Below are 142,143 nucleotides of genomic sequence, written 5' to 3'. Positions count from 1 at the left end.
AAAACTACTCCCATATCCGTATGTAAACCAGTTTCAGTTTACATACGGTACAGTACATACAGTTTTAGTTTTTGTCTTTATGCTAGACGTAAAGAATCTCTCCACAGCACAATACTGGTTTAAATGTTGAACAAATCCTACCGTCCTCACAGAAACTTTCTATATTTCTGTTGAGTTTGTCAAATCAAGTGGGTATCGGGAAAGTTAGTATTCTTTTGGCCAAAAAAATCCCTTCTTGTCTTACACTCGCCCCTCTGACTCAGCATGGAAACACAGTAGAAATACAATAACTACTTTAACCACTTTGTCTTGTTTAGAAACAGACTACATGAAAGTCAAATTGTCATAGTTGATGATTAAGTTTGTAACCCGCTAACAAATGTTTATTCAGAGCAAACTGATCAGTTTTCACTTGATTCCTTTTGTTTTTTTTTTGTTTTTTTTTAAATCAACATTTTGATTATTCTTCCGTATCATGGTTTGCCTCTTAGAGATTTTAGATCCAGACAGTTTTTCTTAACCTACTGTACTTGTAATCTGTTGTAATAATGTGATGTTTAAGGGATTAATTTAGCAAACATGACCTCTTTTATCAGATGGAAATGTTCTGTTTTTTAAACTTTGAGAACGTAGCCTCCAGCGAATAGGGATTAAAAGATTAATAATGGACAATTTTTATTACTGGAAATAGTACCATACAGCATATTTGCTGTGCACCAAGTCACCCAACATGGTTTTACTTAACACTCATTTATTACAGTGCTTTGGGAGGCCCTTGCGTATTAATGCTTACAATATCTGTGTCCTCTCTCTGTCTCTCTTTCAGAAGCTCCTTCTCCGAGTCACTGAAACAGATTGGCTCTGCCCAGAACCAGGGGAATGCAGTCGGTATTGGGACATATGAGACTATTCAGCACTTCAACGACATCAAGGAGCATCTGCACTTAGTGAAAAGGGACGTCGAGCACCTGGTCCAGCGTAATGCTCAGGTATAAATCAGAGTTTCGAGTCTCGGTTGGAATTTTTAAAACGGATTAAATATTCCTTGACAGCTTTGGCTCAGAAGTTAGAACTGGTCATCCGCCAGTTGGAACGTTGGTAATTTGATCCTTTCCTTCCTGTTTACAGTTATTAGATTGTTGTCGAGCAAAATACCGAACCCCACATTGTCCCTGAAGTTGAGGTGTTTTAGGTATAGCTCTGTCAATCTGTAAATTGAGTGAACTTGTCTTGTACTGTGAAGTGCTTTGAGCGGTCTATAAAACCAGAAACGATCCATGCAGTCCATTTGAATGAGCGACTGAAGTTTCGCTCTCTTGTTTGGTGCCCCTTTCAGAATCCTGCTGAGAAGGTTATGAAGTGCCCCGAGGTGCCTCCCATGCCCTCCTGCTTATCCACTGTTCATTTCGCAATATTTGTTGTCATCCAGACCATGCTGTTCTTCTGCTACATCATGTACAAGTAAGCCAGTGCATCATTTTCATTTCTGTTGATACAAGATTGTGCTTTGAAACAACTTTCTAAGCCTTTGTTTTTTTCTCTTTGTAGAAGCCAACAAGAAGCAGCTGCAAAGAAGTTCTTTTGATGAAACAAGTGTGCACCCGAGGAAATGTTCTTTTTTTTTTCGTAATTCTTTTTCTTTTCCAATTGTTTTCAGATTGTAAGTTATTGTACTTGAAAAATACTGTTTTTGTTTGAATAAGTTTGTTTTAATTGATATCAGATTTTTAATTTGATCAGTAAGATGTGTGTGAATGCCAGTGGGAGACCTGCTGTTCTGGATTTCCAACACGATGTAACATGTTCCTTACAGTATTTCTGGTTGGTCAGAACCTTGCATTTGGTTTTCAAAAGCTGATCTCTGCCACCGTCCCATTACACAAAATGAAACCAACAATAAAAAGAACCTGTGTTTTGAAACGTGCAATTTTTGTATAAAATATTACAGAACTATTGTCTATGTCAGCATCTGACATGTCCTCTGCCTGAACAATTTACATAAACCGTTGACACAAAATTCTCTGGCACCTCTCTTCATTTATTCATTTCTTTTTCTGAGAGAAGCACTTGGAGTGGACACATGATGCATATAACATTGAATGAAAACTGGTCTCTCATTAGCAGGTGAGTAGATATGTTTTGAATTGCATAGTTGCACTTTTTATTTATTACTCATACATTAGAGAAATTGCACCGTTACTATAAAGAGCATTATGGTGATGGTTGTAGATTTAGAATGACCTGTTCAACTAGCTGAAAAGAAACCATTCACCATTCTGAGTTTTTGAAGTGGCCTACATGACTTTTTTTTTTTTTTACTCCAAGCCCCCTTTATACCAGTGTCTGGTTGACTCATCAGTGTGTATTCTTAATACTATTGTAGAGATTTTTTTCTCAAAACAATAATTGTGAAGAGCGCTCTGCTCGCCAAGCCATCTGCCAGAGTAACTGGCAGAGTTTGGGCCATTGGACCTGTGCTTTATTCCAACACTCTTTTATCTATTAGCTGAATGTAAATGTTTATAGTTTATAGCACATTATGTAGTTGTGAATATATACATGGATTGGCATGACACAGTATTAGGTTATTTTTATAATTATACATAAACAAATCCATACAGGATGTGATGAATAATTCTGGAGAGCGTTATAGGATCTTTTAACGTACCTTCACTGATAGAAATATACAGTGAATATATTATGAATCCATTGAAAGTTTGCTGTAGTCTTTCCAAATCTGCTGAAAAATTACTGGCTGTTTTTTTTTTTGTTTTTTTTTCACAGTGGAGCTTTAAACTTAAAAGAATACTTTCAATAAGATCAGTTTTACTTGCTCGTAGTAATTAGACTTCCCTTCAAACAGTTGAAGAGGCCAAATGTTAGCTCTGAGTTTTTCAAATCTCAACCTGTATGTGGATAATTACACACGCGTTCCTTATTCATGGAAGCTAGAGTTGTTTGACCTTGAGGTCTTGTAGCTGTACCAAAAACTATTGAGCAATGTTTGTTTTGTTTTATTTAGGTGGAAGTTAATTTATTAGATTAATATCTGAAGCAAATTTCAAAGCAATCTATTTCATGGTTGTTATGATTAAAAAGACTTACGCCTCTGGGACACAAATACCTTTTAAAGATGCTGATGTGAAAATACTTTATTTCACTGGAATTACATCAAGGTGCTTTGAAATAGTTTATTACACATTTTTACTTCAGAACATATACACATTACTTGAACACATTAGCATGTATAGAGGTTATTTCATGTTATTGTGCTGACGTAGCTAGAGCTGATAGAGCAAACTAATCTGACCATCAAAAATATGACCATCCCTAAATCTCTTGCATGAGTAATCTGCTCTGCAGCCTTTGTGCTAACAAACACGAATGGAGCAGGTATTTTCCTTCAGCACAACTCAGAAAGTCACATGTTTCAGAGGAACTTGTGTCTTCCGCACATTTCCTGTGTTTTCTGCTGCGACTTAACATCTGCTAAGCCAAAAAGGAGATCTTTATACGCAAGATTATTATGGTGTCTGTTTTAACTCGAGCCATGATGTTTGCCTCAACCTAACCAAGTAGTTTCCATAGCTGAAACAACGTTTTAAAACCTAAACATACTCTACAGGCAACTTAAGACAAATGTTTAAGCATTAGGTCACACTGAAAAAGAGCTCAAAGAGTTAGTCCCCCCTCAAAGATGCATTACTGAATGATAATAACAGAAACATTTTTAGGTTTTATGATAGACTTTGTTGCAGAGAAGTATTTCTGAAATGCTTGAATATTCAAAAATAACCTCCAGCATCCTCATTGGGTTTAATGGCAAGATGAAGGGAAAGTGGTGCAGTGATTGAGAGGCGTCTCCTCCCTGCGTGTCACCCTTCAGTCACTCATGCCCCCACTGAACAATAGCACTGCATGAAGGATAAACAGGTCCATAATCCCACTCCTCGCTCTCCTCTCGCTTGGTCTCAACTGTGTTAGCAGCACATGGGCCGGCCTGTACTTCACTAATATGATTAAGCACCAGTGGGCGGAAACAAAACAGCCTGTGTGTTGGTAAAAAGTGAGGATGACCATCCCCACAAAGCTTATCATGTGTTTTGCATCACGTTTTGCCAAAGAATGCTCAAAGTGTTTAAACTATTTTCAAAAATATATATTCACAAAGATCTGCATGATTTAAAAATAGTTTAAAAAAAAAAAAAAAAAGCAGGCCATCTGCCTCTTAGTATACTGAAGCAGGGGGGATTAAATCCAGATTATGCCCGAGGCAAAACGCGTGTGTGTGTGTCTGTTGCTTGTCGTCAGTGTGTCCTTGACTCCATAGACAAGCAGCAGGTTAGCTAGGGAGCTATCCCTGGATTTGACAGCTACAGGAAGCCAAGGCAAGGGGAACCAAAAGGGGAGCGGTATCATTTTTTTTTTTTATCTACCAAAACATCCTTATCCTCTCAGAGCTAACGCTCACGCAACTCAAGATGGCTTTCTTGATCAAGAGCATGATTGGGAACCCCCTGTCAGGAATGGGTATTGGTGGTGGAGGTGACAAAGAAGAGGAGGCCACCCCTACAGATCCAGCCAAAGCAGCAGGGATGACCCGTGAAGAGTATGAAGAGTACCAAAAACAGGTGGTGGAGGAAAAGTAAGTAACAACAAGGACCGAACTCCATAATGAATTGATGCCACTGGCCCAAGGAGGCCGTATGGCTGCAGAGTGTACATTCTGACCTTGACGTGCCGTTTCAGCACATCCTTTCACTGTTTACTTTCCCCTCTCTATCCCAACATGTAACTTTATGTTTTGTTTTTTTTAATTTTGTGATTACCCACGTGTTTGCAATTTTCACGAGGTTACAATAAGCAAACTGGGTTTTCGAGAGATGCATTTGTTTCTGAAGGTCACAGCAGAGGCATCCTTTCTTCTTTTTTTTTCTTCACTTTTCCACATAATACTCCACTGAGGCTAAATGGAGTGTTCATCCAGGAGCAATAATCTCTCATAATCTGTCCTCTCTGTCTGCACAAAGAACAATTACTGACAATATTTTTTGAGACACTCTATTCTGAATAGAAAACATTGAATAAATGTTTTACTTAAAAAATTGATACATTGACTTTTGGGTAGTAAATAATGCTGCCTTTGAATGATTAATACTTTAATCACAAATCCTCGTTTGCTTTGGCTGCTTTGAAAGGGGCCATATGAATAAGCAACAGGTTTTCTCTTCTTTTCATGAAAGTTAATATTTAAGTAATACAACTGTTTCATACTGACTTATCAGCCAAAAAAATCACCTGAATTGATATTTGTTTTCCAAATGTGATAAACCTGGATCTACCTTTTTTGAAACAGAGTAGATTCTGTGGAAAGAGGCAGATTCATTCAGTCTGTGTTACGTAAACAGATTAATGCAGCCTGTCCAATCCCACGTATTTTGATTTAAGTTGTTTGTTTTAGAGAATGACGTAAAACCAAAGCATTTGTTTTACCTGCACAATTCTATTCAGTTCTAAAACAAGAAATGATGTTCTGCACAAGTATTCAATGTTATTCAATAAGATGGCCATGAAAGATGAGACATCAGAGTATGCTCCTCTGAAAAGCTGAACATCTGTAAAATCTGGCTATAAGAATATTGTAACAAATCATTGTTTGTGTGAAACCATGTTGCATTTTGGCCCGAGCACCGAAGTCAGTGAGAAGATCTATTGGATGCCTGGTGTTGTTGTTTCACTACAGTTCAAGTTGTGTCGTCTTAGCTTAGTTTCAAATCTACTTGACTCAGTCTGAGCTAATAATCCCATCTTTAATTGGCTGAGGGGAAAGTGCACGAGGGCAGTACTGAAAATGCAGGGGTATCCATAGGGTCTCACTAATTATAGGTGGTTATAAAACAGGGGTAAGATTAATATCAGCAAATCGACTTTCATAAAATGGAATCATGATCCAAGAATGGTGATGCAATATTCTGAAGCCATTTACTATTTCTAAGTGGTTATTTTCTGTTTTATGCAGATGAAGCTGCAAGGTGTAGTTGGGCGTTACATGGTTCTATCAAAAGGGACTTACAAGTGAGGAACACACTGAGGGACATTGTGAGCTGAGTATCTTGCATAAGGACACTTCGACCTGTAGACTGAGGAAGTTGGGGATCAGACCAGCAGTCTTCTGACAGAGAGACAACAATTCTACTCTCTGAACTGCGTCCTCCTGAGCCATGTCTATGATTCTGTTGTGACGAAAATGAAACATTCTTAGGCTTCTTGGTTGAATAATGTATTTCTGAGGACAGCAGTTCTCTTTCAGAAGGCGCAAAATAACCATGTGAAAATAAATGTTTTATAAATTTAGCTAAAGACTTTACAGCAGAAAGTGTATTAAAGACTCAAAGCAATAAAACCTCTTGAATTCAGCTTTAACATGCACGAGAAACAACATAAGTGCGCATATCCAAAATTTGGCTTTAAATTACATGATGTAAGGCAAGGCAAGGCAAGGCAAGTTTATTTGTACAGCACAATTCAACTACAAGGCGATTCAAAGTGCTTTACAGAGACATTAAAACAGTAGAAATAAAAAGCATGATTTAAATTTTAAACAAAAAAGAAAAAAATAAGAACAAACAATAGATAAAATTAGATAAAATCAGTAGTTAAAATGTGATTAAGTTTTGAGCTTTATTCAAACGTAGCTGAAAATAGGTGCGTCTTCAACCTGGACTTAAATACACTGAGTGTTTCAGCTGATCTGAGGCTTTCTGGGAGTTTGTTCCAGACATGTGGAGCATAGAACAGAAAATACTGTAATGAAACCCTTTTTAGGCATCAACATCACTAGCCCATATGACGTGGATGTATCATTTTGGATGAGTGTTAAATTAAAGCAAAATGTTATGAATCTCAAGTAAAAAAACAAACTAATTCCCATGAAAATCTAAACACCGAAAAATTGTTTTGTTTTAATGGCAAACACAATCTCACACATGGACCCAAGCAAAGGAAGCAGATGCAAAGCAGCCATCTTTCATAGCAACTAATCTTGAAGGTTTTTTTGCATCCTGCAGTAAAGGTCACTGAACTAATGATGTTGCTTTTTTTTTGTCTATCCAGAATGGAGAGAGATGCAGACTTCTTACACAAAAAGGCAGAGAGGGCAACACTCAGGGTGTGCCTCAGGGATAAATACAGACTGCCAAAGGTAAACACTTTGAATTTTAATCCCTGCAGCTGCATAGAAACGTATACTTTAAAAGAACATGTGATTCTGCATTCTAAACACCATAATAATAAGACACAATGGTTAATTCCAAGTTGATTACTACTAATATAGCATTTAAGTTTTTACCCTATATTTAGTATTCATAAACAGTATACATTTGATGAATGAATGTTGATAACACTCACCACAGCTGTAAACAAATATAAGACTCATTCATGGTGTTTATTAAAGTATGTTTTATTGAAAATCCTTATAGTTTAAAACAACTATACAATGCTTATTTATATATATAAATTGTCATTCCAGTGTTTATACATTAGCCTAGAGGGGATACACTTGTTGACAAATGCATGAACGAACACTTACATACAACATTAGTATCTTGCGAAGCATTTAAACTATGTTAAAATAATATTTTTATATTTATTTTTTGTTGATTTGTGAAGAATTTTTTTTAATCATATCATATCATAGAGCAAATGTAGTAAGAGTGATTATGAAAGAGATTATTTCATTGAACGGTTTTACTCCCAGTGACAGAAAGAAGCTCAATTTGAGCTTAGAGGCCTGCCTGCGCAGGCGGAAGTAGCTGTTCCACGGTTAGCTGAGGTTACCTTAATCTAACAGCAGCATTTGCCAGCTGCATCTTGGAAAACAGGAGGTGGCAACCATGCCGGAGATTAGTGAGAGAGACTTTCAGCCAAGATCTGCAAGACGTTAGCCTCTATGTCCCATGTTGCACCTTGAGACTTAGAAAGCCAAATGCCAGATGAGCAGGTGTTCCAGGCTCATTAGGCAGAACCAAGCAGAGTGAACTGGAGTCAAGAAACTACAACATTTACTAAAGTGGATCTAAACTGAGGATTTCCAGGATTTCAAAGGTCGCTTGACTGGAAAAATAAACTGTAATGGCAGGAGCCAATAAGGTATGTAGGGATTTAACTGAAGACATCTAAACATAAAAACCTATGGAGGTGTCTATGAAAGGACTAAAAGGGAGCTTTAAAAAAGGCTTGTGATTTAAATGCAGTGATGACCTTGTCTGTTAGATGCATTTCTAATAGTCCTCTCTAATTGACAAGCTGTTGTTCAGTTTTCTGTTTCTATCAATTGGTGTATTTCCTTTCACTAGTCCTTTTTTTGAGCTGGCACCATAAGAATATGCTGAGTTGGAGCCAATATGTATAAATCTGATTATACTCTCTAAAAGATGCTTTCATTGCTCATCACTCTGAAATGGAACAAATGACAATAGTGAAAGTGTCTTTGTTGGAGCTGAAATCTGCACTTTAATTGGATTTTCATCATGGATAAGACAGTAAAAAGGACTCTATTATGTTGCTTCTTCTGTAGGTATGTGGTTGAGAGCATACAAACAGGCTATCAATGTGAATCAGAAAAGAAAAAGTACATTTAATGAAGCAAGCATACAACAACAGTAGAAAGAAGTCGTTGCTGTTCATCTAAATGGAATTAGGGTCTCGTGCAACTCTACAGAAGAGCTATCTTTAGATTATGGTTGGGACTCTGAGAAGAAAGGCTAAACCAGGTCTGAGATAATCCGACAGATTGAAGTTTAAAGTAGACACGGTACAGTGCCGACTGCAAGACTATTCCAGATATTAAGTGATAAGATTTAGAATTTTGAAAACGCTTTCAAACGTCAACAAAACACTAATGTGACACAATATAAAGCGTTGCAGTATGGCTATTACAGAGGGAAAACGTCTCGGCTTCACAAAAACATAGCAAACACAGACAACAAGGATATCCTCGAGTGCAGTTACTTGAATGAGGATTAACACAGATCCAACAGTTCATCTGGTTGTTTGTTGCCTTGTTTGCATAGTCATCTGGTAATGATTTAAAACCAAAACAAGCCCATTTAAAAGCTATTTAAGCGTAAAAATCTAATGACAGAACTTTATGAATCCAAAATGTCTCCTTTTTTTAAAAAAAATCAGTGACGTTTTCTGAGAAGCCAAAGTCCTTTTATGCAATGTTTGTTAGACTGGAGGCCAGTTATGGAAGCCAGGCAACATGTTAATCCTGTAAACTGCCTTTACACCAGCCTGTAGGCTGTTTGCGCTCTGTTCTGAGCAAATGTACAAACCTGTGCAGTCTTTTGTTGAACACAAAAAGTAATAACATACCACACGGTTGACGTGATGCCACTTGAAGCAACTTCTAAATTAACTTGACCGATAGTAGTAATAAGCTGAAAGTCTATTTCAGACTTTTCAAAAATGATCTTGTTCTACCCAATGAAAAAGGATCATTTTATATTATTGTTAAATCTTGCAAACTACTAAAAAAAATGATTTCCATCAAGACAAAGGATTATTTTTCTCTTTTAAGTTTTACATACATGAATGTAAAAAAACATTTAAAAGAGACTTTACTGGCATATTTGTTCCCGTTGATATCAGAAATCAGATTTGCACACTTGCACTGGCTCTTACAGTGTTCTCTATCCCATTGTTGACACGTGCAGAGCGAGCAGGACGACAACATGCTTGAGATGGTCGGGGACGACGTGGATGTGCCCGAGGAGCTGCTCAAGATGGTGGACGAGGATGCCACCGAGGAGGAGGGCAAGGAGTCCATGATGGGCCAGTTTCAAAACTTGCAGAACATGGACATGGACCAGCTGAAGGAGAAGGCCTCAGCCACGGTTACCGAGCTCAAGAGCAAAGCAGAGGAGAAGTGCTCTGTCATGTGAATAGCCAAGGAGGGTGTATGTGTTTGAATCATGCTGAGGAGGAAGAGAGAAGAGACAGGATGATAAGTAATAACAATAATTTCAACACTTTTGGGGAAGCTACAGACCAAGCTGTGTTAACAAGTCTGCGATTCAGTGTGTTCCCTTTTACAGAAAGAATTTCATCTTCATATCATAAAAAAAAGCCACAAAAGAGTGTTATTTTAGAACAACCAATCTGCATTTACAAAAGCATATAATGTAAAAGTTTCCCTGTTACCTCATTACTGAAAGGGCAATGATTTACCCATTAAATTAAAATACACTTCTCCCAAAATATTGTGTGATGTAAAGTTCACTTTTTTCTTTGTTTGTTATAAAATGAGACAGTTTAGTCTCTAAAAGTGTGTTTTTCAGTCAAATGAACAAAGATATATCATGACTTGCTGATAGAAAACCAATCCCATCTGAGTATCACTACTTTCCTTTTGTATGTGGTGTTTGAATTAAGTATGTTCCGTAGTTTCTCTCTTTTGGTGTTACTACAAAAGCAACTAACCATCACAGGTTTTGACATATATATCTGTATTAAAAACTGTTGAGCTTGAAATGTCTGCAGAGATATTTGCAATTTTGCACAAATCCAAATACATCGTACATGAGCATTTATGAAAATGCATGGAGGTACTTCACGCTGAGAAAACAAATGTATCGGTCAAATAAAGATGTATATTGAGTAAAACAATGGGTCAGTTTGTGTTGCAAAGCTTGAAAAGACCTCCTTAAAGGTTCAATTTCCTCATCTGTCAGACATATACAGCTTTTACACATAAACTGAGCTCCGTGTGTTTGGAAGCCAGTTATAAGTAATCAAAACTATCAATAATCCATCATGGTTTGGGAAAAAGATGAAAAAAATATTTAAGTTGATGCATAAAGTTTTATGTTTAAAGTTTTTATTTCAAGTCCTCTGTGGCTTTTCAGATTTTCAGTTGCCCGGATATTCAGCTGCACAGGCCTTAAATATTTAACATTGGGCTGCTACAAATAATCCTATTTGCAGGAATCAGGGATAATGCAGTGAAAAAGGAATGGGTCTTAATTTAATTGGGCATTATCCAAACAGTTAGTAATGATGCAGGGGTGGCTGAGGAGCGACAATGTTCAGAGTTTCACACGAGACCAAGTTTGAACGGCTGTGGATTTGTGAAGTCTGGAGATTACATCTAATAGGATCAGCACAGCCAAGGTTGTCAGCATGTGCCCTCTGTCTCTCCCTCTGTCTCCGTCTTTCTCTTCATAGTCTTAAAGTGTTAGATATTTCATCCTTTTTTTAACTTTAAAATACAGTACAAGACACTGTGCAAAAATGCCAAAAGCTGTTACATTCATATTCAAGTAGGAAACAACAAAACTCTCAGCATTTCAGGATGGCTGCACATACACAATTGCTAAAGTTAAGTTAGAGCGAGTGATTCCAAACAATATTTAGAAATTTTCTTATGGTCATGAATAGACTGGACACGGAAAAACATTTTGGGAATATCTGCAGTATAAAGGTTTAAAATGTTAAATGCTGTCAAACTAAAAGGAAAGTTAGGCTTTAATGGTTGACATTGATAAGTAATAAATGAATAGCTTGTCAATATGAACTGAAATAACTTTAGGTAATAAAATTGTTGATAAACATAAACTGGCTGACATGAAACTTGCTGGAGAAAAGCGGAAATTGTTCACGGTGTTGAATAAATGGTTGAAAAAGCTGTGGAAATGAAAAACAGAAACATTTGAAGTGGAAATAAGTATTAAATAAATGCACAAGCAGTTCAATTAGTTAGTAAAGATGAATGGTCGAAATCAATAGATGCATACTGCATTTAATGGCATAAACTGTTGAAATTATTCCCATCAGTTAGACTGATGAAGTCTCTTGGATGAAATATCTAAAGAACCAATGAGAAGTCTACTTGAACTTTCTTTTAGTACTATAGATCGTTAGATAGAGGTAAGTTGTAGTTTGTGAATTTTGCAGAAATTGTTGAAAACCAGCCTGCACTCCATCTCTTCATGTCTTTGTTGGAATAGATACACACCTGCCCACATACAGTTCCTTAAAGTTTACGCCTAAATATCATCTTTGCTGTTTAATTTCAGATCTGTTGTGGTCAAATGTTTTAATGGCAGTACATCAAAGATTCGACGGGTTCTTCTCTTACTCCAACCAATTTGGCTTGGCAGTTTTTACCTCTTACCTTGGTGGTTTTACTGCCTTAAACTATATTAGTGGATTCCGTTTAAACTCAGAAGTCCGAATTTTTACTTGACAATAGGAAAAAAAAAAAAAAAAAAAAACGTTTCGCAAAGTCAGATTTCCAACTTGGAAAAACAAAGGAACCTCATCAGCCCTGCCTTCAGTACCCAATATGGCTGCCCTGTGCATGAGAAGTGGCATTAGTGGCTTTAATAAACTGCTAAAACATCTTTTAGTTTGTGTCTCATTAAATCAGTTGCATGCACAATACTCCAACCTCCATATTGCTATGATGTCTGTATGCACTAAAGATAGTGCAAGGTGTTGTCATCAACTCGTTTCGCTTATAATAGTCTCCCCATTAAGCACATAACAAATACTGGTTTTCTGACAGAGTGGAACTTCGGTGTGATGTCATTCCCAGCTCTGGGATCTGACTTCAGAGGTAAAGGGCAATGCGGTAAAAGTTTATAACTGCATTTCCATCTAAAGTTCACAAATGAGCTGGTCTGTTGTAATATTGACTGTTTGGGCTACACACAAAAAAACGCACCAACCCTGACAAAAAACATAACCTGTTGTTCTTACATTTACCCAAATGAGATTTGAGTTTTACCTTTGGACAGAACAGTGTAGCTGTTGGCCTCTCCCTCTACTCCTTAATCCTGGAGTGCAGTAACCAGTCATAGCTTTGTGATACATATTATTTATTCCCTCTCAGCAAGAAAACAATATTCCCAAATACCGAAGAGCCTAATTTAGACTTAGGTCTTTGTTTTTTTGGATATATTTGTTGAACTTAAGACATTTTTTTTAACTCTCAAAGAAAAAAGTCTCAAGCTGTTGACTCGTTCCCAATGTGTGATTGGGTTCTGGCTGCAATATCCAAGGTTCAAGTAGAAGTTTGTCCATATAATCCTCTACAATAATGTCCTCGTGATACTGTTTAGACTGGGAAAAAAAAAGGTATGAAGAACAGTTTCAAAATGCATTGACAAACCAGTAATTGTCTGTGCATTAATGGTGACACTGGAGTGTCGTACTTCTGTCGTGCTGGACTAGAAGTATAATTCAGCCTGTGCGCGCAATCATTAAGCTGATGAGAAACAATGCGTAAGTTTGCCAAAGTCATGACATAACTGCCATCTTAACAATAAAACGAAGTGAGTTCAAACTCAAAGAACTTTTTCACGTAAGAACCCTCTGTCACGAAACTGAGACGTGGCTCTCAGACACAGATGGCAAGTTGTGCCAGCACCATCCCTTTTTTCACGACTGATTGTTTTTCAAATTTACGGAGTAACTGTGGCAACTCTGTTGTCACCTCCCATGCCCATGCACTGCTTGCAAGTTTTTTTTTTGTGAAACTGTTCAAAAAGGGTGTCGCAAGCTGTAGCTTTGTTTGTCCACGATATTAAACACTGTCGTGGTGGACACAAGAAAATAAGGGGGAATCTCTAAAATGCTTTGCAGTACTAATTGGTGTTCATTTAGCATCTCGCTGTCTCCCCGAGGCACACCTCCTCTTTTGGGCGAGCAGAGGTCAGCTTCTTTAATTAGGAAAAGCTAAATAGTTTTAGGGGTTTTAACTCTTTTCAGTAAAATAATGTAATCCCCTTAAGCAGGATTACCACACTGCTGTCAATCTTTGTTTGCTGTTAAGTGGCTATAGCTTCAAATTGTTATTGTTTGTGCTTTGTCACTTTGTTTGACTCAGCACCTATAAGACCTTTTATTTTTAAAAGAAAAAAGAAAAAAAAATGGCAGAAACATGATTTAATTTCACTTAATGAAGCCATTCAAGTGTTCAAGTGTCTTATTCAACACGTGTCAGGGGGTGCATGATCTTTTCTTTAGATCAATAAAACAAACAGTTCTTCAAATATAAAGTCCATTCATTTTTGGCAACAATATCTTGACGACTTGATTAAATATTAAGCTGTCATCTTGCAATCCTTGTCCTTACCAGAAATCTTGTAATTATGATTTTGTTGTACCTTAATCTTTGGGCCTAATCTTCCCCTTTTTCACAGACTGACATGAACATGACATCTGGAGGAGTGGAAAGACGGTTTTAAGATTTATGTAAGTGGGTTTAGAGCCAGCACTGGTGCTGGTGCACTTGGGATGGGGAGGAGCAAGGGAGGGTGTGGAGGTTGGTGCCCGCAAGGGCGCACAGTTACCCTAAATCCAGCAGGACTGAATCCAACAGGACGTCCCCTCTGTGACGTGGGACGGGGGGGTGCCGCACGAGCAGGGGGTCTTACAGAAGGCACTACTTTAAAAGCCGACACCGAAGATGCTCCACAACCACTGACCGAGACGCGAGTGCGTAACCCGTGCGCAAGTTTTTCCAACCTCTTTAGATTTGAGCGAAAAGTAAGAGCAAGAAACGCACTGAGAAGACGTCGGAGCGAGTTTATTCTGACAGTATTTTTCTGGACTTTACTAACAAATGTGGCTTCTTGGATCAAGTTCCCAAGTGATGATGACGGATGAGCGCTTGTCTCCCTCCGCGCGCTCCGTCCAGAGTCCGGGGAACATTCCGTCCACAGTCCACAGCATAGAGGCCATACTGGGATTTAAAGAGGACACCATCTTCCACAAATCAGCCTCCTACGGCGTGACAGAAAAAGTCCAGGTCAAAGATGCAGAGCGCAGCGGGACTGTGGTTGTGACCCAAGTGAAGAAAGGTCATTACTCAGACAGCTGTGACGGTAAGTTTTACATTCGTTTAAGTGAAAACTACAGGCTGTTTATTGCACGCGGTCTCATCTGTTGTAGGTTTGCACAGTTTTAAATCCACAGATAACCCGTCACTTTCACTATTTTCTCAAGAAAATTGTTGTATTTTATTTTTGCTTATAGCGCCAAATTTTGTAGAGGTTCGTCAAGTGAGAACAAATCTTTTTTTATAGCCTAAAGGGGAGCTGGCTTACGAGAAACTAACATAATTTTACTTTAAGGGCCAAAACGTTTTTTTTAATTTTTTTTTTTATTATTATTCCACGCTTTTTCTTGAGTCCTCACGCTGTCTCCTCCCGGCAGGTGTGTGTTGTGGCAGCAGCACAGGTGAAGCCTCCGTGTGTCCGGACTCGCCGGACAGAGACGGCAAACTGTCCGACGATGAAAACCAGAAGAAGAAGCATCGGCGGAACAGAACCACCTTCACCACCTTCCAGCTCCACGAACTGGAACGAGCTTTCGAGAAGTCCCACTACCCGGACGTTTACAGCAGAGAGGAGCTGGCCCTTAAGGTCAACCTACCGGAGGTCCGAGTGCAGGTATGTCACTAATCACACGCTCGGCCTGTAGGCCACAGAAATAATGATGGCCGCTTATGTAGGCTGTAAATAAGGCCATATCTGCATTTCTATTTAGTTTTTACTTGCAGAACTCAAACTATAGGCTAAGTACAACGCGATTCAGCTAAATTCAAAGTTTGCTTTAGATTTTCATTTTATTCGTTCGTAGGCTACAGTTATAAAAAATGTACTCTATTATATTTTAAATGTGAGGATATTTTGCCGTTGTAGGCTCATAGTCTGAATGTAAAAGTTTTTAAAAATGCTCCCGGTTTTGTAGCCCATTATTTACATACGCTTAATGAAACGGGGAAGACGGAGCAAATTTTACTTTTTTGCATATTTTCTATCTATATTTATCTATCCGTCTGTTTTGTATAAATAGCTTTAATCAAAGTTAAACCTTTAAATGATTAAAAAAAAGGCCAGTTATTCTCTTGAAATGTAAAGGTTATAAGAGTCATTCTTTATTTACTAAAATGAAACAACTTGAATAAAATCTTGAAATCTCCACTGCCACTTGACGAGTACTTTCTTCTTTTACATTTGAATTTATCTAAATGCTGCCATACTATGCGTTGTCTTACATTAAAGGCTCACATTTAAAAAAGAAAGAAAAAGCAGTAAAGATAGGGACTGCATTTTAAAAGCGCTCAAAGAGTTCACCTCTTTCTTTTTAGGTGTGGTTCCAAAACCGGCGGGCCAAGTGGCGTCGTCAGGAGAAGCTGGAGGTGAGCTCCATCAAGCTGCAAGATACCCCCTCCTCTTCTCTGCTCTCCTTCAGCCGCTCCCCCACCAGCTCCCTTGGCTCCGGGCTCCAACTCGACCCCTGGCTCTCCTGCCCGATCACCACCTCCGCCTCCCTGCAGTCACTGCCAGGCTTCATCAGCAGCACGCAGAGTCTCCCGGGCACCTACACTCCTTCGCCACCCCCTTCCATGCCCTCTAACTTGTCAGCCTCTTTATTCAACTCCCAAGCCCTGGGACACGGCCCTCACCTGCACCACATTGGCTCTATGTGCCCCCCGGCCCCAGCATACCAGTGCTCAGCTGACCCCAGGAACTCCAGTATTGCCTCACTGAGGATGAAGGCCAAGGAACACATTCACTCAATTGGGAAGACGTGGTGATACTGGGTGGGAGTTCTAAGTGGACACGAAGACCCAGAATGCGCCACGCAGAATTTTTGGAAAAACTTTATCCTCCCGCTGATAGGATTGTAAAATTTTGGAATTTCTGAAGTGCCAGAGCTCCACTTTCCCTCCAGGATTCAAGACTTCCTCATCAATTACACAAGATTTCCTGAAGAGCTGTGGCACAGACTGTCAAGTAACTACTAAACACTTACGATTGATTATGTTCTGGTGTTTTTCTTCTCCTTTATTATCTTTGTAAATCGTTTTTACTTTTAACTTTTACAGTCAGCGAGCCGTATCCCATTCTTATACATTCCTGTGTTGCCAATATAACAAATACATTCCATCGATATCTGTTTATTCTGCTCATAGTAATGGAGCACCATTAATTCTGGACCATATTCATGGTCATTTTCATAAACAATGTAACAATTGTTGTTTTTTTTCTCCAAAGAATAAACTTCATATTTACAAATGTATGGCTTCTCGAATTTTCCTAAACAGTTTGGCACTTTTGGGATGAGGATATTTGTGTTTGATACCTGACGGAATTAGAATAGAACACCAATGTGTACGTTTACATCAGGAATGAATGCAGTGTGAAGGGAAATCCATTACAGTGTGACATCAGTCACCTGCTGTACATCTAATAAGATCAGATTTATGTAAAGATATCTGCTTCACAAGTTCTTTCTTTTTTTTCCGATAAGAGTTACAGGACAAACTCAGCGCATTTAAAAATGGGTAATATTGAATGTAGCACCCCTTAGTGGTGGACGAATGTCAGATGAGGAACAAAAATATTCAGGAAGAGAAATTACTTGAAGGAGTTTTGAAAAGTGGTTGGATTTTAAGCCGTGTTTTTATGATAATCACTATTTTCTTTTCATAATGAACCAAACTGGCAAAAAGTCTAGTTTTGTGGAAAAGCCTAAACTCGTGTCAATCATTTACAACATACCAGCATTCTAAACACGGTGGATGTGTTTTACAGAAGGGGTTTAAGCTCCCGGACTTCCTCTGTCTGTTTTAGAGAGTCTCTCAGCCCACTTGTTTCCTCCTCATTAACTCCTGTAAACTGTATCCTATTCGCTCCAGGGATTAGACTCATAATGGCGGGTGAAAGTGGCTTGTTCTGCTGTTGTTCACCAATCATCCGTGACAAATGAGTAAAGAGAAGTAGCGTGAAAATTTTTTCCTTTGGCTTTTAGAGAAAGATATGTTTAACCAAACTGTTTCAATTAGCATGTCCTATTGTCTGCTAGTGTCTCCTGGGAGCCAAAAAAAAAGGCAGAACATCATCCACCCAACTCTCCTGATAAGACAAACACTGGGGTGTGTTTGTTCGTCTAATAATTTTTCCCCCATGTGAAAAGCCAAGCTATAAACTGCTCTCATGACCCGTTTTCATATGCAAGCGTGGTATTTTTATTTTTTTGTGCTCCAGCTCACTGGAAAGTTACTGCTCTTTAAATTGGAACTCTACACCATCTAGTGGTAAAAACTGGGTACTACACATGTGGCGAAGACATGAGCTTTAATTTCAAATTGGGGACAAATGAGGGGGAGAGGAGCATGAAGCCTCTCAGTCAGGTGTTTGCCACAATGTTGTGTCATTGCCCTGGAAATGACACCCCTCCCATCTCAATATGAATGCTTCTGACAATATCTTTACGCTCATTTGCAAATAGTCTTTCTTCTGAGGTACAAGTGGACACCAACAATGGCAAAAAAAAAATCTCCCCACAGCATAACAGAGCCACCGAATCCCTCCACTGTCGGCCTAAAAATGTTCCGGATTTTCCTTTCATTCTACAAAACAATAAACGTGTGATTCAAAAAAATAGAATGAAATTCATGGTGTGTAAATCATGACTTGACACCAACAATGCAGTTATCACAATGGTAAATTTATTTCAGTTCCTCAGCTTATGTAGCACAGAATTGTCAATTCATTCAGTCATCTAAACACTTTGTGACGTTGACGTTGTGATGTAGAAATTTTAAAGAACGGAAAATCAAACATCTGTCATGTTTCCAGCATTTTCTTACAGCAGAAAATATACACCGTGTTCATATGTGATTACAGAGCTGGTTGAGTAAATACCAATGGCTGTGTTTGAGACACACTTTGTCTTGGATTCAGGAGAAGTCATTGTCCTTCAGTTTCAAAGCCAGGTGAAGCAGGTCTGACAGCTATAAAACAGTGGTTAGATGGAGAAATGTCACCATATTTTCAACACTTGCAGGGATCACTCATTAGCGAGGGAGGTTAAATCTACAGACTGACCTCTCGGAGATACAGCTCTCTGTCCTGTTCTCTCCAGCTGCTGTGGAGCTGAGGCAGCCTTTGAGGCGCCCTCTGTTTTTGGTTCTTTGGTTGCAGAGCTGCCATAGGTCGCTCATGTCGGTCCAGCTTACAGTTCCGGACTGGTTCTGAGGGTGTGAGGTAGTCCCTGTCAAAGTTCGCCTCCTGCAGTGCAGGCAGCCTCTTTATGCTCTTCTTCCCCATTAAATGACCTGAGAAAGTAAGACATAACGGGATTTATTAACTGCTGTACAATAGTAATAGCTTTTCATCCAATTTTACTGGCAGGATCCTTGAAAAATGATTGCAAGTAGTCAGACTCTAACAAAACAACTTCCATAATCAAAGAACTGCTTTGATTCACTTTACTAGAACAAATGTTTCACTTTTTCTTTCGAGGTGCTGTCAAGCCTGGGGAAAAAAACTATACATTTCTGTCTGAGCTGACGGACAAATTAACATCATTATCATCAGGCAGATTAGATGGTAGCTACTATAATGCAGAAAACGGGATGTTGGACATTCTGTTCACATAGAATTGTAGGATTTGTTCTGAAAATGATCTTCAGATAATGAAAAAAATGCATGATTATTTGAATTGAAATTATTTTCCAACATTAAAATGTTGTCCTTACCTACTGCCCAGTGATTGCCGCGTGGATACATTTTCCCAACAACTGCTGCAGGACTCTCAGAGCATTGAGAGAAACAAGGTATTGCAGCCAGAATAATAAAAACTGGCCACATCGGTCTGCAAGTCCATGAATAACATAAGCACACACCGCCCATTGTACAAGAAGATTTCAGATCTAAAGCTCGTGTTTTAATCCTTAAATTGCAGTTAATCGGCTTGATTTGAAAAACTTAAAACATTTCCAGCATGGCTCGATTCTTATGCCGTGGAGAAACTGGCGTCCAGCTACAGACTTGCTGAAGTTACGCTCCCGATGCCTTTGATAGAAATGACTAATGACCGAAGTTAAATGCCCCTCCTGAAACAGCTGTACGTCAGCGGCTCATTTTTCAAAAGTGCCACGGAGCCGGCGACAAAATGAGAAAGCAATGGTGACTAACGATCATTTAAGGTCTGCAATTAGTGAACGCTGTTGTTTGCCCTGATATTTCAGAGTAACTGCAGGGGGTGTCAACGTCATTCCACACTGATGGAACTTGCTGGTTTCCGTCTCAACAAAGCACCAGTGCGGGGGGGGGGGGGGGGGGGGGGGGGCTTGTTCTAACCGGGAAGTGCACTACATCCAGCACCGCACACACTGAATACTAGTCCTTTTTTTTTGTCCAATCAATTATCACCCTACGGCTACGCGTACTTGTCCAATTATGGCCAATTCCGGCTCTAGAAACCCAAATCCAAGATGGCATAGGTGGCATTAAATCTCATTTTAAAACTTTATCCAACATCTGTTTACAGTTTGTGGAATTAATCAGCAAGTCAGGTGTGTGGAGTATGCGTCGGTTTTCTGAGACTTTAGGAAGGGAAAGCACGTGTTCCCATTCTATCAAACATGGTACTGTCCATTTCCTACAGCAGGGGTCTTCAACGTTTTTCAGGCCAGGGACCCCCAAACTGATGGAGAGTTGGAGCAGGGACCCCCCCTACTATTTATATGGCATACAATTGTGTTTTATATTTAACGGAGCCAAGTGCCGTGTATAAATATAGCTACTCTGTTATTGTACATTCAATACTAAGCTATTCAAATAATACACAGGTTAATATATTCATGTTTTTATTTTAAACATGTGCAAGGTGCAGGGTGGCAGTGCCACTGCCATTTATAAACAAACGTCTTGCATACAACACAGAGCTATTCAAATAATCCACAGATTTTAACTTTAAACATGCATGTAGACGGGACAATGAATCCTCAAACCATCTGTGGATGGCACATGTTTGCACACAATTTGTGAGAAAAAACAGTTTTTGTTTTTTTTTTAATGTTAAAAATTGTCTAATCAAACAAAGATTTCGCGACCCCCCTGCAGTACCTCCGCGGATCCCCTGGGGGTCGCGGACCCCCTGTTGAAGACCTCTGTCCTACAGTTGTTTTCACTCTTGTTTTTTTAGTTTTTTTCTAAGCTATAACTCCTTTACAAAAACCACACATAAATGCAACTTTCGCCAAAAGCTGCATCTTTTTCAGATGCGTTGTTTAACTGTTTCCTGTTAATTTCCATTAAATTTCCACCATCTAAATGTAGTCTTGCCTTCTACGCCCCCAGTCTTGGTATACCAATAAAAACTCAGCAACTTATGACCAACTGCATTTAAATGTGAGTTTCTGGTTTCAATCTTTTCAAAGTTTTCTCTTTTATGGAACGCATTAGTATACTTTGGCGATGGCAATATAACTATCAAGCTTCAGACCCATGAATAGTTATTCCTAAACTTCTCATTTGGTTTAATTTGCTGTGCTTCATTGCTAATTTTGTTAATAATGTACTGCATCAGAATCTTAATTTTCTGGATTACTGGTTGATAACTACCACCCATTCAGCCAATAACTCACAAAATGTGTTGGCCACACGATGTAATCCTCGTAGAGAAATACATCAGATTGAAACTCGGTTAGTTGGCAAAAAAAACAAACAGAATTTACATCAACTTGCTTTGATACAATTCTTACATGTTGCTTTGAAACCAGGATGCTGAAGAACCACTTCAGTTATGCATGGTTTGAACCTACATGTGATTAATTTGTCATGGTACAGTACAGGGTGAGAGCATTTAGGGTTTATTCATGTTACCAACAAGAAAATGATTCCATTCAACTTTCATGTCTAAATTTTGGTGTCTTAAAAAGGCTGTGTTTACCTTGTCAACAAGGAAAGCACAAACACCCATCAGGAATCCAGTACCTCAGAAGTGAAAATAACTTCAAACGTCAGAAGAAACTAATTGTATCCAAACGTCACAACCAAAAGTTTTATTTTAAGACAGCGTTACTTACCATTGAGTGTGTAACGACTTGAATCAGAGCATTTGGTTGCATTGTGGAGAATGTAGGACTCAGTGTTTTTCATCCCTCTGCTTTAAATCTGTCTCCTCTGAGTCTCCCTTCTTCATCTCTGGACCATCTCGTTAATCACACCCACCACTGGTAATTCAATGTATAGCTTGTGGACAGTAAAAGTTAAGGTATCCCAGAAAACACAACAACATTTCAGAATACACTAAACCAAACATGCAATAATTTGTATATAAAATGCAATTCTACAAAGCATCCATCTATTTTCTAGACCCACTCAATTCAATTCAGAGTCATGGGGCCTGTCCAAATTGCCATTGAGCGAGAGGCAGTGTGCACCTTGAACGAGTCGGCAGTCCATCACAGAGACAAACAAGACAATTAACCACACACGCCCACACATGCTCCTTGGGTCAATTTAGAATCATCAATTAACCTGACATGGTGGGAGTAAGCCGGAGCACCCTGACAGAACCCACACATAGCTGGGGAGAACATGCAAGCTCCACATAAAAGGGCCCCAGGCAAAATTAATTTGAAATGTTGTATCATTCTGTTATATGATATGTTTTTGCTTTGTGTTGTGTTGTGATATATTGTTTTCTGACACAGAAAAATTATTAAATAGACTAAGACCACCTGCTGCTGTTTCACATTATATGACATGACTGTTGTCATTAAATTGTGTTTCTCTATCTCTGGAGGTATCACTGGTCTGGTGTTATGGGGCTTGTTAATCCCTCTTTCCTGTTCTTTGAACCCACAACTAGTCAAGGAAGATGGCCACCCTTCTCGAGTTTGGTTCTGCTGAAGATTTCTTCCTGTTTGAAGGACGTTTTATTTTTTCACTATCACATCATACATGCTCTGGACAGGGGATTGGATAAAAGAAAAGATTTAATGCAGTATTATGGTTTTCTAAGATAGGCAACTTTCTGTAAATTGGCATAAAGTGACATGGCCTAATTTAGATTTAAATGAATTTGATTTCATTGGATCATAACTAGCTTACAATGAATTGGACTAATAAGAATTGTTGTGTATTGGTGCTGTATAAAAATAAAACTGAACTGAAGTTAATCATTGACAGAATGGATGTTGGTTTTAATCTCACCTTACACAAAGGCCCGTGGCTGAAAGCGTTCCATTCACTTCCCTTCTTTGTACTTATGAGGATTTTGTGTCTTCCTAAACAAAAGACTTCAGAATGATGTTTGTTCTGATGTGAAAATGCTCAAATGAGTCATTTCCCTTCTGCCTCTTGTCGGGGCTGTACCTTACAGGACATCCTTGTAAGTCGTATTTAAGGGTATGAACAAGCTATATGACTGTTTCCATTTGAGGACTAGTTGACTTGAGCACAGTACTTCTGTGCCATAAGCTGATTTTCACAGCATTGCTACAGGTTAGATTTAAAACATTGATGTTTTTTCAGTAAACATGAAGACCGCAGGCCAGTAGAATAGAACAAAGGAGTCCTGTAATAATTCAAATTAGTTTAAGACTCTAAGATGCCTCAGGAAGAAGTTTGTTTACAACTTCTTGTATTGCTTTATCACATTTTTTACGCATAGGTCTAAGTAGGTCTATTTAAGTCAATTTCTTTTTTCTATTCATTCATTTTTCCAAAATGCTCAACAACTGCCCACTTGCAGCCTTGTAATAAAATTACACATGCAAAAAGAAAACAAGAAAAACTGTCAAACACATATTGTATGCTCAGTTTAAAGAGTCTAACAAAGGAGCATATACAGCTTGTGATCCGTGGTCCACATCATTTACGAGAACAGTTTATTACAGAGTATTTGTGCCCCTGGAAAGGTCAACAATGTGACTTAAGCAGTCCTCATTCACAGCAAGGCACCCAAGCGTGAGCGTGTGTCAAATTCTCATACTTGACTGATCCCTTTCACAAAAGTACTGACATACAGATAGCCAAAGATAAAGAGAATAGATGAGGACAGATAAGGAGTCCACACAGGTAAGTAACATTTTGTGTTGAAAAGGTTGAGGGTTTCCTCTGGGTATTGTCAGGTCACAACCCCACACACATCCCCGCAGGATATTAGAGAGTATATATGGCTCGAAACATATCCCATCCTCATCCAAGGATGACCTTAACAAAACAGGATGAGTCACCTATGTTCAAAGGGCAGCAACAGGTAGGACACGCGGCACAGTGCCATCTGAAATATTTGTTTGTTTACTTTTTATTGGAGTCCTCAGGAAAACATCATGAAACAGAAAAATGTTGAAACCAGGAATGGTGTGCGTGTGTACAAAACTGAAATTGAAGATTCTTAAGATCCCCGATAAAGAGGCTATTCATTTTATGTTTAAGAAATAGTTTAATCCTAAAAGACATTATGGTGGAGACTCGTGAAGAGAGAGAGAGGGGGGGGGCAGGATAAAACTATACTGCATTATGTAGGTATAAAATTGGAGAGACCACACACTGAGAAGCTGAGAAGGTTTTCAATTAAGTCACTAAGTAACAAATAGATTCACTAACGCTCACTCATGCCTGATTGCCTCTCCTCAAGAAAACCCATTTTTATTTTGAGGCTTCATAATCAAACCCAATCAAATTACTTTGAAAGGGTGCGTCATTCATCATTCTCCATGTGCAAGGCTTAAATTATAGGTTTTCACTGAACTTTATAATTATAAAAAGGCATTAAAAATCATTCACCAGAAGTTGGTATTACCTGCAGTGCATTAAATCAAACACCTATTCAAACTACAAGAGCAACTGTATTTCGGCTTGACACTTTGGCTGGAATTGAAACAGCAGATGGCACTGTGGGTTGAATTCAAGATGGATACGGTGTGATGATTCGTGTGTTGTGATGAAGTTTTAAGTGTAAATATATGTCATTACCGTGAATGAATAAAAAAAACATGATTTTCAGACATACAATTTATTTAAGATCTATTACTATCCTTATATGACAATAATTTATGTAAGTACATTCCAATGTTATTGTATTTATGTGTATGTATATTATGTGACAGATTTCTTCAGGCTAATTTGATATATTTCACACACAAATATAGCCCAATTAAATCACTTTCTATTTCCAAGCTGTGATAATAACAATCTTCCTATTCTCTAGTCATTTCCTTCATTCTTTTCAGTGTCATATAATATATTGAGTGTCTGATGGTGGTGTCATTTCTTCATTAATAAGAGCTTTGTAAAAAAAAAGTAAAAATGATCAATTTAAGGGAGGCCTTTCAGCAGGGAAAGCTTCAATTAAAACCGACAGCTTGCGCTTGTGAGGTCTTTACTGTTCGTGACATTATTCAACAGTTCTCCTGTCAGAGTCCTCAAAGGCAGCACAGAGATTTGAAAAAAATATTTCCCTCAAATTGTCATGCAAGCAACAATGCAAGCACTGCATCCTTTAACTGTTAAAGGCAACTCCACTGAAAAAAAGTGTTTTTCCAGGACAGGTTTAACCCTTAACTTATCTCATACATCTACCATTTAGCTTCGGAAAAATTATTTTGCACATGATACACTTACCTACTCTAAGCAAATCTGTTCTCTATTGAAACTATATGAATTAAATATTTAAACCCGAGACTACAGGTGCTATTGCTAGAAATATTCAAATCTGTCTCATCTTACGCACATTTCTGCAAATAACACCCATTTAATATCTTTCAACTCTATTTTCTTCACTTGAATTTGAAACAAAACTGCCTTTTTCAACAGCACTTGAACTGCATGGCTTTCTTGTAAAGTATACTGGCAGTGAGAGAGTTAACTTAGGAATCTGGAGCACCCTGAGGGAGCTGAGGACAAATCATTTGAGCCCTGCTCAAACGATAAAAACAATAAAAAGGGAAGAATGTGTTCTGTTTATAAACATAGTCGAATTTTTTTTTCCCCCATTCCTGATCTGCAGTGAGAGGCTGGGAACAGCTGGTTTCAATAGAGACAAAGCCAAGTGAGGAGGGAAAAAAGCCTATCTGTGCAATTTCTTAATTTGTACCCTTTGATTACATTTGGCATTGTGGTGGTGATGTAAGGACATGCACTATTTGTTAGATCTTCAAAATATAAAAGCATTTTAGATTATAATGAAAAAAATGCCACTGATACAAAGATATTTTGTAAATGTATAAAATAAGTGAGACAAATACAATGTAAGAAAACATTTTTTCTGCCTCCCTTTAAGATCTAGTTTAAGCTTTTGTGTGGAAGAAAATGCTGGAATGAGAAAAGGAGATGACTAGCTCTTAGCAGCCCTCTTATATCCAGCATGAATGGAGGCACCCTGACGTCATGTGACTCTGTAAGGGGAGGGGAGCAACCTCAGCTTCCTCCCCTGTACTGAATCTGTCACAGTGCAGGGAAGCAGGAGGCACTACAAGGGCCTTTTATCACAAATACATATATGCTAAACTTCAGCTGTCCTCACAGCGTATGAAATGCATTTGTGTGGTAAGATGAATAAATCTGGCATGGTCATTTACTGTAATGAAGAACAATTAGCGTATGCTGCAGCATAGTTGGCTGCCTTTGGTTGGTCTCCAAGATGAATCAAGTACTGGTTGCAGGCCTAAGAGAGTCAGTCCTATTCTGCTGAAAGCTTCTCTCTGCAATATCCCAGGTAGGTCATGAAACATGTCATTTTGTGTACAAAATGGTATGCATCTCATTGAAATTTTTGGAAAACCAGACAACGAGGCTCATGTTTGCAGGTGTAAATTGTTGACGGCATGATTTAAGTCATCCAGTGTGGGAGTAAATTGTGTCCTTGTTATGTCAGTCCTTTCGTGCTTTCCATTTGTTCTGTTTGTTTTATGAAATCGTGGATATTTCTTGTGAGCAGCTGGGTTTCCATCTGTGGACTACTTCCTTCATAACAGAAAAGTGGGCACAACCCTCAGTGTTGTTGGCATATAGTTGAGCTTATACAAAGGCACAGATTATTCATGTAAGTGACATACCGCTTAATGTTTCTGATCATTATTTATCCTCTTCAAACACCAATTTCTCAATGAGGTTCCAGGGCAAAGGCCTAAAATGTGAAGAGTGTGTACAGATTCAAGCCCATATTAAACACTTCTCCTGCTCATTTCCTTTTCCTCCATTTCCTCTCTATCTCCTCCACCTCCCCCTGTCTCTGTCTCCCTCCCTCTCTTTCTCTGCACCAGCTGCTGCTGCTCCCGAGCCAGAGTGGAGAGTCCCCTCACCCCACTGCACAGACAGACAGAGACAAAAGGCCTGATTCGCCTGCTGAACACTGCCCCCTTTCTCCAGCCGTCCCTTCATGCACGGCCATGGTGGTGGAGGTGGTGGTGGCAGGGGCTTCGAGAAAAAACAAGGCCTGGACTGGGACTAAAATCTAGGACTTACCCAGTGAAGGAGAAAGGGAACAAGGGGACAAGGGGAGGTAGGGGGAGGAGGAGGATGGAGGCTGGAATGGTTGGGGCTGTTAAAGGCAGGTGCTGAGGCCTCTTCAGGAAGAATTATTCCCCCTAGTGGAAAAAAAACCTGACAAGGGTATGCCACATTTACCTCTATATATGCATGAGAGTGCATGTTCGTGTTTATTTGTGTCTCTGTGGGGGTGTTAGTGGGGCAGGTTGGCATGTGATTGATGGAAATCTGGGAAGGGAGGTGCATGGATGGCTTGATTTTGAATATGTTAGATTCTTGTCCTGTGCTTTTGTTCTTATCTTGATGCCACAGTGATGAGATTTAATGTTGCTGTGGGCTACATGAAGCTTTTTAGTTTTCAAAGCGATTACTATCACGTTCGAGGTGGGACCACTGAGGAAAAGGGCTGAGAAACAGGCCAAGGTACCATACTGAGCGTTTACTACCATCATAATTACCAAAAGCACTTCTTTACAGTGTTTTTGAATGTTTATTTTCTCTAATCATCAGGAATACATTTGCAGATCATTTCACCTTATTCATTCCAGTTATAGGTAACATTTTCTTTTTTCCCATTATGTCATTCTGTCTGTTTATTTCGTGTATTTCTGTATTTGTGCCATATCATTTATGCCTTGCCACACATCACAATCTTCTGCCTTGTTGTTTGTGTTTTTGCAGTCTCATTCCAAGGTAACCCATGACATATTTCTTTTTTACAAAATATATGAAAAATACCCAGCCAGTTCAGTGAAAAATGTTGCAGTGCTTGCTGGGAGGTAGACACACAGCTTCTTCCTGTGTGGTTCTGAGGCCATGCTGCAGCACAAGGCTTTATGTAGGGTGACCGGAACCAGCTAAAACCGGTTTGAGGCAGACTGAAGGCTGACAGGAACAATGCCGTCTCTGTGCTCCATGGGGATAGAGATAACCCAGGCTGTTCCATGGCAGCCTTTCACAGCTCAGATACTTGCTATCATGGCACAGACGCTATTGCCGCTCACTGCTGGCTGAATGTCGGAGTGCTACGCAATATGGCTCACTGCGAGAGGAGCAGGGAGATCTGGGATGGGGCGAGGGCAGGGGGACGTGGCTGTCTGGGAGTCTGAATCTGTAGCCGAGAGCCTGCCTCACACATTCACACACTCACACACAGGAGCATGATCTATGTGACTGTTTATAAGTCTGTGTGCTGCAAGTGGTGCAGAAAATGACTGAAGATGATCCTTACCAGGACCACCACCACTCACCAGATCTTTGGATGTAACCTGACCCAGTAATCTGGGCCTTTGCCTGGTTGGGAAGACTTTTTTTTCAGGCAGGGTGGGGTGGATGGCTTTTGTGGGTTAGTAGTGTTGTGACTCTGTTTGTTGCAGGATGGAAGGAAGGAAGGAAAGAAGGTTTTGCTAGTGGCTGGACAGGGACGGAAGCAAGAGGGTGAGGAGCTGCTGATTCACTTGCATGTCTCCACCATTATTTTACATTCACTTTTCTTAGATTGTAGCTGTCTTTAGCACAAAGTAAAGATTTCAGGTGGTAACAGTGCATGTGTATTAAACCGTTGTTGTTGACAGGCATTCTGTGTTGTGTATTTTCTCTGTATTTTAAAGCTTAATCTACTTCCTACGTCCAGTTACTCTGGCTGTTATGGCTGAGACTAGCTGTTTTTTTCCATCAGGCCTTTTCCTCTCCCTGCTGCAGCTTCACACAGCTCAGCAGCCATTTTTTTCCCTCACTGCAATTGTCGCCTGCACTCTGCCTTCATAACAGTGACAGAGACGTCTAATTCGTCTGTCATTTTATTTATGCCAACCTCATGATTATGGCTAACTAATCATCTGGATTAAATTGAGATATCTGCTATTTCAAAACCAAAGCAGTTGCTGTAAGCTGTGAGTGTGTGCGGATGTGGTGGCCATACATTTGGATCAAACAGCAACACTGGTTTAGTGTAACATATAAGCAGAGCAGCTCCATGGATGTGCTTGATGTCTCAAACAAGCCAAATACATACATACAGCACTGTTGAAGATTATCTTTATCATTAATGCACATAAAATAAAGAATGGCCTGCGATAAATTGATTCTGATGTTGTTTCTAATGTTTACTTTTTAAGAACATGCTTACATGTTCTATTAAAAATGGTTTCTTATGAAATTCAAAATAAACGCAATATTGTCCTCTCAATTCAGCCAAATATTTGTTATGTGCACCTTACATTCAGCAGAGGAGTGCCGATACTTTCAAAGATCAAGTCCATCATTGTCCTGATTAGTAAAATAGGCATTAAAAAAGAGAAGCACCGTGATACATAGGATGCCATGATATTATAGCTTGGTCAATTTGGTCTTCAAAACTGTGAAGTGGTCATGAAACAAAATTCCTTCGATTTTTGTTGATCTGAATGCTGGATGACTGGATGCAGCACGGTCTAACACAGCAAAGCTTGCACTGATACAAGCTCTCTAGAGAAAAGAGCATGAAATGTGACATCAAGCACATTGCAGTCATTTTTTATAAGATTTATCTACTGTGTACGATGGCACACCATGTGGAGGCAAACAAAAACGACACATTAAAGCCTTACTGAATGGTTGCATGCTCAGCCCCCAATCTAACACAAATAATGTTTTCTAATTCACAAAGTATACACATTAAATGTTTGGAAACTAAAAAACTTGAAAACCCCATGGCTGCTTCCCAAGAAGCAAAATCATTACAACATAGCTTCTGGTAAAGTCTTCTTTCTTTTAAAAGTCAACGGTGTTGCTGAATACTGTAATTATTTCTTTATGATTAGCTCCATCCAATCAGCGTCTGATTGATCCAAAGCTGAGAAAGGTATTGAACAGCGTTTTCTATTACAGTCTCCAGTTTAAAAATGAAAAGGGTACAAATTATAGATTTAATAATCTATGACAAGAATATACATCCTTCCCAATATTTGAAAAGAAATGGTTAAATGACTCATACTTTAATGATCTTAAATGTCTGATTTTCTCCAAGAAATTACTTCTTTTTTTTTGTTTAACCGCATCCTCAAAGTACACATGAACAGAATCTGTGGCAGAGACATAGATCAGTGGTATAATGTTCACTAGGCACATCTTGATTGTAAATATTGAACCATGTGTCTTTAGGTTTGGAGATCATTACATGTAATTGCCTTTCAAATTGCCACAGATCATCAAGTGAATAGGTCTCATTTAGAAGTAATTTTGTGACTTGTGTTTGAACATGGTGCACATTTATACATTCCCCAATGGAGCCTAATTTTTGTCCACTAGCACAAGGTTTTAAGATGATAGATATCCATCTGTCTCTTTTAGAGTTTGACAAACTGGTTAAAATTTCTTCTTGCACTATAAATACAAAAATCTGCTATCAAGTTCATTTAAAGCATTAATTTCTTAATGAATATCAACCTTTTCATTATGGAAACTACAAATAATCTTTACATATTAATCCTACTGAACACCAAATAGGCCTACTTGGGTGTGCATGAGATGAACACCAGCACCAGTTATCAAGGCATTTATAATTTATAGTTCGTAAATTGTCTTGATCTGATATACTGGGTTTTTGAAGCAAAACTATTTTTCATTGGCGTGTTGCAACAAAAATAATAAGAATGTTGTTAAGTTACACTCTGCTGGATTACATTTAAATTTAGATCAAATTTATAACACAAATATTGTATGGAGACCCTTATTTGTTATTAAAAAAAGTTTTGTCAATTAAAATATGTTGTATACATGTCAGAGCATGCTTTTAGCAATAGCCACATTGCTAAATCCTTCTTTTTTTTATTTCATCTGTGATTTCTAGGTGATCTCCTCATCAGAGCAGGAGAAAGAACATGGGAGATATGAAGACGCCAGACTTCGACGACCTGCTGGCAGCCTTCGACATCCCTGACATGGTGGATCCAAAAGCTGCTATTGAATCTGGCCACCAAGACGAACATGACGGACAGCTCAAACAACCCAGTGGGGGGACAGCCAGAGAAGAAGAGGCCAACAACTCCTCAAATACACATGATGTTGGTGTTAGTGTCATTGTAAAGAACATTCGAAACATGAACACAAGTGAGCATGGTGGAACTGCACTAGAGAAAGATGGACATTCAAGCTCCCATTCCAGACCACATTCTGTCGGCAATGGACTTCATGATGGCTGTTTGCCCAAAGTACCACCTAGTGCTCATTACACCAAGAATGGATGGAAAGCTCCCAGAGAGGATGGCCATAAAGTTAACAACCAGTCATCTGACTTTAATCAGTTCAGCCCAATCTCTAGTGCTGAAGAATTTGATGATGATGATAAAATTGAGGTAGATGACCCCATGGACAAGCAGAGAGCTCAGACTTTCTTCAGGCCTGCTAATACAGAAGACCCGAGATCTCCCGCAGTGGACAGTGCATCAAAGCCCAGCGCAAACAGAGATGATAAACTTGATCAAAACAACAATGGTGCTGTCAGGGGTTATAAGTCTAACAATCCCTCTCCATCCACTTTACCTGAAGAAAACATCAAGGACACCATCCTCCAGTCTCAAAGTCATGAGTGCAAAGACGCTGGAGAGTCATCAGGGCTTATCTCACAGGGCAAAGGCAAGTCCTCCATAAAACTTTCATCTTGTATAGCAGCCATAGCAGCACTTAGTGCCAAAAAGGCTAGTGCTGAAGATTTGGGTGCTTTGGAATCGCCTAAAACACAAAAAGAATCTGTCCAGGTTAAAGAAAAGCCAAGAGCTTCAGAGAAAGCACAGGTGCAGGAGTCAGCCCTGGAGTTTGCAAAGAAATTGCTCACAAGACAACCAGACAGCCCCTCTAGTGTCACCAGTGAGAGCAGCAGCAAGGGCTCTCCTACCTCAAACACAGATACCATCCCAGTCATTCCAAAGGTCCGGATCAAAACTATCAAAACCTCATCTGGACAGATCAAGCGTACTGTCAGCAGAGTCCTCTCAGAGTTTGATCTTGAAGGTTTGAAAAAAGGAGATAATAACCCATGTGTCATTGCAACCGCTGGTGCAATTTTGTCATCACCCACAAGGCCCTCTCTGCCAACCACAGTAGTAGCGACTAAGGGAGGGCCTTCAATTGAAATAACTAAGCAGGTGACTATTAAGCCTGTAGCGACAGCTTTCTTGCCAGTCTCAGCAGTCAGGACAGCTGGTTCACAAGTTATTAACCTTAAACTGGCTAACAACACCACAGTAAAAGCAACAGTCATCCCTGCAGCTTCCATGCAAAGTGCCAGCAGTGCCATTTTGAAAGCCGCCAATGCCATCCAGAAACAGACTGTCATGGTAACTGCCTCAAGCCTGGCAAATGCCAAACTCGTGCCAAAAACAGTCCATCTTAGTAACCTCAGTCTTTTGCCTCAGACAGTATCCTCTGCTGCCTGTGATCTCAAACTGGCCAAATCCTCCTCTAAACCATCAAAGCATCAGCAATCAAAGCAAGTCAAACAACAGACAGCCTCAAAAAAAGTCTCCAGAGTTCAAGTGTTCACTAGCTCTCAAAGTTCTGTTGTGGATGCCTTCAATAAAGTCCTGAGTAGCATGAATCCTGTTCCAGTGTATGTTCCAAATCTCTCTCCACCAACGTCAGCCTGTATCTCTCTACCCTCGCGGGGCTACAAGTGCCTGGAGTGTGGAGATTCATTTGCTCTTGAGAAAAGCCTGACACAGCACTACGAACGTCGAAGTGTGCGAATCGAGGTCACCTGCAACCACTGTGCCAAAGGTCTGGTATTCTATAACAAATGTAGTCTCTTGTCTCATGCAAGAGGCCACAAGGACAAAGGGGTGGTAATGCAGTGCTCACACCTAATCCTTAAACCCATCCCTGCAGATCAAATGATTAGTACATTAAATTCATCGGGAACACCTGCTATCACTTGCGCCACCTCTACCTCTCCAACACAGGCACCTACAAATCAAACCCAAGGAAAAGTTGCAGGTGGTGGAAACCAAACTGTCGTCATTTCAGCTCCATGCAGTGCCCCTCTTGTGGCAGCCATGCCCCTGCAGGATGACGCATCAAAACTCTGCCGTCACAGCTTAAAATGCTTGGAGTGTGATGAAATGTTCCAGGATGACAGCTCGCTTGCCATGCACTATCAACAGTCGCCAGATACCAGTGGCCAGGTGTGTAAATGTGATATGTGAGCTGCTATGTTGTATTGGAGAGCAATATTATTTGTAGAAAGACAGGTTTAACAACTGTAGTAGAAAATATTGTAGCCTGGAAACTAACAAAGGTCTATCATGCTGCAATAATGGCAAGTTGAAGCTAAAGTTTGTGATATAAAAAAAAATTATTTTATGGTTAGCATAAATAGATTTGTTTTGAAAATTCAAAAGCATAATTTCAACACGTTTGGGTTCAATTTAACAACTCTAGCACCATGCAGATGGAGCAAATGGCAGTTGCGGTATTTAGACTAATTTGGACTCACTCATATTTAACATATTGCTGTTTTGGTGTTGCTGTGAAAAAAATAGTTCACTAACCAAGAAACAATTATCAATGGCCCAATCTTTTATGTTAAGGAAATACCTAAGATTCTGTACGTATTGGTTCCAGCATCTTCACAAAAAGTAGACAAACTTTTACTGATGTTTCTATCTCTTCTTTTTTGTCCCATAGAAAACATGCACCATTTGCCAAATGCTTCTCCCAAATCTGTGCAGCTTTATGTCACACCAGCGAATCCACCAACACAAGTCCCCTTACATCTGTCCCGAGTGCGGTGCCAGTTGTCGCTCTGTTCACTTCCAGTCACATGTCACCAAGAACTGCCTGCATTATACCCGCAGAGTCGGCTACCGGTGAGTTTGCCTCTACAAAACTAGAAAGATTTAAACTTGTGTTTTGACGGTGCTGAGATATAGTTACCAGATTCGAAGCCATTGCAGTATTGAAAATGAACAATGTTTCTCTGTAAGTGTTTTGCTTTAGTGAAGTGTCTGCTCTTGCTTCTTCCAAAGTGACACTTAAATTGTCAAATTTAATTGCAGTTATTTGACTTTTATATTGTGTTTGCCTCAACATGACAATCCTGTATCCCTCAGTGTAATATTACTCACATTCACAATTAAATTTATTGAGACAAATGGTCAAATTATTACCCTGGTCTATCAATATGCTATCTGAATAATTGCACTTTTTTCTTTTCTAATGGTAAAACCACAAAATGTATTGAAATACTTCTTCAATAAAGAACTGTAAAAATTAGAAAATGTGGTTAATGTTTGCCTGCCAGGTTAGCAATGCTGTCAAACCAGTCCCTGTTTATTGTATAGCTATCTTGGATGGAAGTTTGTGGGTTTGAGGAGTTATTCGTGGTCATGGTGACGTGGTGGAATCCAGGGTTGTTTGCACAATATGCACTGTATTGTGCATCGCATTTTCAAAGACACTGACTAAACAGAAGTTGAAGAGGTGAACCTCTTCCCTATCCCTTGCCGCCTGCCTGTTTTTAATGCAGTAACCCTGCAACAAGCGAGTGATCTTCTGGACACGTGAGCATTTTTGCAGCACACCAAACAAAAAATAGAAACTTAAAGGCGTAAGTTTGCAAAACTATGATCCTGTGCACAAATATAAATGTAAATGTAGAAGCTTACAAATCTTTGGTTGCAAATACAAAACCCTGTTTTTTTTGAGTGCACCTATTTGCATTGTCTACTACTCCACATCTCCAAACTTGTGTTTGTCTTAGGAGGAATAACATCTGTGTGTGAGGTTAGCTTTGTTTTACACCCATCCATCCATCCATCCATCCATCCATCCATCCATCCATCCATCCATCCATCCATCCATCCATCCATCCATTATCTGCCGCTTGTCCAGGGATCGGGTCGCGGGGGCAGCAGCTTGAGCAGAGAAACCCAGACGTCCCTGTCCCCGGCCACTTCCTCCAGCTCTTCTGGGGGGACCCCGAGGCGTTCCCAGGCCAGCCGAGAAACATGGTCTCTCTAACGTGTCCTGGGTCTTCCCCGCGGCCTCTTCGCAGTGGGAGGGGCCCGGAACACCTCACCGGGGAGGCGTCCAGAAGACATTCTCACTAGATGCCCGAGCCACCTCATCTGACTCCTCTCGATGCGGAGGAGCAGCGGTTCTACCCCGAGCCCCTCCCGGATGACCGAGCTTCTCAACCTATCTCTAAGGGAGAGCCCAGACACCCTGCGGAGGAAACTCATTTCGGCCGCTTGATTTCGCGATCTCGTTCTTTTGTTCACTACCCACAGCTCGTGACCATAGGTGAGGGTAGGAACATAGATTGACCGGTAAATCGAGAGCTTCGCCTTCTGGCTCAGCTCCTTCTTCACCACGACGGGCCGGTGCAGAGCCCGCATCACTGCAGTAGCCACACCGATCCGCCTGACAATCTCCTGCTCCATTCGTCCCTCACTCGTGAACAAGACGAGATACTTGAACTCCTCCACTTGGGGAAGGATCTCATTCCCGACCCGGAGAGAGCATTCCACCCTTTTCCGGCCTAAGACCATGGTCTCAGATTTGAAGGTGCTGATTGTCATCCCAGCCGCTTCACACTCGGCTGCGAACCGCTCCAGTGAGAGCTGAAGGTCACGGCCCGACGACGCCAACAGAACCACATCGTCCGCAAAGAGCAGAGACCCGATTCTGAGGTCGCCAAAACGGACCCCCTCAACGCCCTGGCTGCGCCTAGAACTTCTGTCCATAAAAATTATGAACAGAATCGGTGACAAAGGGCAGCCCTGACGGAGTCCAACCCTCACAGGAAACATGTCCGACTTACTGCCGGCAATGCGGACCAAACTCTGACACCGGTCATACAGAGACCGAACAGCCCATATCAAGGAGTCAGGCACTCCATACTCCCGGAGCACCCCCCACAAGAGTCCCTGAGGGACACGGTCGAACGCCTTCTCCAAGTCCACAAAACACATGCAGACCGGTTGGGCGAACTCCCATGCACCCTCCAGGATCCTGCCGAGGGTATAGAGCTGGTCCACTGTTCCACGGCTTGGATGAAAACCACACTGCACCTCCTGAATCCGAGATTCGACTATCCGGCGGATCCTCCTCTCCAGTACCCCCGAATAGACCTTGCCAGGGAGGCTGAGGAGTGTGATCCCCCCATAGTTGGAACACACCCTCCGGTCCCCCTTTTTAAAGAGGAGACCGGAGTGGGTGTTTTATACCCACTCACCGAAATAAGATCAAATATATAGAAGTTGTAAATTGTGGCAAATCCTTAAGTAGTACATGCTGATCTAAAGCCAGTGCAGTCATTCGGCTTTAGATTGATTAAGTGAGTCTGCAATTGGCACCAGTAACAGTGATTACATACATTTTTTTATTCTTATTTTCTTCAATCATCTACCATCTGAATCTTTATTGCTCTATTTTCAGATAGTTACAATCTCAAATGGCATCATACAACTCAGTTGGTCTTTCTCCCCATGTACAAAAAAAATATCTCCTGGTTTAATATCTTTATTATAAGCTGAACAAATAAAAACTTTCAACATGATGTTGTCTTCGGCTCCCTCCTGAACATGGATGGTAATCCCTGCAGTAGTTACATGCTTGCACAAAACAATTCTCCTTATAATGGTAAGTTATGGTCAAATCACTTTGGCTTTTCAGGGAGTATGTTCTTTACTCTCTCATAAAGGGGTGCAGATTGTTTCACATCCTTTTATGAGTTTCTCTGAGTAATATGGAAACAATCTTTGTCTGTTGCCACTTTTTTTTGGTAAGCCCTACAATGATTAGGGAGTTTATTTACGTCTAACAGGCTAGCTGTGCAAATATGTATCTCCGTATATTTAAAAGAGGATTAAGTCCACGAGATCACCTTCCTTTTCTATTCTCTTCTCATCAACACTCCAGGCTCTAATCTAGTAAATGGAAAAAGAGACACTCTTAAACAAGTGCCTCTGTCAGAGGAACAAGTTAAATTGACTTTTACTCGGTTCAATTATGTAAGTCCGACTAATGTAGTCATTTTTCTTCTTCCTGTCTTAATCCTTTCTCCCTCCAGCTGTCTCCACTGTAGCGTGATCTACGCTGATGTTGCGACTCTCAAGTCCCACATCCAGAGTACTCACTGTGAGATCTTCTACAAATGTCCTCTGTGCCCCATGGCCTTCAAGTCTGCACCTGGAACACACTCACATGCACACACACAGCATCCAGGAGTGAAGTCTGCAGAGCCCAAGTAAGTCTTTTTAGCTACTATATACCTGCTGAAACTCTTACTTACAAAAAAATAATCTGAATTCTTGTCTTGTGAACACATAGAGTAAAAATTAATTAAGACAGCCTCATATTTGCTTACACAACAACACACAACCACATACTCTTTCTTTCATACAAATCCACACTAGTGTACCCTAATACCCATGTCTAATTTCTTTTTGTGTGGAAAATCATCCTTGCTGTCTCATCTGCAGCAGGATTTGTAGATTTTAGATGTGGTGGCTTAGCTTGGGTTTGTTTTTTTTTCCACATGGCAACCTTTTACCACCTTACACATCATCCACCATTGGCAGTGCTGACGATACACTTAAGCAGCAGCTGTTTTCGCCCAGATGTCCGGTCTGGCCACGACCGTGCCTCAAACCTTAGGTTTCAACATGTAATGAACACAAGCACAGAATTAAAGAAACTAACATGATTCCAACATTAGATATGAGGAATTCAACTGAAACTGAATATTTAGCAGGTTGATAAGAAAACAAAAGGTAACAGTCACAGTAACAGGCAAGAGGCTTTTCGTCTTTTACATCTGTGGCAGGCTTTTTAGAGAATGCTGTTTTTTCTGTCTTTCAGGGTGATCTATAAATGTTCCATGTGCGATACGGTGTTCACTCTGCAGTCCCTGCTTTACTCACACTTTGATCAGCATGTCCTCAATTATAAAGTTTCAGTGTTCAAATGCCCCGACTGCTCCATGTACTACGCACAGAAACAGCTTATGTTGGATCACATCAAGGTAAGCATTAAAAAAACTTTTTACGTGTCCTGAAGTAGTTTTCTAATTAGTCTGTTTTAACTTCAAATTAACATTAAATCAGACCACTTCGTGTGATAACTAAAGTCAGTCACATCTGTAATAATACTGCTCAGTGCTTCATGACACAAATGGTTAAATTATAATTGCGCTCATGTGGCTGCTTTCAGGCTATCCATGGAACCTTGAAGACCATTGAGGGTCCACCAAACTTGGGCATTAACCTCCCACTCAGCACAAAGCCCACAAATTCCAACAGCACCAACAGCAACAGTCCCCTTTATGACAACAACAAAGACGGAGGAAACTACAATAGTCAAGACAAGGGAGAAAAGAAGCCTTCACCTTCCCTTCTGAAGAAAACCAACAGTAACTGCTCAGCTGACTTCAAGAGCCCTTCCAGCTCAGGATACTCATGTGGAGACTGCCATAGCCTCCTAAGTTCCAGGGAGCTCTTTGTGACACACATGAGACGAGAACATGGCAAGGTAAATTTTTGAAGACACCCTGAGAGGAAAAGTTTGCTTCTTGTCACATAGTGGTTTTTCTGCTTCACTTGCTCTGATGCCTTTTACTTCCCGCTTCTTTAATTTTAACTGAAATAAAACATCATCAAGAAAAATTGTTGACTAACAACCAACACAATTCTTATTGCTGACACCTTTTTACATTCATTTTAATTACTGTTGCCCTTGTCACATATGGGTTATGCCTGTTGTCATTGGTAATTCACACATACCAAACAGAGGAGCCTCAGTGCTACATTAATACATACAGCAAGTTAACATAGTGGGATCAGCTGAAAAAGGCTGGAGCTACAACATAAGCTGCATCCACAATGTTAGCAACACACGCTTTTCAATTCTCAGTCAAGAAGAAGGGTTGCAAATTCTGCAAGAGATTTCAGGCCTTTACTGCCTAAAAGCTGTCTTCAGTGAAGAAAAGCAATATATATATATATATATATATATTCTCTTATTTTGACTCTTATTCTGTCATTTTTGCCGCTAAATGTGGTTTGAGGTTGTGGTTGTGGTTGAGTTGGGATGATGGTAAAGATAATGTTCATCAGGAGCTTCTACTATTGTTGTAATTACTGTGTTTTTCAAAAACTATTACTAGTGTGTATGCTCTAAAGCGGTCAGGTAGTTTGTGTGCTACTACCAGTGCAAACTACTGCTGTCTCTTCTTCTTCTGTTGGCCCCTGAGCTGACGAGACTTTGTGGTGACTCCTGAACCCTATAGGGGCAGAGAGCGGTATTACAGAGATGTCTGGTCTGCCCTTAAAGTTTCTCAGTTGTATCTCAGCTGCATACTACATGGGTGTTTTTTTATATCACGTCACAGGTATTATTTCTTCATATTAATTCTGCTGATAGCTATAGTGGATATTTTTCATGTTTTAAACACCTTTTTTTGAACTGCAGATATTGAAGAAACATCCGTGTCGACAGTGTGACAAGTCTTTTAGCTCCTCTCACAGTCTTTGCCGACACAACCGTCTCAAACACAAGGGACTGCGAAAGGTCTACACTTGCCCGTGAGTACATACGCTGATTAAATGGCTTGGCCCCCACACATAAACCATGCAACTGACGTTTATGAGTCTGTACACACTGTCAACATTTAATGAACAGGTCTGACCATTTGAAAGTGAACAAATGTAGAAGTTCAACTAGATGTTTGAACTAGACTTTCACAGTGGTCGTCCACCTTCAAAAAATCTCAAAATCTCTAATGTCATAAACTGAGAGTAACACATAGTCTGTTAGTCAGTTTTTAAGAGCAATGGGTTGTGGCTTGATATTTTCACATAGTATGCAATGACTCTTTTAAACAGATGAAAAAAAGAACTCTGCACTATCCAAATAACAAATAAACAATGTCATTGTTATAACTGTTACTGTATCTTATTGTTCTTTGACAGACACTGTCCAGCTCCCAGTCAACCCTTCAGTAAAAGAGTGCTGCTGGATCAGCACATTCAGCTGATGCATAGAGTTAAACACCCTGGAGGAAAGACTGATAATGTGGAGACGACGCCTGACAAGCAAATGGTACAGAGGCACAAATTTCTAAACTTCAACAATTAGGGTGAAAGTGCTGTTTTTGAATATTTGTGGTGTTCCTAAAGTGCAAAAACATGACAACAGATTCCAAAAAACACAACAAAGTTATAGAAAAAGCAACATAAAAAAACACATCTCTATCATTACGCAACATTGCACTAAACAGAAAACACAAGTTTTCAAGAATCAAATTCGTATTTTACAGATAATTTTGCAAAACACATCAAAACTTGTTCTACAATCTTGACCCACTTAAATTTGAACTCCTCTTTAGAGTCAAAGCCCCAAGAGGAAGCCGGACGAAGATGAAGGGTCTCCTGGTTTGAACTCCAGGGGCTCCGACTTGAAGCCATTAAAGAGGCTCAAGGTGAACATCCTCAAAGTTCACAAGTGTGCTGTCTGCAGCTTCACCACCGAGGATATTGCCGCCTTCCACAAGCACATTCCCCAGCACAAGTCTGACGGATCGTCCTATCAGTGTCAGGAGTGCGGCCTGTGCTACACCTCCCACCGCTCGCTGTCCCGACACCTCTTTATCGTCCATCGGCTGAAGGAGCCGCAGGGTCTTGGCCGATACAATGGACGAGGTAAAGAAGATGAAGAGAGTCAAAGAGAGAACCAGTTAGACGTTGCAGATGAGAATGACGATGGAACTCCAAATACAAAATGCAAAGTGTGTGGGAAGATGTTTGAAACAGAGGGAAACCTAAATACACACATGAGGACACATGGGATGGCATTTATAAAGTCAAAAAGACTAAGCGCGGTCGAAAAGTGACAGAGAGACAGTTTATAATCATTCCATCCATTCTTTCAACCTATGGTACCTCTTATAGCTGTGGTTATGCTGTAAATACATGATGTTGTAGGGTATGACAATATTTATATAGTACAATATACACACAAGAATATGTAATATAGCCTACAAAAGTCACTTTAAGTCTTTCAGTAAATGTAACAAAATAGTTTTTGTACAGATAGAGATGTTTCTATAGGCCTTGAATAGAACTTTTTTAGATGAGCCCTTTATTTTAAACGGTTTCCACCATGCGTCTAAGACTAGATAAGGTACAAAATTATTGTGATGTGATTAATCCTCATATAGTCAGCAGTGCTCTGAAGGTTCAGTACTGTTTCATGTCCAATGAATGTCTGCTAGAAAAAAAATATAAAACCGGGGGATCTTCACATCACCCTGACTGAGGTCCTCTCTTTCAAATTGGGCTTTTACATTTCACAAATGACTAATACTTTTTCTGTGAGGCTTAGGTTATACCCCAAGAGAACCTGATTGTGTCCTGGTACACCTATCAACCGTTCAACAGTTGATACCGAAATAAAGACAAATTCCTCTAGTTTCTCTAAAAATTCAGATGATTTCTGGACAATCAGCTGAAAACAAAGCAGCATCTTCATGGCAACTTATCAAATTATTCTAATTTACATATCAAATGCAAATACAGCAGTTTATGGACGATTGTGTCCAACATTGTTATATCTTTTGAAGACAAATGTGGGCCAAATCTGCTTCTTGAAAGGTATTTCGTAAAAGATTGTGAACCTTTTTTATGTTGATGTTTCATTCTCGTCTTAATATACTCTGAATGGCAGCTCTTTGAGATTATAATTCACTTAATAGAAAGTTTATTGATGCGAATATTTAAAATACAAGACAAAGCACTTGCCTTTCTTTGAACAGCAGTCTACTTTCAGCATATTACTATTAATGTTTCATTATAGCACAACGGTGATAAAATTATAATAACCCTTTTTTCTAGGCTTTCTTAGTTTTAGGGTAGTACGGAAACGTCATCAATGTTCACTGACAAAAAGAAAAGTGGGGAAAACTAAAAGAAAACTTCCTTGAATGTAAAACTTGGCTGTGAAGTTGAATTATTCAAAGGGCACAGCCAGTTCACTTGAAAACTCTCAATATCGTTTCTCCATTTCTTTGAGTATTTCCACAACTCAGTTTTGGACTTTTGTTTCACCACAATGTCAATGAGACTTTGATGTCTGGCGCTGTAAAACTGCATGTCAGAATCTGTCTGTGAATTGTGCATTTTGTGTCTTGCTGCTGCTGCTGTTAATGCTGCCATTTCTAGCATTTCTGATGCTTGTGTACCAAGTTGTTCTTTTTGTCAATAAATGATGAAACCAACCAGGAGCAACCTGATGTCGAACGCACATGAGACATCAGCTCTTCTCTGTGGACATAAATCTTTAATCTTGTCATGATCAATCCCACTTTTGGCGGTCTGGTGCTGCTGGTTGCACAGACTATTGATGTTCCTCACTCTGATGTCCAAATGATGGATTTTGATAAAAGAGCATTTTGAAATCAGCAGCAACACATCACAAAAAACTGGTTAGGGGGCAACAAAAGGCTGAAAAAAGTAAGTTTTGAAACAAATTAGGTTAGCTGGCAACAGGTTAGTAACATTTTAACCCCAACAGCATTTTTTTTTTTTTTAAATTAGGGTTGTAATGGCCATTTTGCGACACAGTTTCAAATAAATGCTGCAGTTTCTTAACTGAGGGTTAGTTTATTAAACCATGCTGCTCTTTAAGATGTAGATTTAACAAAATGCTATGGAGTAATATATCTTATAACCCGCTCCTTTAGTGAAACGAGTGGTAAGAGGGGGGTTTTCTCCTCAATATTACACAAAACAGAATTAAGTACATGTAGTTACTTCTCCCTATGTGGGTGTGCATATTACACTGTTGCCAGGTAAAATCATGGCTGTCCAAGTAGGTTTTTAGAACAACATCCCCCTCTAGTGACCAGTCTCATGCAGTGATTCATTTTAAAGAGGTATTGCACACTTCATGCAAATCATGCACAGCTTTGAAAAAGCCTACGCTGACAAAGTCCGGCGATTAGGATTCTCCTCTGAATTAATGTCATAGAAAAACATTACTGATTACTACAAAGTATGTGATGTTTCTTCTATAACAGTTAAGTTTGAGACTTACAGTTCGAGTAAAAAAAACAAAAGAATGCAAATAAAGTACAGCACAGCAAAAGCCCTATCCTTTATATCTCTGGGCAATCTAAAGCTTTTTCAAATGTTTACTAAAGTTGAGTTAAAAGTTAAAATAAACTCATGTAAATTCATGTTCAGACATATTCAGATTCAGATTTCTGGAAGGTGCAGGCCTTTCAGTGCAGAGATATAAAATTTGTGTAAACAGTATAACTATATAAAAAACAATATGACTATGTATTTGCAAAAACAATATATTGCACTTATCACCATGAGGAGGCATTTATGGCTCTGACAGCAGTTGGGAAGTAACTGTTTTTCAGTCTATTTGTCTTGGTTTTAATGGCCCTGTACCGTCTGCAGTGGCTCAAACAGGAAATGCCCGGGTGGAATAAGTCCTTCAGGATGGTGTTGGCTTTCCTGAGGCAGTAAGAGCCACGAAGGTCCTCCAGTGTGGGTAGGGGACACCCAATGACCTTCTCAGCAATTTTGGTGACCCTCTGGAGTTGTTTCCTGTTTGCCACTCTGCCACTTGTTAAGCAAGCACAGCAGTATACTGGCTTGTTTTTCAGGTCAGCCATCATTATTAGGCTTCCACTTCAATTATGTTGCTTCTGTGTAGTGACGTATTCACCCTGATCTCTTTGCTCTTTCAGGTAACTTAATCCTGTTCACACCTGACGCAGACCTGCAGCTGGGGACAGGTCACAGTTGCCAAAGCAGTTTTTCAATCCAGCTGAAGAGGATGAATTTCACGCTACTCTTTGCCTGATGATGTGTCGCTCTCTGTTATTTAAGCACCTTCCTCACAAAAAAGGTGTAGTTGGAACTGAGATGGCCTTTGGTTGGGTTGTGTTCCTTCTGCTAGTTGGGGGTAGTGAAGCACTGGAAAGCTCTCAGGTCTTCAATGTGTCACAAAGATGTATGAATGACACTAACACTTTCCTCTGGGAAATCAACCAGGACAAGCCAAAGGAATATGCGGTTCTCAGTAAGTGTTGCTGCCTTTTGCAAAACCTTTTTTTTTTAGTAGTCTAAAATAGCCCCGTGCGGTGACAGTTTTGTCAGATTTCAGCTGCAGGAACCAGATTCAGATGGGTCAGAACTAAGAGCTAATTTCACCAGTAAATGGCTACAAAATGATCATGTCTGAAAGAAAACATCTTTTTATTCTAGTTTTAATTCTATGTGGTATCATAATACAAGACAAGCGACAAAAAAGCCCACCTGAAATGTATATTCTAAGAATATAAAATGAGCTTCATTACTGATAAGTACTGATGTAGAAAATATTGCTATGACAGGAAATACATAATTTCCTGCTCTGAATGTGCGACTTTATTGTTTTTAAGCCCATTTTTACTAGTGCAGAGGCCTTATTTGCAAAAGCACAAATAGTGGAACAGATTATTTGGGAGCTGCTGAGGTCATGACAAACATTTAGATGCGTGGAAGGCAAGCTGTCACTTACCTGTAGATTAGGCCTACCTGCATCTGAGATCGTTCTGCTATCTCCCACGGACCTGCATGGACGGTCTGTCCAAAGCTCTCATAATACAACTGTTTCACAAACAACAATAACGGAGGAGGCAGTTGAGGCCAGGTACGACAGGGTATCTGATGCCTGGCAACGTGCGGTCACTCAGCAAATTGGAGGAGCTCCGCATCAATAAGAAGGTATGTTTTGGATGCTGAGAGTCAAGCTTGGTGGTATTCACTGAGACCTGGCTCCACACGGACACTCGGACATCCATGACAGAGCTGGAGGGGTGTTTATACTTGTACTGACAGGAAGGACAATTTGAGGAAGAGCTTTCTGGGAATATTTCTCATCTGCTCGGTTTATGTGGGTGGAATGTTTGTGTAAAATGTGGCCTAAAGAAAAACAGAATGCATTCATTTGCTAATCTTATAACCATTATTTTATTAGCCATAGCTCAAGGAAAACTAGAGAGATATACATTTTCGTGAAAAATATCAGCTCATCTTGAATATAAAGACAGCAGAAAGTGTTGAATAAGTTGGGACAGAGCTAAGTTTACCACTGTGTAGCATCCCTTCTTCTTTTAACATCAGTCTGTAAGTATTTGGGAACTGAGGAGACCTGTTGCTGGGCCATTGGGAGATGAATATCAGACCATTCTTGTCTGACATGGGATTGTAGCTGCTCAACAGTCCTGGGTCTTCATTGTAATATTTTGCATTTTATACTGTGCCAAATGTTCTAGATTGGTTAAATTTTCTAGACTGCAGGCAGGCCAGTGCAGCACCCAGAGTCTTCAACTATGAAGCCATGTTTTTAGATACACTATGTGGTTTAGCATTGTCTTGCAAGGCACCTTCCCTAAAAAAGAAGTCATCTGGGTAGCAGCAGGTGTTGCTCTAAAACATGTATACACCTTTCAGCATTGATGGTGCCTTTTGAGATGTGCAAGATGCTAGTTTCAGTTTAGTTGGTACTAATACGCCCCCATACCATTAGGCGTGCAGGCTTGATGGCAAGCCAGATGGTCCCTCTCTTCTTTGGTCCAAAAGGTGTGACGTCCATGATTTCCAAAGGGATTTCCATTTAGTTTTGTCCGACCAGAAATTTTATTATATACATTCATAAATAATGTTTTCCACTTTACTTTAGTCCTCTAGCCTGTGGAGGAGCAGTGTTTCTGGATCATGTTGATATTTGGCTTCTACTTTGCATGATAGTTCTTTAACCTACATTTGTTGATTGCACAGGGAACTGTGGTCACAGACAACGACTTCTGGAAGTGTTCCTCAGCTTATTCATTGATTTAACTCTGAATTAACTCTGTAAAACACAATCAATGATGAAATAACAGTTAACATTGTGCATGCAGATCTTCTTGAGATTGAAGCAGAAAATGAAGCAATGCCTGCAAGCTCGATCAGGCAGGCAACTTGAGCTGCTCTGCTGCCTCCCATGTGATTGGTCTCTACTCACCTCTCCACTCTATTTAAGCTGTAAAGCTGCTCTGCCTCATGCTTGCTGCCAGCACTGCTGCTACCCTTCAACACTGCTCACTGCCTGCATTTCAGCCCCTCCACCACCCCAGCATACACCTGCAGGCTCCGGCGCAGGATAAAGAAGAGGCAGAAATATTTCACTCATCACTCTGAAATCAAATTTAATGCACAAGTAGTCAATGAGGCCAGAGTCTAGACCCCAAACTTAAATCATATACTTTGATAAAAGTTTAGAAACATTTACACAAGAGTTGTCTAACTGAACTACAGTCCCTGAATGGGCACATGGTTTGATCCAAAAGTCAGTGCTCATAGACCTCCATGTTAACAAGAATTTTAGAGCTGAATTAACCATGTTTACTGCTTCCTACAACAAAGGAAAATCTGTACGTAAGATCAGTTTTTATGTAACATGCCTGTTGAAAGTAAGGCCTTATGGGTATAGTGTTTAGGATGTGGTGACACCTACCAGTAAAAAAAGAAACATTCAACTAAATGAATATCCCCTAACCCACCCAACCTTTCCAAACTTCCAGAAGACCCATCTCAACATTAAATGTTTTTTTTTTTGTTTGTTTTTTTTTGGGGGGGGGGGGGGGTAAACGTACGAAACAAAGTCTCCTGGCGTCTGGATTGTTTTTTAATCAGTGGGTGTTTCTGTGTGTATTGACAGTGTATGATGCATTTGGAAAGATTGGTAGCAATGTTGAAGGAGGTAATATCAACCAGCCTGGTTTGCTGCAGCAGTGCCGCTCTACCATCGGTCCCAGCTTCTCTGGACAGTACTGCCAGGTGTTCCTAAAGCAGGTAAATACAAAAAACAAAAACTTTAAAATGTCGTCTGTCAGGTGACAGAAACAGGGTTTTGGGCTTGATCTTTGATGTTGTATTTACTACCATAGGGAGCAGTCCAGTACTTTATAGGTATTTGTGTTCCTGACTCATGCCAAGAACAAGATGTGAGAACATTGGTGCAGTACAGTAAGTTATCTTAAATCTATGTTGTTTAGATTTATTCTAATGCCAATTAGTCATTCTAATATTTTTTCTTTTTCTTGAGTGCTTTACATGGACCTTGTGTTCATCTTTTCAACAGGTAGTCTTCAGTTTCATCAGATGTCCCTCATTCCTCCTTTACCTCCTATCTTTGTCAATCAGTCCACTCAGGAGATGATCATGACTCACTGTTTGCCCGACACAATTCACCCTCATGCATCTGAGGTTGCCTGCTTGTAAGGAATCGTAATTTCATTGAATTCCTATTACGCTGTGTCTTTGTCATTTAAACAACTACCCTTGACTTAAAGTGGTTTTCTTTTCATCTGCAGGTTTGTTTGTTGTGTCATGATAGCAATTCCTCTGGCAGCCACCCTGTTCACATCGATAATGAGGTCAGAACAGAGTGGAGCAGTCAGCCCCACGTTAGAGTTTTCCCATTTGAATAGTGGCCCGAACATTTATGGGACCCTGAAAACCAATGGTTCATTTTGCAGTGAAAAGAACAGCAGCACATTGGAAGAAAACAGTAGGTGAAATGTTCATTTTACTGTAGACCGTGTTTATATCAAGAATGAGCCTTACTGAGCATTTTCTTTTATAGACAGCACCAGCCCTGTGCAACTGTGTCTTTCTCAAAGCTGTGTGAATGGCTGCCTTCAGGCCTTCAGTCTGCAGACTACCAGTCAGGGCATCTTCAGCAGCTCCTCATCCATCCCAGGTGGAGGCTATTCCTCACTAAACGGCATCCGTGTTCTCAGCCTCTTGTGGATCATACGTGGCCACTCTGCACAGTTTCCAGTAATTAACAACCTGGGTATGCAAGGTCGCAGGGAATTAATACAGCTCTTGATTTCTTGCTTCTATTTTTAATAATATTTCTGTGTTGCTCTTTTAGATAACTACAAAATCTGGAAGAAAACAGTTGAAAGCAGCCCGGTGTATGTACTCACGATCAGTGGGCCTGTTTTTCTGGCTGTTGACACCTTCTTATTGCTGGGGTGAGACTAGAACAGTTATAGATTAACACTGGTGTATATTGTGAGTTCTAAATTGTAAATTTGGGTTGGGGTTTAAGGGGTCTACTTAGTGCCAGGTCCCTGCTGAGCTCCATCGACAAGGCTGAAAACAAACTGAGCATCAGTTTGGTTGCAAATTATCTACTCAAGAGGATTAAAAGGTAACAAATGTTGATTGACTGGCCGAAATAATCCAGGATGGTTGCTTGTGTCATTGCACAGTTTTTTTTCATGAGCATAAATCTGAACATGTAAAATCTGGGGGGAAAAAAGGTGAATTCTCATCATTTGTCTTTCTTTACTGCAGGGTTCAGCCACTGCATCTGTTCATTATGTGTCTCACCATCAGCCTCATCTCTTTGGTCCAGTGGGGACCCTATTGGTTCCCATTTATAGACACAATGATGGATTGTAAGACGTACTGGTGGGCTAACGTGCTGCTTATTAGCAATCTCCTCCCAGTTCATGAGATAGTAAGTTGAACCAGTGCTTTAGACATATTGTTCAGTCTTTAATTTAGCAGTGATTACATGTCTATTTGATAACTTTTTATCTTGCAATCTCTCCTCAGTGTATTCCTTGGACATGGTACCTGTCTTTAGACTTCCAGTGTTATACCACCACTCCTCTGTTGATCTATTTTTACAGACTGTATGTCCACATCCTGCAGTATGATTCCGAGCACTATTTAAACTCAAGTGTTGTAATGTTATTCATTCTGTTTTTTCCTTATCAGCAACAGGAGTATGTTTGCAGTCGTGGCAGGAGGCCTTCTGCTGATGACCACTGTGGCCAGTGCTGTTATAACTGCACTCCTGCAGCTACCAGTCTTTCAGCCATCAACAATGTAAGATTCACCGTTGATGAACTAGAGTATTGTGCAAAAGTATTTAGGCGCCCATTATTTTGATATGAGTTGCTTCCAAGGAGCCAGACTTTCTTGTAACATTTTTAAAGAGGTGTGGAACGATAGATTCCAGGCTTTCAGAAGGTCTTTATGAGTTTTTTTCTGGACATTTTCTATCTTTTGACTAAATTTTAGCACAGTCCTTCTGCTAAACTATTTTTAAAGGAATTGTTGTTTTTAAAGGATTAAAAAGCACCTAACTCAAGGGATGAATGAGTGTTGTGTCTATATATAACAGAGAATTTAGCTAATGATCAAATATAGAATGTATCTTGGGCACTTTGCTACTAGTTTGACAGACATGATGTTTTTTTACAGAGCAATTAGCCAAACACGTCACATCCCTCAGCATGTTATGCAATGTGTCCTTAAAGAAAAAAAGAGGAAAATCACAAGTGGAGGACAAAATAAAAAATAAACATGAAAAGTATCTGAATGTGATGTTCTTAAAAAATAGAGAAAAACCCAACAAAGATATCAACATGACATCTCCTGTTATGCTATCCAAGTAGTTCCCTAAAGATGTTTATTTCCACAGGACATCTGAGAACTATGTTTTGTACTACTATGTGAAACCCTACACCAGATATGGACCATTTCTAATTGGGATCTTGACTGGAATATACCTGACAACCAAGAAAAACCAGCTATTACAGCGAAAGGTGAGAACATGTAATATTTCTGACAGTCACCTGTGCCAAAAATATTCCTTACAATGGTGATTAAAAAGTTTTTGAAGACTTCAGAATTTTCCTCACCTATAACATTATCACAAATCTTTGGAGCAGAAAAGCAGTGCACAATTAAAGAAAGCGGACAAAAATCTTATATTTCGTAGCAACAAAATAGGTGAACAGTAGCATTTAGTATCTGGTGAGGCTTCTTGTGCAGCAATAACTGTAACTTAATTATTCCAGTAGCTGTTGATCACTCCTGCATTTGAGCATGGTGCAACTTTAGACATTGTTTTGTACAGAGCAGCTTCCACGGTGGGATGTTTCTGGATTTCTTCATATAAATTGCTCACCATAATGACCTTCCACATTCCACTGTATTAAGGTTAGGATATTGACCTGGTCTTCCAAAATATTATTTGTTCTTTCATCAATCTTTGTTAGAATGACATGCGTGTTTAGGTCATTGTCTTGCTGCACAACACTGCGTAGTGTTGAGATTCAGTGAACAAACACATTGTCCGGATATTTTCCGTTAGAATTTGCTGATATGATTAAAAATGAATTGTTCCATCAATTATGGTAATCAGTCCTGGCATTGATGCAGCTAAATTGACCTAAACAATGATAATACCACCTTCTTGTTTCACAGATGACATAATGTTCTTGCAGTTTTTAACAGCCTCCTGGCTCCTTCATGTGATCTCTAACGAAGGTATTGAGGGAGGCAGTGATGCTCTTGTTGGACAGCAGTGCCTTTCTCAATGCAACTGTTGGTGGTTTTAACCTACAAGAAGCCTTTAGTCGCTCACACACAATGCACTACTATTATGCTAATAATACATCAGCAAGTGTAATTTATTTTCTCTTAATATACTTTTAGATATTGTACTCTATGAATATCTGATTATGTTTTAGGGAATTATTTGCAGAAATGTACAGAAAATTCAACATGGTGCACAAACTTTCAAACACCACTACATGTCATTTTGCTTCTTGGTTTTACAATCTAGCCAAAAGTTGCCATCACACTTATTATTCTCCTGTCTTGCTAATGGTGCAGAGGCATGCAGCAATTGGTTGGTTCTGCTGTCTGTCACTGATGGCAGTGTTGGTTGGATTGGCCTACGTCCTCAGGGAGACCCCAGCCTACCCATCTCTGCCACATGCTCTGTATCAAGGGCTGCACAGACCACTCTGGGCACTGGCTGTGAGTTGGATCATCCTGGCCTGTGAGGAGGGCTACGGAGGTAGGTTAGGAATGAACCAAGCCGCCTCTTCATTGGAACAAAATACATTTAAGAAAAGCTAAAGCAGTTCATCATTCTGCTTTCAAATATCCTGATTATGTTTATCAGTGACCAAATACACATTGATACCAATTAGACTCTAAACAACCTTACAAGCTAGAAGAGGCTTATTTCCTCTTTGGGCATTTCTCTGTTTAATTTTTATTAACATGGTGTGAAAGCAAAAAAAAAAAAGCTGTACATTTAAAGAAATCTAACTTTGCTTCTGTATGTCTGTGTTTCCAGGTTTTATCAAGAAATTCTTATCTCTAAGTTTCTGGGTTCCTCTTTCCAACATTAGTTTTGCCTGCTATCTGGTACATCCTGTCTTCATCATCCTCTACAATGGCTTGCAAGAGACCCCAATCCACTACACAGACATCAATTTTGTAAGTGAGCATTTCATCCACTTGTTTATTTATTCAAAACCCTGAACGCTTGCCTGTTTTATCATATTGTCGGACCCCTGTTTTTCTGTCTTCTTTAGATGTACCTGTTCTTTGGCCACCTGGTGCTGACAGTGGTGATGAGCTACGTGCTCACTGTGTTAGTTGAGAAGCCCTACATGCTCCTTAAACAGAGCAGCATCTAGGGAAATCAAGCTTCCAATGTCCTAAATTCTTAATGCAGTTTGTGATTCCACTGCCATTACTTTCATTCAAATCTGTTTTGTAGATAATAAAACTTTGTTTTCAGACTTTCCAGTTTTTTGTTTTGTATTTTTACTGTAGTTTGCAGATATCATAATTTCATATATTTATCAGTATCATTTGACAATCTTACCAATGGTTCACAGATGAAGAAAATGTCTCACAGTCCTAACAAAATTTGTGTTCCCTTCCAATATTTTTTGACAAAATCTTTCCAGGAAGTAAACAAAAATCTAAACAAATTGAAATTTGTGTGGCATTTTGCAGCCTTTGTGCAAACAGCTCTAGAATTTGATATACTGCTTTGGAAGTGTACAAATGTTGACCATCTAGAGTTAGCGAAGGGTTTTCTTTCATGTTTATTGTTTATCTACATTGTTTCATTCTAAAATTTGGACAGGAAAAGGCTGTAAGTACAGCTCCTGAAATACTGCTTCTCTAAAGTGAGTGCCTTTCTTGACTCTGAGTCATGTCTAATCTCACTCCTTAACATCCTTCCTCCAATATTAACAGTTCTGATGTCAGACAATGCAAATGACTTGGACTACGCTTTCAATGCAATTATCCTCACAGTCAGTCATAATCACACAAGACATTTGACTCATCTGATGAGGTCATAAAAAAAGTTCTCCGTGTCTTATGACGCAAAGAGCATGCCACTCATTCACCCTAGCACCTCATTTATGCGAGTCATGGTCTCTTTTGTGTTGCATTAAGCAGGCAAATCCTTGGTAAATACCTCCATCTCCCTGCTGCTGTTTGTCTCTGCCACATACTCAAAAAGACACTCCTTGTTTTGTTATTATCATCTGAGTAATAATGTGATTAAATTAGCATGATGGCACAATGTTTTAGTAAAGTACTTTGAGGAAGTTTTAAATAACTGAATGTCATGTTTGTCACCATGACAAAGACAAAATACATCGAATGTTTTATTTTCCAGGTTCAGCCTTTGCCGTGTTTACATGAGTCCCCTATTCATTTCATTACTTAAGCAGAGTGTTCAGTGGGGTTTAGATTAATGACAAACTGAGACGTTTTTGCTCCATATCTTGTAGTTACCTGATATAGCACTCGAGCGTCGTTTAGCTGTTTTGCTCACGCACTCACCGACAAAATGTGAACACATTCATTTCATGTGCACCATTATTCTCAAAATGACCCTGAAAGCTTAGTAAAGGACTACAGATGGCAGGCTGAGGCAGTCTGTGTAACAACATGGGGTAAAAATATAGCCTGCTTTGGTAAGATGAAACTTCTCTCTCCATGACTACATGACTCCATGAGGCCACATCTACTCCAAAACCTCCCATTAACATGCTCAAGATTTCTGAGACTGTCAGACTCCTTTCAAATGTTCCACAGCACCGTGTCAGGTACATTTTTGGGTAATGGAACAAATGTACTGCACGTACAGTTCAAGAAGTACTGAATATTGTTGAGAAACTTGTGTTGTTGTTTGCGCCAATAGCTTTTAAAATCCATGTTATTGTACTTCAGCAATGGAATTATTAAACTGGTTATCACTGATTTCGTGTTGCTCCTGTCCATTTGCTGTTTGGTGACTCAGTGAATGTAAAGCTCAGGGTTGACGTGACATACTATGAACCTCCAGTTATATTCCATCTGTTACCTGATAGATTTACAACGTACAGCAAGAGCAGGTAGGAACACAAGTGTTACATAATTGTACAAATGGAGTAGACGGACATGACAAAATTCTGACGCTTTGTGTCTTCAGCTGTACATTTATAAAACAATTCTCTAATTAGTTATATATACCTGCAAAACATCAATATTTTCATTCGTATGAGGTCCTGCCACTGACACAAAGCATTCCATAGCCTCTTATCCTAACCCTAACAAAAGTAAAAGTCCAACCTTAACCATAAAAACAACTTTTGATAAACCACAAAGCTGTCAGCAACTACAATGTGGGCTCCTGTTATGTTAAACTGAGACCACACACACTAACAATAATGACTTTACACATTGCCTTCCAAAGTTAGTTGGTCTACCCAGACGGGGTGAAGCTATAAATAGTCAGTTAATATTTATTAATTTAAAAAAGAAAAGAGTTGAGGCATTGCTGTTTTACTGGAGAGTTCCGATTGTTAAACTGCTATTTACAATGCGCTGACTTTAAAGCAGTAAAATGATGGGCTCCTCTCACCTGTCATGAACAATGGTGTAACAGCCATATTTCATTCCGTCTTAAACTGCTATGCACTTGAATCTTAGAGAAAAGAGTGAAGGGAACGTGAGGGAAATACTGTTTTGTCTTCAGAAAACAGTTTGCAAACTATGCTTATTTGTGTTCTTTGAGCAAGTTGGGTATTATACCACTCTCACGTTTGCTTTTTCTAACCCACAAAGCCCTATTTGTAATTTTTACACACCATATCTCCTAGTTTGGCTAATCAAGTGGGGTGTTTTTTTTCTCCAAAACTATTGCAATACATCTTAAAACTCCAACATTCAACATTTTTGTAAATAAAGTACAAATGAAAAAAGTATAAATTAGAAATTGGAAACCGACTGATCCCATATGGGGTTTCCTTTCATTTGTTACTCATGAGAGGAATAAAACTGGCCAAAAGAGATGCAAAAATCTCATATAATCATAGTCACAGCGCTGTGAACTAATTGGAACTGCTTCAGCGTGATGTCTGACCTCATTAAGTTGCTTTGGATACCAACAACAACATCAACACATTGTTGTTTTATAAGCGTAGTTAGAGGGGTGCCAATGTTGCCAGAAATATGACCCTCAAGTCAAACAGTATGATGTCACACAAGAAATTTTGGCACAAAGTATTGTAGTGGATTAAGAAAACACAAAAATATACAGCCTCGTCTTGTATTTGTTTCCAAGCTGAAGCCTTAGCATGTTTTTCATGCATTAATCCCTTTTCTCTGTAACTTAATTAAACAAAATACATATTGGCCAATGTGAAAGGGGAGCCCAAAAAACAGGCGTGAAATAAACATTTTACTACTTTTTCCCCTCTATAAAGCAGACCTGAAATATAGATATCGTATTTTAGAGGTTCGAGATCGGCACATGGTCCCAATATCAGGTAACTAACTTTGGCCTTACGGGGGACAACAACTAAAAATAGACTCACACCCCGAGACGGCCAGCTCCGCTTGAGCTTATGCTGAAGTCCTACATCATGTCTTTATCCTCAACCACACGGCTATGAAAAGGGTAAGTACTGTTTGCATGGCTGGAAATCCCCCCTCACAAACTAGACAACTGTTTTAATGCCTGAAGTAATTATGATACTTTATTAATCATCTGTGATTCGTCTGTGAGGTACTTTGTCATTTGTTTGTTGGAATGGTTAATGCTGTCTATGCTGCTGATATGTTCAAACATACATTCTGCTGTGCTGCATGAGTCACGTGACACACTCTATCAAACATCAGAATCTATTCCTTGAAATAACTTATTTACCAGTAGAACACATTCTAACACACATTTGTTTAGTTTGTCCCTGATATAAAACTGTTGAAAATCACTTCTTGAGCTTTTGCCTCTCAAGCTTCACGAAGAAGCTTTGAGAGGGTTTGTATTACTGAAGATGGATCTATTTTGGCACAAATGGTGAAGATGAAATCAAATTTCATTTCATTGCTCTCAGGTGCTGACAGCTTTATTGTTTTTTCAATGTCAATACAGATCTCGTCCTTTTTAGCAAACCAATAAACAACCCCGACAAGACCTACGTGAATTAAAATTAGATTAAAACTCGCAAGTGTAAATTGTAGATTAGAGTGGATATAGCTATATGTTTAAAAACTATCTATGGGTTATGCATATGTCAAAGAAAACATCAGAGGCGGGAGCACTAGGCTAGGTGTCCTTCATAAAGTAGGAATGTGAGAAATGCAGGTCATGGGTGAAGATGTGCTGGTATTTTTCCAGTGTCCGTGCCACCGGCTTCCATCTTACATATCAGAGTGAATGTTTTGAAGCCTCCCCTTCAACACTTCATATCAGCCCTCCACACATGTGACCCCATTTCCAAAAAATTTTAACGCCGTGGAAAATGTAAATAAAAACAGAAGGCTATGATTCTGAAGTCATTTAAACAAACTAGAACAAAGCTACATTGGTTTAATTACTATCACCGTGGGGAGGAGATAATTACTCTGTGATGAGTGTAAAAAAATTAACAATTTAGGAAGAATTTGGTTTTTTTTGTTTTTTTTTCTTTATCTTCAATACACAACACAATTAAATGTTTAGGGACTTTGAAAAAAGGACCATGGCTGATTCTCAGGTCCTTTTCCAGCACTGCATTAAATACAAATGTACTTTTTTATGGTAGCAATCACAATATGAGCTCGGTGTTTTCATCATTTCATCACTACATCCACAAATGCAACTTAAACCCTTATTCTATCATGCAGAGACTGAAATATAAACAAGAGCCTCCGTTGGCCCCAGCTGGCATTGGAAGTGGAAAACTGACCAGTGATTTTACTAATCTAAACCGACAGGCTAAAGAGGACTTGTTCGAAAGCCAGCATATTTGATGGTGTGGGTGTGCATTCATGCACATTTTGTGTGTGAGTTGCTCATCTGTAAAGGCTCCATTAATGCTGCATGCTACGATACACTGGAGCTACAAAGATGACATCTCTTTCAAGGAAGGTCTTGCTCATTTCAGCAAGCCAATTGTAGCAGTCACAGTGCCGTGTGGATTAAGAGTTTTTCAAACTTTGACAAAACCAACATTCCTGTGGGGGATGTTTACGTATGTGGATATAAACCAGATCTTCATTTTCTTTCCACAAAGGAAAAAGAGACAGAAACTGCCTAATTTACGACAACCTTCTACCTTCTTAAAAGCTTTTTGGGAGTGAAAAAAAAAAATAAGCAACAGACACTTGCCATAAAAATTGGAAAACTCGAATGAACAAAGAACCTTTCTGTTGGAGATGTTGGAGACCTCACTATCTTATCTTCACCATGAATCGAATTGACATGTTAACACCCTCTCCCCCAGAGAAAGAGACCAGATGGCTACATACGAACTGAGAAGACTTCATAAGACTCACTTTTAGTCGAATCTTAAAACTATATTAAATGTGTTTGATAACCGTGTACAATTTCTTTCAGGTTTCCAGCTTGATCACAAGACGCATATAGAGACAATTTGTACGATTCTGGCTTAAATATTGACAAAGAAACAAACTTGTTGGAAAATGCCCAACCTGCCTGATGGAACCACATTGCCCCCTAGTGGTCTGCAGTGTTGATTAGTTGAACATTTAAATCCCAGAGGACTCAGTAAAATGGACAATATAGGCAACTAGTAACTTCTAACGATGTCCCTTCAGTATCTATTTGGTATTTGTTTGGTGTCCCCATTGTTAACACAGAAAATTAATATTGTGTGGTTCACTATTCATATGTCACGATTTCATAGATATTCATCTGAATTTTGAAAGTCATAATTGTCTTTATCATGTGTGTTATTTTGATGTCTTTATATTACAAGTCTATGTTATATCTTTAATCTGCATATCTTAACAAGATGTGGTGTTTTCAGAATCACCGAGACAAATGTTCTATGAGATGGGAGTAATGGAGAAATAAGAGTTTTCTTTGTCTAAATCCAGAAATCCCCATATAGCACAGATCACCTTACACAGACATGCACACAGTTCAAGCATGTCATTGGCTGAAAAAGTAGTGTAAGCCCCGCCTCCGAGAGTCAAAACCCGGAACCCGCGGAAAACGCTTTCTAGTTGGCTCTCTCTAGTTCTCTCGTTGGCTGGCTCGCTTCAGGCGTCTGCTCTCTTGCTTCTTGCCTCTTGTTCCAGAAGGGTTCCAACCCAGAGTTTCAGAAGGAGATTTGAGCAGAGAACAGCTGCTCAGAGAGTTTTGGAGATGGTTTAAGCAGAAGAGAAGAGCTCACCAGAGTTTGGGAGTTTTCCCATAATCTCAGGAGAGAACGGAAGGACGTGTGGATAACGATGCAGCGGACGACCGGAGGAGACCCTCCAGAACCCAGTGAGACCCCGGAGACGAGAAAGAAAGACCCGAACAAAGAAACAGATTGAAATACTCTGAAGATGCACGTTTTACGTGTTTTTGTTCGTCCCTCGCCATCCACGTCCTTCTACGTCGCACGTCCTAAACCTCCGCTGTTACACGCCATCATCACCTTTTCCTACCAAGAAAGCCAACTCCAAGCAACCTTTTATTAATCTTCTGTGAACTTAAGTTCACTTCATCAGAGAAGCAACGGACCCACTGACACCCAAAAGATTCGACCATCTAACCACAGTCCTCGGCACCATCGTTTCGGTTTCCCGGTGAAAGAAGCAACTGAGAAGTCCGCTAAAGTCAGCCACCACAACCAGGAAGGCCCAGAGAGCGGAAGAGAAATCCCCTCGGACCCGCGTGGCCGCTGCCGTGTTCCGAACCGGCTGAACAGAACTTCAGCACAGTAAGACCGACCCGTTTTCACCTTAAAGTGGGTTTGATGGATGTCTCGAGGCTTTCACAGAATGATAAATTAATCCGAAATGTCAGTATTTAGCTTCAAATAGTCAGCCAACCCAAACTATTTGAATACATCCAGTATCTCCCCATTCCCATATTTTATCTTATATTCACTAAGTGTTTTATATAATCACCCATATTCAATGCATCTCCTGTTTGTTTAAAGGTTCATGTCTAAGATCATATCATTGTAATAAACAGCTCATATATCTATATATATATGTTATAATCACAGATTGTGTCGTATGCTTTCTTTACGTAATGTCTGTCCAACCAAACGAGAACTTCACGAAAGTAGCGAGATATGAGACTGAATATTAATTGAATATTAATTGAATGATTAATTTAACACCAGGATCGTAAGATTTCGAACAGTTTTCCTACCTGACTGTGACTTAAATTAAGTTAAAAACCTAGGTAGGTGGTGCCCTGAATTCGAGGTAAGGTTTATTTGAGACTGTAAGAACATCTCATAAATCCTTATATTTAATAGGTATATAAATACCCGGTAACGCTACACAATGCCAAGCCACTTTTTGGTTTGTCAAGGACCTTAACTACCCTGCTTGCCATCCAGATCTGTCACACACTTAACCAGAATTAATGTATTATGAAAAAAAACAACAAAGAAGGCCAAAATTGTTGAGCAAATTAAATTCTGTTGTGGAGAGAATGGGTAACAGTTTTCTTTCGAAATGACAACAATTGGTCTCTTCAGTTCTCAAAGGCTTTAAATTGTAATGAAAAGGAGATGAAGCAAAAGAGTGGTAAACACGAACCTGTTCCAACAGTCCCAACAGTCTTTGATGGAGTTGTGAAACCCCCATCTCATATTTTTGTGATGTTACTGACATCATTGCCCAACTTCTGTGATATGTGTTGAAGATGTCATATTCAAAATGAGCATTTTGTTTTTCAAAAGACAAGAGCATTTTCGTCAATGAATTACATTTTTATAAACTTCATTGAATGTTAGACTGCCGGTAATGTGGTCTTACTCAAATCTGTCATTTTTACAGCCACCTCATGTCCCTAAATAACTGCAGCTGAAATTCTCTGATAAGAGCAACTTTGAATGTTGGAATGTAGGCACTTTACCAACAGTTTTGTTTGTGCAGATCCAATAATTGGATATGCGTCTCTTGAAAATTATAGGCAATGTATGTTTTACTATGTCTCTGCCATGTATTACAATAGAAACCAGAAAGTGGACTCTTCAGCTGACAGCCACCACACGTGCTTTTATCAGCAACAAAGTAACTACAAAAAGAAGGTTTCCTGTGATAAGGTGTGTCAAGGGTCACTTGAAAATCCTTAAAATAGATGCAACTTGCCACTGAAGAGGCCATCTCCTGCAGCTCAGATAAACATATCACACAAGGTGACAGCTAGAGGGAAATGGTAGGCCTTACTTCAGGTAAATTCAAACATGTACTTCAAGTCTTAGAGTTTATTGTGCTGGTCAGTTGTGCACGGTTTATATTTACTGATGACCTCGTGTTGTACCTTTCAGGGACGGAATCTCAAAATACAAGCTGTGATCAGTGGTTGAGTGATGGCCGAAATAAGAAGAATAGTCATCAAACTTTGTCACCAAGATTCAGGCTGAAGTTGCTGTTTGACTCCTCAAGAAGGAATATAAGGATTCCCAATGGATCTGTCGCTCCTTTGCACAGATGACCAAAGACGGTCAGCACCGGCTCCCGAAGACAGTCAAACTAAGGATTCAGATTCTGTTTGTTTTTTGTTGTCTGCTCGTGAGACAGTGACAGACTCTGTGTGTGAGTTTTCAGTCACCACTGACATATCCACACTCAACGTTTCCGCTCAGGAAAAAATCCCAGACTCAGACGGTTTGAAGTCTTCACTGCCCAGCTGCAACACATCACAGGATTTTTCACACTGCTCAGAGCCTTCACCAAACGATGACGATCTCAGGGTTTGTTGTTGTTTGGGCACATCAGAGCCTACATTACCCCTTTTGCCCCAGTTCTCTCATGACTTTTTTCCACCCCAGTCCTCCTTCACAGAGTTTTGTGTAAAACAAGACCCATTATTCCCATTCTCTGTCAGGCAGGAAATTAGTACAGAGGGTTCTGAGGCAGCTGAGGGTTTGATAGAGCCATTTACCACTGAGCCCTTCGCCAGTTGCAATTTCAACTTCAAACACAGTCAGCCCACTCCTTTGCATAGATCGTTATCACCTCAGTCAGATAGTTTAGACAGTGATATAGTTGTAGCACCAATGTCAGACCTTTATATTTTTGAAAGTGACACACATGACTTCAACTTGAGCCAAACTATAGATCCACGTGATATTACATGTCCTGAATACCAGCCATTTTCAGAAACAGGAGTGGGGAAGGCAAACCATGACTGTGGTACGCATGTTGCGGTATGTGACTCAGCAGGCATTGTGACACGATGTCATCACCGCTCTACTGAGAAACTAGCTATTGAGGGCGGTGTGTCAGAGGTAAGCCAACACGAAGAGTTACGAGCACCTGCTGTGGATGCCTGGGAGGTGGACTTGATGTCGGTAAATGATGTGAGATTAGAGAAAGCAGAGGTCACTGGTTTAACCCTCCAACTGCAGCGCAGTGACAGCCCCATTGAGCACTGGCTGGACGCATGCCAGTATTTGACTGGTGAGATGATAGAAGATAGGGAGATTTTGGACAAAACAGGTCACTCTGTGATGCGAGGAGGTCACTCAGCTTCAACTGAGTCCTGTTCTCCCCCAGAAGAGACAAAAGTGTCAGATTGCAATCCTGATGGTTGCATGGGGATTGGCTGGTGTTGTGATGACACTCGAGGTTGGGGGCCACCAGTTGAGAGGTGGTCATCAGTGGACAGCTGGGCGACTGCACTCTCAGACTGGACAGGGATCCTAGAGTCTCCGCCAGAAGACCTCACAGCTGCCTTTGCAGAGATAGGAGCTGAGATAGATGCTTTGACTCAGGCTCTAGAGGAGGTGAATACTCACACAGAGGCAGACATACTGCAAGAAGATCAAGAAACAGTAGTTCAGGAGAAACTGCAGGAAACAATGGGTCTCCAGGATCAGCCTCTGAAGACTCAAAATATCCCAGAGAGCTCCATTCAGTCTGGGCAAAGTTGTCTCTCTTTTTGCCTTGAAGCTGCAGGGCCTGCACTCCGTGACAAAGGAGGCCCCCAAAGTTATGAATCCTTATGTGATCCAGCAACCACCAGACAAGAAGAAAAGAAGCCAGAGGAGCTCCAGAGCTGTCAGGCAGAATGCTCCCCACCCCCCACTGCCCAGCATTCATCCATGGGTTCATCCTGCACGACTGTGGCTTCTACTGGAGGACAGAGTGTAGATGAAACTGAGGTTACTCTGACTGCTTCACCATCATCTTCTGATGATTTGGATCTTTCTCAGTTTGATGGATATTCTAAGTTTTTTGAGCCAGACTTTTTTATGAGTGATAAGGATTATCCAGTCATACTGAATATAACAGAGTACACAGATTTGATCACCCCTACCGAGCTGGTATTTGAAGAGGTAAGCTTTCTTATGTTGTAGATTTTATTGATTGTCATCTCTGCTATTGTAAAACTGAGAAACTTGCTCAACTTGATGTGAAAAAGCAGGAAATATGGCTAAAGATTTTCCTGCTAGAATTGAGAACAGTATCTGCTTATGAGTTTGTTTCATGCACATCTGTCAATACATACGCTCACTGAAGTGTGAGGCAGAGCGGGTGGAAAGATTCACCTAGAGAGAACGGCGATCACCTTCACATCGTAGCCAAAGCGACAAATCTCTAATGCACTTTGGAAACACAGCCTGAGTGTTAAGAGACATTCCCGCTCTTGTCCTTGTGATTGCTGACATACCATCAGTGACAAATTCAAAATCCATTTATGTCAATTCATGTGAGACTCACAAGTATTGTCGAGTAACTTTTCTTGTCGGAGCCAGAACTGTCAGGACTTACACCCGGTGTTGATTCTGAATTATTGGAAAAGTCCTTTGGCTTGGTCTCCCATCCAGTGGCTCAAGACTGGTAGACGTTTGGTGCTGGTGGAAACAGGAGTGCCAGCGAGGAAGACTTCAGACAGACCGAAATGGCATCTAATAATAGCTGAGAGTTCAATGATAATAGCATGCATCTGCGGGGTGTCAGGGTGGAGGGGTGAAAGGAGAGCACAGCTGAGGACTGAAACACGACCCTGCTTTGCTCTATCTCTCTTTTGCGCCCTTTAACACACCCGTTCCACCCACATCTCCCTTAAAAAATCCAAGATCAGGAGGCTGACAGGTCCTCAAGTCGCGAAGACTCCTTCCTACTGGCTTAGGTTGGTGTGCAAAGCATATCCAGGCTTTGACTGTAATGTTAAGGTTTTGGTTGCTTGCGGGACGTATGGATTTTAGGAATGGATGTAGAGGCATGGGGTTTCATAATCTGCCTTGCTCTATAGAAAGGTATGTGTTGACCAGAAAAATTGAAAAGGAAAGACTCAACATTTAAATAACAGCTGGCTTTTGACTTTAAGTTAGCATCTTAACAGCATTATGTTCTCCATCTATTATTTGCCTTTATCTCTGTGCACATCTGAGTGAATTTAAATACGCTCTTTTTTTCACAGAAACGCACAGTTGTTTAAACTCAACTAATATCTCTGATGTTATCTGTTTTAATTTCCAGCCCCGTGGAGATGGACTGTGTCAAGTGACAGATGAACGCAGTTTCCCCCAGCTGGGCTCAGTGGGCACACAGCAGGTTGATTGTGAAGGAAATAAGAGCATAATAGATCTCAATTTCCTCACCACACGCACTCTGACAATCTCAGACGTGCCAGTTGTGGACACACAACCTGACCTGCGTGCACCTGAGTCATTTAACACTGCGCCAGATCTTAATGGGGCCCATCAAGAGGCGCCACAGTTGGGTAGTCCGGAGTTTATTATGCCCTTAGCTCCTCTCAATGGTGGATCCTCCCTCGTTTGTCGGACGAATAGCAGCTTGGAAGGAGATCAGACTTGTGCCAAAAGGTCTCTCAATGACAGCCTCTGTTGTGATCACGTACAACACTGCACACTCTGCCCAACGCCAGATGGAATTACTGACAAACTATCTGTGGAAGGTGATGATAAACTGATTCGTAAAAAGCAGAACACAACAAACCCTGCTGAGATATTTTCTCTGGGAGAACTACAGGAGTTGCACACTAATGACACCGCAGAGTGTTTCCTCTCTGCAAGAAAAACTGAGGAGATCATCGATCTCAGACGAGAACACGCAAACTTCACGTTTTTTCCTTCAGATCATTTCATCGTCTCAGAGGAGAGCCGTGTTGCATACGTCACTTTAGATTTGAATGACCCATTTTTCTCTGGGGCTGCAGAACCCGTATCCATAGTGACAGTATCTGAGAAGTCTGGACTGAAGATGCCTCACAAAACTCACAAGAATCCCTCAGAGGGTAAAACACGCTCCAAAAAGGAGAAATCGTCTGGTCATCATCATGGTGAGCATGCTTTAAAAAAAACGGAGAGTATATCTCATCATGTTTCCACCCAGCAAACCTGCAAACAGCAAGAAAGTCACTCCACTACAGGAGAAAATCAAACCAATGAAAACACTGCAGCTGAGCTTGAGGCCACGGAGGCTGAACTGGTGATTGAGACTGTTGTGGCCACTGAGAAGGGTACGAGCAAGCCACATGGCAAGAAAAAAAAGAAACATGGTCAGAACGCAACAATAAAGATTGCAGGGGAGCCTTCAAATGATGTGGAGAACAGAGCGAAACCAAAGACTGCAAAGGGAAGGATAGATATGTTCGAGGCCAAGCTGGGCCCTAAAGTTGGAAAAGCTCAGAAGGACGCTGACCTGTCAGTTAGTGCTGAGAACAAACCCCAACAACCAGAGACTAAACCGCCTCAGGAAGAACAACCTCAGCATCACAGAGATCATAAAGACCACAAGTCCAAAAACATCTCCAGTCCTCTGAAGGATGACGCCATTAAAAGACGACGCGTGTCAGGAGATAGGTTTGGAAAGATTGTCAGTGTTTTGGAGTCTAAACTACCAAAGGCAGAAACTACCAAAAAGGCAAAAGGAGAAGAGACCCAGGCAGAAGTCGGAGCGGCTCGTAAGAAGGCATACAGTGAGGTGGTCAAACAGAATATCATACCAACGGAAGGTGAGGGGACTCATCAACAACTTTTCTTCTGTGAACCATGGCCAATTTTTGACACTGATTCACATTGAGTAAATACACATTTTAATCATCATTATAAAATCATAATCTCTGCAGATCTCAAGGTGGTGAAGCCTATCCAGGCAGTGTCAGTGATTGGGGACACTCAGAGTCTGTGTCTGTGGTGTCAGTTTTCTGCAGCCCTCTCTGACAACACTGTGAGCTGGACCAGAGAGGGAAATGTCCTGGCTGAGATCAAGAGAAGGTATTTACTTTCATTTGACATGATTTTCATTTGACCATATTGTCAAACGCTATCTTTGTGTAACATGATACCGTAACAAAACTCAGGTCTATGGAAAGCACCATTCAACGTCCTTAAATTTTGTTTTAGTTGACACATACCTAACACATTTAAATGATTCTAAATAAAATGCTCTCTGGCAACAGTAAAGCAATAATCTCCAGAGGCAGGTGCCAGTTTTTTCTGCCTGTCATAAATCATCAGTAATTGATCACTGATTTAACATGCAGTTTAGATATAGAACAATTATCAGTAAAGAAAACATCCAATCGGTAATGCAGTGCTTTGGTGGGATTATATTTGGCATTGCATTTTGCTTTCTTTAAATGGATGGCTTAGTTTCTTCCAAGTGGGGCTGTAGGAGCTAGTCAGTGTTGAGTAGATTGCAGGTGTCTTCCCCTGAGTTCAACAGCAGGTGACACACATGCCAGCTAAGCAATGTGCTGCCGCCAACAGGGTCAGTCGTTAAAGCTCTTTTTTATGTTTTTTATGTGCTACAAAATATATCATGGGCAAAATCAGTCATCAAGATAGCTGTGGATTTCAGCTTTGAACCTGCAAAGCCACCTCTAAAGTCTCAGAAATGCACATTCAGCCAGCCTGACCACCATTGAGGTGGGGCTGTACAGTTGGGTGTATTGCATGCACTGACAAGAACCTATGAAATTACAGGTTAGCACAAGCTATGATAAGTAAGCCAGGTGCAAGTGGGTGCAAGTGGGAGTGGGAACTAGCTGCTGCTAAAGGACAGAGATGTTAGAGGAGTCAGGTTAGCTAATGTTCTTAAATCTCTATTCAAAGAAGAGGGGAAAAAGTTTAAAGTCCTAACAAAGCAATTTCAGAAACATGCCTTTTTTTTAACATTGTTACAGCTTACAGCTTGATTTTGATGGAACACAGACAAGTCTTTAAGGGATTAATAACTGCTGGAGTGGGACTCTAAACACACTGTAGTTTAGCCAGGGAAAATAGTTAACTTAAAGAATCAATATTAGTTCAAGTGTTTGCTATAGATGCCGTAAGTGATTTTAAAAGCTTTTAAGTCACAGACAGTCTTTTCTGACGGAGAACTGAAACTTTTCCACCACATTCTTTTTTACATTTCAGTTACATTTATTCATTAAATAGATGCTTAAATGCAAAGTGAGGAACATGTTTGTGGCGACTCAGGGTTCAGTATCTTACCCAAGGTCACTTCAATTTGTGGAATAGGAAACTTCAGTAAATCAAATAAAGACACCAAACCTAACCTTTAATATCTACCACCCAAAGGGATGACTGTAGTACCAAGATTTGTGTGACCCATTTGGTGAGAAATTTTCCTTCCTGTAAAGCGCAGGGGATGAGAGCCGAGTGTCGCTGACCATCGCCAATGCTTCTCACAAAGACCTGGGGAAGTACCAGTGTCGGATCAGCAGCTTACATGGATCAGTCACCTTAGACTACCTGCTCACATATGAAGGTAAAAGAAAAACATCAACTGTAAAATTGGCAGAACAAGAGAAGTGAAAAGTTACAAAAATTCATTGTTTTCTTTCCGTGTCACGGCTATGTTTCAGTTCTCAGTGAGATTGTCATCCCTCCGTCTCCAAAGACAGTTTCAGGTGAGTATTAATCTACAAGTGTGTTTTACTGCTTCACACAGCTGACCGAAGATGGCAAATGACACATTGTTTGCATCTCCTCACAGCTGCACCTGTAGGAGTGTGCAGTGAAGAAGAGGATGTCCACTGTTCTGGGCTCTTGTTCAAAGAAGATTTCCTTTCAGACCAACATTTTGGAGAGAAACATCCCGCCAGCATTGTCACTGAAAAGGTCCACTTTGGGGAGGGGATGCATCGGCGGGCTTTCCGGACCAAGCTGCAGGCAGGTCAGATACCCCTGTTGGTGCCAGGATACTCCTGTGTGCTAAAGGTGCACAACGCTATCAGCTACGGGACCAACAACAACGACGAGCTCGTTCAGAAGAACTTCAATTTGGCTGTGGAGGTAATAACGTCATGGGTATAGTAAGATGGTATGGTTGGTAAAACATACTTTTTCTACAACATGATGGAATTGGAATACGCTGTCAGACAATTAAAATATACAGTAGTTACTTTATTAATCTGAATTTAACACATGGTAAATGTACAATATTTTGCATCAAATACAGTAATTGAAATATTCCAGTAACTGATGCAGCTTGTGGAGGAAAACCCCAATAAAAGTTCCTTATATGCACATATGTGATATCAACAGGCATGCCTATTATGTTTTGATAAATGATTTTGACAGAAAATAAGGTGATAGACATGTCTACCAGAGTAAGAAAATTAATGTAGGAATAAAATATTAATAGACTGATGAACAACTAATAAACAACAGAAAAAAAACTGAAAACAGAACTGAATAAGAGAATAAATTGTTCGATAAAAATATGGAAATACAAAGACAAATACATACATAAATACCAAAATAAATAATTAGGGATATATATCATTTAAATCACAGTAATAAAACAAACATGAAAGAATATCATAAAAAAATGGATGTATTCTTTCATTTATTTCTGTATGTACATATCAAACTGTATAATAATTTATTTTAAAGTAATATATATTTACATATATATGTAATGCATGGAAATTAGTCTCTCTCTGCATGTTTCTTCTTTTTATTTTCATGTGATGTCTTTTATCAATTTTTTTCCCATTACATTTGTTCATATGTTTCCACAAATTTCAGTAATGCTCTGTTTCTTTAAATCATTCATTCTTTCACTCTTTTATCTATCCCTCTATATATTTCAACATCTTTTTTCTCACAGTACAACTATGAATCTTCCAACAAAAAGAAACACCAGAAATTGATGAATGAAATCAACTAATGTTTCATTAAAGCTGGACTATCCCTCTTGTTGATGGACTGTAATGGTGGACAGACATGTTGTGTTATAGACACTAAGTTCGAGTGGCTTTTTGCTCTGCAGGAGTGTCATGTCCAGAACACAGCGAGGGAGTACATCAAAGCGTACACCGCTGCGGCGCAGGCCATTGAAGCCTTCGGGGATGTCCCAGAGTGAGTGACATGTTTAATACGCTGTGAACGCTCCACAGAATTTCTGTTCTCTTATCAAACACTACCATGTGCATGCACCCACCAGGATCATCCCCATCTACCTGGTTCATCGTCCATCCAATGACATCCCCTATGCCACACTGGAAGAGGAACTGATTGGTGACTTTGTCAAATATTCGGTTAAGGACGGCAAAGAGATCAACCTGATGAGACGCGACTCAGAGGCGGGACAGAAATGCTGTGCTTTCCAGCACTGGGTCTTCCAAAAGACAGGGGGCAACCTACTGGTTACTGATATGCAAGGTCAGGAAAACGGAGAAACATCTGTTTTAACCACTTTCATTTGGGTTTTATAATGTACAGAGCTAACTGTCTGTTTCATTCCCAGGAGTCGGAATGAGGCTTACTGATGTGGGAATAGCCACTTGTAAGAAAGGGTGAGTATTCGTTAATTATCTTACTTTGGGATAATAATAATGTCCGAATATATTCACACAAAGTGTTCAATTAATATCACTTTACTTTGCAGTTATAAGGGATTCAAAGGAAACTGTGCCACCTCCTTCATTGACCAGTTCAAAGTCTTGCATCTGTGCAACAAGTACTGTGAGATCCTGGGGCTCAAATCCATGCAGCCCAAAGCCAAAAAGGCCACAGTTCCTCCAAAACCTAAACCCCAACCCTCTGCTGCACCCAAGAAGAAAACATTTGGGCCGACAGTGAAGGGCAAGTCATAACAGGAGGAGAATCTTGGACTAAATCATTCTTCATTGTTTTGAAATGGTGGTGTTTTTGGCGACCCTCTTCACCAGGATGTCGAAGAGAAAGTCAAAGAGTTTTGGGTTGCAGCGTGACACTGAAAGGCTCAAGGACTGTCATACAACCAGCACCTGTTGTTTGATCTGAGACGAACACTTGAGAGAAAATGTAGTTACTTTCATGAAGATCTACGAAGCATTTGTGTCTCTATTTGACAAGTTTGACAAAAACCTGTGATAACTTTATGGAACACTTTATGAGTTTATCCGCAGTGATGAACTGGGATGTCTTAGATTGCTTGACTGATGGAGTGCAATATATTTTCTTTATGAATGGTTAATTGTTTTTCTACTTCTGTGATGTTTTCAAACTATTAGTTCATTAAATTAATGGACCTGTTAATTAATTGATTGGAGGAAATGTCTCTGAAGTAGTTTGTATGAGTGGGTGCTTTTGTGTGTCGGTTTGCTAGGTGGTAAACTTGCGATAAAGTGTATGAAGAGTAATGTTGTATCATTATATTTCTTCTTTTCGTGGAGCTCAGGATAAGCGGACTTTTATATTTTGGAAACAACCCGAGGACACTGTAAAGTTAAAGCTCGTGGAAACATTTTGTTTTCAAAGAGGTATGTATAAATTAGCTGATGTATAATTATCTGGGTTGTTTCCTCCGGTAACATTTATTTCTAACGTCTGGCATAATTTCAAATATGTACACTGGTTTAGGCTTGTGGCAATCAGTGAATGTGAAGTGAAAGGCATGTCAAAGTAATCGCACACTGACCTGACATCAATATGATCTCTGAAGTATTCCAGCCATTCAAATACAGCCTCTCTACCGTCCTACTCTTTCCATTGCCTTTTAAATCCCTGAGCCAAACTGCTGACATGAGGCTGAAGGCTGGGGCTGTGCCCAACATGTCTGCAAACAGTAGTTCTTTGTTCCCAAAGAGGTGTTATTGGTCTACAAATGCTCATTATGGATTTTTGTCACATGAAGTTAGATCAGGTCACATATTCTGTTCATATAACTGCCTGTTTTTTTTGGGATTGAGTGCACTTGTGAAGCGTCAAACATTTCTTGTTATTTCATTCTGAGGAATGGCGTATGAAGGTTCACTCTAAAGCAGCAGACACACACAAACAATGTATTTATGCCAGGCATGTTGACAAATGTACAATCATAAAACGCAGCACTGTAAGAATAAATAACTGTTTACATGCTGAAAACACTCACATGACATGGCAGTAGCATTTTTCTTTCTTTTTTTTTTCCCAATCTATTCTTACAGGTGAAGGTCTCCAGCAGCAAGTTAGCACCTCAAATGCAAAAATAAGCAGGTTGCAATCAGAGGCGCGACATCATGTTCCAACACACTTTATGTCTATTTCCATCTCTGCTTATGGTGTAACGTATCCCGTGCTGTCGCCACCTTTGACACATGGGGACACATGTCCATGCTTTACAGAATGAATGAGGGGAAGTAAGGATTAAACAGAAGCTACAAAACAAATGAAAGACAAAATGAAGACAATCCACCGCACAACCCAGGAAGTGAAGGAATGCACCGAGGTCCTTTTCACACTGTAGCTATTTAGTGTGATAATGGCGTTTGATAGACAGGAAACAAACACCATTGTCACACTCCACAGCTCTGGAGGACAAGGTTTGCTGCAGATGTGGAGATGGTGTGGGTTGTTCATGCAAGCTGGTGGACGGACAGATTGCCTGGAGGGAAAAAAAAGGGAATAGAGCAGTTGGATGTGTGGAGTCAGCAAAGAGAAGTGTTAAACTGACAGAAAGCAAAACAGGAAAAAAAGTACAATGTAACATGGTGTGTGTGTATCTGTGTGTGTTTGTGGTGTTTTCAGTGAAAAACAACAGCACTTTTTTTGCAGGTTATATCAAGCTTAAATGGGGAAAAAAAGGAGTAAGAAAATGTAGGTAACCTCAGAATGAAATGTACCAATTAAATACTCCAGGCTTATGTGAGTGTCCAAAGTCCGGTCAAGCTGCTTTTTTTTTTTTTTTTTTTTTACTGATTGTGGGGATGACTGCAGCTGTGTGAACTCGTGTCTCTGTGTGAAAGTAGGAGTGCGTGACAAAAAAAAAATTAAGTAAAAGAGCAACTAGTAAAAGTAAAAGATCTTTCTAAACAAATGTTGCTGAAGTTTTCTAAAATGTAACTGATAAATAAAGCTGGTTCAGAGTATATGTCACACAATCTTGGTTACTTTTTGATGCGTCTATTTTTTCAGTAACATACATAACACATCTGTTCTAAAAAAAAAAAAAGTCCTAAAAGGATTCCTCAGATTGTTCAATTGATCATAAATCCTGCCTTTAGGCTACAGGTAAAATTGTTTGTTAAAAATATTGACAAAATCTTCAGTCCTCTTGCAGGACGATACCAACTCACCTTATGTTTCAAAAGGTCTTCCCAGCCATGCATTCATGCTCAGCAGTCAGCCCACGGTTCTCTGCTCCTTGTGTCTACGTAAATGTCAGTTTAAGTCCAGTAGTGAGTCCGCAGCCGCGAGGTTCATGAGGTGATACGTGGTGCATTTGGATTAGACACTGTCCCGTCCAAGTCTTTATGTAGACAGAGCAGAGTTTGGACAAACAGCCAGTTGCACATTAGTGATAAGCTACAGGGGAAGTATTGATCGACCCTGACCAGAGGTAGAGGGTGAAGGGTGGAGGAGGGGGAGACCAAAAAGCTGAGGTGTCACTGAGAGTCACTGTGAGCTGAATGTAATTGAGGCAACAATGTTGGTGACGGTTCCTGACGGAACATAAAATGTTCAGTATGCTGCAGTGTGGTGGCGTGGAAGACACAGAAATTCAGCAAGCAGCCTTCTAACAGGCAGAGTTTGAAATTACACCCAAATGAAGTAAAAGCAAGTTGCGCGTTTTGTCACAGGCTTTTGAGATGTTACAGCTTGAAGGTTGCAGTGAGGGATTCTTATAAGAAAGGTGCAGGAAAATCCTGCAGTGAGACATGCAACAAAAATCAAAAAACGAGCATCAGACATTCACCCAAAACATTTCACAACTGCTTAGATCTATAGATTCAACAGAGTTTTGATTAGATGAGAACGTCATGCAACAGACCAAACATTGAAACAGATGTCAGCAGCTCTGAGTATGGCCGCACGAAATCTTAACACTACATGCCAAATGTTGAAAATGTATTTCGGAATTTTCATCGCAGTCTGCTAAAGTCAATTCTGTAATTTTAGTATTGTAGGGTTTTTTTCTACATTCTAATTCAGTAATTAAAAGAGGAAATACTGCAGTCAGAGTTAAAATCATTCATACTCATGCAGTGATGCTGCCAAGAAAGGCTTTGTTATCAAATTAAGAAGCTCCCAGTACTTCTACCAGCCACGTTATTCAGCACTGAAACATTATCAAGCAGTGAAATTGAAATCCATAAAGAGCCTTTAAAATTCATTACAAGGCATTATAGATATAAAAAAAATGCCTCTATGAAATCTGAAAAAGACATCATCATTCTCCTTTGTTCCGGCTCATCCTTGAAACCTCTCTTCGGTGTATTAAGGTCACAGCTGTGACATAACAGAATCAGAGGCCGGTGAGAGACAGAAAGACCCAAGGACAGGCCCATCTTTTACCAATCAGCTTGAGATTTCATTTATGTAGTTAATTATTTTTCTTGAGCAGGTGAGCAGTTGGGATATTTTAGATATAAAGAGGAGTTGGCTCTTGATTTGTTTGTGACCAGATGGAGGGTACGAGGGCTTGATAAAATGTCCTCAGACAGGCTGGGTGGCTTTTATTTGCTCGTCCTTGGAGCTGATAACTCTTAGATTGCCTGTGTGAATGAACTGAGGTCCCTTCACCACACCACACTATGTGCACATACACATACATGAAAGGCAGAGAGAAAAGGTTGGAAATGTCACCAATGTCCCTACAAAAACTCCCAAAAAGCTGAAAAAATATCAGGATATTAATGCTAAGTGGGACACATTAGTAATATGAATATATACATTCATATAGTATTATCAGGAGGATGCTTTTGAGGTATTATTTGGATTTAAAGTACAGATGAGATTAATGTAAATGATGTAACTTATATGTAAGGACTGTTACTTACATTATGTGTATCATTCACATCATTTGATTATTGCTATTGATGTTACTTTTTTCCTTAGAGATATAGTGTAACAGTTGTAAAGGAGTTGTGTGCCTCTTGCAAGACTGTGTCGTTCCTTGCCCACTCACCTAACCCTTAGCTGTTTTTTTCCAAACATTGTTTGGTCATGAATTTTCGAAGTTGGGTCCACGGGAACTAAATTGAATCATTTCAGCAATTCTCTCGAACTTTTTTTTTTTTTCTAAAAATCTTTAGTTTAAAATGAACTGAACGCATGGACTTGTTTTACATTTTTTTGTGACCAAATTTAAATTTTGTGTAGTCGTCATAAATATCTCATTTAAAACTATTCTTAAAGAGTATTTTTACTTCATTTCCAGAAGTTTTATTTGGGACTCATTTAAACTAAATCCATTCCTTTATGGAAAATAAGAAGATATCAGCCGTACTGATTAGTCATTTAAAACTTTTTGTGCTGGCTGTATTATTGCATTTTATGGTTTTTAGCATTTGTACTTTCTCCCATTTCAAGATTTCATATCTCTGTCTTTATTTGGTCCGTCTTGGAAATCTAATCTCTTCTACTCCTTTGAAGCTATATTTTCAATCGCTGTCAAAAAGATTACAACCTTTGTGTTATTACTGATGTCACAATGTTAGGCAGCAGTACTGTGCAATGTCTCATCTTTAAAAAAAAAAAAACTAGATTTCTATTTCCAAGAAAACAGAAATGGACATGACCTGGGAGGGTTAGGTGAGTTGTAATTATAGCAGTTAAAGTAAATGGTAGAACTGAATATGCTTAAATGTTATATATGGATTAGGGGTGTGAGATGCCTGCTTGGATCTTATAATAATCCATCTTTGCACGTGAGAAAAGCAAACAACACAGTCCGAGAAGTTTCATTTTATTCGACCAAAGTTAAATGAACCACAAAGAGTTGCAGAAAGAAGTGGAATCGTTAACAAAATCATACCTCCGCTTATTCATTTAAAAAGAAAAAAAAGAAAGAAAAACCAGCTAAAAAATAATGGCTAATCTGCAGTCAGTTCAAATGGTGAGATTACAGAGGAGAAGAGACACGAGGGAGATAAATACAGAGAAAGAGGTCAAAAGAGTTGAAACAGAGTAAACTAAAGGACATGAAGTCTCAGCTTCACTTCTTTTTCAACTTTAGCAGCAACCCAGATTTACAGACTATTTATATTGCACCAAGTAAGTGCTCTGAATGGAAAAAAAACTAAACAAAGAATCACATTCAAGTAAATGACGAGACATACATCAGGCGACATGACCTCAGAGTGATCTATAAAGTGCCCTTTAGGTTCAATGGTGTTAGAAAAAGGAGAGAAAGAAGAACATAAAAAAAAAGAACGCTCGTTTTTTCCTCTGTAAGAAACGTGCTGCTTTATATTCAGTGGCAATCACAGCTTTTCTCTCAGACACTCACACACGCATACAGCTTCATTTTTAGTGTTGATCAGTAATACTTCTGTTAAATGTAATACATACATATATTTGTAGATCATGAAAGAACTTAAAATGTGTTTTTTTTTTTTTTCCAAGAACAATTTACAGCATTATGAACAGCGACAGGCATGAGAATAATAATGCAAGCAGAGAAACTATCCCCGGTTTTACTTTTCCCTTCACGACCTCGAGACTGATTACACTTCCAATTAGTATGTAGTCTAAGCAAACACAAGATACAGGTTCATGCTGCTTGTAAAGCACTACAATAAAAACCCTTGTACTCAACACATTTGCTATCACCGTACCAAATGATATGCATTAATCATTTCCCAGACTAGCCAGATCTGTACTTCACACGACCATGTCATATATAGTTGTCAAAACAGTAAAGAATGTTGTTCATCGGTACAAATACACTTTCTTGTAAGTTATACAAATGCTTATTTAAAAAAAAAAAAAAAAGAAATGTTCTATGACAACAAAATTATATTAACTAAGAAAAAAAAAAAAAAAAGGAAAGAGACACAAAATTCATATTTCTTAATCTTTATCACTGGCAGAAATTAAAAAAAAAAAAAAAAAAAAACATTTTACAAAGGCTGCAGCGGCAATATCTGATCAGATGAAACAGACAAGGCTCTACGGAGGAGTGTGGTCGATTTCCTGAAATGTGATTGGCTAGCATTCCTAAGGTAATCTGGTGTTGGTCTAAATATTTGAAAGAATTCTGATCAGAGTGCCACTGCGGTTTCTAAGAGAAATAGTGCATGTAGGAGCCAGATTAAGGCCATGCTAATAGCCCTCCACTGAAGGGTGATCAAACACTGGGCTACAGTGTACATAAAGGAGCTATTGAAATGCATTATTGTTTTCCAGCACTGTAGATTTTCACAGGAAGAGTGCAAAGGGGGGGGAAGAAACGGTGGATCAGGGGCCAGCTCCAGTCATTCATCGCTCATGCCTGTGGATAAAAGATTTCAGCATTCAAACTGTGCAACACTTCCTTTCTTTCCCCAGCACCTTAAAGGAGTGACCTAACCACACTGAAGAGATATAAAGACGTAGGCATATTGGCTCGAAAAGTCGCTGTACAGTCTCAAACCACCGTGCTGTGAAGGTGGCTCATAGTCAGGCATAACAGTACAACATGCTCACACAAAACTGCTACAGCAGCTGGTTTGACGTCCCTGTGGCTTTTCCTTTTGTTTTTACTGTCAGATGCAGTCAGAGGATGCCGCTTTAGTCGACCCCTTCGAACCCCTGCGCATTCTCTACAGCCATAAGGAGTTTCTCTCTCAGGTCCTCGAATGATTCGTAGGCGGGCAGATCCAAGCGGTTGAAACTGTGAGGGAAAAAAACTCGGGAAATTAACAATTTAATACCCGACGAGAACTATAACAACAGGAGAGCAGCTCGAGTTCTTTCCAGGTTTGTGTGCAATAGTGGCATACCATGTGTGAGCTCTTGGCAACTTGTCTGGGGTTCCCCACTGCTCAATTGTGAAAAGCTGAGGTCCATTAGAACCTGGGAAAAAGGAAGAAAGGAATAATTAGGAGCTATTTTTCACTACACCAACATCAAAAGAATGGTGTGTGACAAAAGGCCCCCAGCTGGGTATCCTCGAGTCACCAGCATCTGAGGAGGAAAGATTTGGGGGAAAAAAATAAACCCAAAAAACACACCATTTACAAAACATAACAGCGCAGAGGGGGTGGTAGAATATTTACAATATTCAATGGGTGAAAACAGAAAAAAAACAACAACAAAGCAGTCTTTGTTTATTATCAAATTTTTGTCATTTGCTCACCATTACGGTTCGAATGTCGTGGTAATGTTTGGTAAAAGGGGGGTACTGCGAAGCAAAGTTAGTGGCGAAGAAAAAGCTATGATGAGCTAAAAGTGGGAGTGCTAAAAGAGTTTGAAGAGGTGGCTTTTTTTTAACCTGGCTAGATCACCATGGTAACTGAGATGGAACACATAACCATCTCCAGAGCAGTTTATGTTCGAGGTTGCGGATTAAATCCCCTGGAAAGAAGTTGCATTCTTTCGCCGATTCTTGTCTATTGTAACAAAATTGAAAACCGAGTTGAGTGATCGTCAAATAACTGACATAAAATCAGTCACTTCACAGTCTACGTAGGACAACTCGTGGTATAGATTCTCAGCAATTGTGATACTTTAAATATCCAAACCTGGCATTATTCCCCCAAAGAAGCTTTGCAGTTATCGTAAAACAACAACCACGTCTTCAGTCGGTGATGCAGAAGGGGCTACGTGTGTGTATATATGTGTATGTATGTGTGTGTGTGTGTGTGTGTGTATATATATATATATATATATATATACACACACACACACACACACACTTTTTCATCTTCTCCAAATGTGTCGCCGAGTTTGTTCCACAATGTAGTTTTCTGATCCAAGTCTAAGTGTTCATCAGAGAATATCTAATCAATGAACGTGCTTGTATTTGGTAAACAACTTTAACTGTTAGAGCTAAATGTGCTTCTCAACCAGTTACAGCCTCCAGTTTATGTGCAGTATCCATGACATACACAACAGGCATGTTAGTAACTTACTCTTTTGCATGACTAACAATTTTCTGGCATCATTCCTCTTTTGTTCCAATTGCACATTATGATTTTCATTTTTTTTTTTTTTTTTTTTTTTGTTAAATCGTCAAGATTCCTTTTTTTTATATCCATCATTCGAACAACGTGTCAGGTGATCGATGGAATTCGTTCAGAAAGAAAAACACCTGCAAAACAGCCCTTCTCTGTCAGTGCACGTAAAACCTGAAGCCTTAGTAAACAGAGAAAGATTATAAGCACTGTTGTAGTAGCTGTTATCTCTGTTTGGGTTGTGGAAGAAGACAGGAAGAGGTGAACACATGCTGAATCAGTCGAGGGTCCCACAGTATAGACGAGGATACACCAAAAACAAAAACATGAAAGACCGACACTTCTGACTTCCCTAACAGCTGATAGTTGGCTTGGTTTATAAGGGCATTGAGATGCCCTTCTAAGATTTTAAGACATGCTTGTATTAGAGCACAAATTCAGGCATTTGGTCAACCATGACTTGCACTTGTATTAGTTGAAACAGAGTCTAGTTAGTTTGACATAAATATGGAAATACCTTTGCATTTGTAGACATTTAAAAATGTGATTACAATGATTGAAATTCAGTTCTTGGAGCACCAACAGGGTTGGCCACTCTTTTGCCAGAGAACTATTTTTGCGTCATTGGTACATAAAGTTCAGGCCAAGCCATCACAAATGTTGTCGTAAAAAGCAGAAAATAAAGGAGCCTGAATTTGTCTGATAAGGTCACATACCATAAAGCTCAGCAAAGCCATTCATTGGCACTCGTGATGTTCCGGTAACAAACTGGAGGAGTCGGATTCTCTTCTCGGCATCCATAAACAGGACGACCTAATGGGAGTAGAAAGATGAACTCTCTTAATGGCATTTCACAAGAATTAAATATTCTTTCAGCTTAAGGAACTACTTTGAAACATTAATAAAGAAATACCCAAAGTTAATGTTTTTCCATTCGAACACCAAGACAGATATTATTTTGAGACATTTCAGCAACACAACCTACATGAGTGTGCTTAGAATGCAATTTCTGTTAGGGCCAAGTTTCGGACTGTGGCAGTGAGGCCATAAAGGCTAGTCAACAAGTTTTGTGACGGAGCTTTAAATTGCTGTTTAAGGGTTCAGACTCTGGCTCTGGTTTTAAGGACAGAACGAGGTTCAAATCTCTTTCGGGTCAGTTTTAAGCTGTTTAGTTGCAATGATTAAAAGATCCTAAATATGCCCGTGTCACCACGTCCTTGTGAAAAACCAAATAAAAGTAACAGAACAAATTCAAAGAGAATTGTATTTGATTAGTTTGTTAACGCTTAAGCAAAGAGAATAACCAGTGCAGGTGATACGTTAAGCTCTTTCATCACAGCAAACAAGCTTGTTATTTCAAACAGACTTTGATCTTCAAAACTGAGGCCAGTAAACCCGTCACAGTTTGGGTGGACAGAAACATGACTGGAACCAGCTTTTATCATAAAACTTCCTGCTAAAAAAATCCATGCAACCCTGCTTCTGAAGACGTTGGGACATCGTGACACACATGTCTCAATTAAAATAGTGAGAAGTAAAAAAAAATTTTAAAAGGGTTAGGCGTTATTATATTATGTTATAGGATTCTTTAAATCTTTTTAATGTTTATTCTGCAATTGTTTTTAAGCCAGCAACAAGTTTTAAAATCTTGGGAAAAGGACAACGAAAGACTACGAGAGCTGTAGCAGAAAATGATTTGATAAAAAAAAAAAAAAAAAAACAGCAGTTCAGAGTCGCCGAGTCTTTTAGAAGAAAACACAACGACGCAAAAGTCTAAGAATTTGTTTGTAGATATGATCCAATGTGGGTCAGACCTTCCAGAACCACTGGATAACCGGATGGTTGGGACAGTAGCCGTTCTTGTAAACAGTGTGTTGTCTCCAGTCGTTGACATCAACGTCACCGAGACCACACATGAGCAGCTACAAGGAAGCAGAGGGGGAGGAAGAGGAGAGAGAGAACGCTGTTACAGCCAGGACCACGTGTCATCTCAGCGATTTCAAACATTACATACCACATTAAAATGACAGAATATTGCTTTCATTTTAATTGAATCTGTAAATTATAATATCAATGCACCAATTATTTTCCAACTCTCCAGAACTCAAAGATATTCGGCTGACTATCATCGAATGATCAAAAGAAAAAAAAGCAGGAACTTTTTCACTACTCAAAAAAAAAAAAAAATTGAAATTTATCTTTAGATTGATTTTCTTGTTAACTAGTCCATCTTAAAACCTGTTATAGTTTCTGCTAGCAATGTCTGCATACCTCCAGTTCGTTTTCATCAAAGATCTTGATCAGATCTATGAGAATGAGCTCGGTGAAGCCCTGAAATTTAAACAAAATCAGTTATTTCAACCATAATCGTTATTAAATAACAACTCAAGCAACATGAAGATAAAACATTTCAAAACATATTAAATATGTTAATAAGCTTTTAAAAACAAGATCAATAAGCTGCGGTTCAGTTTAGAAACAGAGGCGTTTATCCCTTATACCAACGCAAAATATATAGTTACACTGCCCCCAAGTGGTAACTACTATAACAGCACATAAATACCTCCAAGAAGGCGTTCATCTGCTTCTGGACCCGGTTGACAAACCTCCACTGTATGACCAGGCTGACAAGAGGGCAGAATAAGGAGATATTTTAGGGGGGGGGAAACAAAGAACAAGAAAACCTCCTGGATAGTTTTTGCTTAAACACACAAAAAATATCCTCAAAGGATGAAAAAAAAAAAAAAAAAAAAAAAAAAAAAAAAAAAACTTACTCTATGTATTCCTGCTTGTTCTCATTGGTGACCACCATGTCTGAGCCGCTGGGCTTCAGATCTACCTGGTACGTCTGAGGGGGGGAAAAAAAAACATTTAGGATGAAGGCCCCCGATTCTCCTCAAATTACAAAAACAAAAGGAGTGATCTGAGGCCTCCACACCTGTCCAAAGTTGTCCTCATCAATACAAAACCTGAGGTCAAGCTCAGTGGGATCATTCTCCAGAATCCACTTAAGAGAGTTGTAGTATTCACTGTCCTGCAGTAACAGACACACAAGGCAAAAAGAGAAAAGAAAAAAAACCTTAACACTGGCTTAATTCTTGGCTTTGTCATTCCAAGCAAATAATTAATCATCTGCTGTGTGTTAACTGCAATCAGGGTAGACACCAACACATCCATTTCAAAGAGCAAAACTCGAGGCTGAAATGTACTTTTTATTTTTTTATTTTATTTATATCGGTTGAATAAATGAGCAGGAGCAACACCGTACCACAGATTCCATGTCCTTAAGAGAAATCTGTTTCCCCAGCATCATCTTGTAGAATGGTCGAATGAAAAAACCTACAAAATGGAAGAAAACACTCAAATGTAACGGCATGTGTATAGAAAAAAAAAAAAAAAAAGCTTGGAAAACCTCAGTGACCGTGCTGCAACTTGTCTTTACACACATGACATTAAACATGAAAAGACATTTTTTTGGACTTCAACAATGTCAAAGACAACCTCCAGCTTTAAGTAACTTACCATCCAGCAGTTTTCCATGATACACGGCCATCCCTGCCACACGCCCGATGAACTTGAAATAGGAGAGGTGATCCTCATTACACAGGCCAGAGTTGGGATTGATTTGGAGAGTGTAGTTGTCCCTGGAAAGACACGCAAAGCGAGCGCAGAGAAGCAGAAATTCATTTAATTTACTTCATTTAATTAAGTTTTTCCTGTCATCCTCAGATCACCAAAATGCACCAGTGACTTGTGGTTATTTATCTTGGTTTTCTTCTTTCTTCGGTCACAGAAGGGCAGCGTAACATCTCCTCTGACCAAGTCAACTCTCTGCGTCCTGACCAGACGACCCACAACCAACAGTGTGCTCAGCCAACCGATATTTCTGAGCTTTGGCTGACTTTACAGTAAAAAGTATTTGGTGCCTTCAAAAGCAAAGTTATGTGTGAGATTTTTTTGTGCTTATCTTTTTCTGTTGCATCCAATAGGGGGAAAAAATATATACGCATAAGTAGAAGCACAAAACTTCTACGTGATTGCGAATCATCATTAGCTTTTCATTCCCCTGCTGATTCGTGATGATGTTAAAAGTATATGGGGAAAAAAAGCACCTGTGATAAGCAACCTGAAAGGTTTTAATTAAAAAGAAAAGAAGTTTTAATGAATTAATTCCTCATTGTTCAACCTTTGTTTTTCAACAGTGCGAGCGAACTGAGTCACGTATTGACAATGGTACCAAGAAAAGGAACAAAGCAAATGACACTTTCATTATGGTGTATGTGGGAAATGTTTGTTTCAGGATGGCTGTTTGAATAAGAGGAAAAGTTAATCAAAGTGAAAGGAAATCTTTACAAGTCTCACGGGGAAACAACCTAGCAAAAAAATGCTTCTTGCTACAGCTTGTCAACAAAGCCAATCAAATACATGAGCAGAGAAGGATGTCTCCATCAAAACACAGTCCCTTTTACCGCTTTGACTTTTCAGTAACACTTTGTCCTGTGTGCCGTGTCGTATCCTGTTAAAAGTCTCCAGGGATTAAATCTCTCTCCTGTAAATCTAAAGCAGGCAGACACAAAGAAATAAGCAGAGACTTACGTGGCAGAGTACTCAAACAGGCCATAGTAGGGATTAAACATCTCCTTAGATAAGAGGAAGAACCACTCTCTTGCCACACCGCCGTAGTCCAATCCTTTCTCTGATTCAAACTCAATCCACAGTCGTGCCTTCAAGACATCTGGCCTCTTTACGGACATAATTCGGCGGTATGACTCTTCAAAGATGTTATTCCGATGTAGCTTCATCTCAAACCGGTTGGGGATGTCAGCCTGAAATAATTCGCAAAGAACAATTTGTAGCTACTGCTTTGTTACAAATAAAAACCTAAACTCCATTAAATGCTGGTCCGTTGAGGTTAGGTGGAACATAAGACACAAAAGCTACTTTTTTTCCCCTGAACTATAATAGAATAGAATAGAAAAAAATAGAAAAATACTTTATTTATCCCCCAATGGGGGAAATTCAAAACTACTTCAGAGTTCAGAAAAAAATATGTTGTTCCTGTCAAACTTCACAAAAACATTCCCATCATTGAACAAAGCCTTAATACTTTTCATTTTTTCTCAAAGGAAAGCAAGTTGAGACAGTAAAATAAGACAGTTCAAGCACAGAACAAGTGTTATGTCTCAGCCCAAAACCAGGCACATTAATCTCACCTGCATTATTTTTTCTATTATTCAACCAAGATTAAATAGCGCAGTAAAACCAACAGCGAGACAAAAAAAGAAAAAAAGAAAACATTCATCCACTTTCTACAAGACATGCTTCATAAAGAATGTGAAATGACTGCAATAAATCCAAATTATGTATACAGAAGGCACATTTCATCGACTTCTTGCAAGAGGAAGTTGAGCTTCGGACTATATTTAGCTTCAGAGTCATTATAAAAAAGTTGCACGAGCATAAATCACTTCTTACCGGTTTCTTTAACTTTTTCCTGAAGTAGTCGTATTTCTGCTTGAACTCTCTCGAGTAAGGAACAGCCTGCACAGATGGCGACACACAGCAGCAAAGAAATGGTTCAAAACTGACCAACACCCTGATTTATCTGTATTGCGAAGGCATTTACTGCAAAGGAAATGTGTAAAAAGGAGTTTTTAACAGACGGAAAGCTTAATCGAGTGTAACACGAGAAGCTTCTTGTTAGCAGTGAAGGAGAACAGCATCTGAAGAGTTACACGCATTGGCACAAAGGTGTGAGCATGGTAAGTGACAAAGCGATTTCTCTGTGGTGCGAAGCTAAACCGAGGCTGATAACAATGTGTGTCAGATAAAAACTACAGCACCGCATGTAGAGACACTTTAAGAGACATTAAGGGGAAGCGACTCACGGGTCCTGTGATTGCTGGACTTTGAAGACGAGGGTCCTCCCACTGCGTGGTCTTTGTGTCTGGATAGAATACACAGAAAGTTATCATTTTGTTTGTCTCTTTTCAGACTCATTAAGTTGGACAAAAGTCACTCAACAACTATTTGTAAAGTCTCATCGTGTGACGTCATGACATAAATAAAACAGAAGTGATTTAAGGACAGCGACACTTGTAACAGATGAAGTGCTTTGCTGTCCTTGACTCCTAAAAAATCTGGGGCTACGCTCCAGCTGCAACCCACTATCACCTTGGATGACACGGAGGCAAAAGACGGAACACGCACGTGACTAAATATGAGCATGGAAGAGACGGAGAGCCATCTTACTGTGGTCAATGTAAAAGGTGCGTCCGTCCGTGTGAACCCTTTCTTCCCATCCAGGCTGAAAGAGAAGCAAATGAGAAGAAGAGTGAGAAAAACCGGCAGCACAGTTTCAAAGGGCGTGCTCAAATAGAAATTCAAATCCATCCATTCATTCTTCCTTTTTAACATTCGTTCAATTGAACTTGACTGACCGTTAAACGGTCGAAACACTGACATCCCAGTACTTCAGGCAGGACAAGCTCAATCAAAACGCCACAAAGGAAATGAAAGGATTTTACGGTCCTATTTGAGTCAAGTCCGACACATCAGCAAGGCAAGGGGGTGCAACAACCACGACATAAATGTTAATCACCACCCCTGGTGCAAACCAGTATACCACCACGGACACGGTGACCACTCAGTACAGTGTCACGGGCCACACACACTCATACGGCACCAGCAATCAAGCAATGAGAAAATGTACCGTGGATTAAGTGTAAAAGGGTGGAGAAAGGAACAGAGTGTGACAATCGTATGAGTTTTTCTAAAAATGCTGCTGCTGCTGCATGAGTGAAGACCAGACTGAAAAGCTGATAACACATGCAGCGTACAGCCAGTTCCTTCCTCTGACATACATTTATGGTTCCTTTTGCTTCTTTTGAAACCTCCCTCCTTCTTTCACTCCCCATCTACCCTTATTTAGCCCCATTTCTGCAATACGTCCTCCTTTCTCATTCTCCTTCTCACTCTAACAAATGTCCGGAGCATCTCGCCTTGTTCCACTTTTTATACTGATCCAACTGTGCCTCCGACGCTGATGCAGGTTCACAGACATGAAGCAGTCTGAGGAATCTCGGGAGAATGATGGGGGAGCTCTAAAATATCTATCGTTGCCATAAGGGGAGGTGGTGGTGCGGGGAGGTCGCTCACAGAGAGAGGAAGTGGGGTAAAAAACTGATAGGAGGGGAAAGGTACAATCCATCCATGCCGGTCATGAGAAAGAAAGAGAAAAGATAGAAAGAGCAAGGGGGGGGGGGGGGGAAGACGCAAGGCTGTCTGCAGGCATTTGACCAGACCAGACCAGATCAGACAAGTAAGAAGGCAGGCAGAGGGAGGGAGGCACAAACCAACCTCCTCTGGTACGTTCTGCTAAACAGACATGGCCAGGTGTAGAAGAAGTAGCGTACATAAGATCCATCAGAATGGAGAGAGAAAGAGAAAGAGAACACACACACATGCACACACCACACAAGCCTGTGAGATGCGTAAAACCCATCAAGTTTTGATAATGAAACATCAAGCTAGGGTAAGGTAGGGCCTATTTGTTTGGCCTTTAACTTTGCCAAGCAGATGATACAAAAGCTTGATCTATGCTTCTGCTTAAAGACAGTATAAAAACCTAACCAGGAGACTACCTCTGAGACCTATGCAGTGTGGGCATTTACAATTACACCATCAAAACACAGCTGCAGCAGGGTTTCTATGCCGTGTCGTTGAGTTTTTGGATTCAACTTCAGTCCTACGAGTATGAGGGTAGCCCAAGCAGGAACTAAGAAATGTTTAAAAACAATCTCTTCTATCGAAATTAGTGGAACACAGAAAAGAAGAAAGAGATCATGGGAGAATGAACAACCACTGAGCTGTTGAGGTCCAAACCCAGATCAGCAGAGCTTTGAAAACTACATAAAGCAGCACAAGCAGAATATTGGTCATTGGGAACAAGCCAGGTTCAATCCCATTTTACATTTTTGTTTCACAGCAGCATTGTCTTCGAGGAATGAATTATGCCAGTTGTGGGACTCGCAGTTACATTTGTTTGGAGGCATATATTAGCCTACATCGTTGCTATGGAGTCAAGATTCACAGGTACGCAATAGGCTGGAAATTAATTTAACATGAAACCGTGCATCAGGCTCAAGTTTTCAGTTAGGTTTAATCACAGCCACACGACTCTCCCTGCCAGCTATATTTTTCCCCTCAGACCTCTTTATTTCATAACGGGTCTTAAAAAAGAAAAGCTATGCTTCAGTCGGATCTTTCGCCCCCAAATCACTGGCGGTGCATTGAAGTGAATAATTACAGTTTCTCATTGATATTTTAGCTAAAAAAAATCCATCCCACACAACTTAAAAAACATATAGTAACTGTTTAGGTTTGTTTAATTTCCACTGAGGCTGTTATGAGTGTGCTGTAGGGGTCAACACAACTACATCCATCTGTGTCTGTACTTACAGGAAGAGGACCGAGGTCACCGGGCTCCATTGAGTTCTTATTCCTCATATGGACTGGATATTTCAACCTGGGGTCCTCCTGTTTGTCAGTATCCAAAAAGGGAGGAAGAGAACGAGAAAAGATAGTGATACATTTTTCTCCAGTTTAAGAATGAAATACAGCACAACCCAAAGAGGGATTTAATAATAAATGTTAATAAAGAAGTAAATGAGAACTTGACTTTTACACCACCAGATGTCACTAGAAGATACTGGGGAAAAAAAAAAGAACTCTACCCACTGCCCTAACTTTTCATATCATTAGATTTCTCAGAATTTCAAACTATTTTCCATAATCACACACAAAGGCAAAAACAAAGTTAAATTCAACCATCAGCCCGTTACCACGGTGTGTTCGCTCACCCAGGTGGTGACTCTGCTGTTGTGGTCTATGAAAAAAGGCCGTCCATTTGGGGCTATTCTCATCTCCCAGCCTGGAGGCAGGAAGCTCTGCTGTGTCTTGTGCTGGGATTTGGGGGAGCTGTAAGGGGACAGCTGGGGAGACTGCGGATTGGAGAGAGTGTCTTTCACGGCCCTCCGCACCTGGATGTTGTTGGCTCCCTGAGAACAGGTGGGGGGGGGGGGGGCAAAGTTGTCAACTCGACATGAGAGGTTGAGGACTCATGACTGACAGTTCAAAATCTTGTCACCTAAACCCATGAATATTGCCATTGTCTGAATCTTAAGAACTTCTAATTTGAGTTTGATGAAATCTAAGTTGTCCCGACTAAAAGTGTGGCTATATCACATTATTGTTTCAGCACCAATTATCACAGACTGATCTCATTTTTAACAGGAATCAAGATTGCATTAATTAATCTGCCTTCCCACCTCCGCTGGCTGCTGTAATTACACCCATCCACTGTGAATTTTTCATTTCCTCTTACTTTCACAACGCCTTATTAATACACTCTTTAATTAAACCCCCTTCAGGTCTGTTCCCTCGGTGGTGGCAAAGGATCTTCGCCACCGAGTGGAGCCATTAAAGCTGTGGAAGGTCAAAAAGAGACCATTCATTTTTAGAAACAAAGTGTTGGTCTTAATTAGTTAAGCTTGTGGTACATCTATGGCAACAGAGATAAGGTTCATAGTAGATAAACTATCAAAAGTTTTACAAACACTAACTGCTTTGAGCTGCAATAACAAGAACTTATGTCCCCAAAGTTCCTATGCATATCTTAAAAGCCTGAAAAAGGTTGAAATAACAAGGTGAAATTTCAATAGTTTACCTGGAGATTCATGTGACTCACACGTGAACCAGCCGTGCTGTCTGATTATTAACGTTCCTTAACCGGTGAGTAAGAGACTGGTTTCATGAAAAGCACAATGCTATATACACATGACCAGGACTTGACAGGACATAAGTAGTTATTCAGGTTGTATTTGGGTTATTCAAATACAGTGATTAAAAACTTGGAAAAGCCAACTTCCATTAAGATTTATGGTGCTACAAGACTAGCAATCCATCAAGTACTCAAGTTGCCCAGAGCGCTCATCTATTCCTTCAAACAAGTTGGTGTAAACCTACATACACACATCAGCCGCAACATTAAAACCACTGATCATTCATCATCTTGTGACATTGCAATGATCTGCCAGTAAATCTGGAGAATAAAGAAGGAACAGCATTAAGAATTAAAATCATCATCAATGGAGACAACAAGATAGCAGCTGGGAAGAAAAAGATTAGTTGCATGGTGAAAATGTACACCTCTGTATGGTTGGCAAGGACAGGAAGAGAGAAAAGCAGCATCAAGACAGATTTATCCAAAATGGAAGCACTTATAAACACAATTTTTAATTCAAATAACGTGATTGAAAAATGACTAATGCGATGATCTTAGTTTGGTCATCAGGATGTCGTGAAAAGACAGTACAGGAGGGTAAAGGCCAGAGGAGAAAGGGGACAGAAACACGTAGTCCACAGGTGGGGAAAATGAGAAGAGGAGGACAGGAAATGGGATGGTTCGGGAGTCTAATTCTCACCTCCAAGGGGGTGGAAAGGGTGACAGTAGGGGAGCTGAGGCTACGAGGTCGTCGGACTTGGGGCTCATGGAGGTGGTTGCTGGAGGCATTGGAAGAGGAGGAAGGGGTGGAGGCTGGGGCCGGGGATCCTCCCGACGCTGCTGCTGAAGTGCTGGCTCCGTCCTCAGTCAGCTGTCGGTGAAAACAGCACTTTTGAGGTTAAGTGGAGCGGGAATTAAGCAAGTGATGTGGTGTGCGAAAATAAAGCTTTGTCTCAGCTGAGCCATTCTGACAGAGATGCTTATCTGCACCGTATTAATTGGTCTGGATGCTTGAATTTCGCTCAGGAAATGAGTTCCTAAAACCTACAAAAGCACGGGTCATTTAGGCCCGTGAAAAGAGGAAACCTTTAGGTCTCTTAAAAAAAACAATCATTTGTGAAAAGGCTTGTGTGTCAGATAGAAAACAGGGAGAAAGTTTTGACATAAGTTTAGAACTACTCTGTTACTTTCAACCCTTGCACAAATAGCAGGTAAAATGGTTTAACCCACATTTACAGTGGGTTATATGCACAATATGTGCCCAAATAAAGCATTACATAACAGTATCCCTCTCTTTAAGAGTAATAAAAAACATGACAATCAGAGCATGAGAAGGAAATGTGATGATGAACAGATATAACACAGCTGGCAGTGTTCAGAAAAATGTGAAAAAGGTGAATTTCAAAGAAGAGAGACGTGAGCATCACGTGTACACTCAGTCCCAATATAGAAGCTTCGGTCTGAGCTCGGTCTACGTGGAGCTGTCTCTTTTGCAGACAGAAGGACAGGGGGAGACAAGTGGAAAAACAGGGTCGACGCAGGTAAAGGGAAGAAAGAGTGGTGGTTACAGATCCATGCCAAGGTTTAGAAAGGTGTGACCAGTACAGAGATGCACTTCATAATAATATCCATCAAAAATGCTAGACAAGAGAAGGAAGACGCACAATTAAGCTGGACAGGTCAGGAAACTAAACAGAAGGAAAGACAGAAAAAGAGACTTTGAGGTTTCAAAGCTGCGTCTCTCTCCATATTTCTCCATGGCTACACAGAGGAGAAACACAAGAGGGAATAAGAGGGGATAAGAGTTCCGACACACGGGCCAACGCCACGACAGGAGCCAAGATAACGTCCAGTCCCATGCACAGAGCCAGCCCGACAGCCAACCCTCAGACCTGCTGTACCTGCACAATTGGCCTAGTCCAAGTAGTGGTGCGGTTGTTATGGTTGACGAAATAAGTTCTCCCCTTGGTATCCTTCCTCTCCTCCCATCCAGGGGGCAAGCCAGGGGTGGTCAAGGTGTAAGCAGCTGCCGAGGGAGACTGGCCAAGTGTGGAGAGAAAGCAAAGTAAAGACAACTAATCAGTATAAGCTAATATGCTAAAAGACTCGTGGAGGGAATCTTTTAATATACTTAATGGATGCTGCAGGGAAAGAGACAAGTTGACACAAATTGGTGTTTTTCCAGTTTAATCAAGTTTAAAAGCTTTTGCTCTCATCTAGAAGCAAAACAATAGTTTTGTCTTTCCTACTTTAGCTTTTCAATTATTGAGACACAACTCAGGGACAACACATGACGAAATAAGCTTTACAACTAATGGAAGAGTGGGTGACTGCATTTGAGGGTCAACCTTCACAGACCAAACACAATGAAACACAGATAAGTACCAAATAAATTCCACATGGGGAAAAGGAATGGATCATTACTTCTTTGCTTAGTGAAGTATTAACCACTCGAAGCATAAACATTAACAAAACTGTTCACCAAACGATCACAACAAAAACTGGTGCTACTTTAGGTGCTACTTTAGGTGTGACTGTGCAAAGGCAGAATACAGGGAACGTGCTGAACACATCTTATTTTTCACACTGTCAACATGGGCTGATCACTTTGTCATTACAAGGTTGACAGTCCTTGATCACACACAACAACACAAATGTCCACGCATAAAAGAACACCACTGTGTACCACAAACAAATGCTGCTCTAACCTGGCACATCAGCGCATTTTTATATGAGCAATAGGGGAACTAAAGAAGAGAGAAGTTATTCAGCTCTTTTAAATGGCCCCGATCGCTTTACTGAACAAATCAATCACCCGCCAAAAAAGGAAGCACACGTGCTATAAGTGGACATTGATGTCTATTTTAGAAAGATGGTATGTTGTAATATTTCATATCATGTGTCACAAAAATATGCAAAACAAATAAAAAGACTGACAGCCCTTGGGTATTTTTCCATAGGAGTTCAGCTTTTAATGAAAGTTGCTCACAAAACTAGTCAGAAGACAAATACAGCCCATCCTACATTGAGGGAAATAAGACGTTTATGATAGATAGGGTTTATACTCAACATAAACTGAGATATTACCATAGACTCCTCACCACCTGAGACTGTTTGAGCTCTTGTTCTTCTGGTCTGGGAACTCTGCTGGTGGTAGACAACAGGGGAACATGGTCTTTAGTTCACAGTAGGTAATGTTTTCATAGCCAGAGAGGAAGAGAAGAGGCAAGTATTTGAGCTGTCGTGAGGGTTGAATGAGGGAAAAGTTTATGGACAAAGACGGGGAATTCATTCTCAAAGGAAATGAGGAGTGGCAGAAAGAGAGGAGATTCTTTTCATTAAGGGCAAGGGAGTGAAAGTGCAGTGGCTGCGAACTTTAAAGACAGAGGACTCACACTAATCTGTGCTTTTGGTTACATTTGGGTAGAAAAATAGAAAGTATTTCTACTTTAAGATCATGGAAAAAAAAAAAAATCATAAGGATATCATAAGAACTCTGAATCACAGCTGCTATTCAGGCTTGCGCTTGCCTGTTGGAAGACGGACGCATTTTCCCCGAAGAATATATTCAATCTCAAGCCAATGCAGCTTTTTTGATTATGCCCAGGTATAAAATCACAAGTCAAAGAAAGCAGTTCTGCTCAAAGGATATTAGAGCAAAGATGTTAACTGATTTGCAGCATTGAAAAAACATAAAAAGATGTTTCAATAACAGAATTCACCATCAAGAAATGGATCAGGAAAAGTAATTCAAGAAAACCAAAGAATAGCTCTATCCCAGCAATCCAGATGAAGTGAAGCAAGCGAGATGAGAACATTTCACCAGAATGTTCTGGGGTGTGCTGCGTAACCTGGAAACGGTCAGCAATGTGAAAAGCCCCTCAACTGCTGCAACCAACAGCAAACATCCTTATAACACCAATAATGGATGACCTCAACTGTTATTTCTACTGGAAATTTCATTAAGAATACATGTGGAGATCTGCATTTAGTCACAACTGCAATATCAGATCACAATAGTGCTGAGACTCTCGGACGAAAACAAACGGAACCAAAACTGAAACCCGACTTGGAGCCTTGCAGCATCTCATTAGACTCACAATCTAAGGAAATCCTAACCATATTCAACTGAGATCTTATCCATCTTTTCTCTATTTCAGGTTTTTAGCTGTGAAAGAAGTTTTATCAAGTGGAGGAAAATATTCAGAAGTTTGCTCGCTCTGTACCGCATGGCAGGAACTCACATGCACTAACGTGCACATGCAGCCGACCCAACTGCAACAACATAAACCAGCGAAGCTCAGATTACAACACACACACAGAGAAGAAAATATCTAACCTTTAAGGCAAATATACATATTTTCAAATAAATTACCATATTTATGTAGGTAAGGTAAAATGAGTTCTTGCAACGCATGAAGCTTTTGTCCCACCGTTTTGCCTGATAAATGCTTCCACAGATGGTGGAAGTGAAAAAATAATCTACTGGATGAGTTGAGTTGCATTTACAATATCTTAAGATTAATCAAGAAACACTAAAAACCTAAATGATGAAATGTATTTGTGAATGAAAATGCATTTCTTTAGAGAAACTGTGGTGGAAATATCCATACAGCTCAATGAATCAGCAGCAAGGCATTACACCACTAAATCACCTGCATACATGTAATGTCATCAAGGAAATGTTTGACCTTAAATTGGTCTGAAAGTATTTCAAAAGTTGCTTTTCCCGGACAAAATTCACATTCCACTGTAATCTAGTCCTGAGAAAGTTACGATTCAAGAGAAAGACTGACATCGGGACCTGTAATTTTACTTGGCTTGACGATGCCAAAGCTCAGTGCTACGACTCAGCTGTGCAACAAACATTTGACTCAGATGATGTGACATATAGTTTAGCGGAATCTCCACTGATGCTTGACTCAGCACTCTGTGGGGAACGTTCGAACTTCTGAGGTGCTGTCCTTAGTATTTAATCCTTATTGTGGGTTCTTACTGGAACGGTCACTCTGATATTTGTAGAGCCAAAATCTGTACAATACACCAAATGTAATGGCAGGTGAAATCACTAAAAAGCAGTAGGGTGAGTGGAAGAAGTGTGGTTATCATTTAGTGACAAAAAGTTTAGTAAGCAGAGGAAAGAGGTCAAATTTGAGGAGAGGAGGAAGAAAAGGTGATAAGAAAGCCACGTCTGCCCGGCATGGATAAGTGGAGTTTTGACATGCAAGACAGGCTAAAAAAAAGTGACTGAATATGTGGTGCGCCCAGAGAACTCAGGAATATCAACAGAGAGGAGGTACGTGACACATCAACCTGTATAGGTTAAAAAGAAAGGGGAGAAACAAAGCGAAATAAGATAAATAGGGAAACTCAAGGGCTGCGATATATGTACCATAAGAGGAGGAGCCTGGGCTTGATCACTGACGCCATCTGTCATACTTGAAGAACGGAGTCTGTTTGACAGCTGGCTCTGTTCAAAGTAAGTAGGGAGAAATAAAAAACAAAAAAAATTACAGCGTATAACAAAAAGTACCAGGCAGCAAATCAGTCCGACTGCCAACATTTCACCGTTAAGCAATTTAGGTTTTGATAACAGAAAATTACAGCGCTCAAGTCTCACCATAGCAGAGCTGGGTCCCGGCAGTTCACCATTGGTATCGGGAGTGATTGACAGCCTCAAATTTAAATCTTCAGAGAACTCCTGTGTGACAGGTGTTGGCGGGTGCTGCGGTGTCAAAACGGAGGAGGGACCAGGCAGAGACTGGGCCAAGCTGTCGTTGGGATCCTCTTCTGTGATGAGCTCCCAGGACTACAGGAAAAACAAGGAGACACAAGCATGCTTTGGTGACCTTATCACTTGGGACAGCTGTGACTCAGTGTGCACAACTTAGGTATGTCTGAGTTGTTTTTCTCTCACATTGTCCATGTCCCTGGGCTCCAGGTGCTCATTCTCTAGGTCTTCACTGATATGGCGCCTCGCACGGAAAACACGGTGGGCTTCCTGATTGATTTGCCGCTGCTGATTGTCACTTTCAATCTCAGAGATCACATCCCTTAAAAAGTACACGTTGATGTTAACGAAAATCCAAATGCAGCCAATAACTACAGACAAAAAGCTTTAAATAATTGAATAACAAAAAACCTTTGTACTAAACTAAAACTTTTCTAAAACTAAAAGGATAAAGCATCATAGGTACATGTTGGAAGGTCGTTTCCACTGTGTAGAGCGTTTGTTGTGGTTGACATAGTACGTGCGTCCCAGGTTGTCCACTTTTTCTTCCCAGCCTGCAGGCAAAGGGGGCAGCAGCTGCTGGGGCCGCTGGGAGCCTGAGTCTGCAGACTCATCCCAACCCTGAAAGAAAGAGTCCACAATGTTCTAATGACTAACTCACTGGTTGCTCAGTCAAAAGATGCTATGGTTGCAGATGGTTCCAGTGAAATGCTTTGCGGACACATAATGAATATTAGCAATGGATCAAATTTAAGAGGAGATTCAAATATGGAATTATACTGAAGATGTGGCTGGTGACATTTTTCTTACTGCTGTGTTGTGGTTTGACATTTTTTTGTTGACATTTATTGGTGTTGCCGTCTGATGAGCTACCATCAGGCTGGAATATCTGTGACCACAATCTAAAAGGCAACTTGTGATGACAAAGTCAACTTTCTTCCACGATAGGTTACTTGAAGTAAACCACAACAAAGTCAGTGCTTTTGGTTGTGCTTTTTGCTGTGAGAGGATTAACTAAAGAGAGAATAGCAAAGTGGCTTTTAGCTTTTTTGTGCTTTGGGTGCTAAATGTTGCCTTATCTGTGAGGCTTTTCACCATCTTTAAATGCATAACCCACAGATACACGTGCAAAAGCACATATTAAAGTAAAAGAAGCAAAGCCTCCATTTCTGCAAAGAGCAGACCACACTGTAAATGGTTTTTCCAGACCCTGACCTGGAAAAGACTTTTACCAGACTCTGGCAGCAAGAAGCTTTCCAAGTTCACAGAAAAGAAGAAAGAGAAGAGCTGTCCTTTCTCCACTCACGCCTAGTAAAGACTGTTCTGACATTTCTATTGGTCCAAAGTGAGGCTTTTACTTTCATCGTTCAGCTTAGAGGTTGGTTTATATTGTGTGGAAGACACAAATAAAACGGGAATCTAATCTGACATCAGGCTTTTATGGAAAAGACAGTCAAAAGAATGCCTTAGGTAATGAAAAGTCAGCAGTTTCAACGATCTTAACAACAATAGTGTCTGAGCTCTTACCTCAGCCTCCTCCCTCATCTCCCCAGCCTCCTCCTCATGGCCTCCTTGTTTGGGCAAATAAGCCATCTTCAGACGCAAGAAACCCTTCACCCTGGATTTGTGACTGGAAGGAAAACATCTGCTTAAAATGCTTGAAATGTAGGTGCGTTTCTAAACAGCCTTTTATTCCCTGATTTCCCCCTTAGTATTTGACTGGCAGTGGCATGGTCCTACTGCTACCACTGAAATGGTCAGACCATGCTTTAAGATCAATAATCTGTCACTGTCTTTCTGTCTTCTCCACTTGCAAATTCATAAAAACAAGAACAAATCTACTCAAAAGTCACTTTATGCCATCTATCTAAACTCATTATCTGTGAAATCCTGTTTGTCACCCCTTCAGCAAAAACCGACCTTCTTGGCCGCAACAGGAAGTCTTTAAATGTGTAGGGACGCTCCATAGCAGGGTCCTCTGTCTGCAAATTAAAAGGAAGCATTTGTTGTTGACAACATTCAATTGAACAGACAAGCAAACACAGATGTTAGACAGTAAATTATCCCATCACCATATCAAAGTACGGCTAGAGCCCCCAGCAAAACCATCCCAGGATCATTATGCAACGCTGAGATTCTCCAGTTACACATTAGACAGTAGAAAGGTCTTTTGTAATTCATAGCAATCTCACACCGCTCTCTAACTGGGCCAAACCAGTCCACACTGGCTGCTCACCACATGCTGCTCTGTCCGATTCTACTAAACCAGACCAACACAGTTTCCATATCAAAAGTACAACACTGAACACTAAAAACTTCAGTAAAATAGATAATAATCAGAGGGTGTATGAAGCCTTGGAAAATAAAACTCCTGAAGATGTCAGACATTTAGAGTTGATCACGACTTTGCAAATAATGTATCAAAACAACTACCGTTAGAATTGCAGCTGGGCTTCTTTTAAAGCAGGAATTTTAGTCAAGATTTCATTCTGTATGGTGTGTTCTGTAAATGTGCTCAGAAAGAGCAGCTCAAAGTTTCCAAAAGTAAGTGTGGCCCTCTGCTGACTCATTGTTCCTGATGACTCAGCACTGATGTCCTAATTCATGCGAAGTGACCGACAACATACGAGAAGCTACTACAGAGAGAAAGGTGATGACTGAAGTAATGCCCAGTATCTATAAATAGGCCAAAGACTCCTACAACATGTTATCACTCATGAACTAAACCAACTGAACTAAAACACACGTTTGCACTCTTTTATACAGACACTATATAGCACTAATTGCAGCTTCTGTTTGCTCAGCCGCTTCGTTTAACGGCTAAAATAAGATATTCAACATAGGCAGATGAGCCAAATATTTTCTTCCTTAACGGTGGGCTTCACCCCTCAACGGGACTCAGCTGTAGCTTTTATCTGCCAACAATTTCAAACCCCTTTGGGATCCAAATGGGACATTAATAATTAACCTCAACAACTTTTTTTTTTTTTTTTTTTTTTTAATGGGTTTGTCAAGGTTGTCAACCTCGAGAAAACTTTAGAGCTACAACCGGGCAGACGGCACACTTCTCAGTTGCAAAGAGGTGCACAATAAATTGAACGCTTTGTTTGCATCTCAGGTACTGGCCATTAAATCAAACCTAAACTGTGTATTCTGTCCTAACCTTTCCTCGTTGTTGTTTTTAAATGCCGTTTCCCGGCATACGACACTGTCCATGTTCATGTAAGTGTGTGAATCTGACAATCCAGCTTTTTCCATTGAATCTGAGGGTAGCCCGTCTGTTTACATTCTGGACAGCCCGTTTTCCATTTCCAACAAGAAGAGTACTGTTAGACCGCAACAAAATTCTTGTATGGCCAGCACTTTCTCACACTGAAGACATGCGCGCACACAAACAAAGGCTTCTGCCTGACCTTCACGGAAGTTAATAAGGCACAGCAAAACTGAAGGATAAGAAACAGCTGAGTATTCAAAACAGGTTTAAAACAGTTTGCACAGATGTAAATAACTCACCGGCAGATGACTGAGAGGAACATCAACCTGCCCCAGGAAATCATCTCTGGTCTAAGGAAGAGAACAAGAACTTTAGAGGCGTATGTTATGAAGGGTTCTTTTCTTTGTGTGTGTACTGAAAGCATAAAAATTTCCAGCAGGGGTAGAGAGGGGAAAACCACAATGTTGAGATAAATTATCTCGTGCACCAGAATATCCTGTATCAGTGTGTGTGTTTTTGTCACAGACGGAGAGAAAGACAAATGATTATGATTTCATGGGCAGCGCCATCCAGAAATAACCTTCAGCCTTATTCATGAACACCTGTGATAATCTGAAGAAGACACAATTGTAAGGCAATAAAGAGCAACAGTGTTTTCGGCAGCAATTCTTACTAGGGTATAACAGACTTATCATACAGCACTGGCCATGATTTGTTAAGGTTTATCAGGTGACCGCGCTATTATGTTCTCTATCAATTATCACAGAATTTCACAGGTGTCCAGACAGAAGGCTCGGTCTAGGTTTTTATTTATGGACAGGCCTTTGGTGTCACTTCATAGGAGAAAAACCTCTAAAACCCAGCAAGGAAAAACATCCACTGCCACCAAATAGAAGTCAACTGACAAAAGGAGAAAATGACAGATGTGACAAAAGGGAAGAACCAGGGAAAACTTGTGTTTGAGATTCAAGAGGCCGACAGATTTGTCCGTAATTGAGCAATGATTACCTGTCCGAGATGGAAAAGCCCATTCTTGGTAGCAGCCTGTGTGTGGGACACAATTTTTTTTAGACAACAGGCATAAACTAACAATGACGTCTGCTGGCTGAAAGTGATTTGACAGAGAAGCTGGGTTGAAACATTGCATTGTACTTTTGCAGACTACCATGAGTTTGAGGTTGTGGGAGAACTAAATAGTGGCCCAAGAGTCAAAAGATCGACCATTGAAAACGGGGGCTTTTTATAAAAAAAAAAAAAAAAATTTAAAAAAACAATCCTGCAGTCTGCCACTGTGATCAGCAAGTGCAAACAAACTTTCTTTTCTTTTTTTAAAGAGTTATCATCCAGTGTTCAAGCCTTGATGTACAACAGAAGACTAATTTAATTGTTTTGGCATCTGTGAATGTTGCTTCACTGCTGCATTTAGATAATTAACAGCATGAGGACATGGAAGCTATTTACAAGTAAACACAAAGCAATGAAATATAATAGTTTTTGTGGTTACTGTCCAACTTTGAGTCAGCAAAGAAGAGCATTTTAAAGCATACAAAAAAGGTTGAAAACCACTGCTTTAGTTCTTAGAGCCTGGTTAAATCCCATCAATTGTGGTTTGTCTAAAGCATGGCACAAGAAAGGAGTAAATTGTTCATTCTAACAACCAGCTTGACCTGGTAATAGATTTGCAGGTTTGAGGTTAAGATATAAAGCAACCGCCCTGTTTTCCTACAGAAGGAAAAAGTCACTGGGCTTCAACAACAATTAACAGAGTTGGAATTCATGCTGAAAGGTTGCAAAGGAGTCACGTAAAAACAAAGACATAAAAGCAAATAGACACACACGTACAATCAAACACAGACACACCTAGTAAACCAATTCCTCTAGGAAAATTGTCTAAAATTAAAGCGGTATCTTCTTTCATTTCCCAAACCAACTGAACCATTAATTTACTGCTTACATAACTCAAAAGTAATTCAAAACAGTCAGCTATAAACTTCTTTCTAAAGTAGGACAGAGCCACAAAAGAAACCTGAACAACAACACGAGTTAACAGCATCGTATTACACCCTCTTACATGTGTTGATCAGTAGCCGAAAGAATGACATTTTCAAAAGCTTGGCAACGGCGTATTCCACCTTTCATGTAGCAAAAATCTGTCTACCCGGTTTTCCAGAACTGATGAGTCACAGTAAATGTGCGATCGTAATCTGGAAACTTCATGCTACCATATACACGCAATAATGACCCTGCTGCTTCTCACATATGAAGACAGTTTTAGTAATGGCAGCGTCAGACAGGACACATATCTCAGGAGACACGGCTGTTTTTCACATCCTTGACCATAACAACCATTTTAGGCTGTGGTTATGCTTATGGAGAGAGATAAAATTACAGAGTCATTAAAGGGTCACATCTGAGACTGCAGCTGCCTCCGGAGAGGGGGTTTACAATGAAAAACCAAGTGAAAGAGGAGGGACAAAGAAAGGCGCTTGAGCCAGAAAAAAGGCTGTGGCCTTTCACAAAAAAACAGCTCAATTTAACCAGATTACAAAATATCTGCTTCACACAAGCTGCTCGTTTAATAGATACACAAAGAAGTTCCATTCATATGGACTGAACCTAAATAAATCAAACAAAGTGTCAGCAAGCCTGGGGGAGAGTTAAATGAGAGTTCTTTTTTTTCTTTCTATCTTTTTTTTTAAATCCTTAAAGAACACAAACGAGCAAACAAAAATGGTAAGAATTAGTGACACTAATTGCCACTGGGCAGAACTGCCATGAAGCTACAGGAAAAGGTGGTAAAAGAATTTGCGATACAAGGCAACCTGGAACAAGTCCAGACTGGCACAGAGGTGTCAGAAGGCTGTCTCACCTACTAAACAGTCTCCATGCTGACACAACTGAATTACAATGGCATGCAACTCAGAGGGATCAGAGCAGACAGAGAAAAGCCCTTCACAACAATAGCAATCTGAATCCCTCTTAGATGCCACCGGACCAAAATAACAAAGAGAACCCCCAATCCATCCATTCATCCTGCCTCAGGTAAATATAGCCGTCCAAGTGGCCCGCAGGAGCTCTCTGTGAGTGGCAGCTGGGGTGTCAAGCAAGGGCTGTAACAAGGGCATGGCTCTGTAGCAAAGCTGTCTGCAGCTAGTCAGTCTCTCTCTCACACACACACACACACACACACACACACACACACACACACACGTTATCGCATGTCCGTGCTTTAAAAGGGGGCACTCCAACTCCAGGCTACCAGTTGGGGAAGACCTGTCATTATGGTCTAAATTAGAATATCCTTGCTGTGTGACAAACAGGATGTCCTGCAATCACACACAATTTTTCTTTTTATTAAAGGAAAAGAATGAAAATTTGTTTGCATATAAGGCCACAGTGCTGTAGATATTTTAATGCAAAACCGACAGCATTAGAAAGCAGAGGAGCTTAAAGCACAAAAACATAAAACAGACGCATCTTCTGAATCATTAGATTTAATCCTCTACGTTCAAGGTTAGAAATTCTTAGGACCAAATTCTTCAATGAGAAACCAAATACTTTTCAAAGAACTCTTAAAACTGACACATACGTAGGGCCCTGGCCATGGTAAGGGATACAGCAAGTGGCGGCCATGCAGGCCTGGGTGATGGAATAAACAGGCACGTAACAAGAGCTGCGGTTTGATGCCTCGGTCTACTCTGAAACATTGCGTTTAAGCCATCCTATCAATTTAGTCTCATCCATACTTCAAAATCTTGGCAAAGCACCATACATGTGACAGAAGAATAGCCGCTTTCGGACAGACCGTTCTAAGAAAGTAGTTATCAGAACTACCCTCCTCGAATTTCGTTCTGATAACTATCCTTCCCCAGCGGAACTGTTTCAGTCTGCATTCGCACATGAGTCGGGACCTGATAGGGACTGATGCGCCGCGCGCAGCCGTCTGCTTCAGTGACGTGTTAGCCGTTAGCCGTTTAGCGCTACATTCAAACACAAAACAAAACGGTAAAAGTAAGGAGAGTAGAAAAAACACCACCAAGAAGCTAATATGGAGAGCGGGGAGGCCACCGTGTTCATGGTCTGCATGATGGTGATATTAATCATGGGCGATCACATCAGGCGTCTAATATCGAGGCTGGAAAAGCTCACAGAAAGAGTCAGGAGATACTTTTTCATTTCATGAAGGAAGAAAGGAGAGCAGAGCGCTGCAGACAAATGAGACCAGTGTAAGTTTAACTTATTAAACACCCGCAAGTTGTGTCTGTGTCTATGAGTAAATATTTCAGCCGTGATAGCATGACATGGGGCGTAGCTACCGACCACCACACACCTCCGTTAGATTCGTTCTATAGAACCATGAAAAGACCCGACCTCGGAGAAGGAGCTAAATAGTTATAGGAACTAAGGGAGAAAGCCCCGAGTTCCTGTATGTCCGAACACGGGAGAAAACGGCCCCGCGGATTAAAAGGTTATTAGAACTGCCAAAGGTTCCTACAGTCCGAAAGCGGCTATTGTAATACATACAAGATAGGAACTATAGGAAACACCTACCATTTGAATGTTTAGATTGGTTTATTTTTTTGGCTTTTGCTAAATAAACCCAAACTTCAGTACGTCTAAATAAGAACACTTATTCACTCAACATATACAAATAACCCTTCAAAAAAAAAAAAAAAAAAAAAGAAGAAGAAGAAGAAGCTGTAAATAGTCATTCTTTCCATTTTTAAGAACACAAGACTATTACTGTGGGAGACTAAACCCACTGGTTGTACATGTAAGTGTACAAATCATTTCCGTTTTCATTTTCGATTGGAGCCACACTCCTCATGACAAAGTAGGAGTAACTAACACAGCCACTGACAGCCTCAAGACGTCAGTTTATCATCCATTACAGTACGGCTTCAGCTTTAAAGTGCAGTTTATTATTTCAGTTCACAACTGAAAAAACTGCTTCCTGCTTCTGGAAAGTCCATTACATAACGTGATTAAAAAGAGCTTGTGAGAAGTTGAATTGCATAACATGACACAATGATAATAAACTTCAACCTTTAGAACAGTTTACCTCCACACAGCTTGAGCTACGCTTGAAAAGAGACAGCAACATCAAAAGGCTTTCAGGAAACCTTAATATCGCCCGAAACTTCATGATCACTGTCTGGGCTGTAATGACATATTAGTTTCTTAATCACTTGCAGAGCAGCTGTGAGGATATAGATCCATAACAGCCTAGAACCAAAGATAAGCCGTATGCCTGCTCTCAAAAATCAACAACCACCATGAAACATACTAAAGATAGAAACAGCCAACTCACTTACTGCAGTTGGGGGGTATTATCAAAACTTAAGTGTCACATTTCTGTGAAACAGAAGGCAACAAGTACAGGGGGGAAAATGATCATTTCATCCACATGCCTGTTCCTGTTTTTACTTTTTAGCTGAATGGGCTGATGTGTGTAAAGTTTCAAATGCCTGTGGCAGTAAAGAAAGCCAGTGTGAGTGTGATTTAGCCAAGTAACTATGTCTCTGCTCCTCACTTCCCAGAATGTTACCACTCTTTTCCTGCACCATAAACATCTCCCCTCATTCATTCACTGAGGAAAAACAAGAGCCAAAATTTTGAAATTAGACGTGAAACCTCCCGACATCGTTTGCGTAGGTTAGGTAAACTTAGAATGCCATTCGTTGCCGCCGTGGCCTTTGATTTCTTTGACCGCAGATCAAACAAGCCATCATATATTCCACAAAAAGTCACATCCACTATTCGCATGACGCGATTACATTTCTTCACGGTCTCTTGAAAAGATAAACATTTTTCCATCGAACCTTTCATTAGCGGGCTACAGATATTTAACTCTTCATATAATCTTTACCTTGGGAGTATTTGCTGTGGAGTCATTGCCAAGACCCACATCCTGATTTCCACCTCCACCCGGAGTAAAGTAGATCTTGAAATGTGGCTGCCTTCTGGGGGTTTCCCCACTGATCTTAAAAGTACAACCATTAGATCTGTTTTTGGCCTCCGTCGCCACATCTGTTTGATCTTCGTCTATAGTTTGGAAGTATGCACCGTTTTTCTGATGTTGATTTTCTTGCAACAGACTCTGATGAGAAGAGCTTCTCTCCAGTCTAATTCTGGGATAGCGCACCGTGCGGAAACCTCTTGAGCTGCCCTGGCCATAGTCTGTGCAGTCTTCCTGGGATGCAGCGGTCTGTTGTCCGTCCTGGTTCTGATCCTGGTTCTGGTGAAGCTGAAAAACTAGTCTCTGCGGTGCATCATTAATACCAAAACACTGGTCCAGGTTCTGCTGCTGGGGCGACCAGCCAGCACCACCATAGGGAAGAATCCTGAAATGCTGGATATCAGAGCCATCAGGAGAATCCCTTTGGATACAAATGGCACCAACGCTGACACCCGTTTTTCCTCTGCTGAATTTAGCATGGCCACTAGAACCAATGCTAAAGACTCTGCGTTTGGGATGGTCTGGCCCCGTCAGAAAAGATTGCCAGTTTAAAGGATCGGGGCTGTATGGAGGAGGCGGCTGTTGTGGAAAGTCTGCTTGAATCTGTGGCTCTGTATATGGAGGCGCAGGTCCAGGAGGAGTATAACAGGGTGGTGGAACATCATAAGCATGGCCACCGGAATCGCCATTACCTGATCCATTGGAGCGCTGAAGGGAGATGTGCATGGAAGAGCTCTTAGTCGGACGTGGCTCGGAACAAGTGGAGAGCTGGGGTATGAACATGGAGGAGCTGCGTTTCAGCGAAGGCTCAGAGCACAAACCAAATCCAGTGGATGGGACGTGCTGCGCAACTGACTCCTGAAAAGGCCTTGACATCGTAGGAGGGCGCATGCTGAGCGTCGCGACCACCTCTCTGTTTTCCTGTAGCTCCTCAGAGTCTCCCTCCAGTATCTCCGGGGCTGTGTTACTTCGGCCAGAGCCAAAGTACAGACGCAGACGTTGTGCCATTTTTCACTTCGCGTACTACGGCTCCTGTTCCCTCTAACTTTCTCTCTCACTGGCGGTTGGTTCTCCTCTCCTCCAGTCGCCCACTTCTCCTTTGGCTGGCTGGATGACTGATCCCCTTTTTTCTTCCACAACCCCCCACCCCCTCCCTTCCCACCCTCTCCGAGACTCTTCCACAACTTTCCTTCCAACAGTAAACTGTAGAGGGAAAAGAAGAAATCCCACCACAAAAACATAACAGTCGCTACAGACAGCTGACAACTTAACACTGTGTACTCAAAGGAGAGGCAGGGGAAAAAAAATTAAAGGAAGGGAAGGGGGAAACACAAAAAAAACGAAGGAGGATCTCTGTCTAGCAAACCGTTAGCAATACTGCACTAGCGACAGACAGCAGAAATAGCCTTAGGCAAGTGACAGCCAGCATTCCTGACATGATTGGATAAGCGCCGCTGGCGCTCCTGGTTACCGAGGTGACAGTGGGTTGCCTGTCAGTCATGTGACAGCAAATGATCCCACCACCTCTTGTTACAACCCCATACTGCCCTCAAGTGCCAACTGCCCCCCCCTAGCTGCATCCTGCTTACGCACGCTCAGCCTTCCCACCATTCTAATGCTCTCTTTCTAATGCCTACCATTCCCCTGCCTCAACATCTTTCATTAAAGTCATTTCTCAAAGTAGCACTAAACTTTAAAACATCTCAATCATTTAAGTTCCTTTCAAAATGTAAAGTTTATGATGATAGTATATATATGACCTCCATTATCTCTCCATTAGGGCCATGACTTCACTCCTTCAAAGCGCCACTGATCTGCCCGAACACCCTTTCCCCAAGAGAGGAAAATTAAAGAGGGAAAAAGGAAAAGAGAAACACACCCATAAACAAAAACATTATCTATAATTTCTTTCGACTAGTTACACTCGTCACAACAGCAAGGGGGATTAATTTCTTACCAACAAACCTATTCAATAGAATTTAAAGCCAAAACACATAAAGATGCAACATCAGTTATGGTGGATAAGTTGTGGTCTATAAATTTTTGTGGCTTGGAAACAGAAAGATGCACAGGGATGTTGTTGCTAAAAATAGATTTTAACAAAAAAAAAAAAAAAAAAAAAAAAAAAAAAAGGCACAAGCAGAAGAAAGAACAGACTCCTTGACAGATCATAGCTGTGATAAGGCAAACAGCCCAGTCCTCTCTGGGGAAAGATACTTGAAACAGAATAGACACACTGTCTGCCATAAGCAGCCAAACACTTAACTAGCTGGTGGTTTTATAGGCCACCGCCCAAGATACAACTCAGCTGCGTTTCCTTGCCTGCAATGCTTAATGAAATAAGGCACTCAAATGATGGTTGGACAATTATCAGACTACCGTATTTGGCGGGAGCACAAGGTACAGCAGCGAGAACAAATGGTATACGGAAAAATTCATAGAGAATGCTTTGTACTGGTCAACAGCAATGTGATTCACCAGAGTATCGGCAAGTGAAAAAGAGGGGTTTGCTTTGCCTGAAGCCAGAGATAGTGGAGGAGGAGTCCGCCTCCATGCACTGCACTGACAAAGCCCTAATCCCAACTTGACATTTCAGAGCTACATGGTTAAAAAGTGGCTGCACTGTTTAACTTCTATGACTAGCTTGACCTATGGTCTAGCCCACAATACATCACGTTATCAGTCACAAATAAAGACTTTACTAAAAACCGCTGATGGTGTATCAGACTGGATGCAAGAATAAAAAAGAAAGGGCAGAGGACAGTAGCATAAGAAGAAATCATGGTTTGGCAGCCAGTAACACTTAGTGATGACACACTGCCTACAGTGTGAGGCACAGTCAATAAATCTGTGTGGTGTGTGAAATGTTTAGGAGAATGTTCTGTATAAAAGGAAACAAAATGCCAATGTGTGGTCCAATGGCAGGAAGCCCAGATTGAAAAATGACATAACAATTCCGTTTCAAACTAGAAACCATACTGCACTGTCGGTATATTCAACCACTGTTTCAAAATCCTGATATGTATAGATCACATTTTGTGTACCAAAAGCAGTCTTTAAGCTCACACAAGAAAAACAGAATATGTCATACATGCCACAGCACAAGCTTTGTCCTACTTGCAATCTCATCTTGCAAAAAAAAAAAAAAAAAAAAAAAAAAAAAAAAAAAAAAAAAAAAACATAAATATGCGGATACAAGGGAACAAGCAGCAACTTCAAAGAAATAGTGGCCAGTGGTGGAGGAGCTGCCTTGGCATGCACCTAGAGATAGATGGAAAGCACCTTCTCAGACATATAAGGAGAGGCCTGTTCTTGAGACTGTCTGTGCTGTGCTCTGTTGTGTCATCCTCTTTTATACAGCAACAGAGAGCTCCCACTCTACTGAGAGAAAAATTTAGAGCTGCCCTTTTCTTAACAGGCCGAGTGCCAACAATTCCCCTTTGCTGGGGCGTAGGAACATGTACCGATGTATATTCTCAGATTTTACCAGCATGCACATCAGAGTCAGTGTTTAAGATGCTATCGGTAAATCCTTTTTAAAATTGTTAGCACTATTTAACCATTTTAACTATTAGGGAAACTGCAAAGTGTGCCTTTATTTAATAAAAAAAAAAAGAAAAAAAAGACTTCAATGTACAAAAGGAGACTTGAACAAGTGAAGCCCATACAAAAGTTGCCTTTGGCCAAGGACACCAAAATTCTATTTGGCTGCTTCCATTGTTTTTCTTATCAGAACACAGAACTTGTGATCAAGATCACGGAGTTACTGGGAAGACACACAAGACATAAAACTGCCAGGGAAACCTTTTGCTTATTCCACAGAACAACGTCCTCACGATGTCAACAGCCTCCTCACTCACCTCTGTTTGCGCCTCAGACATTTTGCCGAGGTGAGGTTTACACAACGGTGTGAATTAACAGATTTACTGTCGAGTTCCACTTGTGCCATTTTTAATTGCAGCAACAACTTGACATTTAATTTAGCTGTCACGACACCCAAGGGCCTACAACGGGTTTAATTTTCACAAGTTAAAGGAAACTTGTGTTCTCATCTGGGTGGGAAATAAGACATGTGGCACTGACAGAAGAGGAATTAGGAGCCGTTAGTGGACGAAATCCTGAGCTGAGCAGTGAGACAAGTCCACAAAGACGCAGTTAATTGCATAGTGTACACATTTTCTTGAGCCAACGGCTAAAATCCTGTGACACTGTGTCAAAGAGCTCACTGGAAGAAAATTGTAAATATACATGAGAGAAGATTAATACAATTTATTCAGGTTTGTTGATGATTTCTGTGGTAAAATGAATCCAGAATATTTTCATTAAAATGCACGAAATGTCATTATTATAGTCATCACATTTTATTCTTCATGAGCATTATTGAGACCAACACACAAAAAAAAAAAAAAAAAAAAAAAAAAAAAAATCAATGCTACTGAAAAAAAAAAAAAAAAGCCCATGATCACCAAAGGAAACTGAATCAAGTGTTATCAAAACACAGCATTTTGTATAGTATTGAGTTGGTGTTATAAGCATGATATTATTAAAAAAGAGAGACTTGAGGTAACAAAGGGAGACACCAAAGTTGAAGTGGGAATCTTACCAATCTATTTTCATCAAACACCTCAAAGAGTAGCCTGTGGTTCTGCGGGCACACCTGTGTTGGCAACAATAAAAAAAAAAAAAAGGGAGGCATGTTACTGCAGTCATCCAATGGTTACACGGCATGCAAATCCATGGCGGATGCACATGCACAAAAGAGGTTTTTCTCTGTATTGTTGTCATTCACAGAAATCAACAACAACTTTAAAGTGGTCAGTCTTACAACAATCATTACACAGAATTGAACTACGTTTTTTATGAAAATAAGCAGCTAATAAGAGTTATCGTATTTATGAGGCTGATATAGTCTGTTTGATGACACTGGAGCTTAAGACGAGTCTCAGCTGAGTTCAACTGTAACCAAAGATCAACAACTTTCCAGAGTAAACAGGTGCAACAGACTCTATTGGAGATACAAAAATTCATTACAGCACTTGAGTTTAAAAATATGAACTTACTCTGAAGTAGAATTCTTCGTTCCATTTAGGATTGAGAGTCTGAAACGCAAAGTACGGATATGGTTAGACCACAGTTTAATAACACAATGCTTGGCTTACACGGAAAACAGAACAGATGTATGAAACCTGTCCAACTCAGAGTGTGAGGAACGAAGTGAGAAATTCAGCTCAGTCACTTTGTGTGTTGTTAGAGGCAGTTTGTAGCAACAAAACATGTCCCGGTGATTGGCATTTAGTCTCTAGATAAACAGCATGGAGATTTTCATGCACTTTCAGGATGGATAAGCCCAGCAGACACACTCCCTTTGACTCTTTGCGTGTCTCTCTCACACATTTGAATTTCATTAGACTGAGAGCTAAGTGACACTTCTCATTAAAATTCCTTTGGTGACTCAAATGACTTAAACACTCAAATGTCAATGAAGCCTTAATTTCACAAGTCACTCTGATTAATAAACACAACATTTTACAGCAGCGATAAAACAACATCTATGTTAAAACAACTACTAAGATACCACAAATGAACCCACTGCACTTTGCAAAATAGCCAATTTAATACTGAAATCTGTGACCCATGATGCATAATCATTAAACAAATTGTTTTTTCTCAGATTAACTGGCCAATTATCAGTGCCTGGTATATGCTCAGGGCAATTTGAAGATCACGGCGTTACCTTCAGCCTGCCTCTCTGCTTTTTGTGATAGTTTTAATAATATTTCATGTCATCTTGCCACAAATCTTTGTTTCAACAACAAAGACGCCATCAAAGGTGTCCCACTTAAAGAGACATAGAGCCCACAGAAGAGCTGAGCAGTGAAGCTTCTTTTTTCTGCTCCACATAGCAGAGCATTGTCAGCTATTTATATCCCATAAAGTAACCATGGCCACTGGCAGCATATGTCTGCCTGCTTGGAGGCCTGAGCGGCCCGACTCCAACAGAGGGTTTTGGCTGGCAGCTGCTTGGAGCTACACTTAAAGGATAAAAAGACAAGTTGACTGGTAATAGTAATAACAACAACTATCCTTATTATAACGATAATACACAGAGGTAGACTGCTGCTTTATCAAAGTTTCACCCCTAAAGATACATATTTCACAGCCTTCGACTTGGATACAAGTAAGTTCAGAATTAATTTAAAATGCAGTTCATAACTCTATACAGACCAGTTTGAAATGAAGTATCTCCTGAATACGATTAACATTAATATCAAGTAATAGCTCCCCCTGCTGTGAATACATTTCCACCTAAAAATGGGCCACTGGGGTAAAGACCTCGGCCAATGTCTCCCTCTAGACTCTCATGAACAGAAAAAGGAAGCACGGTGCCTTCCTGTGGTTTCACTGCCAGAATTAAATGATTGCCGTGATTTGTAGGAAATGCGGTGGCGGTTGCGGGGTCCTTTCAAGAGGATGTGGTGAAAAATGTGACTGGAAAGCCATTGAGAAAGCTCCATTGAACCGGCTGTGTAACACAAGTTTGCGAGAATGTCTGACATTAGGGGACGGGTCTCAAAGCAGCCGTATGGCTCCATGTTTCAAAGCCACATATTTCACTATCTCTTTGGACTTACCTTTTTAATAGTTTTTGTTTGGACTAAGGCAAGCTCCTTGTTCTCATCCGCAACATAGAGGGAAAGCTTGACGTAAGGATCACTGCAAAAGCAAAACAGAGGAAACATATTAAGCAATTCAAAATGGGAATATCCAAAATTACAAATGAAAATATGTTCCATACAATCTTTTGGACACCAATAATCATTCTAAAATGTAATGTAAAATGTAAAATTGTTGATAAGATCAAAACATATCAGTACTCATAGCAAAACAGCATTTTTTCATTTTGCAATAATAAACGTCATTACAGCAGCACTCTCGTTACAAAGTTACTACACAGTTTGATATTTTGTCACACTAGAGTCTTCAGCAGAATTCTGGATCCCAGAATGTGCACCTAACCTTACTGAAAATCCTTGTTCAGATCTAATGTTATATCAACTGTGGACACATCACACAGCTGCCGGAGCCCACACCGTGGGCTACACTAAGACACAGCTTGTTTTTAGACCTGAAACCAGACCTTAGGGTCTGCCCACCAGACACAAAATGCTTGCATTTGGAAACAGCGAGAGAATGCTATAAATGTTATATTGACAGAGTGCTATAAAAGAAATAGCAAAACATTTTGAGATAAACAGCACAAACAGTAAACAGAGTGTGTGTGACTGTGGCATTTTAAAAAGATCCAAATGTTTTTTGCTGAAGGAGCCGACTGATTAGAGTTCTCCAGAGTTCTGGATGGAGAGGCAGAGCTCGAATATTCAGAAGAAAGACCAGTTCCTCTGCTGATGTCAACACACTTACAGTGTCTGGTTTTAACTGTCCTCAAGTGTCCCTTTGGAAATAAGAAAACTTATGGTGGTGACAAGTGACACTAATTTGGCATATTTGAAGATATTACAGAAAGTGGAATTACAAGTGTGCTTTCTTGTGCTTTTCTAACCATGCACAGATTTTTTTTATATATATATATATATATATATATCCAAGTAAGACGTAATGCAGTAAAAGAAAAAACGTTTTTCATTATCAATTATTTATTTGCTCGTCAAAATGTACACAAGTTATGTTGTTTATAAAATATGAGAAAACAGTGAACAATGAAATGCACCATCAAATGTACTGTACCTTAAACGACTTCAGTTGTCCCATAGTTACATTGATTTCTCTGCTCCTTTACTGTATATTTTTTGAACACTTATAAATGTAAAAAAGCTGATAGAGCAGATGTCTAGAGCGGATGTAAATCGGAAAGCAGCAGGCTGTGGGAGGAAGAAAGATAAATAGTCTAATTCTTCACACCAAGACGTTCTGTAGTTGTGGAAGAGATGAATCAATCTTCCCGGGTGACACCAAGAAGTGAAAATTGTTTTTTGCTGTGGTTTACGTGGTACACATGTGGTGCTGTAAGGTGCCGACAGCAGGAACCTTTATAAGGCACCGAGGAGGTCCCTTTCTCGACCCCCACCCCAGCCGTGATAAGATAGATGTGATTTAAGAGTAATTAACCATTAATCTTAGATTCTTTTTTCACAGCAGTTAGGCTCCAAGATGCAAAAACACCCAAAACCCAATAGAAATGTGTGACATGGACAGATTTCGTGTGAATACAGCAGACGCAGACTTCCTGGTTTTACTGAGGGCCCAGCGTGGCAGTGACGAGCACAGATGGGCTGCGCGGTCCAGCAATCTTCAGCGGACTCGATTTGCCTAATCTACCCTAAACCTTAGAGCTGTGTGGGAACGCAGCAGACCCGCGGCTAAAATAATCTGATCACTCCTGGATAACAAAGCTCTGGCCGTTTAGTTCTGGGTGCTGCCGGTTGGAATGCAACTAAAGAAACAAGGTGTGAACACAGGCTCTAACGTAAAGCCAAAGTACAACACCACGAACATGTCAGTGGGAAATAGAAAAGCCACAACGAAACAAAGTAAAAACACTAAGATTGGAAGAGCTCAAAAAAAAGAAAAGGGACACCTGTCAGAACAACATGAGACAAAATAAACTGAGAGGTCAGTAGGGACTCTTTTGAACTGACTAAGCAGGGATAAATCTTTCAGTCTAGCGACGGTTACAACTTCACCATTTAACTGGACCACCGACATTCTTCCACTATACAGAGGAACAGGCGAACAGAGTTATTGACTGAAATATGTCTGACAATGTGACCTTTGGAATGTATAAATGAGTAAACGTAATTTTCTCTGTGGGAGATCATTATACATGTAGTATCACAGAATGCACTAAGACTGTAAGCTGACATGTCGTCTTTATGGGATGATCTTCGAACACATTTTCTGTAACTATAACCATCTGATGAAAGAAACAGAGAAATATGTGAATTCAGCTGTTTTCATATACACGTGTGATTTAGCAATTTTGTTTTTGTTGGGGGTTTTTTTTGCTCGCAAAAAGATGGAACATTGGAGCATGCGTGCAGGGTGTAGAACACTTTAAGTCGAGTTGAGCGCGAACCCGCAGGTGTGGGTCCCCAAGCACTTTTTCTGGGTGTGCTTGTCTGGTTTAGAGAAAACTGAACTACCCTGTGTACATGCTTTTTAAAGCCCAGCTTTAGCTGGACTAACACAATGAATTGTTGGGATTTTTTGGATGTGAGTAGTAGGTTTGCTCCATCAGAACTGATGCGCATCGACTCTTTTCCAAAAAAAGGCACAGCCCGCTTCAAGCGAGGGTAAACTCTTTTGCAAAACTGAGGACACAGGTAGAATTGTTTACATTTTCAATCAATCTTCTCTTATCCAAAACATTAAGTCAGACATTTTCTGTCTTTGCTGTTTGTCAGTCAGTATCCAGATGTTAGGAGGGTGATTACAAGGCACTCAGAGAGTTTTGTCCCGGGCCCAGCCAAACCTGTCAGCGGCCCTGCTTACAGTCGAGCACAACAGGATTTATTTTCATCATCGTGCTATCGCTAAACACAAGGTTCAGGTTACTTTATTTCTACACGCAGGTAGCTCACGGTCGGTGTGCGTTGCCAGACATTTTGCAAACAAGACAAACGTTAAACAACAATCTCTCAAAGCTTAAATAACCACTAAAAAAAAGAAAAGATAATTCCTCAATGGATTTCACTGCTTTTTTCACCCATCAGCTACTCTCTAACGGTGCAATTTGTCCATGTGGTAGCTTGCACATCGACAGGTCATACTTCCAGCCACCAGCGATTAGATGACTTAGCTGACCACACATGTACTACATCCAGATATCAGCAGGGATTTGCTACTCAGAGTGTTATCATGACAGCAAGCATGCATTGTAGTACATGCGGTGTGCTGGTAAACAGTATTTTTTTTTTGTGGTGTATGAAGATGAGGTGGAGAATAACGTCAGGTGGCTATTTTAGGTAACTCACTAAATGCCTGCAGCAATTTGCTCAGTTGTCATCTCTGCCAGGGAGGGATCACTCCCATTTAGTCACTCGTTAAGGTTAAGCTGAGTTTTTAACGTCTCTTGTACACAACCACTTTGGGATCAAATGTTTTCAGCTGCAGTAATAAGACAAGCACTGAACACTACAATTGCTGTTTTGAATCAAGATGAAGATTTTAGGTTTCAGGCACTATCAGCTGATTATGCTGGATCAGCTGAACTGTGCCCTTCACCTCTCAGACTGAAGCACGAGAGAATCTAATGCCCCAGCATCCTGTAATTACCGCTTTTGGCCAGAGAGACAGCTATTACCACTGCTCCAGATAACTGATTTGAAGCATTTCAAACCATCTCAGAATACATTTTAAATCTGATATTCCCTGATAATCTGTTTCCATGGGATTTCTTTTTGCTACCCAGCTTGATCTGAACAGCGGTCTAATATCAGTGTGATTGTGTGCAAAATTAGATTTAGCCTGCCAGCTAGAGTAGCGCCTTACATTCATATGGATGAAGTAGTTTAAGGGAAGGAAAGAGCAAAGGGGAGGCAGATATAAAAAAAAATATGTGTTGCAAACATATCCCCAAGCAAAAGGGGTGCTGCTTGATTGCTAATTAGCATCCCCACAGCCTCTAATTGTGTGGTACTGTGATGTGCTGTGACTAAACAATAACAATGAGCCAACTGTGTCTCTGCTGCTCTGAGACTTCTTTTCTCCGTCTCTCTATTAACAAAAACCACGCTGTGTGAAAAAGACAGATGACTTCAGGTTAACACAGGATGAAAGATACCACGGGCTGCTGAATTTTAAAATGTAGCTCCATTATCTTGTCATTTGTTTGGAAGCAATTTCCTTAAGGCTCTATCCACACCTCTCAAAATCAAATAAAAATACAAAACCTCAAGATGTTTCGTCTTGTCCAAAAGAAACGGGGAAGAATCCAATATAGCAAGGTCGCTGTAACACAGCAGCAACAGAACGGCATTTGGAGCAAAAAAAGAAGAACAAACTGGCACTGTTCGAGCATCTTATGAGGTGACAGACTGCCAAGTCAGTGCAGTCTGTGGTAGCTAGCCACATATCAAAACCTCATTCAGTGTTTCTTCATTACAGTTCTGCTTTCACCTCAGCCAGGCTGAGCTGTCAGGTTCCAGCAGGGCATCAGGATGCTAACACATGCACTCTGGCATGCGAGTAACACTCAGACAGGGCTAAACAACCCCTTTCTCTGGCAACGCATGCTTTTCACAGGCCTCATTTACAATACATTACTGAAGCCAACAGTAGAGTCATGGTTTTAATTGTGGATGAGGCTCACAATGGTTGTATTGTGATTTCAACTAGATATCAACTGTACTTGCATGTTGATGTTTTTTTTTATATGACCTTCTCTTGCACCTTATAATGCAGAGGTTACGGTTTAGCGTTTAAATAAATAAAGATGATATCCTAAACTAAGTGAGCCTTCAGTCAGCTTTCTTTTTGAATCCCCTGACAGGATGTTACTGAGCTGCTGCTACATGTGTTTGCATAGTCATGAACAGACTTATCCAAGCCTTCAAGTCCTGGAATGTCAATTCGGCTTTCTAAGAATTTGTCGTCTTGAATGAGCATTGTCAAAAACGCAACATCACTCCAGACACTGATCGTTAGATGATGATGCCTAGATGTTAAGAGCTTAAAATTCATTTTACTCCCTTCTGGAGCTGAAACGTTCAGCCGAGTAATCACCCAGTGAAAGGACGGGATAAGATGGCAATAAAAACGCATTCTGATTCTGATTACAGTGAAACTAACTGATTAATCATTTTCTAAGCACCCATGCCAGACATTCAGTTTCAAACCACCCAGAGATACGCGTGTAATTTCTCACACAAATGGTTTTATTTGTATGAGAAAACAAATCAGCAGGTTAGTTAACATCCATGTGACTATATAAAGGCTCTGGATAAACTTCCATATTCATAAGAACTGCTCCATTTAGTACACATACAAAATTAATCCTCATAACAGATGGTAGCACTGATAACTAGTTGCTTTGTAAAATATTCACTTTTTTTGCAAGTTCAGTGCAATTATAACGTTCCAAATACAATTCCATGGGCAGATTTTATACTGCCTCAAAAAAAAATATATACATAACAAGCTAAAGACTTGGAATAACTTGGAACTCCACAAAGGCATACTGTGCAATATCACACATTTTTAAAACAATTATAAAGGAACACACATAGGAAAAAAAAAGACACCGATGGACATAACAACTCAAACACTCTCAAAGGTTTAACTTTAACATCAGTGTGTTTTTACAAATGAGAAAGTACGTGCCATGTATAATTATTAGTCAGACTCAGCTGCGGCTGAGGTGGACTATGTGTAAGGTGGGAGAGGCAGGTGAGTAATCATTGATTAACACTTGGAGTTCAAGGTCTTGTTGCTACAGGGAATGCAGTGAAAGTCCGTAATAGTTTGCAGTCCAAGGTTGAAAGGAAAGACTAAAGGAGACCTTTTAAAGTCAAAGAGTGGCATGCTTAAGGAAATAGCCAAAGCTTTGGTCTCTGGTCTTTGGTTTTACTCATACTTATCTCTGACAAAATCATTATTTTAACAGTGACAATGGCCCTCTATTTTAGGGACGTAAAAGGCCGGATTGCAACAACTCTTCTTCAGTGATTCAGATTAGAACAGCCTTTTCTGGTGGATCCTCAAGAATCCTGTGACACTGACCTGGCGCCAATGATGTCTTTCTTCGCCAGATCAATTCCTGCGATGACCTTAACCCGCAGCACTCGCGTTTCATGCTGCAGAAGAAAAAGATTATGGAAATGATGTAATCAAACCCATGGGAAATTTTCTCAGTGCATCACTATGAACCCACCTGAAATACTTTTACAAACCTGCCTTTTTACGTTATAAACTTTGGCATCCATTTATTGAAGAACCTCTTTTAGAATAAAGCTATTGGAAATTTAGTCAAACCACCTGCTCTACTTACAGCCTCGAGCCTGTATCTCTAATTCACTGTGAGCTAAATTAAAATCACTGACGCACTGCTTCTTCATAAGTGACTGAGCGGGGTTAATGACATTTACATTAAGCCTGAAAACAAAGTTTGTTTTAGTTCAACTTACAGCTGCAGTTTCTAATAGGAGAGTGTCCAGTGGGGGAATGGGAACCCAGGCCATCCCACAACCAGGCTGTGGGATGAAGTGCTGCTGTATGTTTACCTCATAGCCACAGGATGTGCATTGTCTCATGAAATGTAGGCCCACAACTATACTTTACTATACTTGTGGGAATTAAATTATATGGTTCCTTTAGGTGTTTTGCTTGTCTGTCGGAAAGATGCAAAAAAACAAAACGCTCATTTTCGAGAAACTTCAGGTGGAAGAGGTGGATCAAAGCAAGAACCACCAGTTTGGTGCAGATCTGGATCACTTACTTTAAGATTGCGAGCTTCGACTTTGGCGGAGAACCGTGCCCTGTCTGTGACATTCTAGTTTAACATATCGGATAAGGTGCATTTCAATAATTAAAAAATAAATAAATAAATAAGAATAGAAATGAACAATCATTTCAGAATATTTCTGATAACATTAGGTAATGTCAGAGAGACAGAGCAATATGACGCTGTTTATCTGGTCAAAAAAAGCAAAGACACTATATTTTGAGTTGGATCATTTAATAAAGATCATTCCCAGTACTGATCTAAATGATAGCAATAACCTTAGTTTTAGGAATATGAATATAAACTCGTAGGCTTTGGTACATCTATCCAGTTCAAAGTGCGTGCATTATCAAAAAATTAATTTTAAAAAATGAGACATAAATAGAAAATTATTTTGCATCTTGCTGGAAGTGACAGCGGAATCTGCTATTAAAGTGTTACTCCGGAGTAGATTCAACCTGGGGTCATTTGAACCGTAATATCCAGCCAAGTAGCCCACCCGCAGTTTTTTCGATATTGGCTGAACATCAGCTGAGTTACTGAGTTATCCCGAATAGCTTCGTACAAGGGTTAATGGATCCTGGTCCGTATCTCCAAAATTACCACACTTAAATCACATGCCATGACACCAAACTTCTACAGTAGTACAAATATGGTCTGTACTCACCAAACGATGCATTTGGAAGTTTGTACATAGTCCAGGAGTTTATTATTATCAACACAAGCCTGATATCTTCTCTGCAACTAAAGCTGCGTCGACTTCACTTCTGGGAGCTGGGAGCTTCAAAATAAGATGAGGGTTGATCTACTACTGTAGACAACAAAGTATATGCTATATTCTACATGTTTTTTTATTAATTTTTATGTTTTAGAGTTGTGAAGTTATTTTATCAATGGAGAAATTGAGCAGCCTTGCTTTGTTGTCTACAGTAGTAGATCAACCCTCATCTTATTTTGAAGCTCCCAGCTCCCTGAAGTGACGTCGACGCAGCTTTAGCTGCAGAGAAGCTATCAGAATTGTGTTGATAATAATTAACTCCTGGACTATTTTCAAACTTCCAAATGCATCGTTTGGTGAGTACAGACCATATTTGTACTACTGTAGAAGTTTGGTGTCATGGCATGTGATTTTAGTGTGGTAATTTTGGAGATACGGACCAGGATCCATTAACCCTTGTACTAAGCTATTCGGGATAACTCAGTAACTCAGCTGATGTTCAGCCAATATCGAAAAAACTGCTGGTGGGCTACTTGGCTGAATGTCACGGTTCAAATGACCCCAGGTTGAATCTACTCCGGAGTATCACTTTAAGAGCAACACCAATACTTTGGATTTTTTAAGAATTTCGAATAAATACGTAAGATCTCTTAATCATCCATCTGAATCATTCAATAAATGTCCATACCTCTTAAGCCCCGTACACACACGTCGCTGCTATTTACTTGCTCAGCGAGTGAAGTCAATAGAATGTCTATGTGTTCACGCGAGGCGAGGAGGCGAGGAGAGCACAAGCGATGCGATGTGGGCGGATTCCGAGATGAACATATTTCAACTTCGAGCGACGCGAGTAAAATCGAGTAGCCAATTAAAATGCAGAATACAGATTATTGACAGGTGACGTTCCCCCAGTGTTCTCCAAACAGTGGCCACCCAACTTCTACACACCAAGTCAGCAAAAGCACCCAAGCGAGTGGCGAGTAGGCGAGTGAGCGAGTAGCTAGTAAATAGCAGCGACGTGTGTGTATGGGGCTTTACTATATCTGACTGCGTCCCTACTATCTGACAGGTGATGTGACAGCTGCTCCATAAAAATTTTTTAAAAGACTGTTCTGTCACCGAGTGCTACTTTAATGTGGACCCGTGACTCTGATGCTATCATGTGAAAACGTAACATCTGCACGGCATTATCAAAACTACATAATTTATGTAAGTTTTAATTCAAAGTCAATGCGGAGTCCACAAATCGCGTAGATTTAGACCTCATTTGACAGTGTAAGCCTCAGCTTCAGCTCTCACACTCCATTCGGGGATAGTACAACATCAATAAGCTGGGACTACGACCAAGTTGGGTTTTTACGTTTGTCATGGAGGTTAGTTTGTAATGTCATCTAGCCCCATGTGCAAGAAATTTAAATATTTCGCCCGTGCACATCTGAGCTCCAACACAGCACTAGTTCAGCTACAAGTAGTCCGTACATTTAATGTAATGGAGGATGCTGTAAGGCTGTAAAGCGATGAAGTGGACGGTTTCATTTCTAGACTCAGCGGACAAAGTGATAAATTGCTTATAAGTAGTTACTCGTTACTTAGCAAAATGTTAGTAAACTGATAGACAGGGGCAGGAAACTGACAGCTGCCTGAACACTACAACGGAATGTTGCCGTTGGTGAGGACTTGTTAGCTTTACAAACGGCTATCCGTTAGCTATGTCTGACTGAACCCCTCCTGACACTTAGCAATGACTTCACTGTGCAATTTCATAAAAGAATCATTGCCATTGAAGCTTACCTCGTCTTCTGAAAGTCCATATATAGGTTCGTAATTCGCAGCCATATGGCCTGCGGTCCACGATATACACACAAAAACAAGCCGCTTTGCAAAGCTAGCTAGCTAGCCTTGAACAATAAAGTCCCACTTTCCTCTCTCTGCCGTGCGGTGGTGGTAAAGTCCACAATTAGATCAAATCCTTGGAACGAATCGGGGATTGATTCACAGCCAATCAACGTAAAGCACGCCAGTATGGTCCGTCCAAGACCCAACTTGGAAGTGAAGAAATAGACAATAACTAAATTGTCTCTACTGAGACAGATCGCTATTGTCAACTCTAAGCTTAACACCAAATGTTGTGACACTTGACTTCCTCCTGAAAGCTCAGCCAATCGTTTACAGATTACGTATGACTGCTCCCATGATGAACCAATCAACTGCATTGTAAATCCCCCAACGTTCCCAGACGCCCAATTAAAAAAGAGGGCGTCAACTGGAGGCTGTCGTGTGTATTTTTTTAGTTAATTTTAGGGTGATTAAATATAATTCTCTTTAAAACGACAACGTTTACAATACAGGGATTTTAGCATTAGATATTACAACGTGTAGCACCACAGCTATTTTATTATTTTGCTTTTTGGCACAATGGTCTCATGGAGATCTTGAGCACTTTCGTGATGTGGGCGGGGCTTATGGCAGAGAGCCAATCACAGGCACAGAGTAAACCGCATATCAAACTTCACAACCCCAGGTTCATGAAATTAGAGTCTGTATGAGTTTAATTTTACACTTGTCTCAAGCGCAGTGACTGTATGGTGTTATTTTTAAGTAATTACTCTACCAAATGGAAAAGTTAGCTTTTTTAGAAAATCTGTCTCTAAATAGTAATAGACCATGATTTTATGTTGTTAATCTTCAGGTTTCCAAATGAATGAGCATGAGCTAGTCACGTAGACCAAGTTAAAGACCAGGTTAAGTTGTGCTGCCGCACAGAAATGAGAGATTTAAACAAGGAGCAAAGACACTGAGAGGGACGTTTAAGCATGTGTTTTGTGCTTCTCTCAAAATTTCCACAAAAAAGCATGAACCCATTGCCCTCCATTTATTTGATTTGATTTGATTGTTTGTTTATCTCTTCCCTTGAAGTCTATGTCTCAATTAAATGAGTACTTACAACATAAATGATGTAATGCAAGGTAATTTCCAATTCCAGGAACTGTGTATGAACCATTTTGCACTAAGTTCAGCTGCCACAGCAAAAAAGTAGTATAAAAGTCCTTAGTATTAAACCAAAGTAGTTATGTTCAGGGGATCGGAAATTAGCGTTTCCCTAATTTACTGGAATCTAAATGCCACTTAAAAGTTTTTCCAGGGCATAAGTTCATAATTCTTTGAAAAGTTTTGCAAAACTTGGTGAGTGGTATTCACATCACTAACATTCAGAGCAAAAGTAAGTGCTCTGTCAAAAGATCAACACATATCCATTTGTTCAATGATGGATATAAAATCCACTCCAATTTTTTTTTGCCAATGCAAAATTTGATAAATAAAGAGTATATGACAGATAAACAATCAAAGTCACTTCTCAGAAACAAGGCCAAGCTTTTGGGATGGAACAAAGCACCAGCCTTTCACAGTGAACATGTGGTAAAGAAAAGTCTGAGATTGAGATTTTACACAGTAACAGAATGGTTTTATGCAAGAGGCAAATGGAAGAGAAAAATGATACCACAGTGTATCCAACCCACAGAGAAGCAAGGTGATGGGAATATTTTATTTTTGGGGATTTTTTGTCTTCACCCACGTTGGACACCTGCAACGAACTGACTCCACCCTGACTGAGGAAAGTAGTCCCCTGTTTTTCACAGACATGATCCACCCTCGATTTGTGGAAATCGATTAAGACTGCAACAGGATTATAAGCCTAAACACAAAGAACTACATGCAGACAAAAGAAAACCAAGGACTGTCATGGACTTTCTTCCTGTTCCCTCACCTTAACCCTACAGAGCATCTATTGTACTGCTTGACTGAGATCAAAGATGTGTTAAGGGGTTACGCCTGAAGCGTTTGAAGGAGACAGACATGACAGACTGATTGATTACATTGTCAGGATACATATGTGTATGTATGCAAACATATCATATGGAACACCTTTTCACAGGGGATAATATTTTTCAAGTGAAGCAGTTCCTTTTCCTACACTCTAACATAGCCGTTACACAGTTTCCAATGCTGCCAGACCATTAACGAATAATATTAACTATATCAATATAAATATGGATAGTTTGCATTTTTTAATTAACTATTTTATTTGTAGTTAAATCTTACTATGACATTAATCAACTGAGTTGGCTTGATTTTCCTTTCTTTTTTTAAATGAATCATTGGTTAAACTTCAGAGTTACTGAGTAATTGCAGCAACTGAGTTTGCAGAATGAATTCAGGAACTGCAGAAACACAAACGTTTCCCTGTTTAAATGTTTAATGGCATTCATATATGGCATGCCAAATTTTGCTGGTGGAGAACTTTTCCATCCTGGAAGGTCTATATTGATGTGTAAAGCTAAGTATTATTAGTATTATTTTTGTCAGTCACCATTGAGTACAACCAAGAGGAGCATCACATTCAATCACTTGATGTATTTTTTTTCAGAGATCCTTTGATAAATACATGACCCACCCTTAGCTGCTTAGAAAATGCTTATAATATATGACTCTTTGCTCGTTAAATTTCTTTCATGAGCAGCACATCTCATTTTCATTTAGTCAGTTCCCAAAGCTACCACTAAATGGCAGTATTTAGCCATATTCGCTGTGTGGCAAACCATGTTGGGCCGATCAAATGTCAACAAAAATCCCATGCTGGTCGCTGTTGTATTGTATACCTCTGAGTGTCGGTCGTGTATTCGCCCTGTTCTTTAGAAATAGTAAAGGTATGAACATACAAGCATAGGCATTAAAGCTGTAATACCAACACACACACACACAATGACATTTATTTAGAATGTGAGAAAAAATAGTTAAACAAAAAGAAGAGAATGGGGACATACATATCCATAAATGTTTGCTCTTGCATTCTCAAAAGAAAATTCTATAGAGGGCATCCATCAAACCTGGTCTTGCTCAAATGGTAACTTATCTTCTATCTTATATGGCTTGCATAGCGGGACTTTTAAATCAATGTCAAGAACAGATGGTCTTATTGTATAACATTACTGCCACTAAGTCGATCTGAAAAGGGGAGGGGTGGAGATTTCCCTGGCCATCACTGATAGAAAGCCATCATTCACTCTGCCCGAACACAGATTACGCACTGATAGCAGCATTTGTTGAACATATCAATGATATAATGCATCACTGCAAATCAACATATCAACAAGGAAAATCCTAAAAAGAAAACACACATGCTGTATTTTTCCAACGTAACATTTAAGACTTTAAGACAACATTTACATCAAATGTGGCTGCATTAAGACCTCCTCTTGATAAAGGTGAAGTAAAAATGACAGAACCACTACACATTGGATAACGAAGTTCACCTTCATGATCCATTTTATAGAGACCAAGCTTAGCTCAAAATGTTATTTTTTTCCTCCCTTTTATTGCAGTGCAGAGCATACACTGGTGCCCACACAATACGCTTTTTTTCCAAGAACTTCCACCCTCTCTGCCCTGCATCATTGAGAATGCATGTGCGTAGGTGTCTGTAAGATCTTTTTCGGTGTGGTGTCACAGGGCGTCAACACTATCAGCCAAAAGGAAGTTTCATTGAACAGACAATAATCGGATACACAAATCCCTAAAGATCTCTATGGGAATCTGTCTGATATCCCTCTATCCTACTCGCCGACTCTGAGTTTCCTTGGAAACAAAGTGCATCCTGAAGTTATTGCACCCTTGGGGATTTCTAACAGCTGCATTTTGTGTTTAACACATGGAAAACCTATGTTTTTAATGTCAAACAGCTCTCTGTCTCTCTTTTTTATCTTTATATATCCATAATCAGTGAGGTGAAATAGAAGTGAACTCCCACTCACACATTAATGCACAAACATGCGACAGTGTGTCAAATGCTTGGATATAATACTATGTTTACAGCTCTTAGTAAGAGGAACAAGTTAGGGGTAAACAGTGTTTTAACAGGGTATATCACTCTGGTTGTCACAATGTGTTTTACAATATTTGTAAAAGCAGAAGTTACTAAGGTAGCAGCGAACAGACACCATGTGCAGTCCTGAGGGGAGGTGACGTTTATTGTTTGCAGAGAAAAGGTCTCACAGGATATAGCCAACATAATTCTTTCTCCCTGTGATGACGATAATAACAGCAAAGGCATACTGTCCTGATTTTTTACAGGGAAACGTTTTAGATAGTGTTCTTGTAGTTGTTGCCACTGTAGAAGCTAGTCTCAGATAGGATAGCAGATAAGCAATGTGGTCACATTTTTTAAAAGGCTCCCGTGGACTCACACATCGGACCATTGTTTCGTCACCTGCGGCTCGAAATCACATTGCCATTCATTTTCTGGGGACTTGTCATAATCATTTGTAACCTTGTCCCTTATGGTAACACATATCAGTGATATTGTGAACCTAAATTAACCTAAACCTTTACTTTGTGAGGCTCCTTGATGGTCACTGGATGGCGTAAATTATGACGAGAGCCCACTGAAAAAAAGATTTGCATTACAAACCACATATCAAGGTATCATAACCGTACTTTAAAACATGACTTTGCCTTGATAGTTACATCATGGGGACCTGTTTGTTTGTTTTTTTGTCCATTTAATGAGATATCAGGACAGATAACTATTGCACACTGATGCATGGACCCCAGTTATCAGTTTTTCCCCCCACGTTCATTTGATGTACGATAGGAAGACAAACCAAATAAAATTGAAAAGATCTAGAAAAGATTGATTTGAAATCCCCATATTGGGACACATAGGAATTCATTTTCAAGCATGATCAGAATGAGATATAAGCAACCATAAAGGAATGAAAAAAAAGGTGCCCAAGTGGGACACAAAGGTAATGATAATACCAGTAACAAGTAACGAAACGACCTTAAAGAGAGTTTTAATGATGCAAAGTATCTGCAATACACAGTCACAATTTTTCAGCAACAAAGTATCCAACTTGTTTTCCCTTGTTTATCCTAAATGACCAACTGGTCTGGCGAGTCCGCGCTCAATGAAAACCCGTCTTCTTTGGCAACCTGAGTTGTGGGCGGCGCTTCCGTGGAGGCTGAGCTCCTCCACCCCGCCCTCCTCGGAATCAGGGCTCTCTCAGTCCCTGCTCACTGTTTCTCCTCCGACGGGACGGTCGATCAGCCCGGGTAGCACGGGCTCATGTGCGCACTTCTCTCCTGTCATCACCGGAGACGGCTGCGGAGTCACGGAGGGGTAGATTAATAACACCTCACAGCCGCAGGTAAATCAAAGACACAACTCTTTTTTTAATTGATATTTTCTGGGCCGGGTTGAATAGCTGCACAGCATTAGAATGGAAATATTTGGGATAATGACAGGTTGGGACTTTGTTTTCTTCTCTGTTACGGGAGGTGCAAAAGTGCCAGCAGCCCTAATGGGGTGAAGAGCTCCGGCCTCATTAGACTTAAGCCAAGTTGGGAAGAGATGAAAGAGGCCATGACCTTTACAGCACCAGAATGATCATCTCAATACTGGATTATAATGTTAGTTGGCTGAAGCTTAGAGACTCTTTCCGCTTTTAGGCTTTATTTAACCTCAGTGTTGGTACTGCATGCGGTGATTATTAGACCGTTCAGCTTTAAGCATGAAAACAGGTGGTTTAATACATTTTAAAGCAGCACTTTGTTGTTGTTTTTTTTACGATGAAAGGTTTGCTATCATTAAAACTGTGTTTTTATTCATTTGAATTCTGAAAAGTGCATATCACTTTGCCCAGTTCTTAAGGTGTGCCCGTTTGTTGTCGTTGTGTCACTCTTGACCAAAAAGAAGAACAGTAAAAGAAAAAAAGAAAATACTGATTTGATGCAAAAGAAAGTGCAGTGTGTATTCCTCAGTAAAACCCATATCACATGACAGGTATGATATCATACATGTGTTAACAGTGGCTGGAAATGCATCCCTTTCTGAAGGCTGAATCTAAATCCCTTTAGATTCAGATTGTTTTTCTTTTCTTTTCTTAAAAAAAGAAATCAGTAATTTGTGCAGCTACTTTATCCATTTTCACCAGGCTGAAGTGTTCTTTCAGAAAAACCCTTGAAGGGATTTCGCCTCCATCTCAAACACAGAAACAATATTTGTTGTTTTGGCCCATAAATTCAGTTGTTCGCCTTATATTAATAACCTATTTCTTCTCTTCAGTGCGGACAAGGATCAGTAGGTTTATTGTTGCAGGTGAAGGGTTTCTTTGTCGTCCTTGAAGCTGGGGTTTGTGTTTTTTTTCATTTGTTTGTTTCAATCTGAGTACTTCGACACAAGCGGGCACATAATGTCTTGGTTGGTCATTAAAGGACAGTAAGTGTGACTTCACAGGAAACACATTAGAACGCAACAATGAACCAAAAAGTGTTGCGACTGCTGTAGCTGAAAGCTACTGTTTTGTTTGCAAGGGAAAGAGGCTGATTTTATGTTTGAGCACTGTTTTTTTTAAACCCCTTTTGCTCAATGACAGTGTGTTTCTAATCCTTCCATAAGGAGAGCATATATTATATGGAGCAAAAGGTGGCAAATTGTGTCCACCTACAGTGCATACTGTATGTCATTTGGTGGTGAACTTGGATCCTGTTTGTCAGTAGGTCTCACAAAAGCAGCCTTTGTCATTTCATGATATCCATTTTAAATATGATTACTAATACTGAATCTACTCAGTATATATTTCTAAACATTGCATGTATTTTCCATTAGTGAAGTACAACAAGTCTAAACCCAGAGCAGACCATAGCGTCTGAATTAATTTAGAACACAACCACTTAATGGGAAAAACTGACCACGAGTAACTTCAATAATAGCATTTGTCCTGACAATAAAAACGAAATCAAGCACATCAAACATTTTTTCTTGTTAAATTCAGGTGTCCATGTAAGCAGTTTGTTTGCAGTTCAATTACTTTGAGGCCTCTTGCTTTGTTCTCTGTTGCTCTATATCCTTGACTACCCACATAAGACAAAGAAATTCCTCGAAAGGCCTCTGTGATTCTGTTCAAACCAGTTTTATTACAATACCAGGAACTGCAAGTCTGTTCCTCTCTCAGCAGGATTCCAGGTTAAAGTTATGATATGGGAGATCTTTAAGTCATTTCTGATAACAGTTGTACACATTCCAGCTAAACTGTGCAACAATTTGTACCCAAAGTTAGAAATAGTCGTTTATTGTATATTTACACTCAAAGGGACATTACTAGATTAACTTTTGTAACAATTAACCACATTTCACGCATGCCAAACCTGCTGGTTCACATTATATTTACTCTTTCGCTGTCTAAATGCTGAATCTTTCACATTAGCTTTTTTTTATGTGCTCTAGACGTGAGTTAATGTAAAAGTTGAGGATGTGAATGTGCCGTAAATCATTGAGGATATATCGTGTACTTTGGTGCTTGTTCTCTTTAACTTTCGAGAAAATCGAAACGAGTTCTTCGAAACACGACTGCTGTGACTCAACTGTGTTAGTCAGCCCTCGTGTGCAAGAGAAAGAAACTTTCCTTACTCATCAACAACGTCCCTTACTTTGCGATGGTGGGCTCTTTTTTCTGCATGTCTGTTACATGCCAATGCCAGACAATGCCTCACTACTCACATTTGCTCTCGACATGTAATTTGACACATCCTCTTCTCAGCTTTTAAAACTGAGAGGCATTATCAATCAATAGTCTGAATTTAGGTCTGATCCTGTTGATGGCCTGACTAACAAATTTTTAAATATTTTGTATGTTCTGCTCTCTACAATACACTGAGAAACAATGAAAAAATTAACATACGGGTTATGAATTTTTCATCATACTGGTTTTTATTCACCTCAACGCACAGCAGACACTCTACATTTTCAATCCTTTCTTTTCTTTTTAGACAATAACGTTGGATGTTATCTCTTATTCATGGTTCATGCACAGAAACTCTTGGGTATCACTTTGGAAACATTTTACTCTCAAACTTCATCCTTTTAATGCCAAAGATGTTTTCTAGACACTGTGCTCAGGTACCCCCACATTCCATTAAGTTTATGTTTTACGTGTTTGTGTTTATGCATTTAGCAGACGCTTTTATCCAAAGCGACTTACAAATGAGGATATAACATTACAGTTAACATCAAATCTAACAATAAGCTACATAGAAGGAAACCTCGAGTCAGACTCTGTCAGAGGTGACAGGGGTGACAGTGTAGAGATAGAGTGCAGGCATAGAGGGAAGTACAGAAAGAGAAAGCGCAGTAGAGGGAGTAGGTTAACTTAAGTCTAAGTTGGTTAAATGTTGTGTATATGCTGTTACTTGTGAACCACTTTCTGATGTGCGCATGTATAAAATTAAATGTTTGATAGACAAGGTCCCCATTTTTGCTCTTGCATAACATAATCAGCTTGGTCGCACATGCTACCTATTTTCTCAATGGTGCGCCTAAAAAAAATCTCAGGTTGCACCGGTGCAACCTTATCTGACTCCCGCCTTCTGGGACGATATGATTTCAAATGGGGCTATTTTTTCTAAAACTCTTGCATGTGATTGGATGAAGAATCTGTCCGTCATCTTGACTGACACGCCACTTCAGCCACTCCCAATGACTCAACCCCTGACGTAGCTCAGAGCAACCGGTGAATGTACTGATATATATATTTAACCCAACTACAGGAGTTGGCCATCCGAGGGGCATGTGACTGCAATGGATGATAGTCCATAAGACATTGAGTCATGAGTTTGAAGCCCTTAAAACACTTGCAATTTTAATTTAGATTTTCTTTTTATTTAATTTATCTTGAGATGTTTTAAGTTTAAATTTCAGGTCAGTGAAGCACTTTAAGCACAAACACTTTTTCAGTAAGTTTCAGTAAGTAGTTAGTAAGTTAAGTTCAGTAAGTTTGTAGAATTGTGCTTCAAATAAAGAACTTTATTTTGACCAGATTGCTAGTTAATAGACATATATGGACAGCGATTTTAAAATAAATAAATAAATAAAGTGAACCTGTAAAACTGCGGTGTTAAATGCAATGCGTTTGAAAATTTGGGTGCACCTAACTTTTGTGCTGATGCACCTAAGAAAAAAAGTTAGGCGCACCAGTGCAACCAGTGTAAAAAGTTAGTCTGGAGCCCTGTGATAGACATAATAGCATAAGATCCATACATTGCTAAATAGATTTAACACCCACACCATTGCCATTTGTGTGGGAGAAGGTTTGCTTTGTTGGCTGGCACCGTCCCAGCTTAGCAGCTTATTCAGTTTGGGCTTTTGCTTACGTAAGAAGGCTATATGCAGCAGGAGGCTAATCCAGTACCTTGATCTTAATGCCAATTATCAGATCATGATGACATTACTAAGGCATCGTTAATGACGAGCTTGTAATGGTGTCTGTCTTTAAGTTCTAAAAGTCTTAGACTGAAAATATAGAAATATATCATCAGGCACATGAATGTCTAAGTTAAGTAAATGTCAGCCAACCTGCTGACATGATATGACAACACTCCCCATGCAGCTACACCTCTTGACAAGCCCGAACCTAGTGTGAAATTTACCTGGAGGCCTATATTGTGTTGCGAAATGCAGTACGTTAGATGCTTGGCACAATTTCAGAGCAGTCAAATTCAAGCTTTACACCACTTGTTGTTTTGACATTCCAGCAGTGGCAGAAGTACTCCGATGCTTTACGTAAGTTAAGCAACTGATATCATAATACAGTGAAAAAGTCTTTCACGGAAAATGTTAGGCAAGTTCAAGTTTGTAGAAACTGTGAAATGTTTGTAAGCAATATTAGAAATGTACTCAGTACAGAAAAAATGTGCCATGTGACCTTATACAGGTATTTGGTACATCAGTAGGTTATGTATTTATGTGAAAGTCAGCTCTTATAGTTGTAGTTGGTGGAGGTGGATTTAAATATTAAGAATTTTAGCAACTTTGTATCCAAAAAGTAATAGATCATTTTCATTATGAAATATATTTATGATTTTTTCCATTAATTAACTGTCAGTGGTTTGATGAACTATAGAGTTCATATCAGCTCAATCAAAGCTGTCAGATTGTTTCATGTATAACAAAACATTTTGTTTTGTGTGTAAAATAACTCACAATATTTCCCCTCTCTGTTGTAGGCATAAAGACTGTACTAAAGTAACTACCCCAGATTTTTATCGTAGAAGTAAAATGCTACAGTACATTGTAATATTCACCCGCAGTGATACATACACAGAAAACCCACAGACACTCCTAGATTTAAATGTTGTGTTGCTATGTTTGCACCGAGCTCATTGGTAGAGTTTTTTTCTGAGTGTGCGTGATGGAAACCATGACCACAAGGGAAGCTTTTGCTCCATGTTGTGCCATGCTGGTTGAACAGTGGGGACAAGCAGATCATAAACAATAGAAAAGATCCAAGTCAATAAATAATAGAAATGTTTTAGACACAAAGTATAGAAGTTACGGGTAAGGATGTTTCACGCTGGCTTTATTGAAATTTAAAGTCAGAAATTGTTCTCGTAAAAGCACGTCTTATACTCTGTTTCCTGATGTTTGTTCCAGTATTTCCACACCCCTGTTCTGTCTTTTATAATGCAGATAAGAAGCAAGTTGGAGAGAATCTCAGAAAACAGCCTGGCTTTGCATTCCTCTTCCATGAAATAGGTTTTTTGAGAGCCAGGAGCTTTTGAGGTGTCTTAGAAAATGCTAATTTGCCAGAAATTGTACTTAATTCCAGAGCATGCTTGAATAGGAATGGGACACAGCATGTGAGAGGGCATGTGACAGGTGTTTTTTTAGCTATCCTCCACGGCCCTGTTTAACCTATATTTTATTTTCTCTACCCTCTAATCTTCCTTCCTCCAGCTTCCCATCAGTTCAGAGATGAAGGGTCATGCTTAGTAGTTACTAATACTGCTTCGCGTGGCTGGTCAAATGTAGATTTACAAGTCATGTGGAGGGGAGTCTAAGCGATCATGAGTGATGTAAGCCAGCCTCCTGCTGTGCGTGTGTCTGTTGTGGGGCCCTAAGGTTATGCAACCATCTATAATGCATGTGCCAGCTGGTAGAGGTAGTCAGAAACTGAGAGGATGTTTTATAATCCCTAGTGAAGCAGCAAACAATATCAGTGGGATTTTTGTTTTTGTATTTGCTTTTTATTTACTCAGATTTTCTTCTTATGTCTGTTTCAGCCATGGTTTCTCTCTTAGCTCAGCTGAATGACAACTGTGCATATTTACTCCACCCTTTTTTTTCTGAGGTTTATTTATCTTCTGTATGTGCCTAGTTATACCTTCGGGGGCCTTAAGTCGATATTAGCATTCACATAATACTTTATTCCTAAACAAGACATGCCACATCAAGAAAACCTCACAGCTGCAAAGAGCAGTTTTCCTTGTGACTTGCTATAAGATGTGAATCAAACATTACAGCTTAAGTGATTTGTTAGGTGCAAAGTTCAGGTAGTTCCCCCATCCTCACCTGCCTTTGTTTGTTTTCCATTCCACAGCCAAGGCTTTGCGGTGCCATGATGAAGAAAGTTGGGAGAGTTATTCTGCTATGGTTGCTGCTTTTATTTATGCTGCATGCAGAGGGAACATGTAAGTGTGACATGCAGTTTACACTTGAAACAGTCTTAGTTTTCTGATGACAAATTAGGTCATCTGAATGGTTTTCTGTTACTTTATGTTTTTTCAATGTTGACTTTTATATCCCAAAGAGTAGCCATTGCATTAATTGTGATGTGGGTCCAATAAAGAAATGTACCAGATAGCCAGAAAAATGATTTTCTATGTGCTGTTTTCAACTCACTGGTTGAATATATTTTTTATACTTGTAAAAAGAAAACTTCAGAAAACTGATCGTTTCTTCCAAGTTTGTGAAACTGAATTGAATGTTTAGAAAGACCATATGTGTAACGGAACTTTTAATAACAGCTGAATGTCTGTGTCTGGATTACCTTTGACCAAAACATAAGCCCTTTTCACATATTGCAGCTTATCGCCGGAAAAAAAAAAATGTCCGCATTAACCCCTTACTGATGCTCTTTGGTAATTCAGACATGCAAGAAAAATCATCTGAGTGACAACAGTGTCATTGGTTAGTCAGGATTCGCATGGATGTGATGATTTAATGCTAGACGGTGGGCCGACCTGATGCTGGGAAGTGCAGCAACAATTGGTCATGACATCAGACAATTTAATTTATTTGTGCCTCTGCCTTCTTTCAAGGTATTAGATTTCCCTGTATCTATTTCTTTCAATACTTATGGAGAAAAAAATCTTAAGGTTTGTCTGTACTTGACTTTGCTTAAACACTTTGCGAAGTCACATGGTGAGTTAAGACGAATGAGAAGTGTCTTAACTTCTCTGGTGAAATACGAGTCACAGCTGCTGAACTGAAGTAACACTGTGATTTGTCTGCAGGTATTATTATGGTATATTAGTCACAATTCATATCAAAGTGCAGCCCATCTAGTATGCAGTAGTATTCGGTTTCATGTCCTGCTTTTTGTGCTGTGTGTCTTCAGGCTACAGCCTTCCAGGGAAACCCACGCTGAAGAGATGTCGCTCACCTGAAAAAGAGACCTTCACCTGCTGGTGGGAGCCAGGCTCTGACGGGGGGCTGCCCACAAATTATGCCCTGTACTACCGCAAAGAAAAGTGAGTGTCTCTCAGTTTCACATTTTAAGACATTCAGTTCAATCTGTTCTTTCTCAAAGGCAAGAATTAATGTGGAACAACTGCATGTGATCGCGGTCGCCTGTTTGTCTGTCTGGTAGATTTATCTGTCTGGTTATGCAAAATGTACCAAGCAAAGGTTTGCAAATCTTTGCAGAAAGGTGGAGCACGAGTAAATGATGAATTCATTCAAACTGAAGTGATTTGGCTCACAACTGGAAAAATTGCATTTATAAGGCAGCGGTATTGGCGGAGGTTGCTCTTCTTCGACCTTGAATTTTGTGTTTTCTTTAAATTATCTTTCCGATATGTAATAGTAGCACAGATAGATTGTCAGTATTTCACAGTTCTGTTGACGTAATTGTTAGAGGAACCCCTGATAAGCCCTGACAAGAAAAAAATCTCTTACTGTGAATTGCCAAATGAATAGAAGACACTCTAAAATGCAAAAGTTAGTGTATTACATATGTAGGTATTATTTTTATTAGTAATATTTGTTTATTAACATCTTATCAAAGCATGCAGTTACATAGTATCAAAATGATAAGAACGGGAACATCCCCTGAAGCAAATATCAGTATTGCATGTTTGGCACATCTTTTTTCTAGAAAACGAAGAAACTTTCAGTCCAGTTTAGTAAAGGCCTTTCTTTTGAGGCCTACCTCCAGATTTTCAATGGTGTTTAGTTTTGTGAGACCCTCAGAGCTGTCAGAATCTTACTCTGCCTGAGGTTGCACGTTGTGTTGTGGATTATTATGCCGTTACTGTTAGTTGCCCTTTCTCAGTTACACAATGATCTAAAGAGGCGTCTAAAGGAAAGAACTTTTCCACATAGTTTTACTCTGCTTCATGAGCGTCAGTCATTTTTATTTTTAGACTGCCGGGCAGCCAAATTCAGTTACTCATGGCTGTTTTTTTGTTGGGATGAGATTTGAGGTGTCAGAGAGCTTTAAAATGTGTATCACTTGAACCTTTCCTAACAAACTGGGAACAAACCATAACTCAACTCTGGAAAAGTTATCGGAGAACACAAATCACTTGAGGTGCCCAAACATTTGCATGGTCACATGCACCCTGGTGGAAGAATAAATGAGCATAGTTTCAAGGTAGCTAACACAATAGGATGCCGTCGTAGTGGTTCAGACTGAGGGTAGCAGAGGATAACAATTGTAAAGGTTTTTACGGAATTGGTTAAATATCGGTTGGTGACCATGGACTTTGAAATTATGATAAGAAACTGACATAGATGCAGTAGGACATTTTTGTTCAACAACAAAGTTTGATTCAATTAGCAAGGTTAAATGGTGAAAAGGAGGCTGAAGGAAACTGGGGTGCACAGTGAAAAGTATGAAGGGAGAGTGGCAGAGCAGATGCAGACGCTCTGTACAAAGTATTTGGAAAAGGAGGGGGAGAAGGTTAGAGTTGTATAAAGTATTAAATGACATAATTCCTCTTATTTGTTATAACCTGATGCTGACTAGATTCTCATAAAAGGCCTCCAGAAGACAACACAACTTTAGGATATTAGTGTTCTTAACCAAGACATAATCCATCACGCAACCCCATATAACACTTGCCACATAATTATTAGTAAATTGCTGCATCTATTTCCTGTAGGTTTGCAGATTTCTTTTCATTTTATCTTTGAAAATAGTCAGGCCAGCCAACAGGTACAGGTATATTGTTATCTAACTCTTGCCATTAGATTAAATACCTACAAAGAAAAAGGAAAAAAGCGGGAGTTTTAATTTATATGGTTGTGCTCCTGTTTTCTGTTAGTGCAAGTCAGCATCCTAATGATTCGTTTGAAAATATGTTTTAATCAACGGTAAAGCCTATAAGAGCTCTGGATGAATTATGATTTGTGGAAAGTGATATGACCCTTCTTATTCAGTTCCCTAACAGTTTTGTAAGTTATGTCTGTTCTCCCTCCCTCCCAGTTGGAGAGCCAACTGCATAGAAAACATTAATAGAGGTCAATATTCACTGCCACCCCATATGTCTTCTAATTTACTAAGAAAACAATGGAGCTAACTTTGCAGTGTCCACTTTTCTATAGTATTTCTGTACACTTTCATCCATCACTTTAAGGCTTTTTGTTGCTATTGTGAAAGATGTGAGGATTAGTAATATAAAAAAGAAATTAAATCAGTCTTAAAGCTGCAGTCTGCAGGATTTGTTGTTGTCATACGTAAAGTCCTACTTTTTGGCATTTTAAGAGTTTACACGATCTGTCAGAACGCTTGAAGTTGAAAACGGTGACCTCCGTAGTCGCAAAATGCAAGAAATGCTTATTTTTTAACCGAAAAATAAAAAGTTATTCAACTTCCTGTCCCGCCCCATCAAAACACATGAGAACTCGTGCACGTAGACGTGCACGCCAGATGAGCTTACACGACTCCTCATTCATCAACTCACCTGTCATTTGCGATCATGGAAGACACAGTAAGTAGACTAGCCCGTAATGAAGTTCAATAGTCCAGATAAATAAGCGTGGGGACGAGCCTACCTTGTATCGCGCGTGCACAATCGGTGATTGACAGGCAGCAGAGCCCAGCTCGTAAACCTGATTGGTTACCTTTTACCGGTCCGGTCTGCAATTTTGTAAACAAACCTGCTGGCTTTGGAGGGACCTAGCGGGACATATAGGGGACCTAGAGAACTCGGTTTTTTTTGTATTGGGGTATTTAATGTACTACTTTCAGAATCCCCGGACAGTTCCAGGCATTCTGCTTGAAAAAGAGTTGCAGACTGCAGCTTTAAATAACACTACTGACATGGTCCTGCTTTATCTTGTATCATCAGATTATAATTTTTTTTTAATAAAACATACATCTTCATGTTTGTACATGTTGACATTTTTCAAGGGTATTTCTTGAAAATCCTGTTTACATTATGAATGGCATAATGTATATAATGATATTATATACATAATGATATATATATGTATATATATGTATGTATACATCCTGTCGTACGTAAGCTTCCATTCTGCTTTCGTTTGCATTTTGACTTTCCCCCCTTTTTCTTATTTCATGATCAGTTGGAAGAAACCTTTGTATCTTCATTATGAAATCAAGTGGCTTGGAATTAAAGCAAGAGCAGTCCGAGACAGCGTATGTCCGCAAACTGTGAATGAGTGATCTGTATGGTAACTGCTTCTTATTTGGGCCATGCTCTGACACCCGCCAGTTATCATGCAAACCCTTAAATGAATTTTTGAGTAATTCTGCTGATAAACAGATGAACAAACAAATTAAACCAGCCACATACCTTTTTGGTGGAGGATAAAGTAGAGAGCAGGACCATATACATTGCTTTGAAAAATATTTTTACTGTAAGTAAAATAAATGTGTTTTGAAAACGTGAAGCAAAAACTATTCTAAACTGCTGAGCTGAATTTTTTGGACAGGTATGACACGCCTCTCTCAGCCGAAATGGCAGACTAGTTATCTATCTTTTTTTTAACTCACAAAAATGTCATGACTTTAAATCCATAGCATTTTCATCACTTCTCTTTTGTCATCGTTTGATCCTCCAATGCTTGAAGTAATATTCATGCTTCGAGCATGATGAATGATTCTCAATGTTGAGAATGATGAATAACGAGTTTGATACAGAAAGAGTAATGAAAGAAGGAATAGTTGGACTGCATTTTTTGTGAAATTGGCTTTTCAATTAATTAAATCACTTAATTATTTATGAAAATTTATCTCATTTCACAGCACTTTTTCCTCCCCACTTTGCTGCTTAGTATAGATTTTCGAGTATCTTCCCCTTTGTACTTTGATTTTAATCGCTTCCACATTGTATCTCCCATTGAGACCGCGGGATAGAGATTTTTCTTACATCTGTCAGTGCAGACACTGCCCACAAGACTCAGTTTTGTAGTAAAGAAAACACTTCTGAATTTTACAAACAAAAGTTCGGGTTTCAGTTTTCAATAACAAGTCTTTGACTTCCAATAAGGCATTTGTTTTCAGAGGGCGTTTCGAGTGGATGAGAGTAATGCAAGAGGAGGCTCACAGTTGCAATCGTTCTGCTCTCCGAGTCCCCTTCTCAGTCAGGTTCAGTTGCTGCTCCAGCAACAAGGATGTTTCTGTCTAATCTAAACAAACACTCCAGGTTGTGTTCATTAAAGCACCTGGGGCTATTGGGATCTGAACCGGCAGTGATGTACTCCTACAAGGCACATCAGCTGAGCTATTTTCAAAGTCTTCTTGTGCTGGAAACATTGTAAAGTGCAGTAAACAGGATTAAAATCCCATAAATAAGTTGTTCTCTTATCTCTTTTGTCATAGTTAATTGCTCCGTCAGTTTTTTTTAAAGTATTTGAATGAAAGAAAATGTGCCCCTTCATTTATCTTTGAACCATCCTCTCATCTCATCTTTCCCACACACACATAAACACACCCCCTTGCAGAGTTTCAGAAATTGTAGCATGAATGATACAAACTATTTTTCCAATGTAACAAAGCAGTATACAGACCCTCTCAATTACATGCTGTTCTTCTGCCTCTCTAACAGCTCGGACACAGTGTACGAGTGTCCGGACTACTTCACGGCCGGGGAGAACTCCTGCTTCTTCAATAAGAATGACACGTCCATTTGGGTCAACTACAACATCACTGTGGTGGCCACCAACACCCTGGGCAGCACCTTCTCCGATCCTATTGACATTGATGTCGTCTACATTGGTGAGGGAAATGTGTTTGGGGCTATCGCTCATGAATTAACATGAGTGATTTAAGAATAAAGTTTAAAATTTAAAAATATTAAGTGTTGTACAGACTGTTGTTTATTTTGACTAAGTCACTGTATACACTATCCTGCTGGCACAGAATATAGCAGAATATACTCCCATACTGCTGTTTTATCCCTTTCAGTAATATTTTCCAAACTTTATACAACCCAGTAGTTCCATATATATAATAAGCCTGTTTAACCAAGAAAAGTTATATACACCCATATCTAAAGTAAAAGATATCAACCTCAGCATTTTTATTGTGTCTCTAAGTAGAGTTCTTAAAGCCTAAACATTTCTATCTATCTCTACAGTGTCATTTCTCACATGTCAACAAATATTTCAAAGGTCACTTCTGCAGTGTCAGAGTTCATCCATTTGAGGTGTTCATTGCTTTGCAGTAAAACAACGAAGGCTTTAATGACGCTCAGTTGCAATGGCTTTAATTGGGCTTCTCAGTGACAAACAGTCTTTCCTCTTGATGTCTTTTAATTCTCCCTTTTAGTCCACCCATTGACATTTTCTCTCTTCCTCTGCAGTCATGCCCAATTCTCCAGAGAATGTAGCAGTGACTGTTTCGGAAGACAAAGGCTGGCCCTTCCTTCGAGTGTCATGGGAACCGCCACCTAAAGCTGACACCCGCTCGGGTTGGATCACCCTCATCTACGAGCTTCGCATCAAGTTGGAGGGGGAGGATGAATGGGAGGTAAACAAGTTATTGCATTTGCAAACAGAGTGTCCTGGTGGTTAGAATATTGGCCTCTGGTTTAGCTCAAACCCCAGGCTGAAGGACGAGCTGATATCTCACGACATAAAAGTTTAATTTGTTTGTTTGCAGCTGCAAGGACAGACTTGACTGTGTCATTTGTGTGTGTTTCATTCACAGATGCACCTTGCGGGCCAGCAGAAAGTGTTTAACATTTTCAGCCTACGGTCAGGTGGTACATACCTTGTTCAAGTGCGCTGTAAACCCGATCATGGCTTTTGGAGTGAATGGAGCTCCACTACCTACGTCAAAGTTCCTGACTGTAAGACATCCACCAACAAACATCGCCTGTAAAAGATTAACCACATTTATTAAAGGTCAAGCTCAGCATTTTAGGAAATACAAGAACCAGTTTCTTGTTGAAAGGTGCCACTTTCATGTCCGTCCATTATATATATGAAGAAGTCAATTACCTTAATTGGCCAGTTCAAAAAGAATAAGCTTACGGCTGTGACATTGTTATAATGTTTCTTTCAGATTTTCATCGGGAAAAGTCAGTGTGGATCCTCATGACGATCTTTGCTGCCCTCGTCTTTTTCATTCTCACCTGGCTGATACACATGAACAGTCACAAGTAAGAACAGCCACGCCTTTCTTCTGAAGTTTATTTCTTCATTATGTGCACATTCACACTTATTAAAACCACAAACATCATTATCATAATTGTTCTATTATTCAAAATAATAATAATAAGTATTATTATTATTATTATTATTATTATTACATTGATACTAAGACAATGGAAATTTCTAACCTATTGAAACTCTGCTTATGGCTGAACTATTCCATTACCCTTAAAATAAAAAAATTACTTTTTTGTATTCTCATACATAAACTCTATGTTTTTATTTAAAAATATAATACAAGCAATACATATGAGATGATAAAACTGTTAGATTTTTATTGTTTTATGAAAACAATAAAAGCAAATGTTGCTCAAATGCTGTATTGTTCAACATTATTGGTGCCTGCACGGATGTAAAAGCCTTGTGCACTTACTGCTGTAACATCATGGATGCTGACAAGAAGTTTGATCCCTCTTCCCTTTGGATCTATGACATGATAGCCATTTTTTCTCCAAAGTCAAATTTTGACAGGACAGCCTTCCATTTCAATTTAGTCTATCTTAAATTCAGACCCAGAGAAGAAGGCACATTTCTGGATCTTGTTTATAGTGTTTCTTGTTTATATATCTTTCTTCTCGTTAAAGAGTTTTAATGTGAATTTATGAAAGCAGAGATGAACTACGTTCACTGACAGTAGTTTACAGAAGTATCCCTGGGCCCTTGCAGTGATTGCTATGACAGAATTGCAATTAATTATAATGCACGTCCACCTGAAAGCCTTAAGATTGCAGTTATTCAATACTGGTTTTTAGGACTGAGGTAGAGATATTTCTTTGGATTTTTACCCTTTTGGATTATTGATCTTCAAGTGCTGCTTACAAACCCTGACATGTATCTCTTGTTTTTTCCTGTGTGTAGTCTGAAGCACTGCCTTCTGCCACCAGTCCCTGGTCCTAAAATTAAGGGGTTTGATAAACAGCTTCTCAAGGTAAAGCAGCTACACAATCACTAATGTATTAACGCACACTGAATAAGAAAATTTCCTTTAAGTATTATTATTTTTACTCCTCTGTAACTGGGTCATTTATCTGTTTGTGTGTAGAATGGCAAGTCTGAGAGTATCTTCAACTCACTGGCGGTGTCTGTTTTCCCCCCAACAACATCGCCGAACTATGAGGACTTGCTTGTGGAATACCTAGAGGTGTATGTTCCTGAGGAGCGGGAATTGATACTGCAGGAAAACAAAAATCTACAAAATTGCTGCCTCAAATCTGGGAGCTCCACTTCTGATAGCGACTCTGGCCGTGGCAGCTGTGACAGTCACACTTTGCTCATGGATAAGTGTGGAGAGACAAAAGAGAAGGATTGGGTATCGGGTCAGCAGAGCGCTCAAGTGGCGACGGATGCACAAAGCCATGATGAAGTTCTGGAGGTCAAAGCGCAGACATATACTAATGATGATGTTGTTAGCCCTTATTTGTCCAGTGGGAGGGTGAAGACCTGGCCCTCTGTGTTTTCCCCACTGCCCCAGTACAGCTTACACCCACTGGATCAACCGAGGTCACTTGAAATGGCCAAACAGCACTGCCTTTCTGACAGCTTGTTCCCCCCAGGCTCCTTATCCTCCTACCTCGGTCAGCCTGGCCACAGCACCAAAGGGGGTCTCGGATCAAACTACATGGAATTTAGCTTCAGCAACCAGCAACCTAAGCTAGTCTATCCCCAGAGAGAGATCCATCAAAAACTCCAAGCCCACAGTGATATTAACATCTCCCACACTAGCTGCAAAGGTGCACCTGCCGGTCAACAGCTGCCCACACTCCACTCCACTGAATATGTTGAAGTCCAGACAGTGAATGAGGAGGACATGGTGCTTCTCCATCCTGTTTCATGTCATGGAAAAGTCTGCTCCGAGGTGCACCAGACTGAGGACTACAGCAAGGTGAAGGGCATGGACAATGACAATGTGCTACTGCTGTTCCAGAGCAATGTGATGGAAAAACAGGTGGACATGTGCCCTGTTGAGAATCAGCTGACAAGAGAAGCAACAATGAGCAGCTACACGGCATCCATCACCACCACTCCACAAAAGCCTACAGCCTGCATTCACACTGCCCTGCCAGTCCTGGATGAACAGGCAGCCAATGGTTACGTTGACACTGCCACTATGTTCACTGTGTCCTCTTACTAGGCACTGCAGAAATCCAACTGACAACTGCGAGATGCTGCAGGAGGCATGCTTTAGGCATGAGAACAGAGCCACAAAACAAAAACCACCAACACTGGATGACTCCTTCAGACACTGACAGCAAAGCCAACATTTTGCAATTGCAGAATAACCAATATAATTTTTCATCATCTTATGATAAATATGACTTTAACTGATTATTATGCCGTAACACTGATTTTGAATAGCGATAATAATTTGCTTGAATGTTTAAAAAAAATCCTCTTTATTCAACTTAATTAAGAACATAATTGATTATATATTCTAAATCATGTGGTACTAAATATTTCTCTTTTGATTATACTATAATGAGTTTCCCTTACCTCTGCAGAAAACTAGATTTTAAAGCTGCTTGCCTCATATAATGAAGTCTAGCTTTAACAACAAGCATCCTCATCTGTACAGTGGCTCTGCAATGCAGTTGGTTTCATTTTGCTGGAATTGTATGGGTCCACTCGTGCCCTCAGTGGGTAAGGCCTTTGCAAGTCAATACGTAGTTGTTATTAATGATCATGTTTCTTGCACAATGATATGTTTAGTTCTGCTGATGGGAGTGGTGTCTCCCCGTATGACAATTTAATGGTTTGATTAGTATGATAACGATGTAAATAACATCGCTAAATGACAGATCGCTTCTACCAGGTCACACTGAGAGGGTCTGTGTCGAAGCCACGTAGGCTCACCACTGGGGTTCCCCAAGGTTCGGTCCTGGGTCCTCTTCTTTTCTCCCTCTACACATCATCTCTTGGTTCTGTCATCCACTCCCATAACTTTTCCTACCACTGCTATGCAGACGACACCCAGCTGATTCTGTCTTTTCCCCCTTCTGACACCCAAGTGGAAGCACGCATTGCTGCGTGCCTGGCAGACATCTCGGAGTGGATGTCGATGCACCACCTTAAGCTCAACCTGGACAAGACTGAGCTGATGTTTCTCCCGGGGAAGGCCTGCCCATTCAGAGACCTGGCCATCACCATGGATGACTCTGTGGTGACATCAACCCGGACCGCGAGGAATCTGGGTGTGACCCTGGACGACGAACTGTCGTTCTCGCCAAACATCGCATCAGTGACCCGTTCCTGCCGATTCCTCCTCTACAACATCTGGAGGATTCGCCCCTTCCTCACCGACAAGGCAGCACAGGTGCTCATCCAGGCTCTTGTCATCTCCCGCCTGGACTACTGCAACTCCCTCCTTGCTGGCGCCCCGGCTTCTGCCATCAGACCTCTGGAGCTGGTTCAGAAAGCTGCTGCTCGTCTGGTGTTCAACCTCCCCAAGTTCTCCCACACCACTCCCCTTCTCCGCTCTCTACACTGGCTCCCTGTAGCTGCTCGCATCCAGTTTAAGACTCTGGTGCTAGCCTACAGGGCAGTGGAAGGAACAGCTCCTTCATACCTCCAGGCTATGGTCAAGCCCTACACCCCCGCCCGACCACTTCGCTCTGCGGCCACCAGGCGCCTGGCTGCCCCGTCACTCAGGGGTCCCTGCGCACGATCGACACGGTCACGGCTTTTCTCTGTTCTGGCACCCCGATGGTGGAACGATCTCCCGACTGATATCAGGACAGCTGAGTCGCTGCCCATCTTTCACCGTAGGCTGAAAACCCACCTCTTCAAGAAAAACTACCCTGAACCTACCCTCTTAGGACAGCACCTGCGCCGTCCTAGTTCCTTACGCACTTATTGTCTCCTCCACCACTGGCACCCTCTATATTTTCATTACCCCCTACCCGAACCAGGGTTTGAATCCCATTCCTGCTTTTCTTACCTCTTTTATTTCTTCCCCTACCCGAACCAGGGTTTGCATCCCCACCCTGCTGTGACTGGTGTGCAGTTGGTGAGAGGCTGGTTGGTTATCGCACTTACTCTAGCACTAGTTTTGCTCTTAGCTGTTTGGTATTGGAAGGAAATGCACTTGTGATTTCTTGTGACCTGAAGTTCTTTTGCCTACCGATGTTGAACGCACTTATTGTAAGTCGCTTTGGTTAAAAGCGTCTGCAAAATGACCGTAATGTAATGTAATGTAACATGCTTTGTTTTTTACAAACATCCCATCTCAACTCATTTGAATACCAGTGGGAGATTTTTGGACTGATATGTTAGACAAGGCTCCTTCAAACATCAGAACACCAAATATGGTGTATGAGGAAACATTTTTGGAAGATTTTGTGCCCTCCTACTGGTTAGGTTCCAAAGAGAGACTCATTTCAGGATGCTTTACGCTGGCTTATGTATGTGTGCACATTTGTGTGTGTGTTTAACATGGGAATCAAAAACAGACTGAAAAAGTGAGGGTGTATAGCTCTGTTTGTCATTCAGATATGATTTTTATGTACACACATTTAACGTATTTTTAAAAAAAAAGATAAAGGTGTTTCTACAAAGGTTAGTTTTTGATGGGAAAATGGGTGATGGGTGTTGTGATGCTTGGTTGTCCCTGTGCAACGCGTTACTGTTTTTGTGTATTTAAATGTATCTGTATAGCATAACATGTTCATCATTTACAGTGCAGTTTGAAAAAGCCATCAAATCTTTGTGGAAAGCTTGCTGTAAAAATCATGTTTATAATAAAATTCAAGAAATACTGAAATGGAATACTGTTTATTTTGTATCTCAATACTGAAAGCGGCATGTCTGTCATTGTTACTTCGATGTAATTATAGCTAATGCTTTAAAAAATGCTGATCTGTGTCTGACTTGTAGACTCAGATACGAAGAACAGCCTGTTTCACTGGCAGAAAATGGAAAATAAATTTTTTTTGGGGGTGGTTTCAGATCAGTCACTAAATAATTTAGATTTGCAGATTTGCAGGTATTCTTTTGACCATTGCACTGTTGCATGACTTTGTTTGCTATCACTGTTGGACAGATGGCCTCATGTTTCACTCTGGAATTTTCAGATGTAGAGATGAGTTCATGGTTGATTCAGGTGCTGTTTACACATACCCGGGTATTTTGATAAACGCATATTTTCTAACCTTTGTTTGCAAAAATAACTAGGTGCACACAGCCCCGTTTAAAAAAAAAACACATCTACATTGATCCGCATAAATACGCTATCAAGAACTGTTAAATTACACCAAGCATGACGGTGGCAGTGTTAGAACAATGGGCCTCATGCAAGAACATTTTCGTATTTTTATTCTAAATTTCTCTTACTTTTTTCGTAAGAAGGTCTCGTACGAACACGCCACGTCAGATTCAACAAGCGCTCTTAACTTCGGAAAAAGTGTGTAAACGACCTGCGTAAATGATGAATCCCACGTGTGCGTATATAATTGCACGTGCACGAGAATAGTAGATTTGCATACTCCACGCCCAAAATGATACCATATAAGGCTGTGCTTCCTCTGTCCTGTGCCAGGAAGTGTTCAGTGTTGAGTCATGAAAACGGCATCAAGGAGCAAAAATAACAACTTTACGGGCTCTGAGATTGAA

At 40.1% G+C, this 142,143-nt stretch overlaps 9 protein-coding genes across 21 annotated transcripts in view; 7 read left to right on the top strand and 2 right to left on the bottom strand.

The window, feature by feature from the left end:
• The window catches only part of lman1 (lectin, mannose-binding, 1), a 14,742-nt gene extending 12,735 nt beyond the window's left edge, over window positions 1–2,007 (top strand). Inside the window, exons 11-13 of the mRNA XM_075455947.1 lie at window positions 827–989; window positions 1,337–1,461; window positions 1,549–2,007. Of these exons, the coding sequence (XP_075312062.1) occupies window positions 827–989; window positions 1,337–1,461; window positions 1,549–1,585 (325 nt within the window). The 3' untranslated portion in view covers window positions 1,586–2,007. The remainder of the gene's footprint in view (window positions 1–826; window positions 990–1,336; window positions 1,462–1,548) is intronic.
• A 2,474-nt stretch (window positions 2,008–4,481) lies between these two features.
• On the top strand, window positions 4,482–9,944 carry cplx4a (complexin 4a). The gene is made up of 3 exons (XM_075456205.1): window positions 4,482–4,645; window positions 7,114–7,201; window positions 9,717–9,944. Exons 1-3 carry the CDS (start codon window positions 4,482–4,484, stop codon window positions 9,942–9,944), a joined length of 480 nt encoding a protein of 159 aa, XP_075312320.1.
• Window positions 9,945–14,500: 4,556 nt separating this feature from the next.
• rx3 (retinal homeobox gene 3) lies at window positions 14,501–17,090 on the top strand. Its single transcript, XM_075455722.1, has 3 exons — window positions 14,501–14,891; window positions 15,223–15,458; window positions 16,160–17,090. The coding sequence occupies exons 1-3, from the start codon at window positions 14,630–14,632 to the stop codon at window positions 16,607–16,609; spliced, it is 948 nt and encodes a 315-aa protein (XP_075311837.1). The 5' UTR covers window positions 14,501–14,629; the 3' UTR covers window positions 16,610–17,090.
• A 1,414-nt stretch (window positions 17,091–18,504) lies between these two features.
• On the bottom strand, window positions 18,505–20,080 carry grp (gastrin-releasing peptide). Its single transcript, XM_075455827.1, has 3 exons — window positions 19,559–20,080; window positions 18,906–19,135; window positions 18,505–18,811 (listed from the first exon to the last, which is right to left on the bottom strand). The coding sequence occupies exons 1-3, from the start codon at window positions 19,710–19,712 to the stop codon at window positions 18,758–18,760; spliced, it is 438 nt and encodes a 145-aa protein (XP_075311942.1). The 5' UTR covers window positions 19,713–20,080; the 3' UTR covers window positions 18,505–18,757.
• Window positions 20,081–26,282: 6,202 nt separating this feature from the next.
• znf532 (zinc finger protein 532) lies at window positions 26,283–42,596 on the top strand. 3 transcript variants are annotated; one of them, XM_075455719.1, is made up of 11 exons: window positions 26,283–26,532; window positions 27,080–27,428; window positions 28,682–28,742; window positions 31,135–33,463; window positions 33,966–34,147; window positions 37,354–37,530; window positions 38,145–38,307; window positions 38,496–38,813; window positions 39,753–39,865; window positions 40,253–40,382; window positions 40,669–42,596. In XM_075455719.1, the coding sequence occupies exons 4-11, from the start codon at window positions 31,166–31,168 to the stop codon at window positions 41,170–41,172; spliced, it is 3,885 nt and encodes a 1,294-aa protein (XP_075311834.1). In that variant the 5' UTR covers window positions 26,283–26,532; window positions 27,080–27,428; window positions 28,682–28,742; window positions 31,135–31,165; the 3' UTR covers window positions 41,173–42,596. The 3 variants fall into 3 exon arrangements, with proteins under 3 accessions (XP_075311834.1, XP_075311836.1, XP_075311835.1); XM_075455720.1 differs by lacking the exon at window positions 26,283–26,532 and adding an exon at window positions 26,699–26,859; XM_075455721.1 differs by lacking the exon at window positions 28,682–28,742.
• A 1,593-nt stretch (window positions 42,597–44,189) lies between these two features.
• oacyl (O-acyltransferase like) lies at window positions 44,190–51,951 on the top strand. The gene is made up of 15 exons (XM_075455124.1): window positions 44,190–44,375; window positions 47,040–47,173; window positions 47,269–47,347; window positions 47,463–47,598; window positions 47,695–47,891; window positions 47,967–48,179; window positions 48,261–48,363; window positions 48,441–48,542; window positions 48,689–48,854; window positions 48,953–49,032; window positions 49,118–49,228; window positions 49,827–49,950; window positions 51,026–51,212; window positions 51,498–51,640; window positions 51,739–51,951. Exons 1-15 carry the CDS (start codon window positions 44,219–44,221, stop codon window positions 51,841–51,843), a joined length of 2,037 nt encoding a protein of 678 aa, XP_075311239.1. The 5' UTR covers window positions 44,190–44,218; the 3' UTR covers window positions 51,844–51,951.
• Window positions 51,952–52,051: 100 nt separating this feature from the next.
• alpk2 (alpha-kinase 2) lies at window positions 52,052–69,951 on the top strand. Of its 5 annotated transcripts, none has more exons than XM_075455115.1 (11): window positions 52,052–55,112; window positions 59,622–61,950; window positions 63,098–64,595; window positions 64,710–64,857; window positions 66,231–66,358; window positions 66,456–66,500; window positions 66,587–66,885; window positions 67,868–67,956; window positions 68,042–68,259; window positions 68,345–68,393; window positions 68,486–69,951. In XM_075455115.1, the coding sequence occupies exons 2-11, from the start codon at window positions 60,076–60,078 to the stop codon at window positions 68,691–68,693; spliced, it is 4,557 nt and encodes a 1,518-aa protein (XP_075311230.1). In that variant the 5' UTR covers window positions 52,052–55,112; window positions 59,622–60,075; the 3' UTR covers window positions 68,694–69,951. The 5 variants fall into 5 exon arrangements, with proteins under 5 accessions (XP_075311230.1, XP_075311228.1, XP_075311229.1 ...); XM_075455113.1 differs by having other exon boundaries at window positions 52,052–58,368; XM_075455114.1 differs by having other exon boundaries at window positions 52,052–59,825; window positions 59,938–61,950.
• Window positions 69,952–73,737: 3,786 nt separating this feature from the next.
• On the bottom strand, window positions 73,738–117,926 carry nedd4l (NEDD4 like E3 ubiquitin protein ligase). 7 transcript variants are annotated; one of them, XM_075455121.1, is made up of 32 exons: window positions 117,594–117,926; window positions 114,364–114,437; window positions 108,258–108,339; window positions 106,686–106,724; window positions 106,229–106,282; window positions 96,675–96,710; window positions 95,966–96,016; window positions 94,373–94,434; window positions 93,980–94,082; window positions 92,919–93,073; window positions 92,639–92,774; window positions 92,342–92,530; window positions 92,114–92,191; window positions 89,809–89,868; window positions 88,623–88,760; window positions 87,422–87,592; window positions 85,799–85,996; window positions 85,398–85,475; window positions 83,190–83,244; window positions 82,826–82,884; window positions 82,413–82,478; window positions 81,534–81,763; window positions 80,460–80,581; window positions 80,206–80,276; window positions 79,876–79,971; window positions 79,712–79,785; window positions 79,501–79,561; window positions 79,209–79,268; window positions 78,752–78,859; window positions 77,654–77,750; window positions 75,765–75,837; window positions 73,738–75,655 (listed from the first exon to the last, which is right to left on the bottom strand). In XM_075455121.1, the coding sequence occupies exons 1-32, from the start codon at window positions 117,636–117,638 to the stop codon at window positions 75,553–75,555; spliced, it is 3,024 nt and encodes a 1,007-aa protein (XP_075311236.1). In that variant the 5' UTR covers window positions 117,639–117,926; the 3' UTR covers window positions 73,738–75,552. The 7 variants fall into 7 exon arrangements, with proteins under 7 accessions (XP_075311236.1, XP_075311237.1, XP_075311238.1 ...); XM_075455122.1 differs by lacking the exon at window positions 96,675–96,710; XM_075455123.1 differs by lacking the exons at window positions 106,229–106,282; window positions 106,686–106,724; window positions 108,258–108,339; window positions 114,364–114,437; window positions 117,594–117,926 and adding an exon at window positions 97,738–97,898.
• A 4,951-nt stretch (window positions 117,927–122,877) lies between these two features.
• On the top strand, window positions 122,878–141,295 carry prlra (prolactin receptor a). Its single transcript, XM_075455320.1, has 9 exons — window positions 122,878–123,007; window positions 129,233–129,323; window positions 130,253–130,385; window positions 134,931–135,100; window positions 135,687–135,853; window positions 136,034–136,175; window positions 136,391–136,487; window positions 137,398–137,467; window positions 137,582–141,295. Exons 2-9 carry the CDS (start codon window positions 129,251–129,253, stop codon window positions 138,668–138,670), a joined length of 1,941 nt encoding a protein of 646 aa, XP_075311435.1. The 5' UTR covers window positions 122,878–123,007; window positions 129,233–129,250; the 3' UTR covers window positions 138,671–141,295.
• The last annotated feature ends 848 nt before the right edge of the window (window positions 141,296–142,143 follow it).

This window comes from Odontesthes bonariensis, chromosome 22, assembly GCF_027942865.1.
Source record: "Odontesthes bonariensis isolate fOdoBon6 chromosome 22, fOdoBon6.hap1, whole genome shotgun sequence".
Taxonomy (NCBI): Eukaryota; Metazoa; Chordata; class Actinopteri; order Atheriniformes; family Atherinopsidae; genus Odontesthes; species Odontesthes bonariensis.
Note: the sequence above shows the minus strand (reverse complement) of the source record. Positions and strands in the feature narration are given on the sequence as shown.

Excerpts from the sequence above, each read along its gene's own strand:
- znf532 (XM_075455721.1), top strand. The coding sequence starts at position 31,166 with ATGGGAGATATGAAGACGCCAGACTTCGACGACCTGCTGGCAGCCTTC. Across the intron at positions 33,464-33,965 it reads CGCCAGATACCAGTGGCCAG|AAAACATGCACCATTTGCCA; the intron begins GTGTGTAAATGT and ends TTTGTCCCATAG. Across the intron at positions 38,814-39,752 it reads TGAGACGAGAACATGGCAAG|ATATTGAAGAAACATCCGTG; the intron begins GTAAATTTTTGA and ends TTTGAACTGCAG.
- grp (XM_075455827.1), bottom strand. The coding sequence starts at position 19,712 with ATGGGCGGTGTGTGCTTATGTTATTCATGGACTTGCAGACCGATGTGG. Across the intron at positions 19,136-19,558 it reads CGGCAATCACTGGGCAGTAG|GTCATTTAATGGGGAAGAAG; the intron begins GTAAGGACAACA and ends TTACTTTCTCAG. Across the intron at positions 18,812-18,905 it reads GAGAGCTGTATCTCCGAGAG|CTGTCAGACCTGCTTCACCT; the intron begins GTCAGTCTGTAG and ends ACTGTTTTATAG.
- cplx4a (XM_075456205.1), top strand. The coding sequence starts at position 4,482 with ATGGCTTTCTTGATCAAGAGCATGATTGGGAACCCCCTGTCAGGAATG. Across the intron at positions 4,646-7,113 it reads AAACAGGTGGTGGAGGAAAA|AATGGAGAGAGATGCAGACT; the intron begins GTAAGTAACAAC and ends TTGTCTATCCAG. Across the intron at positions 7,202-9,716 it reads ATAAATACAGACTGCCAAAG|AGCGAGCAGGACGACAACAT; the intron begins GTAAACACTTTG and ends TGACACGTGCAG.
- prlra (XM_075455320.1), top strand. The coding sequence starts at position 129,251 with ATGATGAAGAAAGTTGGGAGAGTTATTCTGCTATGGTTGCTGCTTTTA. Across the intron at positions 130,386-134,930 it reads CTGTACTACCGCAAAGAAAA|CTCGGACACAGTGTACGAGT; the intron begins GTGAGTGTCTCT and ends CCTCTCTAACAG. Across the intron at positions 136,488-137,397 it reads ATACACATGAACAGTCACAA|TCTGAAGCACTGCCTTCTGC; the intron begins GTAAGAACAGCC and ends TCCTGTGTGTAG.
- oacyl (XM_075455124.1), top strand. The coding sequence starts at position 44,219 with ATGGCCTTTGGTTGGGTTGTGTTCCTTCTGCTAGTTGGGGGTAGTGAA. Across the intron at positions 44,376-47,039 it reads AAAGGAATATGCGGTTCTCA|TGTATGATGCATTTGGAAAG; the intron begins GTAAGTGTTGCT and ends GTGTATTGACAG. Across the intron at positions 51,641-51,738 it reads ACTACACAGACATCAATTTT|ATGTACCTGTTCTTTGGCCA; the intron begins GTAAGTGAGCAT and ends TGTCTTCTTTAG.
- rx3 (XM_075455722.1), top strand. The coding sequence starts at position 14,630 with ATGTGGCTTCTTGGATCAAGTTCCCAAGTGATGATGACGGATGAGCGC. Across the intron at positions 14,892-15,222 it reads TTACTCAGACAGCTGTGACG|GTGTGTGTTGTGGCAGCAGC; the intron begins GTAAGTTTTACA and ends TCCTCCCGGCAG. Across the intron at positions 15,459-16,159 it reads TACCGGAGGTCCGAGTGCAG|GTGTGGTTCCAAAACCGGCG; the intron begins GTATGTCACTAA and ends CTTTCTTTTTAG.
- nedd4l (XM_075455117.1), bottom strand. The coding sequence starts at position 102,633 with ATGGCACAACGTCTGCGTCTGTACTTTGGCTCTGGCCGAAGTAACACA. Across the intron at positions 92,775-92,918 it reads TGGAAACGACCTTCCAACAT|GGATGTGATCTCTGAGATTG; the intron begins GTACCTATGATG and ends GTACTTTTTAAG. Across the intron at positions 80,582-81,533 it reads CTGTTTGAGTACTCTGCCAC|GGACAACTACACTCTCCAAA; the intron begins GTAAGTCTCTGC and ends GTGTCTTTCCAG.
- alpk2 (XM_075455115.1), top strand. The coding sequence starts at position 60,076 with ATGGATCTGTCGCTCCTTTGCACAGATGACCAAAGACGGTCAGCACCG. Across the intron at positions 61,951-63,097 it reads CCGAGCTGGTATTTGAAGAG|CCCCGTGGAGATGGACTGTG; the intron begins GTAAGCTTTCTT and ends TTTAATTTCCAG. Across the intron at positions 68,260-68,344 it reads ACTGGTTACTGATATGCAAG|GAGTCGGAATGAGGCTTACT; the intron begins GTCAGGAAAACG and ends TTTCATTCCCAG.